The 127,725-nt window shown below is 38.7% G+C and overlaps 1 protein-coding gene across 1 annotated transcript; it reads right to left on the bottom strand.

Annotated features, from left to right (window-relative positions):
- Positions 1 to 8,257: 8,257 nt before the first annotated feature.
- SNX2 (sorting nexin 2) lies at positions 8,258 to 64,649 on the bottom strand. Its single transcript, XM_047858610.1, has 15 exons — positions 64,497 to 64,649; positions 44,087 to 44,204; positions 38,483 to 38,646; positions 37,088 to 37,154; positions 36,669 to 36,712; positions 35,151 to 35,292; positions 29,782 to 29,860; positions 22,051 to 22,126; positions 20,531 to 20,644; positions 20,176 to 20,269; positions 18,588 to 18,793; positions 11,679 to 11,822; positions 10,184 to 10,264; positions 9,969 to 10,040; positions 8,258 to 8,415 (listed from the first exon to the last, which is right to left on the bottom strand). Exons 1-15 carry the CDS (start codon positions 64,602 to 64,604, stop codon positions 8,365 to 8,367), a joined length of 1,560 nt encoding a protein of 519 aa, XP_047714566.1. The 5' UTR covers positions 64,605 to 64,649; the 3' UTR covers positions 8,258 to 8,364.
- Between the last annotated feature and the right edge of the window lie 63,076 nt (positions 64,650 to 127,725).

Genomic DNA, 127,725 nt, shown 5'->3' with positions numbered 1-127,725 from the left:
CTGGTGCTCTGTCTCTCTCTCAAAAATAATTAAAAACATTAAAAAATAATATTGCTTTATAAAATATATATATATATATATATATATATATATATATAATGAGGGAAATGAGATATTGAGGGGAACTCTTCCCAAGATTTTGTAAGTCTAATACTGTTCTAGAAAATAAAGCTTGTTTTTTAAAAAAGAAAATCATGATTAAATATACTACAACTTTCCATGGTGAACAATATTTGTATAGGCACACTACTGCGAGCATTAAATACGGATTTAACCAGAAACTGTAACCTAACTACACTTGAACGGGGGCGGGGGAGGAGGGGCATGAGGGCATGAGGCAGACAGACAAAAAGCTAGCCGGACACGCACTTTATTTAGAAATGTGAAGGTGATGTAAATGGTAGAACAGCGAAAAGTAGAGAGGTTATCTTTCAGGAAAAGTACTGGGAAACTGAGGTACATGTGGGGCATAGAAGCCCTCTATTTTGTCATTTAGCCTTTCTGATGTTAGTTTATTTTCCTCCTACTCAAGGATATTTATATGTATTTTTTGATATATATATCCTTGTATATATATATATGTGTATATATATATATATATATATGTGTATATATATATATATATATATATATATATATGATTTTGTTTCGAAGTAATCTCTACACCCAGCATGGGGCTCGAACTCACAACCCTGAGATCCAGAGGTGCCTGCACCAGCAACTGAGGCAGCTGGGTGCTCCCTGAAACTAGTTTAGTCTCCAAACTGTAGCAAGTAATAACTGGATGAGATAAACACTACTTTAAAAATCAGAAGACCGGAGTTGATTTTTATCTACTGACAAGCAAAAGCTTTCAATAGGTTGGCAAGCTGAAAGGTAAATTTGAGGAAATAACCTGAATCGCACCACTAAAGAGCCCTGGGCAGTTGTTTGGCATATTGATGGTATTCTTTTTTTTTTTTTTTTAAATGGCAACATACTAACAACTAATGTCAGGAAACTTAGGTTTCCTCCTCTGACCTCATCATTTCATCTGCCTCTCTCAGTTTGTGCCTCTGTAGTCTTTTATTCTTTTATATCAAAAAAAAATTTTTTAGTGTTGATTTTTGAGAGAACGCAAGCAGGGGAGGGACAGAGAGAGAGACACAGAATCCGAAACAGGCTCCAGGCTCTGAGCTGTCAGCACCGAGCCCGACGCGGGGCTCAAACCCGTGAACCGTGAGATCGTGACCTGAGCCGGAGTGGGACGCTTAACCGATGGAGCCACCCAGGCACCCCTGTAGTCTTATAAACTTATTTCAAAATCCCCTTCCCCTTGACTTTCCCTCACACCTACCACCAATCACTAGTTCTGAATGAACCCAACAATCTGTGTTAGATCCTGCTTTCTCATGGCTGAAGAAATGGATATTCTCTCTGCTTGGCTTCACTGCAAATTCACGATTTCCAAGCTCATTTGTAATTCCTGTTCCTACCCATCTGTAGGCCAGTTGTCTAAACACATACCATTCTTCCTTGCCCTGCAATCTTCTTTGGCTTTCCTGTTGACATCACTCCCTGATGGCTTAACTTCCTGTTGTATCAAGAAAAAATTTTCAGTCTTTATTTCCAAATTCACGCCACCTTCCTTTCCTTTTTGTTCAGAAGGAGCCTCTCTACTTCTTTCTGAGGCTCTTTTCCATCTACCTGACTTCTGAACTTCCATTTCCACTTTAGACATTAGCTTTACCCTGGATGTGTCCCCGACAAACTCATCTCCTCCTGTTTGTTCTCCGAGGCTACTTGCATGAACAATCATGGTTTTAAGGAAGAGAGCATGGTCATGTTTCTAAAGTGATGATGCAATATCTAGTCCTGACTCGTTTTCATCCTTCCCCAAACCTCCACTCCTTTTATTATCACAGTTAAGCGGAGCAGCAGTATTCGTAAGTGGTTAAAGCTGGAAACCTGGTCATCATCCTGGGCAACCTTCTTGTACCTCCCTGATCTTAATCCATTGCTTCAGTGCCTGAAGCACGTGGTGGAGACGGAACAGGTATTTATGGAACGGAACCTACCCACTTTTATTTCCACTTCTGTAAACTATCTCCTTTTCTACTTCCACCGAGTGGTCAGACCCTCCCTGTCACTTGGCTGGCCAATTGCTGCGGCCCCATCAACCGCTATCACCATCTTTTTATTCTCCGTTACTTTTTCTTCATTGCTTACTACTTCCTTTAGTCTATGGCATCTTCAAAGTTCTTGTGGGTGGAAATAAACTTTTCTCCCTGGGCAACTGCCACATTTCTATCTCACCCTTTTCCCCTTTGTCCTAGGCTTAAGAGTCTCTAGTACATTTCCTGACAAGACCCATTTTGAGGGGGGACAGTGTCGCACTTTTGTTGGCTGGATATAAGCTGATCTCAACCAGAAGCATTCCCCTCCTCCAGCTCCGACCCTCAGCCCCAGGGCTCCAACAGCGTATCTCAGAGGCAGTGTTCTGAGAGGAAACCCTTCTGATAAGGCCAGTGAGACTCTGGTCAAGCATATACCAATTATTTTTTTTTTTTTCAAGAAGGCTCAAATACTGGTGAAATAACCCAAAGGCAGGTATTCTTTGCTCAGATGGAGGTATTAATTGTTCAGTCAACACTTAGTGGATACATAATAGCCAACATTTATTAAGCACTTGCTATGGCTGAGAAATTCACATCAATTATCTCAAGCCCCCTAAAGATGACCTGAACAAGCACAATTATTACTTTCCATCTTACAGATATGCAAACTAAGTTTTATTGAAAAATACCATTCTTAAAGTCAGTGATATAGATTCTTGAGTCAGGGTTCAAACTGGTGGGCTGGATGCATAACTATACACACCCTGTGGCTGAACCATACTAGGCTCTACAAGAACTAACAAGGGCAGTCATTCCTCAAGGGGGCACAGAGACTGGTCGGAGCACTAAGACCAGACAACTATCAACTGTCACGCAATGCAGACATCACTAAGCACAATTTGGAAGGCACAAGGTGTTTAATATTAGATTCCTACTGAAGGATCAAGAGAGGCTCCTTACTTACGTCTGGTTAAGAGTCTAAAAAGGATATATGGAAGATGTGGACTTTTAAATTTGGCCTTAGAGTTTAAAGAAAGGATAGGATATAAACAATTGCGGGTAAAGGGGACAAGGTAACTCAGACAAGGTAACAACAACAGCAGACTCAGGAAGGTTCAGAACATGCTCACAAGGCAGGGGCTGCACTTGATTACAGCAAAGGGAAGGGGTAAGATCGGGATAGGAAGTAGCGTGAGGCCAGATTCTGGATAATTTGGAATTTTATCTGTAGTCTGTAGGGAGTCTATTGAGGATTTCTGTGCATGGTACTGTGGTAAGAATTGTTCTCTAGGAGGATGATTTTAGCAGGATGGAGGGCTGACATCGGGGGACTGAAATAATGCGCATTTCAGAGGAGACTTAAGATAGCTCTGGTACATGGTCACAAGATCCTGGCCCTGGGAGAGAAAAACAGGAGAAATGAGAAGGGAATACAATTCAGAAACAGATTCAACTCAAGTTGTTTTGGCAAAATAACGGGACCTAAAGCAAAGGAACTGAAAGTATAAACCATTCGCTTTACGTCTCAACTACAAGAGGCTGGGCAACATTTTTAGCTGAAATTTAGAAAACGAAGTTTGAAACGTCACTGTGATGCACGGACACATGTATTTATGTACACATACAAATCTGCACACACATATACATAGTGGAAATGTTTGAAAGAAAGATCTAGAAAATGTAAGTTAAAATCAAAATCAAGAGATAACTCGAGACTTGACTATGGAAGCAACAAGGCAATTTATTGTTTAGTTCTGTTAAATTTTGTCTGATTTTAGTTTTTTTTATCAAACAGATACATATATATATATATAAATTTAAAATAGAGCCTCCTCTTTCTCCAAGTACTCCCTTAGAGCAGTTTATCCCATTAATTGGCCTTAATAAAAAAAAATAATAATTTTCTGTGTACTAACAAGTGGGCAGCTTCACCTTAACTGGCTTTAATTACAAACTTTCCATCTCACCCAGTTAATTAAAAAAAAATACTCTGAATTAATCCGTAAAGAATTTTTTAAAAAGTATGTGACAGAAGAAAGGAAGATGACCATTTTTAATTTCTTCACGTACGTTAAAAGATTAGACGGCAAGCTGCAACTTTCCTGTTTTGTACAGTCTTCTATTCATCGCCACTTCTGAATTAACAGTTGGAAGAAATAAATTCTCTGGATCCCAAAGCACTTCCTAGAATTATATACGTTAACGATTAGAAGCGGAATCTTGAAAAGCTCATCATGTGTTTTCAAGGAAGAATGTTCACAGATGGTTAACAGGAAAAACAGGAAAAATCAGTTCAATCGTAATGATTTAAGCTCATCAGGAAGAGGAAGAAGTTGTCCCAGAGTCTTGAAGTTGGCTTCTGGCAATACAGCGCTACAATTAATTCACAGTGGATACATAGTATCCACTACTTGCAAAGCACCATGCTACAAGTCTTGTACCTAGATTGTCCTGCCACAGGCGTTGTTCAAACCTGCAATGTCCAGTATCATAGCCACGAGCCACCCGTGACAACCAGTCGCTTGCAGTGTGGCTAGTGTGAATGGAGAGGTGGTAAGAATGGAAAATACACAATGGATAGCAAAGGTTTAGAATGAAAAACAGAACGTAAAAGATTGCAATCATCCTTGATATACTGGATTACACGTTAAAATAACATTTTGACATGAGCTACTGGGTATACATTTAATTTTATCTGTTTCTTTTATTCATTAAAATTTGGCTATAAAAAGCTTCAAATTACTTAGGAGGCTCACATTACATTTTTATTGGTCTAAACTCTTAAGGACCTCATCCACAGAGAACCATGAACTCCCTCCACAGGAATGGAGTAAAAAGCAGAGTAATCAGCAACTGTTCACACCACTTGTAAATTCCTCTCTTCTTGCTAATTCTGCATCTGGCCAACCACCTATCTTCATTATTACTTGAAACCATAGCCTTCACTGTGAGGGTTAGCATTGATACTTACTAGACTCTGGATTCTGGATAAGGAAGGAGATGGTGATTCTATTCAAAGTCTTTTTCTCAATACTTTGAAACAGTGACTGTGTCACATGGAGAAATATATACATTTCTGGACTAGCGAACAGAATATGAAAATGACTCCAAAGTTCCCCAGCCAGTGACTGGACTTCCTTTCCCCAGATGTTATCTTTCCTTGGGAAAAGGATCCTTGAGCAAGCTCCCATCCTTTAAGACATGAGGACTTTTGGTCAGCCTATCTCTAGTAACTGTTACTGAAATTCTGCTGTCCCCTCGACTTTTGTTAATCGCGACTGCTCAAAAAGGGAGCCACAAGAAAAGTGAAGTCACCGTAGCTTTATCTAAATCACGAGCTTTATTTCAGACAGAAAAATGTCTTTTGAATTCCCCTTAGACCTCAAGATATGAAGCATTTTGTCTTACTTTTCTATTCATCTGATTTCATTCCTTTAGAGAAATATGACTTTGTTAAGAGGTTCATTTATATTTAAAAACCACATATGAAACAACTTGCATGAGGAACTTGTAAAACTTTACTAGATGTGGATAATAAAATTAAAAAGTTTAAAGAACACTGAAACAAGGGTGTCATGAGGCTAGTATAAATATATATGTATGTATAAAACAAGCCAAATAGTTGAAAAGAGCTTGTCAAAAAATACAAACAGGAAAACATCTTTTTGTTTTAGAAATCCTATTTTTACATACATTTCTAGTCTTGTTTTATTATACAAGGTGATTTTGATTACAATTTAATTTTCTAACAGAATATTTATATTGAAGTTTGGTATTTTAAGCAAACATTTTATTCTTGAAAGCTTATTTTTGAGAGAGAGAGAGAGAGAGAGAGAGAGAGAGAGAAAGAGAGAAAGAGAGAATATGAGCAGGGGAAGGGCAGACAGAGGCAGGGACAGAGGATCCGAAGTGAGCTCTGCATTGACAGCAGACAGCCTGACGCGGGGCTCGAACTCACGAACCATGAGATCATGACCTGAGCTGAAGTCGGACACTTAGCCGACTGAACCATCCAGGCGCCCTTAAGCAAACTATTTTAAAGTGGAAAGGCACTTCAGGAATCAGTCTTACACCCTTGTTTTATAGATGAATTTTATGTGGTAAGGCCAAAGTCACATAGTTACAAAGTAATAGAAGAATGAACACACGTATGCTGACTCCAGGTTCAGCTTGATCCACTGTATTATACTTAGTGCTTATTTGTCTGGTTTAAGGAAAAAAATTAAGTTCAGATGTATAAAAGGCTAACGTTATTAGCACTATTAATGTTCCTATTCTATTTCTTTGGAGTGAAATTATTCCAGTAGTATGAATAGGAGGCGCAAAGATTATAGGTGGAGGTGGGCTCAGTGGTGAATATATTAAAAAGGCTGGTAGCTACCAGAGGCTCATATAATTTACTTGAAATTTCCAAAAGACTTTTTCTCTTTTAGTAAAGACCATTGAGGGGAATGAAATCTGGAACGGGAACTGGGTCTGTTACTCCCTCCAGCTTGAATAAGACTGAGAATAATTATTACTTTTGAGAGGTGCTGAATACTCTAATGAGCGTACCCCAGTGGAATGGGTGATCTCACCGAGTTATTACCCTGAATGTCAACTGTGTCTCTGCAAGTAATATGACTACGGACATAGTAACAAGACATGACTGTAGCCAAACTATTCCCAGTAAGTCGAGATTTTGCTCTGGGTTAATGGGACCAGAAGACGGCATCTCATACACTCTACTACGAACTGCTCATTTTGCACAAGTTTCTAAGTTATCTCCAACAGAAGCAACAGAAGTCCTATTTCTGCATTAGTTTCTCCTTCTTAAGAGAGTGTCTTATTTTTGCATCTTCCAGGACTTCTTTTTCCTGTTCGATTGATCAAGTCTTTCCTATTAACCTATTAAGAATCAGGTACTCCTCTGAGTTCTAGGAGTATAAAAATCAGTAATGCCTACAGTAGGCTTAAAACTTCAGCTAAAACAGCTGGAAGCAAACACATCCTGAGAACACTCTGAGCTATTAACTGTATCCAGTAAACTGCCAGACAGGACTCAGTTACACGTACCACATCTGTCTCCTCTGGGAGACGCACGTGGTAAGCTTAAGAAGAGGGGTATCTTTAAGAACACGTTAAAAAATGAAAACAACTCTGATGCCAGTCATAACTTGAACTTTCGACAGCCTCAAGGAGCATGTAACAGCCATCTCAAGAGGATACAGAATAGGTAAGAAGGTTGACAAAGACAAATTTCATTTTACTTCAAATTTGCTTTATGTTATTCATGGTTATTCACCAAATCACAGGGGATTTCAGCGTGGTACCATTCTTTGTCCGTTACGAGCACAGATGACCTTACCGTTAGTTTCAAACGAAAAACAAAGAAAAGGCAAGGAGTCAGTTAACTAAGACACAAAGTCTAGGACTTTGAAGATGAGCGAAATCATAGGACTTGTAATAGAAGCACGTAAATACATTTTTTTCCTAATTCCTAAATTGGACATTGGTAATAGGGATGGAGTAAAACACGAAAGCAATTATTCATTCTCTGCTTTACTAGAGACAAGAACATTCTCCAGAGTAGAATCAAAAGATAAATGTTCTTTGGTTTATGATGATTTCAGAAGAAAACTTAACCTTCATTTAGTCATTTCTAACAAGAGTTCAGCCTTTTCTGTCAACTAAAAAGAAATTAATGGATCATATCACCTAGGCATATCTAGAAGCAAAAATTTCTTCCCATTAAAAATGCTTTCAAAAGATCTCTAATATGTTTATATACCCAAATAATTTGTTACTAATACTTCACAAGGAATAGCATTTTATTACTGTAATCACAAAATCAGAATTTCTGTACAGGAATGTATAAGTGAACATTAATCAACACGTTGATAATTCACTTCATAACGAGGGCAAACACGCTACAGAATGTATTGTAAAGAAAAAAATATGTAAAATTGTCTGGCCTTGCAGTGCACTGTTTAGTGCAAGTATTTAAGACACAACAGTGTTCAATTCAGCAAAGTACTGCAGAATGTCATGCCACAGTCCACTTAAGTCAAGGAGGGTCGGGACATGCAGCTTGTAATAAAATGGCAGAGTATATATGTGTGTGTATATATATATATGTATATATATATATATTTATATATATATAAAAAAACCACATATAATTCATAAAATATAGAGTGGTTTATTTAGATGGTTTTAAATGATTTCACTGTGGAATTCAGCGTAACCGGAACAAACATCCAAGATCTTCATAACAGAAATCTTCTCACTAGGCAATGGCTTTGGCTTCAGGCAGGAATGCCTCCCAGTATTTTATCAGCTGTGGATCATAACCAAAGATATTCTAATTACCTTTTTGTCATTTATATGCACATATTCCGTACCTCATTTAGAAATGTATATGTAAGTAGCTAACAATGACTAACATTTATTAAAGTCTGGTTCTAACTTTTTTTTTAACGTTTATTTTTTGAGAGACAGCACAAGTCGGGGAGAAATAGAGAGGGAGACATAGAGTCCAAAGCAGGCTCCAGGGGCTCAAACGAGGGGCTCAAACTCACAAACTGTGAGCTGAAGGTGGGTGCTTAACCAGCTGAGCCACCCAGGAGCCCCTACTATAGCCTGTTTCCAAATGGGATCATTTAAATGTCCCTAACTGAAGTCTGTCAACATATTTCGTGTGTAAATTATTTTAAATGTTAATTCCCACTGGCTAACTTCAGTTTTTGATGTAAACAATATAGTTTTTAAAATACCTTACAACTTCAGATTTTTTTGGCTTATGTGGAATTGTATATAAAAACAGATTGTTACTGTAAATTAAATGAGACTACCTTACATAATAAAACTGCAATGAACTGTTCCAATATGAAGGGATAACATCCTAATCAGAGGGTATTCACATTTTATGTTATTGGTAGCCAAAAACAATGAAAAAAAAAGGAGCAAGAAAAGAAAACACTAGGCAGGAAAGAAAGGGACACATGCAGTCTCTCTTGAAACTGGAAGGCATCAGCTACCAGTGTTTCTTCAATAGTCCACAGAATTAACCAAAGTATAAACTGAAGTTATGTTTAAAACAACTCCTTTAAAAACAAGTTCATGTAAATTGTTCTTTTAAAAAATCTAACCTGGTGAACTAAGTATTTAAAGACTAAATGTAATCTGAACATATAATGTCATTGCTTAATCAAAAACTAATCTATTTTATATTACATAATCAAGTTTCTATCCACATTTATTTTAAAACGGGAGAAAGAAGACATCCTTTTATTCAAAACATTACATATAATTTGATTACTCAAACTTGTAATAGAGCAAACAGAAAAAAAAACCTGTACTATTTTCTTATTAGAGACTTTAATTAAAAGCCACGGTCTTCTCTGTTCTCTCGTTAAGGAGACAAATTTTGTGGCATACAATCATCACAAACCACACACAAAATAAAACAAAGACCAAAACAGCACAACCCTCACCCCTGCCTGCTAACCTTAAATAAGCTAGTTTTTCATTTAAGTTCTGTTATGGAAGAGAACTCACTCTAAGAGTTTACTCAAACCACTGTGATCACTAGGGAACTAAAACTAGGAAGACAAGAAAAGGGAAAAGACTGTCTAGCAAGTTTCTCATCACCTAACGTGGGAAAAAAGCATCTTGCCTGGTGTTCAAGAGCAGAGGCAAAAAGGACCTGAGACTTTCCAGTTTAACTACCAGTAATTATTTCCTCTGTGGTCATCAGTTTTCTCTACCCCATTTCTTATTTTCCGTAAGTATAAAAGCTCCTTTCACTGACGTGTTTAAAATGAAGAAGTATACCAAAGTCCTAGGAGAATTTATAAGTTATAAAAGAAGTCATAAAGAAAACAAGCTTACCTGTTGTTGTGTTTGTACTAATGATTCTAAGTACTTGATAATAACAGTTTTAAAATCTTTCACTCGTTCTTTCTGTAGTACATGAAGAAAAACTCCATTAGTACAAAACTAAATTCGATTTTACTACAAAATCACAGCAAAAAAAAAAAAAAAAAAAAAAAAAAAAAAAAAAAAAGACCACGTTGTTGGGACAAGTGTAAAATTATTATACTTGCCTCAAATCTTCCCACTTCTTTTCGAATTGTTTTAGAAATCTGTTCAAAATCTCTTTCTCCTTGTTGTACCTTTGCCTCCCACTAATAAAAACAAACAAAAAAGCACAAATTTATAACTCTTGTCAGGAAAATATTATAGAACTAGCTCATTTAATGCAAGGTCTGTAGACCCTGAGGAAGCTCACTACTGGCAAAGCCCAATTCAGGATCATTCAAACTTTCATCTAACTTCTAAGCAGCAGAAACGCCTAGGAGGTTAATTTTCATTAATATTTCACTGTCACATTTACTCAAGACGACGATATTAAAAAAAATTTTTTTTAATGTTTATATTTATTTTTGAGACAGAGAGAGACAGAGCATGAGCAGGGAGAGGCAGAGAGAGAGGGAGACACAGAACCTGAAGCAGGCTCCAGGCTCCGAGCTGTCAACACAGAGCCCGACGCGGGGCTCGAATTCATCAATCACGAGATCGTGACCTGAGCCGAAGTTGGACGCTCAACTGCCTGAGCCACCCAGGCACCCCATGATGAGGATATTTCAGTACTTAATCAATTACAATCTCCACAGCTTAATTATATGACTAAGAAAGATGAAAACATTGAGTATAAAATTCACTATGAAATAATTTAGCAGTGTTCTTTTTGATATCATTAATAATTCCATATTATATCAAAAATATTCTGCCAAGTTCAAGAATACACGTTCATCACAATTTATATGCCCATGGAAATACTTTAAATTAAGAAAAGTGTACGACAAACATTTAAAAAACATTTTTTAATAGTAAAATGTTCGGCTTAAAAAAAAAGTGTGGAATTATGGTCTACTGAAGACCTTGCTCGTCAACATTAAATTCAGTACAGAAACAACAAAACATGTGACCAGTGACCAATGGAACAGCTAAAATAAAATAACTGAAGACTTAAGCAATGAAATGGTATTTTCCCACTATGTAACCAAAACAGTGGTACATACTCTTCAAAGAGCAGGTACATTTACTTTTAGTAATATAAAGGTTGTCCTACCTCTTCAATTTCCTTATTGAAGCATGGCAAAAGAAGTGTATAAATTATAATAAACTTATACAAATTTACTAAAATACCATATATAGTACATATATATGGGGGATAATGTTGCTTGGAAAGCTAAATATGGGGCAAGTCTATGGTCTAAAACATAAAATAAGTAATTATCTGAAATTAAATGAACCATCTCAAAAGAAATGTGTAATTACTAATTAGAGGTTAATTTAAATCTTTTCCTTGTGCGCTTCTTTATCCATTCCATAATAATCGTGTGGCAGTAAGAAAGGGCTCTGGAGATTTTTGACGATGATCAAAACATTAAAGTAATTCTAACACAGTTCATAAAATTATGGAGAAATGGCTAGTGTTGAATGGCTCAGAAAAAAATTTATGAAAAATTATGCATATATGAATGACTCACGGAAAATTTGAGTGAAGTGATAAATAAAGCATTTTATATTAATCACCTCTCTTATTTCATTTTTAGCTTGCTGTATTTTATCTGGTTTGTTGGCCACCATCATTTTTGCCTCAGTTTCACGTTTTTTGAGCAAAGTAATTTGGGCATCTTCCCATTTCTGCCAGCACTTCATCCGATGGTCAAACACACCCTGTAAGTGAACGACATAATGCTATTAAGCGAGGGAGTTACCACTGAATTACTTTCATTATACTTGAAGTGCTGTAATACTGAAAACAATAAAAAGTATTTTAAACGCCATTCTCATATGCTAAGATAATGCAAATAAAGATGCCAATATAAGAGAAATTTCTGTGTTCACTTCCTTGAAAACAAAAACAAGTCCCTGTGACTAGAAGAGCTCTGAATAAATAAACAGAAACTACATACAAGATGCATTTATTTCACTAGCCATTTGGGTTTTAAATCTAGCTTGTAATAAGTTTCTAACAGAGTTTTATGAAGACAGATTTAATAGGAAAAGGCTGGTATCATATTTACATTGTAAGTTTCCCTACTTAAAAAAAAAAAAAAAAATCAAAAGCAGATTTAAGTGTTGGAAATAGGCCAGAAATTGAAAAGAATAAAATGAGAAAACCCTGTAAGACTACAGGAAGTAAAAATGTGGAAAAGATGACCCACAGCAAATAAAAGCAAAGCAATGAAAAAGTAAAGGCGTAACAACAACAAAAGAGAGAGTCCTACACAAGATGAACGGGGAAAATGAGTGTGTGTGTGTGTGTGTGTGTGTGTGTGTGTGTGTGTGTGTGAAACGCACATGCACACACACATCTAGTAGGCAGGACCAAATGAAAAACTAGACCAAAAGATGGTAAGAGACCAAGTCAACCAAATACACTACTTCTTTCAAGGAGTTTGGCAAAGTAAGAACAAGAGGATGGAAATAAGAATTGAAATATGAACATAAGAGAGTAATTAGAATCTCCTGAAAAAAGGTGACAGATAGGATGGGAGAATGTAATAATAAATCCTCTATTTTGATATTGGAGATATATTCATATTATTTTAGTATTTACTATTCGAACAGATGAAGCTGGTGTTAATACACTGGGTGAACCAGAAAGCAGTAAACCAGAGTTATTTTCATTACCCCAAATAAAGAACTTCTTGGATCAAGAAATAAATAAATCCATGTTCTTATGGGGACTTGCTGAAGAGTACACAGATAATCTACCTTAAAAATATACGCTTGGGAACAAATCAAATTTGGATCCAAATACTAGCTCTGTCACTGTATGATCCTGGATAAATTAATTTCTGTAAGCCACAGATTCCCCAAATATAGAAGGAAGAAAAGGAGATCTATATTAGTGGATTGGAAATAAAATGAAAAATAGCACAGTGACTTAACCTAGCAGATGTTTAATAATTAGCAGGTACTGTTATGGATTATTCCTAAAACCACACACAAATAAATTAAGAATTGATTAACTCCTGTATTTATACTAAAAGTACAAATAATAATAACACAATAACATAGGAAAAAACCATAACTGGACCGCATTTATATTACTGCATATTTCAAAAATGTGGGCAACAGCAAAACAAACAAACAAACAAAAAACCTCTAAATCAACCACAAACCAAAGTGTTTTCTTTCCAAAGACCCTGCATATTTCAAATTAACCAGGACAAAAGACATCGTGGGCAAACTGATAAGTCAAAGCATCTTATTTCAGGTATTTAAATCTACCTTGTTAGTTTTAATTTGTCATCTCATATAATTTCTCTTCTCACATTACTGAGTAAATCTTACTGTCCCCTTTGCTTTAAAAAAAATTTTTTTTAATGTTTAATTTTTGAGAGAGAGAGCACATAAGTGGGGCAGGGGCAGAGAGAGGCTCTGGCTGTGTGGCTCAAACCTGCGAAATGAGAGATCACGACCTGGGCCGAAGTTGGATGCTCAACTGACTAAGCCACCCAGGTGCTCTGCCTGCTTTTCTTATAGTTAAAAGACATTTTCCTCATGACATTCTTTTATTTTAAATGTTTATTTGAGAGAGAGCAGGTGTGTGCACAAGCAAGAGAGGGGAGGGGCAGAGAGAGAGAGAGAGAGAGAGAGAGAGAGAGAGAGAGACTCCCAAGCAGGCCCTGTGCTATCAGCACGGAAGCTGTCCCAGGGCTCTGATACCAGGACCTGCAAGATAATGACCTGAACCAAAATCAAGCGACCCAGGTGTCTGTCCCAAGGTATTTATTAGAACTTAATTTTGCTTCAGCCAAATTAATTGCGTGAAAAATAATAAAAATAATACATTTAGCATAAGTAGATGAAGAAAGTCACTACCATTTAAACACCACTTGCCCCTCATTAACCCCCTACACATACAAACACCAAAATTTAAGATTTTATTTCTCATCTTTAAGAGAAGAGGGCCACCACATCAGCTCTTCATTTATAAACTCCTCTGTTTAGTAACAATTTGATTACTTAAAATATGTATGAATACAGGGCAAAAGCTAACCAAAATGCCCTTCAATTTCAATATTTGCTTAAGTTCTCAATATATATAAAATGGCGTTTTTGGTGATACAGTAATTTAAACTAATTTTATCCCTGCCCAATTTATTATCTCATCAGATTCTAGAACCATTACATGTTTATTGTGGCACATACATAGGAGCTCTAAAATAAAGACAGAACTATGAAAGTCAGGTTATAATAAAAAAAATTTAATCTCAGCTCTAAAGAGAAATAACTTTTCTTCATTTGTTTTCCTTGTAATCAAAAAAAAAAAAAAAAAGATCAAAACCACACTTGATATTCTAGAAATGCTACCTTAAAAATCAGTTAGGGGCGCCTAGGTAGCTGGGACAGCTCAGGTCATGATCTCACAGCTCCAAAGTTTGAGAACTGCATCGGGTTCTGTGCTGACCGCTTGGAGCCTGGAACCCGCTTCAAATTCTGTCTCTCTCTCTCTCTCTTCCTCCCCTGCTCATGCACTATGAACTGTCTCTCTCTCTCAAATATAAATAAACATTAAAAAAAATTTTTTTTTTAATGAGTTAAATCACAACTTAATGTTTTTCTTGTATGTCAAGAACCAAATCTGCTCTAGTAGAACCAGCCTCTCCTGTAAGAGAGACAGATTTACACTGATGAACTACTTTGGACCTCCATCCCTCTGCCAATTTATGTTATACATTTGTATGCAAACAGGCCTAGGTTAGACAAGGCTGCAGTTGTGGAACATTTTCCCTGGTCCACCAAAACACTACAATTTTAATTTTTTAAATTTAATTTTTTTTAGTTTTACACTTCATGCCCAGCACAGGGCTTGAACTCACCACCCTGAGGTCAAGACCTGAGTTGACATCAAGAGTCAGACGCTCGGGGCGCCTGGGTGGCGCAGTCGGTTAAGCGTCCGACTTCAGCCAGGTCACGATCTCGCGGTCCGGGAGTTCGAGCCCCGCGTCGGGCTCTGGGCTGATGGCTCAGAGCCTGGAGCCTGTTTCCGATTCTGTGTCTCCCTCTCTCTCTGCCCCTCCCCCGTTCATGCTCTGTCTCTCTCTGTCCCAAAAATAAATAAATGTTGAAAAAAAAAATTTTTTAAAAAGAGTCAGACGCTCAACTGACTAAGCAATCCACACATCCATTCCTAGTTTTAATTTTAATTAATATCACCTTCCAATTCAGTGATTCTGAAAATATGCCACTCAGCTTCCTGGAGTCGTCCAAAGATGTTGATTACTTATAGCCAAACAAAGAAGCTTTTCAACTCTTTGGGGAAACCATCTAGTGGGTTTACAAGGTATTTTACATGTTTTATAAATTTACATTCTCTGTAAGAATTCTTCATGAAAAGTTCTAGTGCAAAACATACTGAAAACCGTATTTTCAATCCCTGACCCTACTGTAGGGGTTCACAGGCAGCCAATACATGAGAATGCATACAATGAGTACAATGCTTAATATATGTTAGGTAACATTACTAGCCAAAATGTGGAGTCCTACATGTGAGAGGCCATGCCCCGTACAAAGAGAAAAGCAGGAGTTTCCTGGATACACAGCCAGGCTTAAGTAATACTGTAAGTGGCTGGTCTTAGCTCCTTCCCCACTTTGGCTCTAAAGCACTTTTAGTTTCAAACTTACCATCAGAAAAGTATTTTCAATATGGATAAAAACAAAGGGCTAGGTAGTATTAAGTAGCTATTAGAAATACAGAAGACCAAACACAAAAGAAAACTGGGCACAGGACATGAAGAGTTCACACACACAAAAAGAAATGGAAATGGCTTAACATTTGTAAAGAGGCTTAAATTCACAATAACTAAAGAAATGAAAACTTATACCAAAAAGCACCTTTGTTATTTGGGTGGGAGAAGAAGGAACACATACGATGATGGGAGTACAAAGGAGTATAATCTCTTCAGACAGTAACAAGAGAGTATTTACTGAAATTTAAAATTCATATACCCTTTGGCCAAGCAACTCTATCAACCTCTAGGAAGTTTATGCCCAAAGAGTGATTTTCAAAAAACTTACTATTTACAAGTAGACTGAGGCTATCCAATCAAACCTTAAAAAGAATGTAATGTATCTACAGAGGCTAACGTGAACATTTGCCCAAAACGGAGTGGGTGAAAAAGCTGGCAAGGAACGGTACATATAGTATGCTCCTTCTTCAACAAGGAAGAGATGCAGAGAGGGAGGCAAAAAGAGAGAAAGAGAAAGAAAGGTGGCAAGAAAAAGAAAATTAGTGTCATACACATGCATAGCTAAGGCTGTAAAGACATACAAGAATGTATTTTTTTTTAATTTTTTTAATGTTTATTTATTTTTGAGAGACAGACAGAGAGACAGAGTGCAGGCAGGGGAGGAGCACAGAGAGAAGAAGACACAGAATCTGAAGCAGGCTCCAGGCTCTGAGCTGTCAGCACGAAGCCCGATGTGGGGCTTGAACCCACAGACCACGAGATCGTGACCTGAGCCAAAGTCAGCCACTTACCTGACTGAGCAACCCAGGAGCCCCTGAACTTGACCTTTTTGGGTTGTGAGATTTAATATGTCCATAGATCACATTTTCAAATACAAATAAATCGGTTTAAAAAAAAAAAACAAACCAAACCAAAGACCACAAAAATTCCCTCTCAACCTATCCCATAATTTCTCAACTCCTTTGTGCAGCTGACCTGGGCAAGGTTTCAGCAGAAAACAAAGTTGATGTGAAAGAGCTTAATTTACTTCAAGATATAACTTAAGCATGGCTCTTTAACTTTCTTTCAGTCAAGGAATCACTAATTCAGTTCTTCTCCAAGTCTGTTCCATTTATGTAAAAAGATATTAAGTGAAAAAGAACTCCTGTTCATATGACTTTGTAAATCTCTGGATTACATAAGTTTAAATGTTTTATTTTATTTTTTACTCCTAGACAGTTATGAGCATTTTAATGCTCTCTCAATCTGTAAGACAGGGATACTGTATACATTATCTCCCAAACTCAGTTGATCATGGTACATCTTCTGGTGTCAGTGTTTTTCTGCAAAACATGAACTTAAGTGAATTTCAGAGAAGGTAAAAATACAGCAGGAAGACTGAGGCAGCACAGGGCCAGCCCAGGTGAGGGCTCATCACCCAAGACACAAGCAGGCCATTCCCACCAGGGAGTAATCTCCCGGGTTAGTGCTCCTCAGCAGGTACTCCTTCTTACAGACACTGCCTGGCTTCCCTTTTTGGATCCACAGGTATTCTGAAAGGTGCTCTACTTTTTTACAGCAGCCCTCATGCTAGTGGGAGTTCTGGAATGAGGTGAGATTGGATGGGAGAGGAACAGGAACCATTATGTGTGAAATGGATTTCTGCATATCACAAATTGCCCATGTACAATGAAATACACTCTAATAACTGCTGTCTATATTACCTTAAGTAACTGAAAAGTACAATTAACCACCAGAAATATACAGAGTAACACCTAAGAGTAAATACGACCAAAACTGGTAATTTTACCAATCCCAAGATAGCGCCATTCTTTAGAGCTAAGAACCCTCTAGCAATAACTGTCACCGTTAGCTTGAGAAGAGGATTGTAAATAATATACAGTGTATCAATGTTCTATGTATTAACACTAAATTGGACACAGACTTTAACTGAAAAAAAGGAACAAGGTCTCAGTAACTTTGTCTGAATTCAAAGTAAAAGGTAAATTCCCAGTTCCTCCACCCTATGATGATTAATGCTCATAAAAATAATCGAAAGACACCATAGGATCTTAAAGTACCTTTTGAAACATAGGATAGATAAAATAACACGCACTTTAACTATATGAATACTGGAGACATCTGTAGAAAACCAATTTTCATTAGTTAACTAGATTACTTTCCCAACTATTCAGAAACTTAACTGTTCATCCTTAAACATTACTACAAGATAACACAATTTATTATCTAATCTAGTCCCGAGTCAGCTCTAAATATACAGTGACTACATATTTCAGTGTGTGCAAAGAATGTTTGCTTCTAGTTCAGATGAATGCTACAAGCCACCATTCAACATTTATGCAACAATCAGTTCTGGTTTTGTTCTGCTTCCTATCATACCTTTACTAACGATAACAGAGTCCATGGCTAGTTTTAGTTCAAGCTAGAGTGAACAAATAAATACTACCGGTTAGGTGCAACCTTGTATAGGTAAGTATGTAGGCACACATGTATCGTTTTCACTGTATTTGGCATTGTTTACACCTCTTAAAAACATCAGTTGTATCTACCACGTTGTCCAAGTCACAGTGGAAGAAAGTATTCGGCTATGAATCATCCATCTTGAAGCCATCTATATGTACTGAGAGAATACAGAACTTACACACTTAAATACATGCCTAATGGGTAACCAAATTCTTCTTAAAAGCAAACCACTGAAGTGAGAAAAACTCAAGGAAGATTGCAAAATGAGGCTTACTTTCACTGCGGCAATAAGACGAATGTAGTCACTAAGTAGTTCTGAAAACATATAAAAGTCAGCAAAAGCCTGTTCTTGATGTAACTGGTCTATCTTCTCCTCCACTTCCGCAAGCTGAGACAGAGCTCTAGATAAAGCAGTGTGGTCCTCAGAATTACCTAACATGGCAGCACTTTTAGCAAAGGCAGCTGTGTTGGCTGAAAGTTCTGAAATAAAAAAGTATTCACTTTTACTGTTCACTAGTAAAGTTTTTAAATACTGCATTGATTTCTCTACTTTCTCTCTAAATTTTATCTGTTCATGTATTGCTCAAATAATTATCTTAAAATAATTAACATAAAACAACCAGTCATTAAGACACCTTCGGCATACATGCCAACTGCTCAGAGCTCTACGGAAAATTAGAACATTAAAGAAAAATCAAGAAGAACCACTGCCTATATTCCCAAGGGATGAACTATGTTTAATTATATATAATCTGCCTCCCTCTTCTTCCTGAAGCGCTCACTGTTTTTGTCTATTCCTATAAAAGATAAAACATATTTTCTTGTCTCTGGAAAGCACTGGGAGGACTTGTAATTGACTTATACTACATTTTTTGGCCTTTACACATTTATTTGAAATCGAAAATGTCTCTAATTTTTAACGAAAACATTATTTAGCTAATAGGAAAAAAATCACGGTAAAACTGTAGAGAATTGTATAATTCATAAAAATCTTATTTTTTTCTTTGTGTACAATGCTTGAACAGTGCTTGGTGGAAATACTAAGAATTTCTAAACAGATTTCTGAACATAATCATTTCAGACACAGATGTTTATAAGCTAAATAATGCCAAGAACTAATAATACATTGCCTAGAAATTGCTCTACGTTACATAATTTTCTCTAAAAGAACCATAAAGTCATTCTCTACAAGATACAGTATAAATGGCAAAAGCTGTTATAAACTACTTTCAATAAAAGCGTACTGATGTATTTCTGTAGTTGTTTTACTGAAATGGTTACTGGTAATGGTACATACTAAATTACTTAGTAAGTACTTTAGAAAGCTAACATGAAAATCCTCATATTCTTAGAAAACAACAAAAACTTCATCATAGAATTAAAAAAATACAACTCAAATTGCCGATCAATTTTTAACGGCCCCTCCCCTAGCCTTTTTAATTTGGCTGTTCAAAAAATGAAGAAAATAATTCAAAATTTTCTAGGAAATGCAGGCACACAGGAAGTTTTCAAAGACAAATTTCAAAAATCAATTTTTAAGCTGATATTTTTAACTGTATCAGTTACTAATAAGATATCTTCATTCATTAAACTATACGAATGTTAACAAAGTGTTAATCAAATGAACAACAGTTTTAAACCAAACTTTAAAATATACTTTTATAAGCTCAGGATTTTTATACTTCTCAACTAAGGTTACAACAGAACAAAAAAATATTAACAAGGTTGAAATGGAAAACATTCTCTTAAACTAGTGTTCTCTCTCTTCTATAGTAGCTCCAGAATGTGCATTTTAATAAAATTTAAATAAAATTTGTAATTAACTAATGGTGTTAAACACATAAATAACGAGGCAAACAAACCTTTTCTATGACAGACCAAGGCTTCAACACTAGCATGAAGTTTCCTAAGTTGCTGATCCAGATTTTCAAATTGCTGCTGCTTTTCTTCAAACCACTAAGAAAAAAAAAAATGAAAAATGGAGCTAATTTAGCAAGAACAAACCGCTGTAAATTAGGTTACCAATAGCAAGCCACATTCCTTGTTTTAAAGCAACAAATTAACCGTGTATATAAAACCATGGTAGTCAACTGATGTGGCTGAGGACTAAACTCAATAAGCAAATTAATATCCTATTTTCTACTTGTACAGCTTTAAAATGCAATTGTTGGGCTCATTAATTCATCTCATTATTCAAGTCGAAAAATCAGCTCTTACTGCATCCGATTCATTCATCTTGATTGTCATTTTGTTGACAGCGTCAGCAGCCTTGTTCACCATCCTCAATATTCCTGCTCCACTCAGAGCCTGTGTGTTAACTGCTCTAGGCAGCTGGAATTGAATGACAAATAAGGGCAAACAAACCGGTTAAAAGGCTGGAGGTTTAAGTGGGCGCAAAAGGAACTGCACACCCCCTCCAAAAAAAGAAAAAAAGAAAAAAAAGGAGGTTGTATTTTCTTCACTCTCATACATTTCAATAGTGAGATCTAATTTCTCAAATACACTACTTGTACACTCTCAAAGGAAAACTTAAAAAATAGACTTTCCATTTGCTTTTCTTCAGCACGTTTACATTTAGATGGAACAACACTCTGTTTGTCAAAATATATTAAGAGATTGTCAAGTACCTTAACATTGGCCACCTGTTTGCTTGCAGAAATAAACTTGTTTATAAGGAAAGAAGAAAGTCTTGAGAAAAATCTCCTTACGTTCAGCTAGGAGGGTGTGATTCAAAATTTTTTAAAAATTCTAGTATTCCAGTAAATTAAAAAAAAAAAAATCTCAAATAGTAATAATTAGAACTGTAAACTGTTACAAGCCCCAAATGTACTAAGCATCTCAAATCAAAGGAGCAGCATGATTATAATTTAAGCTCTTTTAAGTCACAAATTTGCTTTCAGAACCTTGGTAAGAATATTAGAATGTAGACATATAAACACATTTAGCTGTCTCTAAAAGGAGGCCTGAATAAACTTATTTCAACACAATGCCTTAACAACCACTTAGGGCATTGAGAATTAGACTACTTAGAGATCATTCTTCTAAATCTGGTTTAAAAATTTTTGAAAAAGAAAGTAGTCATCCTACTGTTACCAAAGCAGAAAAGGTATTTTACTAATAATTTAAATTATTAAAACACTAACCTCAAGGGGCACCTGGGTGGCTGAAATCAACTCCTGATTTCAGCTCAGGTTATGATCTCACAGTCATGAGATTGAGCCCCATGTCAGGCTCAGAACTGGGTGTGGAGCATACTTAAGATTCTCTCCCTCCCTCTCCCTTTGCCTCTCCCCCATGAATGCACTCTCTCTCATAATAAACACTAAGCGCCACCCCCCCCCAAAAAAAGAAAAAAGAAAATCAATTTGTTCCATCCACTAATCCCATCATTTACCGAATATCTGTTTTTACAAAAATTATCAAAATGACAAACACAGGGGTGCCTGTGTGGCTCAGTCGGTTAAGCATCGACTTTGGCTCAGGTCATGATCTCACAGTTCGTGAGTTTGAGCCCTGCGTCAGGCTCTGTGCTGTCAGCTCAGAGCCTGGAACCTGCTTCAGATTCTGTGTGTGTGTGTGTCTCTCTCTCTCTGCCCTTCCCCCACTCACACTCTGTCTGTCTCCCTCAAAAATAAATAAAACATTCAAAAAAACCTTATTTTTAAAAAATAAAATAAAATGACAAACAAATAATAAGAAAATTCGTATCATACAAAAATTTAAAGTGGAAATAATACCTCTGAACTTTCCAGGAACTGCCTTAAATCAGGATCCTGTAGTAAAGTTGGATGCTTTACTGTTCTTTGAAGATACCTAGATATAAGAATAAAATTTCTCCTTTATTTATGAGTAGCACTTTAAATATTATTTGAACAAAATCACAAAAACAAACCAAAAAAATAGGTAAAATGATGTCCTCAGACTGCCTCTTAGAATATCAGTCTGCTTTCACTCTAATTGTTTAGACTCTTATAGCAATTTAATGACTAAAAAGCTTTTTATTCCTCTTTTGAAAGTTCATCATATATAAAAAGAGACATGGCAGGCTGTGGAGATGGGGATACAGGAGAGATTAAATAATTTACTAAACTTCTCACTGCGAAGTATAGAGTTGTAAAAAGGTATATGAGTTTGTTGAATAATTTGATCTTTGGGTGGAGTCACCATGTTCTGAGCTAATATTTCAGAGTCCTAACACATATCACTATATATATTCCAATCAACTATTTTTTTTATTACTGCTGTTATCACCAAAACAGAGGAACACCTACCAGATTTTTTTGCCTGTCAGCAAATTATCAAATCAGCTTTGATCTTTATTGGACAAGGACTGATTTTCTTCAAAATTCTATTTTTAATAAGGTTTTGCTAAAAGTTTGATTCATGTTTTTCTTATAGGACACAACATAAAATAAAAATGAAAAGTAAAGAGAAACACCCTTGCTAAATCACTTTCAGCCCAACTTTAGATATTTTCCTTTACTAGAACATAGAAAAGCCCAAGTTTCTGCCATCCATAATTAACATTCTTTCATAAAAAGAAAAAAGGTCCACTATTTAATTATTCTTGATTACTTATCTAATCTCATGTTCTGCAAAATTATTCTTCCCTTAATGATTACATATACTAGTATTTCAATTATAGTATTTTACCTCACAGTTTACATGTTTATTATACATCTACAGAATAAATGTTAATCATTAATTTTCTTCGATCTCATTATAAGATTATAAAACATACCTAAAGCTTCTGAAAAGCAATGGTAACCTTCTATAAAGTCACAATGGTATAAAGTCACAATTCTACCCAGTGGTTAAAACGACTATTTTATCAGGGCCGAAATGTTAACTTCTGTTTTTATATATTTTAATACATTAAACTTCAAGTCATTAGCCCACATAAGAAAACACTGTAACAGAAATAGAACATTTAGCAGGTATGTGCAATACATTCTACACTGTGGCTTAAAAAAATTTACTGCCAATATTATCAAGCTAAAAACGAGATGCAACAGGAATGTTAATTTTGTGTCAAAGAAATGGTGGTATACTCCCACTGGAATTTTACTTAGTTTTAATACTCAAGTTTTCCAATGGTATTGGGTTATTTGGTTGTTTAGGCCGTGTACCGCTTAAAGCAGTTTGCATAAGTTGTTCACGGGAGCGCACACAACAACTGGCAAACAGCAAGTACTCAGACATTTGTAAAATGAACCAGCGGGAAGGAAGACGAAACATGTCGTACCCAAACTTTGTACATCCTAATAGTTCAAACCTAAATGTCATTACCTACTACTACTTACATTCTAAAATGGCTTTCCAAAGTGAGCTCTGTAGAATACTAGTCTCCTTCAGTATTCCGGGAAAAAGACTGGTTCTATAATCAGGCAAGTCTGAAACTTACCACATACATATCACTCTCTTTGAGTCCTAAATAGCAGCGTGTTAAGTGCTGCACAAAGTTTTATAGGAAAAAAACCTGGTTTAACTGTTAAACCCTACATTAACAAAACTCAATTGTCTAGATTTTCCTTTGTCATCCTACCACATACTAGCATTCTGAGGTATCAACATCTTGGAAAAGGGCATTCTAGAAAAAGACAGAAAAACTTTACTTCTTAAGGGTTACACAGAAGTAAATAGCAGTTAACTGTTTCTTAAAAAGTATTAAGCTTAATGTTAAAATTAGGAACAGGAATATAAAACAGATTTTTTTGTTCCAGAGATAATTACCTTTTAATGTTTTTTTCTAAAGGTGTAGGTATACACACAAACTCAGATTTGGTTTTCACAAAAATATTACACCATTATACCTATAGGTGTGTATCCTTTCCCGCAAAACAGTCAGTTGTAGGTACCTTTCTATGTCATGAAATACTACTAATGTCATTTTTATTTATTTACTACATGGAATTCTATCCTACAGATAAACTATAGTTATTTTTTAATACTACAATCACTACTCGCTTTCTTATAATTTGCCAAGTACTATCACATAAAATGGAATTTTATTCTTCAAATTGATTGTATATAATCTACTTTGCTTATCTTAATATGCACATTTTATGTTTTTAAGATTTTTTTTCTAATGTTTATTTTTGAGAGAGCCAGAATGCAAGCGGGGGAGGAGCAAAAAGAGAGGGAGACAAAATCCAAAGGAGACTCCAGGCTCTGAGCTGTCAGCATAGAGCCTGACGTGGGTCCCAAACCCATGAGCCGAACCCATGAGCCGTGAGATCATGACCTGAGCCAAAGTCAGAAGCTTAACAGACTGAGCCACACTGGTGCCCCTCAATAGGCACATTTTAAATGACAATTCCTATTTTACTAAGTGGTTTGTGTTTTTAAATTAGACAATAAAGGAACAGATTTGCATTTTCCTCTCCCTTCACATCAATCTTTCTATCATTATCACTTTCATCATTTCTTACAAGCCATGAAACTATCCTTCATCTTCATAATCCTTATGTTCATAGGGATGTATATTTTTTCATTTTTAAAAAAAATTTTTAAATTTTAGTTCCACTGTAGTTAACATACAATGTTGGTATTACTTTGAGGCATACTACGCAGTGATTCAAGAGTTCTATACAGTACTCAGTGCTCATCAGGGTAAGTGCACTCTTAATCCCCATCACCTACTGCACTCCCTCCCCTCTCCTCCCCTCTGGTAACCATCAGTTTATCCTCTATATTTAAGGGTCTGTTTCTTGGTTTTCCTCTCTCTCTTTTTTTCCTTTGCTCATTTGTTGTTTCTTAAATTCTACAGATAAACGAAACCATATTGCATTTCTTACCCTGAATGACTTACTTCATTTAGTAACATACTCTTTAGCTCCACCCATGTTGTTGCAAATGGCAAGATTTCATTTCCTTTTATGGCTAATATTCCATTTTATCCACACACAAACACATCTTGATCCATTCATCTATCCATGGATATTTGGGCGACTTCCATATTGTAAATAATGCTGCAATTAACATAGGGGTGCATGCATTCCCCTGAATAAATGTTTTTGTATTTTCTGGGCAAATACACGATAGGAAGATTCCTGGATTGTAGTAGCTCTCTTTTTAACTTTTTGAGGAACTTCCATACTGTTTTCCATAGTGGCTGCACCAGTTTGCATTCCCAAGAACCGTGCAAAATGGTTCCTTTTTCTCTATATTCTTGCCAACACTTGTTTCTTAACTATTTGATTTTAGCTATTCTCACATATGTGAGGTGATATTTCACTGTAGTTTTAATCTGCATTTCCCTGATGATGAGTGCTGTTGAGCATCTTAAGACATATTTTAAATTAATGAATATTTGTAAATATTCACCAATTCAGAATTAAGGTCCGCAGGGTTGTAGATCTATAAAGGATGGATACAGAACAAAAACAGGCAAAGAATACAGGGAGAAGAGGGAACACAGGGAGAAGACCTGAAAAGAGGCATGGGGAGAAAGAGACACATTTGGAAGAAGAAAGAAATGAAGACACAATGGAAAAGCTGACAAGAAAGTATCACACTCAACATGAGACAGTAGTTCTGCAGATTTGCTCCAAGGAAGGGTTACTAAAAAATTTAGAAGAATCGCTTAGGGTTTTAAGTTCTGACTTACTGAAAACAAAACAAAATAAAGCAGGTTACACAAAATTGAGAGGAATAAAGTTAAAAACATTTCTCTTACTCTTAAAAACTGAGAACAAACTGAGGGTTGATGAGGGGGTGGGAGGGAGGGGAGGGTGGGTGATGGGTATTGAGGAGGGCACCTTTTGGGATGAGCATTGGGTGTTGTATGGAGACCAATTTGACAATAAATTTCATATTTAAAAAAATAAAAATAAAAAAATGTTTTTGACAAAAAAAAATTTCTCTTGCTTGAAACTCAAACACAGGTGCTAATGATAACGAACAAAAGAACAGAAAGGCAGAAAGAGCCTGGGCTTTGATGACATTCATTTGTGGATTCAGCAAATATTTGTAAAGCATTTACTAACTGCATGTCATTTTCTGTTCTGAACACTCAGAATATATGAGAGAAAACCGTATTTTAGTAAGAGAAGACTGATCATGAATAAACACACAGATTATATACACAGTATGTGACCAGTTGGCAGATGCTATGGAAAAAGGAGGGTAGAACGGAAGATAGAGCAAATGAGATCAAGTGTGCAAGGTATCGTTGGGGGCAATTCAAAGAGAATAGGTTAGAATGAAGCCAATGATCAGAAAAGACTTCACTGGAAAGATGATACTTAAACATCTAAAGTTAAAAGAGGTAAGGGAATTACCACGCAGACATTTGAGAACAAAAGCTGAGAAAACTCTAAGGTGGGAAAATGCCAGGGATCTTTGAGAAGCAGCAAAATGACGAGTGTGGCCTGGAGCAGTGTGATCAAGGGGCACAGGAGATAGAACAGATAAGAGTGAGCAGTGCAGGTCATATAAGGTTCTGCAGGCCATCATAAGGACTATGGCTTTTACGGAGTGACATGGGGAGCAAGAAACATGATGTGATTTATATTTTAAGAGGATGGTTCTGACTGCTGTACTAAGAAAGAGCAGAGATTCAAGGATGGAAACAGAAACCAATTAAGAACCTACTGGAGTTAATTCCAGCATTTGGACTACTATGGTAGTAGTGAGAAATGGTTGTATTCCAGATTTCCAGAAACTGGCAACAAGATTTTCAGAAAACTGGATAATCCTAAATACTTCCTGATAGGAAAGTGTAGATTAATTAATCTGTACTAACTGTTAAGGCCAAGCCAGTTGAGTTTTTAGGTGCTTGGAATGAACACAATCCTGATAACATTTAAGATAAGGAAAAATGCTTTTAATGCTTTCAGCAAGTCGCCCAAGGCCACACAAATACTTTATAGTGTGTAGTGAAATACAGGCTTCAACAGAGAAAGGATTCTAACTCCCTACACACTCTATCATGCTACTCTATACTTCTCTGTTTATATCTGCAGAAGTGTATCCTTACCTATGAAATAAAGTCAATATGCTCTTAACATAAAACGTGAAGCACTCTCAAGAAAACCAAGAGAGTGATCTTAGAGAAACTCTTATTAAAAGTACTTTCTGCTTACTTTAGTGAGTGTGGGTGGCCCAGGAGAGTCCCTTTCTTAACGACTCCCTCTCTTCCTGTATTTTAACACCAGATGTTCATCCTTTCATTCAAGAGCAAAATCTAAATTTTCTGAGTTGAACAAACAAATAAATACACAAATTTATTACCATAGTATATACAAAGAAAACTACTTCCCTGATCCACTAGATTAAAACTAGGTTAGGCATCCCATAGATAAGCCTGTTCTAATTTTTAAATTTTATGAAATGCCACAGAAAACTCCCTTTAGAAAAAGCATCCCAATTCCTCTGCTTCTTTATACCTATATTTTCTTTAGTCATATTTTTTAATGCAAAATGAACTTTCCCCTCATAGTATATGGTTTCTTTTGTTTATTATTATTATTACTGCAATAGCCACTAGGGTAGCACTTAACAAGTAACATTTTTCACTAAAGAAACTGTTTTCAAATATCCACTAGATCAAATCCCAGTATTTCCTTACAACTCTCCTCAATGTTTCATACCACATGATGTTATGGTAAGTACTAAGCAATGCATTCAAGTTGCGAGAAAGGTGAATGTAGAATCAAATTATATGTCCTTGGTACAATAAATCTTCATTAAGTTCCTTATCAAGCATGCCATCTGAAACATTTCAAATTTACTCATAGAAAAATAGGACTTGAAAGGTTTCTCAAAGGGTCATGGTTACACTTTCAGGAAGAACTAAGCGAAATCGAAGCAGAACATTATCTACCTTTACTCTTAAAAACATTTGGTCTGTGACCTCTTTCACAACAGAAACAATTCTAAAGCCTAACCTAAACTTCTCTGGACACAATTTAATCCTTTCCTGAGTAAATGCTTTTCTCACAGGCACAATCTCATCCTTCAAGACTTCTGTAATAGTAAGTTGCATAGTCAGCTTTCTTACTGTAAATTGTTCAAACCTGACTGTACTGCAGCATTTTCTTAAAATGGAAACAATTTATTAATAAGACCCAAAAATAAAGTGACTTAAAAATAGTTTAAATAATAATGTGCACCCTGGAGATAGACATACTATTTCTTAAAATCTGTCCTATCCACCTCATCTACTGATTTTAAGCCAAAAGAGAAAATAAAGAATAAGCACATTCAATTAAAATAACAAGCAAAAAAACCCTATGTAATTAGAAAATTTCTATGTCTAGGTGATTACCAACTTACGTTCTAAAAGTTGGGCTTTAAGATAATTTCAAATTTTTTTTCTTAATTTTCAGCATAGCAAGGAAGGAATAAATGTTAAGATCCTGGGAGTGGGTTCCTCCTATCAGTAACTCATTTGGTCTGTGACATTGAAGACAACCCTTCAAAACTAAAGGAAACATGTCAAGTACTATGCAGTAAGGTAGGGCAAATGTATCAGACTTGAAACATACAGTCAACTCAATAAATGACTCATACAATTGTGCACTCAAGTCAAAATCAATTATACAAAATTAAAGGAGGGAGCACAAACTTAATTTTTTATTGTGTTTAATAACATTCCTAGCCAAGTAATAATTCAATGGAACTATAGTGAGCCAAATTATCCAACAAAGAATGTGAATATGGGTAAAACTTCCTAGAACCTAAATAATACTAAATATTAAAAATCCAAATATTTTTTATCATTTCTTTCTTCCCATTCACAAGTTTCATGGTATCTTTTTACAAGCTTAGCCATTCCTTACTCCTAATGCAAAATACAGCTATGTTTTCAAAAATAGATCTTATTTTATTACAAAAATTTTTTTAAAATGTTTATTCATTTTTGAGCAAGAGATACGTACACAGAGTGTAAGCAGGGGAGGGGCAAAGAGACAGGGAGACACAGAATCTGAAGCAGGTTCCAGGGTCTGAGCTGTCAGCACAGAGCCCAACATGGGGCTTGAAGTCACGAACCTCGAGATCATGACCTGAGCTGTAGTCAGAGGCTTAACCAACTGAGCCACCCAGGTGCCACACGAATCTCTACACCTAACGTGGGGCTGGAACTACAACCCCACAATCAAGAGTTACATGCTCAACCAACTAAAGCAGCCAGGTGCCCCTATGATACATTAATTCTATCCCCAACAAACTAATGCCTTTATATTCCTGCTTACAACACAGGATACAAAAGTAGGTGTTATTTTATTAGACACACTATTTGCTAAATACTAATCCACTATGATGATTAACGAAAACAGAACACAGTATTGTGTTGTTGAAACAAGTAATTTTCTTAATAAAAGTTTAAAGCACTCTTAGTAGAACCATGAAATGGTACTGTGAAAAAAAAACATTAAAATATACTTGTGCCATATAATGGAATTAGACTTATTATTACTGAAATAAAAACATGACAGTAATAAAGCATAGCTGTCTACAATTACCTTTCAAGAGCTGCTCTCCGTTTTTCTACAAATTCAGTGGATGATGAGTCTTCTTTACCCACTTTGACCTTGGTCATGCCTTTGAAAAAACACTCAATGAGACTCATGATAATTTTGTTATTTGAAACAGTTTTTTTATAGTCATTCCTTCATAATCTAAAATACACTTTAAATTTGAATGTGATTAAAAAAAAGAGCTCCTAAACTTATAACCAGTATCATATTTTAGAGAAATTATAACTCATCATATATTAACATCTCATCTTGCTAAGTACGCATAACATGAAACCAGATAAAGCAGAGGGTGAGCTGTGTCTGCAGTTTTCTAAACTCTATTTGCGTTCCTTATCTGTTACATATTACGCTCATGGTAAATTAAAATGTGTTTGCATTTCAATATGCATAAAGACATTCAAATTAGCAAATTTAAGCTCAATTACTATTTTCATTTCTTATGAGTAATAATTAAGGTTCTTTAGTTTGGGGACTAGAAAAATGGAGTATAATCCATGAGTGTGCTAAGTATTTTCCTTGTTGTAGAGTCTAAAAACATCTTGTTTATTTATTATAGCTAGTTTTGTAATAGCTGAAACAACAAACACTTTCATAAAAAATCATGTTAATCATTTCTGTAATGGCAATTTAAATTTTAACAATAATGTATCAAATTGCATATTTTTCTTTTTTCTTGTGCTTTTTTCTTTCAGAATCAATTCTGTAGCAATGAAGTAATGACATATGCTACAACATGGATGAACTTTAAAGATACGCTATGAAAGCGGCGCCTGGGTGGCTCAGTCAGCTGAGTGTCTGACTCTCGGGTCACGATCCCAGGGTTGAGTCCCGCGTCAGGCTTGGTGGTCATGCTTTGTGCTGAGTGTGGAGCCTGCTTCAGGCTCATATGCATGTGTGCACACGCCCTCTCTCTCTCTCTCTCCTTCTCTCTCATCTCCCTTGCTTGCTACCTCTCTTAAAAGAAAAATACTATGTGAAGGAAACCTGTCACAAAGGCCCACTTATTTTCCTTTACATGAAACATTCAGAATAGGCACAACTAGAGAGAAAGAAAATAAATTAAAGACTGCCTAGGCCTACGGAGTTGGGGGAGTTAGAGGATGACGGGAAGTGCTAATAAAGAGGGGGCGCCTGGGTGGCTCAGTCGGTTAAGCATTTGACTTCAGATCAGGTCACAATCTCGCAGTCTGTGGGTTCAAGCCACGTGGTGGGCTCTCTGCTGTTAGCACAGAAGCCACTCTGGATCCTCTCTCTCTCTGTCCCTCCCCTGCCCATGTGCACTTTTTCTCTCTAAAATAAATAAACATGAGGGGCATCTGGGTGGCTCAATCAGTTGGACATCTGACTTCTACTCAGGTCATGATCTAGCAGTTCATGACTTTGAGCCCCACGTCAGGCTGTGTGCTGACAGCTCAGAGCCTGGAGGCTACTTTGGATTCTGCATCTCCGTCTCTCTCTGCCCTTCCCTCGCTCATGCTCTGTCTCTCTCTCTCTCAAAAATGAATAAACATTAAAAAAATTTTTTTAATAAAAAATAAAATAAATATTAAAAAAATTTATTTAAAAAGAAGGTATTCTAAAACTGACTGTGGTGGTGTATGCACAACTCTGAATATACTAAAAGCCTTATATACCACACTGAATTATACACTCTTTATTTTTTTTAAGTAAGCTCTACACCCAATGGGGTGCTTGAACTCACAACCCTAAGGTCAAGAGTCGCATGCTCTACCAACTGAGCCAGCCAGACACCCCAAATTACACACTTTAAATGGATAAATCATATGGCATTTAAATTACATCTCAACAAAGCTATTAAAAATAGATTATGTAAAACCATGTAATTCTTATTCAGGCTGGTACATCTGGTAAATAAACATATCATCTATGAATGTTTTGCCTAACATAATTAATTCTTCTGAAATACAAGTTTGAAAAAGAAAACTCAAACACCTAAAATTATCCGCCATGAATGGACCACTAAAAGTGGGGTGTTACTGATATAACATATTGTTTCCCTCAAAATAAATCTTACTGCTATGAAGTTCTTTACATTTTTCCCTTTAAGGATTTTCTGTTCATGCTACTTCATGCTACTGTTCATGCTAGAGGTAACTATTAAGGGCCACGAGAGCAAATAAACACTTACTCTAACCAATTAACTCTTAAAACTTTTCAACTTTGTTGTTCTTTTCTAAAAGCTTAGTGAAACAGTGTTTTTCAGTTAACTAATCTTACAAACAGGCTACCTGTGGGCTAATGAAAAGACTCCTGTTCTTTCAGGGGCAGTTCTAACTTTTCAGCAAAGACGACAAATTACAATTCCTTTTCTCCTGCCTCCACTTTAAGTGTTTGTTAGTTGAAAACCACTGGCTGTATATTTAAGAGGGCCTCCCATATATCAACAGTTTTGTGGACAACCTATTCACTTTTTAAATTTTTATTTTATTAAGTTTATTTATTTTGAGACAGAGACAGAGCACACTTGCGAGCCAGCTGGGGAGGGGCAGAGAGGAGGGGGCAAAATCCCAAGCAAGCTCCGTGCTGCCAGCACAGAGCCTGACACAGGGCTCAAACCCAGACAAACTGTGAAACCAGGACCTAAACTGAAACCAAGAGTCAGACACTTAACCAACTGAGTTTTGTTTTGTTTTTTAAAAAACTGGTAAGACAATCTGAAAAAATGACTGCTTCTGTATTTGCTTGGCTGCCAGGAAGTTCACAACAAATTTGTCACCCACCTTTAGTAATTACCTTTAGTAATTGTTCAGACTTTACATGTACATTTTAAAGAAACTATTTAACTTGGTTTCATCTTACTGTTTGACTATGGTTATTTTTCCTGCTAATTTCTTTCTTTAGATATATATACACATATCTATATACGTATAGATATGTATATGTGTATATGTATACACACATGCAAGCATACATATACACATATGTGCACACGTGTGTGCACACATGTATGTGCATACACACATATGTGCGTGTGCATGCACATACGTGTGTACCTGTGTGTGCGCATATATTTTTTTAAACTGCATTATATATGTAGTTGCCTCAAGTCGTTCCTGGAATAAAGTAGTATATAAATAAATATAGCACACGACAGGTTATGTAACCTCGATGAACCTTACCTTCCTCACCTATTACATAAGGACAACACTAAGTTAACTTCATAAAGTTGTTGTGAAGGTTAAATGAATCTCCTGGAAATTATTTAGCACAGTAACTTTCAATAAATGTTAATTATGCCTATAATTTAATTGATAACCTTACAACATAATGGGCAATCTTGGCCACGTGTATGCATAATACAAACATAACCGTGTGACTGTCCCCTAATAACCTTTTGAAGCCTGTGAGAATCAACATCAGAAAAGGATGCTCTTAAGATTTAGTTTCTAACTTCTATTTTAAATTTACACATACTATTTATTATGCTGTAACAATTTGTGGAAGGTTGAAGATCATTAAGGCAAAATATTAGCTTAAAACAATTAACCTGGACATTAAAATTTACTTTTTCAAAAAAAATTTTTTGCTCATTGTTTATAGACTGGATTAGCATGTTAGCCAGCAAAATGAGAAAAATAATTTATTTTTCCTCTTTTGATATATAAAAATAGTTGCACAACCTAATCAAAGAAAAAAAGGTAATAAATAATTTGTGATACAGGAAACTTAAGATCCATGTAAATAGTAGGATGCCAGAAGATACCACTGCCAAAGTTTTAAAGATAAGAGAAATAAGATTATGAAGTAGGTCAGCAGTTCCCAAAATACAGTCAGAATACAAGAAAGGTTTCTGAGACCCTTTTTCAGACAGGTGTCGGGGAAGGGTGTACCAAAAAGCCTGTTTTCACAATACTATTGTCTTTTTTACTCTCATTCTTTTCGGAAAGCTCAGCAGAATTTTACAAAGGTTATATGGTGTGTTATATCACAAGAGATTGAATGCAGAAGCAGATATAAGAACATAGCTATTTTCTATTAAGCCAGATATCAGAGATTTGGAAAACTAAAACAAACAAAAAGCAAGCCACTCTTGTCACTTAAACTTACACTGCCTTACAAAAATTTAATTTATTGATATTCTTAATTTTTTAAAGTTTTTTTAAAGTAGACTCTACCCACAACGTGGGGCTTGAACTCACAACCCCGAGATCAAGAGTCACATGCTCTACCAACTGAACTAGCCAGGTGCCCCTACAAAGTTTTTTATAATAAAAAAACTCAGAGAATATAATAAATGCATTTAAATACGTCAGGTTTTAAAGTCATAAAAGAGGGGCGCCTGGGTGGCGCAGTCGGTTAAGCGTCCGACTTCAGCCAGGTCACCATCTCGCGGTCTGTGAGTTCGAGTCCCGCGTCAGGCTCTGGGCTGATGGCTCAGAGCCTGGAGCCTGTTTCCGATTCTGTGTCTCCCTCTCTCTCTGCCCCTCCCCCGTTCATGCTCTGTCTCTCTCTGTCCCAAAAATAAATAAACGTTGAAAAAAAAAAATTAAAAAAAAAAAGTCATAAAAGATACCAACAGAAGTGCTCTTCAAACAAAATGTTTTTAAAAAGTAAAAACAAAAATTTAAAGATCAGCAAAATTCAATTTGAATATTTTCACAATAAATTGAAAACACTGAGAAAAGAAGCACAAAATTTTAAGAGATGACATGTCTTTTAATGGGACAATGTAAGTTGTCCTCTTTTGAAATTTTCTGCATATTCTTTTTTTTTTTTTAAAGCTCTACACCCGAAATGGGGCTTGAACTCCCGACCCTGTGGTCAAGAGTTGCACGCTCTGCCAAGAGAATCAACAGGTGCTTGCTCCCTTCTACAGATTTTTAACTAAGCCTTTATTACTTGTATAGGTAGAAATGTTTTTAAACATTAAATTGAGGTATGGAATATACTAACACGATACCTCTTATAAGATCTGGAGTGGATCAAATCTTCTTTTTGGACAATGAATAGCTGAAACCCAAATACTTTCATTCCTTAGAATAATGTTAATATGCTACCAATATTAAGTATCTTCTGAATGTTACTTAGTAAAATGTTAGGGTTTGATTGTCTTCAACTTGGCAAATTCAGACCCAATATTTAACATCGTTATATAAATCAAATCCTAAATTGATCCTATATAAATAAAAATCCTAAGAGGTTAGAAAATAAAAGTATGAGCTTATACATTCTTAATTGATGAATGATTATCATAAATGGAATGTTTATTAAATTCAGTATTGCCAGACACTATAATTTATCCTGATAATAAATGATCATGGTAGCCTAATAATCTAGGTAGTTTAAAACTGAACTAGTAGCAGTAATTTTTTTTTTTTTAAATTCATACTTACCTACTATACTCTTTTCTGGAGCTGGTGGCACAATATAACCAACATGTAAATACTTGCTTGCTAATTTGCTATGCAAACCGAGAAAGTCACTGAATCTTCTTTTAACTGAAAATTCATTCTTACTGAACATGGAAAGAGAAGTCTACAAGTGAAGAAGAGGCATTTTAAATTTTGAATACTAAGCAATTCTTCAGAAGTTAGCATCACATAAACCTGTGAACATATGTATACCTACACACACGTTTTACTTTGCAAAAGACCACAGGGTAGCTAACTAATGTGGAATACACATTTCTAACCAAAAAAAAAAAAAAAAAAAATTCCTAGGTTATTATACGTTGTGTTTTGTTTTGTTTTTACAGAGACTTAAAAGGACAAAATGTTTGCTTTATTCTATCCTTGACTCATCTCATCAACTCTAATTACATTTAGGTCAATGACTCTTAAATCTTTACCTCTGGCCCAGATCTCCTCTGAGCTTCAGTCCAATATATCAAAATGCCCAAGGGACACTTCCACTTAAATCTGACTGCCACCTCAAGTTCACCACATCTCCTGCTGGAACATAATCTCCATGTGGGAAGGGCACGTGTCTGTACTGTTTCCTATTATAAACTCTTGTGCTTGGAAACGAGCCAGACCCCACGATTAAGTGTTTAATAAATATCTGTTCAATGAATTAACAAATTCTTTACCCCCATCCAAAAACTGTGTTGCTCCCTCTGTGTTGCCTTTTCTCTGAGATCATTCTGACACAACCACAGAGATCCTCTAGTCGGTAACTTAGGCATCTCTCTTTCACTCTGCACATCCAAGCTCTACTGATTCTACTCCCTACACAACTCAGGAAGCCATTATTTTGTTCATCCCCAGAATCTACTCTTTAGTATAAAATATTACTTCTCACAGCTAGGAATGCTGCAGATCCTCTTTGTCTCTTTTAAGATCCGAAGGTCTACAATCCTTTAGAAATGACGATGGAATTAACTGGAAATCTTGACCTATACTTTGCCCTCCCAAATTAGGAATTGGAGAGATCTTTCTAAAAGAAAAATCTAATTGTGCCACACTTGCTTGAATCTCTTCAGTTGCTCTCCATTATACTCAGGACGAACCTAAGTTCCTTCATGTGGCTGCTGGTAATACAGGGAGGCTACTGCCGAACAATTCAATCAGGTACCATGTCTTGCAGATCCCAGAAAGCACACTGTTTTCTGGAGGTCTGGCCTTTACAAAAGCAAATCGCTTTGCCTGGAGCAAGCATTCTTCTCCTTTCTCCAAGAACCTCTCTCGCCCATCATTTTCCCCTATCTTTGTCTAGATTAGGTTCCTCCCTACATACAAAATGCAAAATACTTTACCTCTACTTTACAGAATACTGTACTTAACAAACCATAACTCATGTAACTACTTATGTGAAACCTTCACTGGATGGTAACCTGTGTAAAGACAGGATGTTGTAATCTCATACTACACATGGTGAGGGCTTACTACTTCTCTGAAGGAGCAAAGGCTTACCTTTGTTGTTACTCTATATGCCATGTAAGCATTCATGCCATCACCTACAAGAAAAGTCAAACAATACTATTAAAAATAATAAGCTTAACACACACACAAAGGTAACTATGTGAAGTAATACGCTGACTGACTTGATTGTGGTAATGTATTATTGTATACATATATTAAATGTGTACATATATTAAATCAGCATCCTGTATACCTTAAATATATACGATCATTTGTTAATTATAATTTAATAAAGCTGAAAAAAGTAAAATGAGTAAAAAAGTAAAATTTAGAGTAAAAAGCCCCCAGAAGCTTAAAAATGAAAGTACCATTTTAATACTGTTAACATTGCAGTTAAGAAAAACAGCATATTAACAACCAAGGTACTTATCAAAAAGAACGAAATTAAAGTGTACTAAATATTGACTCACCGACTTTCTCCGGATCTGATACACCAATTTCTATGTCAAAAACATCTCCATTTGCTTCTTCTTCAATCTAGAAAAGATAACTTTTTTGATGTTAAAGATTCCAATTTACATTACTGTTTTAACACTAATAACTTTAATGTTCACGATCTTTTATTAGGGTCAGTGTCAAAACAATTTAAAAAGCCACTCAGCATTCCATTTCTGAAAAACAAAAGCTTTCATATTTCCTGACAATATTAAAAAAAACCACACACACACATGTGCACACATTCACAACACACACGTACAGAAACTAGGAAAAGGATCATCTGTAGAAGTTACAGAAAGCCTGTGTTCTCACACCTCCGCAGATTTAGTCTTCTGGAAGAGTACTGTCGAAGTTTTCTTTGTTCTATATACAGAATCTTGAGATTCACATTATTAAACTAACACCTTAATGATTTTTAATACTAGCACTTTCTGAAGTTGTCTCTAGTCTTTAATGACCAGGAGGAAGTAGCCATTACTTTTGCCCGTAGCACACTACCTATCAGTAGAAATAATTACACTAGAATCTTCAGCACCATGATTTGTCTAATAACCCAGTAAACACACATTCTTCCTGAAGACAACGAAAGGACTATAAAGCAGTAAGTAGGAAAAATGGTAACCGCATGAGACTGCAGGGAAGCACTTTTTAATGCCATTGTAAATAAGCAATCTAGGACCAGCTCTGCAGGCAAGCCTGGTTATTCTCAAGAAGAAAGCACAGAAATTTGTTAAATCTTGCAAATATTTTAGAGTAATATTAATAGCCTAAAATTACCTAAAAGTTAGTTTTTCTAACCATAACCCTTTTTTCCCCAAAGTTGTCTTCTTGTACAGATTTTTAAAAAACTAAACCTTATTTGAATTGTAAGGTCAAGTATATAAATCAGAAACCCTAAAAAAATAGCTCAGAAACTTCCACAAACACCACCCTTACACGCCTGTAGGCCCTCTTGTGCTTCCTCTCCACTCACAACCCACTCTGCACCCTGCCAACATAACCACTAACATTTACTGCAGGATTCATCAAATAAAATTACTCAAAAGATCACTTTATTAAAGCTTTCAAAGCACTTTCAAACATTTTCTCATTTGACCAACAAAGCAACCCTGAGTCATACATTACCATTGTGAGATCACAAATGACAAAATCCTTAAGAAGGAAAGTAATGTGCCCAAGTCATTGGGTTAAAAAGTGATGAGGATAAGATTAGAAGCCACATCAGTTGACTTCTTTAGTCCAATACGTTTTCCCCCAAATGTTGAAATGGCTTTGATTAGAGACGCCTCACAAGAGAGTGATGCTGGGCAGGGAACAAAAAGCTTAGTATTTACATTTCAATCTAGAATAGAAACATTTTCCCATACCTCCTCCCTGGATCTATCAAAGATCACAGGAGCAGATATACTCTTTGATTCCATTCTGGGAGCAATGAGTGTAGTAGGGGTCACAGGTGTAACTGCAGGAGAAGGCTCTGAGGAGAGGATAGGTTCCCTTTCTGGACTATCCAGAGAAACTTCTTCTGTGGCTTCTAGATACAAATGAAACAAGTTACTTACTTAAGGACAGTGATAACAAACCCCTGCAGTCTACATTGCAGTTAATGAGTCATGAAAAATAGTTTTATACTACTCACAAATATCAAAATAATGGCATTTAAAAATGGTTGTTATAATTTAATGAATCATTCCTTAAATGTTTATCAAAACTTTAAAACCAATAGTGACTGTGTTGATTTCAGGAAGAATTAAAGTAGGTCAGCTTAATTATCTAAACTAGTGGTAAGAATAAAGCTAGAAGGAAAGCAATGATGTGGATAATTCCACATTCATTTATGTTTGGGTTTATCATACATCTTATACTTGGGGTAACTTACCTTTCAAAATCTTTTATTCAAACTAACATTATGATTACTTTACAAACAAAAATTTCATGGTAACAGACTGCCCAGAAATATCCCAAATGGGATTAAAAATCCGTTATGGAAAATCCACAAAGTTAGTGATCTAAAGCAATTAACTGCTAAAGATTACTGGATATTAGTTGAACACACAAATATGACACAAAGCAAACAGCTGTTTAGGTTTTAATTTAAAATGCTCATTCACTTGAAAAAAATCTAAAATTAAACATAATTAAAACCAAATCAAATCAATAAACTGTCTACAAACTAGGTAACACTGTGCTAAATGCAATGGATAAACACAAAGAAATGTAAAGTATCATACCTGCCCTCAGGGAGTTTATAATCTAGTTGGGAAAACAAGACACAAGCATGTGGAATGTTAAATAATAATAAAAGACAAATAATAGGCAAGAGAACAATAAAAAAGAATGTTACAAGAAAGACATTTAACTGGTATATGAACTACAGAACAAACACTACCATTTGAGATGAGACAACACGTTAGGGTGGGGAAAATCAGCAGCAGTTTATGAAACTGATCTGGATGCATAGAGAAAAAATGGGCGAAGAAATCTAGGAAAATGAAACAATAGCATAAAGAAAAAGCAAAACCAGAAAAATGAAAATTACATTCAGTGGCCATAATGAAAACCACAGTTCGGTGGGATTATAGAGAATTGATAACAGGAGAAGAAGGCAGGGCTGTAAGGGGAACAGAATCAGACCAGCAGTTTCTAACCTGAGGTTCTTAGATTCCCAGAAGTTTGGGAAGGTAGAAATGGCAGTCAGTGATCCTGAAATACGGTAAATAATGTTAAGATTTACATTTAAATGTGAGCAGGGTAAACAGGTCAACATTTTATCAATCTATTCTTACTGGTTTTCTCATGTTGATGAGACCCTCACTGACTCAGCTCTCTTGATATTTTTAAATTAAAAATAAAAAGAATAACCAAAATCATACTAACCAGAGGAAGGAAGATAGACTGTAGATGTAAAATACACAGACAATAAATGACCCTGATAGAACGACTAAAAGCTTACACGCGGCTTCAGGCTGTTAACACTGCTAGTATTTATTCATTTTCTAAGAAATGAAACCAATGAGCAATAAAAGAAAGTAAGAAAGCAGTGTAGCATAGGCAGGCGGTGTGAGATCCATAATCTACAGACAAGCCAAACAGCAAGCAGCAAACAAAAGAGATAAATAAAAAGAAATCTAAAATTCTCTGAAAGAGGTACTGCTACGCGCAACAAATCCAGAGACAAAAAAAGGGAAAGGCATATAAACTTTATTGATGTATCAGGACAAATTTTTCAATCACAGTTTACTTCACTGATACCAGATTCTGTGTTCTTTGCAAGGACTCTGGGTAGCTGTTTCATAAATAGTAGGTAACCTTAAAATAAGAAAAGCTAACTATGATCTACTTAAGTAGCTGATACGGAGAAGGAAAATGGATACAGAAAGAAAGAGATTAGACTTAGCACATTAACTACCATATAGTCAGTCTGCTTTAGTCTTCTCATGACTTTACTCCAACAAATTCACATAACTTAATTTAAACCAGAACTTAATTTAAACCTGTGGAGATGCCCCACAGGTTTTAAGCATAAAGATTAACTTCTCCTTGGAAGAGATACTTTGAGGACAAATATAGATTGATTATGTCAATGTCAGAGAAGTAATTTCATTCGTATCATAGATACCAGAGAATTTTTTAAACAAAGGAATACTCATTAAACTTACAATTGGTGTCATAAATGAAATAAGCTAACGACCCCGGCAAAAACAAGATTTAAAAGTATAGCACAATTTCAACACAGGTAATTTGCTCACCCTCAGTTATTCCTCTATGACAATGTCTTGAAGTACGTGCAGTGAAGCTTAGTCTGAAGGATGTAACAAATGGTGGAGGGGCTTATAGTCAACCACATTTGGTGAATGCTCTCCAAGTAAACTAGCAACAGTAACATGTCACACTTACAACCTTTTTCTGGTACCGCCCCTGACATAATAGTACCTGAAATGCTCCCCAAAACATCTTAGCAGAGTACCTATAGTTATCTAATCTTTTCATGGTTTTAAAATCAAAATGGCTAGATCACTAGAGCAATATTTATATTCTCTCCCTGATGTAGGGGAAATAAACTAAGTACATGTTCTTTTAGTAATGAACAATAGTTTTCATCACCCTGATAACACAGGCTCCTCTCTGTTATGGTTCCAAGAACCACACCTGCTTAAAGGCATTAAGACGGAAGTGTATAGATAGTATTAATCCTTTCACATAAAAATGATCCGATTAGGAGTGTCTGGATGGCTCAGTAGGTTAAGCACCGGACTCTTGATTCCGGCTCCGGTCATTATCTCAGGGTTTGAGAGATGGAGCCCCACAATGGGCTCTGCGCTGACAGTGTGGAGACTGCTTGGGATTCTCTCCCTCCCTCTCTCTCTCTCTCTCTCTGCCTCTCCCCTCCTCGAGCTGTCTTTCTCTCTCTCAAAATAAATAAACTTAAAAAAAAAGATCAGATTATTAGAACATCTAATGATGTCATTTTGAAATACAGCTGAGTTTAAGACAAAAGATTAAGTATAAAAAGTATTTTTGTTCGGGGGCACCTGGGTGGTTCAGATGGTTAAGCGTCCAACTTCGGCTCAGATCATGATCTCACGGTTTGTGAGTTCGAGCCCCGTGTCAGGCTCTGGGCTGACACCTCAGAGACTGGAGCCTGCTTTGGATTCTATGTCTCCCTCTCTCTCTCTCTCTGCCCCTCCCTTGCTCACACACTGTCTCTAAAAAAAAAAAAAATAAACATTTTTAAACATTTAAAAAAACATTCAAAAAATTCTTAACAAAGTGTTTATGTTCTGACAGAGAGAGAGAGAGAGAGAGAGAGAGTGAGTGAGTCAGTCAGGGAGGGGCAGCGATACAGGGAGACAGGCTCTGTGTTGTCAGAGCAGAGGCGGAAACAGGGCTCAAACCCATGAACTGTGAGATCATGATCTGAGCCAAAGTTGAACATTCAACTGACTGAGCCCCCCAGACGCCTCTCTCTCTTTTTTTAAAACAAACACTAACACTGACCATCACTGAATCACAATATTTAGTATAGATTGCTAGGTAGAGCAGAACACAAAAAAAATTTTTCTAATTAAGCTAAGTGGGCAAATATCAACGTATACTCATCTGGAAACTGATCAGTTGTGGATACTGGTTAAAAAAAAAAAAACCCTCACATAGTTCTGGCGTTAGAACTTTCAGCGTATTCTTTACGTATGAGTTTTGAGACTTCAAGGTGAAAGGGTCCTTTATAAAACAGATAATCCAAAACTTCCATGTAAAACCCTCTATTGGGGGAATACACACTTTATTTTTTTATTTTTAAAAAATATTTGGGGTGTGCCAGGGTTTTTTTTTTTTAATCTTTATTAAATGTTTTTCAATGTTTCTCTATTTTTAAGACAGAGAGAGAGAGACAGAGTGTGAGCAGGGGAGGGGCAGAGAGAGGGAGGGAGACATAGAACTCTAAGCAGGTTCCAGGCTCTGAGCTGTCAGCACAGAGCCTGACACAGGGCTTGAACTTACGGACCTCAAGATCATGACCTGAGGCAAAGGTGGGAAGCTTAACCGACTGAGCCACCCAGGCGCCCTAGGAATACATACTTTAAATTAGTACCCACTTAGAAGAGAAAGGACTCATGTCTTTTATTTTAAAACATAAATGCCATGAAAAAACTTTAAAGGATGCCTGGGAAAAAGTCTGTAAAAGAAAACAAAAAGAAATATTATGACTTTGATTAACTGTCATTTTACTATAAGTTGTTAGGTAGCTACTAAATAAGTGAATAAATAAATGGGAAATATTACTGGTATTTGGTATGGTATTTTAAATTTTCTGACATGTTAAAATACACGAATTCATCTGTAGTAAAAATTTTTCATAAAACTAATCAAGAAGGAATGTATATGGACCTTTGAGATGGAGAAGTGGCTTTTTTTTTATGTTTATTATTATTTTTTTGACATAGAGAGAGAGAGAACACGCATGCACTTGCAAGGAGGGGAGGGTCAGAGAGAGGGAGACACAGAACCCAAAGCAGGCTCCAGTTGGCTCAAACTCACAAACCACGAGATCACAGCCTGAGCTGAATGTGGACAGTTAACCAATTGAGCCATCCAGGTGTCCCAAGACATAAAATTTTATCTTCAAAGACATTGATGTAAAAAATACAGAATGGCTCAAATATGCAACTACCGTTAAAGCTGAGGACATGTTGTTAAATTTTAACTCAATGAAAACCAGTTCAGGTAAATCAAGCAGTTAAACAAAGATCTACTACTTTTTTTGTCATTAATCTTAAACAGATTCTGCCTTTTAATATCCAAGCATTAACTTTTGCCTAAGTTTTAATGTTAAAGCAGGTAACTGTTTTGAAGAGAATCCAATTTTTTAAGGTTTTATTTTTAAGTCATTTCTACACCCAACCCCAAGATAAAGAGTCATATGGCTCCAACTGAGCCAGACAGGTGCCCCAAGAATCCAATTATTTTAAAGGCAGGACCACACCAAATCCTGCCCCCGTATCAAAAATAAATACCACAACCAACAATTTACTCATCCACAAGTGAATCAAAACAGAACTATGGTAAATACTAAAGTATTTTATTGAAACAAACATATTTGAAATAATTTTAAAATCGAGTTTAATTTTGCTTGTGTTAACCTGTAAGTAATAAAGACGACAATTACCGCTATTTGTCAAAGTATGAATGCCACAATCATTAGTTTTTTGAGTCAAAACATAAAATTATAATATGTGATTTACTTTCAAATGCTTCAAACAAGAAAGGATCACATGTTTGCTTCTCTCAACAGTCTGTATTTTTCACAAAGCGATCTAACTGGAACTAACTGGAAATTTCCTATCTTTCCAAGGTGTTAACAAGAAGAGCTACCACTAACCTTACACGAAATCTCAGTTTTGCGTTACAGAGTATCATGTAACAGGATATATGCTACAATTGACTGTTACTAAAAAAATAAAAATATTTATAATTACCTGCAAAAAGATCTTCCCTGTCATCATCTAGGACAACCTCTGCAGGCTTCCGACCATTGGAGTTTGTACTAACATCTTCTGCAGGAAGACTAGCTGGTTCTGGAGATGATGGACTTGACTGTTAAAAAAATAACAATAGATAATGAATTAGCATGTTTAGCTGTTATAATTATGACTCTATACATTATAGAAATAGAACATTCTCTTGATAAAAAGTGAAGAACAAGAACAGCTATTTACCCTACCTCCTCTGAGAGTAAGAATGAACCAAAAACACATTTTTATTCATTTTCCTTAACAAAAACTCATTTAAGATTTTTTAAAAAATCTTTTTTGATCATCCTTTTAGAGATACTAATTTATCATGTTGACTTATAATTAACAAAAAATACTTTACAGTCACATATAATATTATATAAGAACAAAAAATCAGATCTTGAAAACATGTTGCATGAATAAAAAGTTCAAAGCATTCCTTTAACGCAAGAGAAAGGTTTAGTATTAGTTGAATTAAGAGTAAAATTATTCTAAAATTCTATGGTTTCAAATGAAAAATAAGCTCTCTTCCCAAACATTTACATCTCAAATGAGCATAGGGACTGTTTTTGAACTTCTTAACCTTAAAGTACAAGGACCACCAAAATAGAATCTAGACTGTGAAGGTTTTAGCTTTATTGTAGCTTTTTCCTAACAGTTAAAACCAATACTCCTTTTTAAAATCATCACATAAAAAGTGTGTATGTCAAAAGTGCACTAGATATTTTCACAAACCGAACACACTTGTGTAACCAGCACAGGATCAAGAAAGAGAACCCCAGAAGCTCTACTTCCATTCTTTAGTATCCACCCCCCCAAGCTTCAACCAGCATGGATTAGTTTCCACTGTTGCTGTTCTTCATAAAACTGGAACCATAGAGAATATATTCTTTAGCGTTTTGTTTTCTTTTAATGTTATGTATTCAAGATACTTCCATAGTAACAGATTACTCATTCTTGCTGCTGCAAAATATTCCATTGTGTAAATATACCTCAATTGATCCATTCTATTACCGATGGGACATGTGGATAGTCTTCACTTTCATACTACCATCAATAATCCTGTATAAACCTCCAGTGTATGTTTTAACAAACACGGGATCGAATTTCTGCTTTGTATGTATGAGTAGAATAGTTAGACCACATGGTAGGTGAATGTCCTGATTTAGAAGATATCATTAAACAATCTTCCAAAGTGGTTACACAATTTACACTCCCACCAGCAGCACATGAAAATATCAATTGCTCCACATCCTTTTCAACATTTTGATATATTCCATCATTTTCCATGTTAACTATTATGGCAACATAAAGAGTATCTTATTGTGGTTTGAATTTGCATTTTCCTGAGGAATAATGACATTCAGCAATTTTTCACATGTTAAATGGCCATTTGAATATCCTCTTTTGTGAAGTCTCCAAGTATTTTGCCCATTTTGCTGTTTTTCTTAGTGACTTGTAGTTCTTTTTAAAAAATGTTTATTTTTTTATTTTGAGACAAAGAGCAAGCAGGAGGGACAGAGAGAGAGAGAGAGAGAGAGAGAGAGAGAGAGAAAGAGAGAATCCCAAGGAGGCTACATCCTGTCAGCAGAGCCTGATGCGGGCCTTGATCCCTCGAAAGGGTGAGATCATGACCTGAGGCAAAATCAAGAGTTGGACACTCAGTCACATGAACCACTCAGGTGCCCCTCTCATTAGATTTTTAAGTAAACTATCCTCTATGGCATAAGGACATTTCTTTACAGCTTTCAAAATCAGTTTCAATTATTTACTGAATTTAAAGGGGAGGCTCTCTTTTCCCTCAGGAACTCATTCTTATAGCCTCAAACTCTCACATAGGTGGGCCTCCATTTACCTTACCAATTTTACTTGAAGGAATTTAAAAACAACTAAGCTTATACATTTTTCTTGTGGAAGATGTTTCTGGCAATCTCAACCTCATCTCTAGCTAAGTCTGATTAGGTTAATGGCCTATATGCGCCTACAGAATATCTACTTCTATCATAATTTCTCTTACCACATTATAATTATTAACTGTTTATAGATTATGACTATCTTCTTTTGTTTACTACTTTTTCACTCAATTCCTGGCTGTGCTCAATGACTGTCTGTTAACTGAGTTCTTTTTTGTTGTTGTTGTTGTTGTTGTTAAATGAATTCTAAGAAAACAATTATAAATATGCCTCAGAAGTGGCCACAAGTTTGTCAATGAGATTACCTATAATACTGAACATTTTGAAATAGCTTAAATCACACCTACATAAAAATGTAGCAGAGTAGTTCCAACAACCATTCATGATAAAAACTCACAACAAACTAAAACCACAGGGAACTTATTCACGTTGAGAAAGAACAGCTACAAAAAACATACATCAAAATATTTTGAAGTAAGATCCACACCCATCGTGGGGCTTGAACTCAAAATCCCAAGAACAAGAGTCACATGCTCTACTCACTGAGCCAGCCAGGCAGCCCCTACATCAAACTTAATGGTGGGAAACTAAAAGCTTTCCCACAAAGATCAGTAATAAGACAAGGATGTCACCTTTTACCGCTGCTTTTCAACATTGTACTTTAAGTGCCTTCTAATTCAATAAAACAAGAAAAGGAAATGAAAGGTATACAAATTGATAAGGAAAAAATAAAATTGTCTTTGTTCACAGATGACATAAACATCTAAATAGGAAATCCAAAAGACAAAACTTTCCAGAACTAATAAGCAATTATAGCAAACTTGCAGCATACAAGGTTAGTACAAAAAATTTAATCACTTTCCTAAATAGCATCAATGAACAAACTGAATTTGAAGTTAAGAACAATACTACTGAGGGGTATTAGTGGTGGCTCAGTCGGTTAAGCGTCTTTTGATTTCGGCTCAGGTCATGATCTCACGGTTCTCACGAGTTTAAGCACCATGTCAGGCTCTGCGCTGATAGTACAGAGCCCACTTAGGATTCTCTCTCCTCTCTCTGCTCCTACTGGGCTCATATGCTCTCTTTCTCTCTCAAAATAAATAAGTAAAACATAAAAAAAGAGAAGAAAAGAGAAGAAAAGGAGGGGAGGGGAGGGGAGGGGAGGGGAGGGGAGGGGAGGGAAAGAACAATACTACTAAGCCTGGGTGGCTCAGTTAGTTAAGTGTCTGACTCTTGGTTTCAGCTCAGGTCATGATCTCATGGTATGTGAGATCAAGCCCCACACTGGATTCTGCCCTGACAGTACATAGCCCACTTGGGATTCTCTCTCTCCCCCCTCCTCCACTCACACACATACTTTCTCTCAAAATAAACATTAAAAAAATAAAATAAAAACAATACTATTTACATTAGCACCCACCCAAAACTTATGTATAAATCTAATGAAATATGTACAAGACCTATATGAGGAAAACTCCAAAACTATGATGAATGAAATCAAAGAAGAGTTATATAAATGGAGACATTCCATATTCATGAATAGGAACACTAAATAATTTCAAGATGTCAGTTCTTCCCAACTTGACATATAAATCTGATGCAATCCCAGTCAAATTTCCAGCAGGTTACTTTGTGGATTATCAGTAAAATAACACTAAAGTTTATATAGAGAGACAAAAGACCCAGAATAGCTAAAAAAATACTGAAGAAGAACAAAATTGGAGGACTGAAGCTACCTGACTTTGAGCTTATTGTACTCAACACAATGAGATATTGATGAAAGAAGAGATGAATGAAACAGAAAAGTCCCCAAATAGATCCACATATATACAGCCAACTGATCTTTGACAAAGGAACAAAGGCAATGCAAGAGAGAAAAAAAATAGTTTCTTCAACATATAGTGTTGGCATAACTAAACATTCATATGTAAAAATATGAATCTACACATAGGCCTTACACCCTACACAAAAGTCAACTCAAAATGAGTCATATACCTAATTGTAAAGCACAAAAGTATAAAATTCCTAGAAGGTAACAGGAGAAAAACTAGGCGATCTTGGATTTGGCAGTGAGTTTTTAGATACAATAACAAAAGGCATAAGCCTTTAAAGGCATATGCCATTAAAGAAAGAATTGATAAGACAGGCGGCTCAGTTGGTTGAGTGATCTCAACTCAGGCTTTGACCTCAGAGTCCTGAGTTCAAGCCCTGCATTAGGCTCTGCACTGGGCATAAAGCCTATATAAATAAATACATACATAGATAAAATTTACAAAAGAAAGAATGGATAAGACAAACTTCATTAAAATTAAAACTTCCTTTAGGGCAACTGGGTGGCTCAGTCAGTTAAGCATCTGACACTTCATTTCCACTGAGAGGTCATGATCTCACTGTCCCGTGAGATTGAGCCCCCCCCCCCCCCCCCCAACGTCAGGCTCTGCGCTAACAGCACGAAGCCTGCTTGGGATTCTGTCTCCCCTCCCCTGCTCATGCTCTCTCTCTCTCTCAAAATAAATAAACTTTAAAAAATTAAACTAGGGGCACCTGGGTGGCTCAGTCGGTTAAGCAACCAACTTTGGCTCAGGTCACGACCTCACGGTTCATGAGTTCATGAGGCTCTGTTCAAGTTCATGAGTTCAAGTCAGGCTCTGTGCTGAAAGCTAGGAGCCTGGAGCCTGATTTGGATTCTGTCTCCCTCTCTCTCTGTCCTTCCCCTGTTCATGTGCGCCCATGCTCTGTCTCTCTCACTCTCTCTCTCTCCAAAAATAAACACTAAAAAATCTTAAATTAAAACTTCCTTTGCAAGATACTGTCAAGAGGATAAAAAACAAGCCACAGACTGGGAGAAATATTTGCAAGACATATCTGATAACGTACTGCTATCCAAAATACACAAAGGAGTATGAAAACTTAACAATAAGACAATGGTCAACCCAATTTAAAAGTGGGACAAAACCTTAACAGACACCTTACCAAATATGCATCTAACAAACAGGCATATGAAAAGATGTCCCAAATCACAAATCATCAGGAAAATGCAAATTAAAACAACAATGAGATACCACTATGCCTCATGCTGGTATATGTAAACACTTATTAGAGTGGTCAAAAATCTGTAACTCTGACAACACCAAATACTGGCAATGGTGTGGAGCAACAGGAACTCTCACGCTCACTGCTGGTGGGACTGTAAAATGGTCCAGCCACTTTGGAAGACAGTTTGGCAGTTTCTCACAAAACTAAACATATTCTTATCATACAGTCCAGCAATTGCTTTCTTTAGTATTTATCCAGAGGACCTGGAAACTTATGTCCACAAAAAACACAGCACATGATGTTTAGAGTAGCTTTTATTCATAACTGTCAAAATTTGGAAGCAATCAAGATGTCCTTCAGGAGGTTAAAGGGTTAAGTAAACTGGTGCTTCCTTCCAGTCAATGGAATGTTATTCATCACTAAAAGGAAATGAGCTATCTAGCCATGCAAAGACACAGAGAAAACTTAAATGCATATTACTAAGTGAAAGAATCCAGTCTAAAAAGATTATATATCCTATCATCCCAACTATGGAATACTCTGGAAAATGCAAAACTATAAAGACAAGAGGTTAGGAGGGAAGGAAGGATGAAGAGGCAGAGTACACAGGATTGGTGGACAGTTAAACTACACGACACTATTAGGGTGGATACATATCGTGTCATTACACACTTGTCTAAACCCACAACATGTAAAACACCATCAACTATAAACTTTAGGTGATTACCATGCCACAATGCAGACTCCGCTATTCTAACAAACGTACCATACCACACCACTGTGGATGGGGATGCAGACAATGAGGGATAATGCATGTGTAGGGGCAGTATATGGGGAACCTCTGTACCTTCCACTCCATTTTGCTGTGATCTTAAAACTGTTGTAGCAAATAAAGTCTATTTAAAAAAATGAAGCACACTGGCACTAAAGATGTTTATAGTATGCCAATATAGGAGAATAGTAGGCACCTATACACGATTCAGCTTCCAGACAATATTCATTAAAACTAAGATATTCTTGTATTGAGCAAGATATGAGCACTAAGGTCCTATATATAACTTGTACACTAAACTGGAGCTGTCACTCACTAAAGGCTGAGTGAGGACTTATTTTTGCCCCTGCCTCTCCATGCGATGAACAGGAGTATGGAGACAGCGGCCAGTCAATGAGGACCTGATGGAACGTTGATGATTTCTTTGCCGGGAGCACATGTTCTGGGTGATCAGAACTAGTTCTCCAAGATACGCAATTGTAGAGACCTCAAAATTTTTCATAAATGTTTATTTTTTCTCCCTACATCATCACCTAGTAGCGTGCTGAACATTTCTATAATAAGTTCCAAGGCTGTTGCTAGTATCTCTTCAATTAAAAAGTAGTGTTTAAGATCCCAAGTAACATTAAAGAAGCCCCCTACACCCCTTTCTCTCCCACTGATTAACACTAAAATCTCTGGATACAGTACAATGCACAAAGACTTAAAGTAACTAATGGCAGGTAGACTGGGGAAAGAGACAAAAATGTGAGGGTGAATTTTATGGGTTTTCCCCCGTTCTTTTCTCTTTTAACTTTTCCTGAGAATGGCTCCAACGGCAGAACCACACTAGCAGTGTGAACAGCAATGATGCCAAGAAAACTCTTATTTTCTGACTATAACACCAGGGCCCCTGCTATCAAGAGAATGTAGGTGCAAAATTCTTTTCCTTTTCTTCGGATCCCTACCCCGTTGTCTCTCTTGGCCCTGACCTGAGGCCAGACCCAGTTGCTTAAGTGCATGAAAGCAGCAGTGCTGAGAGCATTGGCATCTAAAACCCCAAGAAAAAAGTTTACTTGTGTAAGCAGCTGAACTGGGAAAAGGGGACCCAGAAATCTTCATCAGTATTTTCTCTCTTTTCTTTCACTGCTTTTCTGCAAGGGTGGCCCAAGTTGAGCAAAAGAGTGTGACAATGCAGGCAGCTACAACTCTAATAGATGGCAATGTTTCTGGGAAACAGCCTTGGAAAAAAAAAGGTAATCTGTGTCTTTTCCAAAGACTAGATTTGTTTACTGTCTGGTATAATACAATGTCCCCTCTAGAGCAAAGAACAGGCACACTTACTGCCTATTATAAATGATTTGGGTTCTCTAATCTCAAGTTCTTCAGCTGTGACAGAGATCAAAGGCAGGTACAGTATCAACCTCCACTCCCCCCACAACCCCCCCCCCCCACACCCAATCACGCCACCCTGCCAAAAAAAAGGCAAGGGAAATTGTCACAAACATGATACTCATGCTGTCTGCTATGCTTGGAGTAAAAGTGCTTAATCAAGGGGGTGGCGCCTGGGTGGCTCAGTCGGATTGAGCCTCTGACTTGCTTCTGACTTTGGCTCAGGTCATGATTTTGCAGTTCACAGGTTCCAGCCAGCAATCAGGCTCTGCTGACAGCTCAGAGCCTGGAGCCTGCTTTGGATTCTGTGTCTCCCTCTCTCTCTGTCCCTCCCCTGCTCACACTCTGTCCCATTCTCTCTCTCTCTCAAAAATAAATTTTAAAAACACTAAAAAAAAAAAGGTACTTCATCAAGTCTTCTTCCAGCAACCATAAAACAAGTTAATGTGTTAGCTTACAAGGATGATAAAATTTCAGACTTTATACAGTTCTTGACAGGAAAAAAATCAGTAAACATGAAGACAGATCATTAGAAAATAACCAATCTGAATAAAAGACAAAATAACCAATCTGAATAAAAGACAAGAAAAAAAATGGGGAAAAAAAAGAAAGCAGAACCTCAGGGACCTTTGAAACAATATTAAAAAGTCAAACATTCATGTCACTGAAATCCCAAAAAGTGCACAAAAGTATTTCAAGAAATGATGGCTGAAAGCTTCACAAATTTGTTCAAAGACATAAATTTACAGATTTGAGAACAAGCTAACTCTAAGAGGACAGCTTCAGAGAAAACCATACCCAGCCACATCATAAAAAGTGGCTGAAAACCAAAGATTAAAAATAAAAAAACTTGAAGGGTGCCTGGGTAGCTCAGCTGGTTAGGTTAGGTGTCCAACTCTTGATCTGAGCTCAGGTCTTCATTTCAGGTCATGAGTTCAAGCCCCGCACTGGGCTCTGTGCTGAGTGTAAAGTCTACTTAAAACAAACAAACAAAAAAACAACAACTTGAAGCAGCTAAACAAAAAATTTCCATTTAGGGATACAATTACAAAGACTTCATATTTCTCATCAAAAAAACCATGACAGTGGCACAGTCTCTTCACAGCGCTGGGGGGTGGGTGAAACAGGGGTGCCTGGGTGGCTCAGTTGGTGAAGTGTCTCCGACTTCAGCTCAGGTCATGACCTCTGGGTTTGTGAGTTCGAGCCCGCATTGAGCTCTGTGCTGACAGCTCAGAGCCTGGAGCCTGCTTCGGATCCTAGGTCTCCCCATCTCTCGGCCCCTCCCATGCTCATGCTCTGCTTCTGTCTCTCAATAATAAATAAACGTTAAAAAAAAATTAAAAAAAAAAAAAGAATTGTAAACATAATTCCATATCCAGCAAAAATATTCTTCAGGAACAAAGTTGGAATAAAGATACTGTCAAATGAAAAGTTTAAAACTATAGGGATCTACCATCACCAGGCCAGTTCTTAAAAAAGAAATAAATAAATCTAAAAAATGGGGAGGGCCTTAAAGACAATCTTCAGCCCGAAGATACCAGATATGAATAACAAAGACTTGGAACTTCAAGAATACAGTAAGAATTACAGAAGTAGTAACTAACTAGAGAAATATAATAGACCATTTTCCTTCTCTTAAGTTATTTAAAATGTGTATGACTATGAAAGCAAAACTTAAAACATTGGTAAGGTTTTTAATGTATAGAGACATAATACATGTGAAAATTAATATAAAGGGAGGTAAATGGTCATAAGAATCTGCATTTTATTTTTATAAGTATAACATTAACTCTAATTGGACTATAAATCATTAGGTATGTATTTTGTAATCCCTACAGCAACTACCTTCTTTATAAATATATGTAGATACACATATATGTATATATGTATTCTATATACATATGTATATAAGTATATTTATATACTTAGAGGAAGGGGAGATAAAGCAAAAAATCCAGTAGATAAATTAAAATTAAATACTTACAAGCATTAAGATAATACAAAAGAAAGGAGAAAGGGAGAAACATAGGTAGAAACAGAGGGAAAAACAGAAAACAAACAGACCTAATCCAATCACACCAATAATTACATTAAATACACCAATTAGAGGACAGAGATAGCTAGACTGGATATAAAAATAGCAATACACAACAATATACTCCCTACAAAAAAAAGTAACTTAAAGACAATAGGTAAGTTAACAGTAAAAGAATGGAAAAAATATATCATGCAAACAATCAAAACAGAGACAGAGTGCCACATTAACATCAGATAAAGTAAACTTTGAATAAGAAGTATTATCAGCAATCGATTCTCAGCCTTTTGGCTAAGATCAAGTGTAGTATTATCAGCAATAAAGTATTATCAGCAATAAAGAGGGGATGATATGATAAAACGATCATCAATTTACCAAAAAGTCATAACAATACTAAATGTCTATGTGTCTAACAATAAAGCTTCAATATGAAGAAAAAACTGAACTGAAACTATAAATTAAAAATTTTAAGTCTACAATTATATTGGGAGACTACAGCACTCTTCTCTCAGCAATGGATAGAACAGGTATGTAATAAGGCAACATAGAGGAGAGCTGGAAAATACTTTAGCCAACTTGACTTAACATTAAAGAACACTCCAACAGTAACATTAGATTATATACATTCTTTTCAAGCACACACAAAATATTCACCATAACAGACCATATTCTAGGCCATAAGACAAACCTTAACAAATTTAAAAGAACTAAAATCATAAAACATTCTCTGACCATAATCAAATTAAACTAGAAATAATAGAAAGCTACTGAGAAAATTCCCTAATTTGGGAAATTAACACATGTCTAAATAATCCAGAGGTCAAAGAGTAAGTCACCAGGGTAAGTGTAGAGTTTAAATTGAATAAAAACAAAACACAGTAACAAAATTTGTGGGATGCAGCTAAAGCAGTGCTTACAAAGAAATATATAGCTAACTACTAATACTCAAAAAAAAAAAAAACCCCAAAAAACCAACCAAATTTCAAATCAATGATCGAAGCCTCTACCAACAATAGGAAAAAAAAAATCAAGAAAGCAAAAAAAAAAAAGATGATTCTTTGAAAAGATCCCAAGATATGCTCTAGAGAGATTAAAACAAATGAACAAAAAAATACACGAATAAACAGAAGACATAAGTTACGAATATTAGGAATGAAAAGGCAAAGGCATCACCAAGAGACCCCACAGACATTGTCACAGGAAAATAAGAGTATTATGAAAAACCTTATGCCTATTTCACAACCTAGACTGAATGAACAAACTCCTTAAAAGACACATACTACAGAAGCTCAACAAGAAGAAACAGTCCTGCATCTACTAAAGATAATGAATTTGAAGTTAAAAGTCTTCCAAAAACAAAACTACATGCTCAGGTGACTTCACTAGTGAGTTCTAGCAACCTTTTTTTTTTTTTTTTTTTTAAATTTTTTTTTCAACGTTTATTTATTTTTTGGGACAGAGAGAGACAGAGCATGAACGGGGGAGGGGCAGAGAGAGAGGGAGACACAGAATTGGAAACAGGCTCCAGGCTCTGAGCCATCAGCCCAGAGCCCGACGCGGGGCTCGAACTCACGGACCGCGAGATCGTGACCTGGCTGAAGTCGGACGCTTAACTGACTGCGCCACCCAGGCGCCCCTCTAGCAACCTTTAAAGAAGAGAGAAGATTAATCCATACAACCTCTTCAAGAATATAGAAGAGAAATAAACATTCTCCAATTCCTTTAATGAGACCAGCATTTCTGGTACGAAAATCAAACAAAGTCATTGTAAGTAAAAGAAAATACTATACAAATATCTAGCATGACAGATACAATAGCCGAAACAAACGCTATCAAACTGAATGCAGCAACATATAAAAAGGGTAAGCACATTTATGACTTCAGGGCTTATCCCAGGAATGCAAGGTTTATTCAATGTTTAAAAAAAATCAATCAACATAATCCATGCCATCATTAACCTAAGAAGAAAACTACATGATTAACTTATTAAATGCAAAAAAAGAATTTGCCAAAACCAGCATCCGTTCATGAGTACAAAATTTCAGAAAATAAATAGAATTTCTTTAACCTGATGAAGGACACCTAAAAGAAAAACTTAACAGATAACCTATTTGAGAGAAAGAATATTTTTCTTCTAAGTTCACAAAAAGGAAAATGATATCCACTTTACCACTTCTATTCAAAATTATGCTGATGTTAGTTATTACATTAAGGCGTAAACATTGGAAACAAAGAAATAAAACTCTAATCATAGCATGATTATGTACATGAAAATCCCAAGGACTCTAGAAAAAAGCTATTAAAACTAATGAGTGTTTAGCACATTTGCTGGATAGAGGGTCAACATGCCACCAATGAGCAAATGTAAAAGAAACCACAAAACAGGTATAAAAGTCACACAACATGTACTAGATTGGTATGCTGAAAACTACAAACACTGATGGAAAAAATCAAATAAACCTAAATAAATAGAAATAGTACATTTATGCTTAAATGTTCAATACTGTTAATATGTTAATTCTCCCCAAACTAATCTATGGATTCATCACAATCCCAATTAAAATCTCAGGTGACCTATTTGGTAGAAGTCAAAAGTTGCTTTTAAAATTATATGGAAAGGCAAAAAAAGGAGAACAACCAAAACAATTTTGAAAGAAGTCAGTGGATTCACATTCGCTAATTTCAAGACTTAGTTACAGTAAGACAGCATACAATTGGCAAAAGGAGAGTCAATAAACAGTGACAAAGACTGGAGTCCAGAAATAGACATACACATATATATATATACATATATATGCTCAACTGATCTTTGACAAAGATGCAAAGACAACTCATAAAGAAACTTTTTAAGTCTAGCTTCTTTAACTTAGCCTAAAGCATGTGGAATTCACTGGTGATGTTGTATATTTTGAAAAATAAAACGAACCAATGTGACCAACAATTATAGAACACTCCAGCCATCAACATCTGACTAAATACATCCTTTTGAAGTGCAAACATAATATTTACCACAAAAGACCATATTTTCAGCCACAAAACAAACCTTAATAATATGATTATCTTCCAATAAATGGTGATGGAACAACTAGATATCTATATGCAAAAAACTAGACACTTCAACTCACATGAAAATTAATTCATAATGAATCCTGTTAACACCAAAATGTAAAAGAAAAATTACAAAACTTCTAGAAGGAAACATAAGTAAAACCTTTGTCGCCTTGAGTTAGCGCTAGGAAAGGATATCTTATGTGACATACCAAGTACTATCAACAACAACAAAAGAACTAACCTGAACTTCACCAAAATAATAAACTTTTGCTCTGTGGAAGCTAATGTTAATAGCATAAAAAGACAAGCCAGAATAGGAAAAAATATTTGCAAAACATTTATCTGGCAAAGGATGCATAATTAGAATACATGAAGAATTCTCAAAACTCAATAAGGAAATCCAAATTTTTAAACGGGCAAAAGATGTGAAAGGAAGGACATCGCTAAAGATAATTTTCAGACAGTGAATATGCACATAAAAAGACACTCAAAAGCACTATTAGAGACTGTATATTAAAATTACAATGGGGTAACAGTAGAAACCTGTTAGAATGGCTAAAAATCTCTAGTGTGCTGATTAATGCTTAGCAACCAGGTCTTTGGGGGAGAAGACTCTGATTTATAGCTTTTGCTGATGTGTGGTATAAATGTGCCTGCTGTGGCTGCTTACCCCTCCCTGAAAGTGGACTTGAGAAGATACGTACTTTGCACCATAAAATACAATAGACATAAGACCTCAAGAGCATAAAAATAATAAAAAGTAGTAATGAAATTAGGAAGTGACAAGTTTTGAATACTTATTACCATAATTTTTAATATAATTCATTTAAATATGTTTATATAACTTAATTTTATTTTTTTTTTAAATTTTTTTTCAACGTTTTTTATTTATTTTTGGGACAGAGAGAGACAGAGCGTGAACGGGGGAGGGGCAGAGAGAGAGGGAGACACAGAATGGGAAACAGGCTCCAGGCTCCGAGCCATCAGCCCAGAGCCCGACGCGGGGCTCGAACTCCCGGACCGCGAGATCGTGACCTGGCTGAAGTCGGACGCTTAACTGACTGCGCCACCCAGGCGCCCCTGTTTATATAACTTAATTTTAACAATGGCTGTGTTTAATAACCAGCTTACAAATCCCTGAAAATTTAACAATCACTTCTTTCAAGCCAGCAGAAGCCAGTCTCAAGCTCAGCACTACCTAAAAGAAAAACTGATACTAATAAATGCAGACAGGATGTGGAACAACTCATATTCTCATTCACTGCTATGGGAATGTAATTAATGATAGATCTACTTTGGAAAGAGCTTGACAGTTTCTTTCTTTGCTTTCTTTCCCTTCCGTTCCCTCTTTGCCTTCCCTCCTTTGACTCTTCTATAATTTTATAAGATTTCAAAGATGAAATGAATAGAAACTTGACCAGAGATGAAAACAGACAAATCTAGCTGCACAAAAGTTTCCCTGGGGCTAGCTGTCAAGATTCCAACACTCAGTAATACATATAAAATGTGACTCTCGGAATAAGGATAAAATTTCTATATTAAAATAACTTTTATGACACCAGGAAATACACTGACATGCTTTTATATTGAAACATCATGCTTCTGTTTTAATGAAACCATAGATTAACAATTTTCAGACTCAGAGAACACTGCCCTAACGGATATCGTCTTGAATTACATTATTACTACAGTCATTAACTCATGGGACTAAAAGCAAATGACTTCACCTCCCTTAAACCGTTGTGGCAGAAAGTACGGCAGTTTCTTACAAAGTCAAAACATAATTACCATACAACCCGGCAATCCTTAAGTATTACCCAAAAGAAATGAACACTATGTTCATACAAAAACTTGCACATCAATGTTTATATTGGCTTTACTCATTAATGCCAGAAGCTGGAAAGACACAGTTGAAAGAAGCTGACACAACTGTCTTTCAACAACAATCAACTGTGAGACATACATGCAATGGAATATTAAATTCAGAAATAAAAAGGACTGAACTACTGATCTATGCAACATCTCTGAGTCTCACACTTGATACTAAATTAAAGAAGCTAGACTCCAAATTTCATACTGTATGATTCAATCTATATGACATTCTGAAAAAAAGACAAAACTAGACAGAAGACATCACTGGTTGCCAGAGACTGGGAGTGGGAAGGGGTTAACTATGTGAGAGAATTTTTTTAGGTGATGGAAGTGGTCTCTATCCTGAGTGAGGTGGTAATGCACTTTACTAAATTGAATAAACTTTGAGGTATAAAATTTGAATAAAATTGAGGTAAATTTTGCCTCTAGTAAAAACTATCATCATCACAGGAAAAACAAACAACAGTTCAACTTCATAGGAAAGTGGGTATTTGTAAAATTAACAGTAAAGGCAAATTTCATTCTTTTTAAGAAAAAAGCACAACAAAGTGAGCAACTCTGCCTCAAGCAACTTCGTATAATAACATTTAACAGACACTAAAAACCATTCATTCTAAAATCTCTCACTTTAATAGCTTTAAGGGAAAGTGGTCAACTAGAGTCAGGCTGCTCATAAATCTTTCTAATAATTTTCAGTGCTCACCCCTTAAAATACCTGATTGCAAAATGTTTTTGCTCTGACACACACGTAATTCATAAAGAAATTTTCAGAAAAATTAGTACATTTAAAATTGGAGGCCTACCTAGAGATCAGAAAACAGAAGAAAACATATACTGCTACTACCTGTTGCATAGGTACAAGACATACCAATTGAGCAGGTCTTTGTCAACAGTCCCTTGTCATACTCTTATTTTCTTTTGATAATTCCAACCATTTTCAAGATCTCAAAGATCATTTCTATGTAATTAAGTCACTCTAGTCTTCTATACTATTTTGTAGCACATACATATTTCAATTACACATGTAACATCTGGTATTGCAGGTATTCGTTCACAGAGCTGGGTTTATTACATTGACTTTTGATGGTTTATACACTCACACCTTAGGGCAGGGACTAGATGTCCAGCCTCGTTTAATATAATCATTCAGTAAGTTTATGACACATTCCCAAAACAACATTTCTAGCCCATGGGCATCTCTAGCTGCTTGATGTTCTCTTAATTGTTGTAATGCAGCCCCAAATAAAACTTGTAATTCCTCTAAGAATCGCCTGAAGACAGGGAGACACTGTAAGTCTTTAGATGTCTAACTTTTCATCTACTGTTGCATCAATTTCCTTTTCTCCTTTATTATTTGCACTTGCTTTCCTTTTTCAGGTCTTCGACCTCAAACTTAAAATAGCTTCCAACTCACCGACTTATCAATAATACCTCCCACTCAAATTTATCCCTCAGACTGCTAGTACTTTAATCCTCCTAGATAATCAAGTTACTGCCATAACAATTTTTCATAGCTCTCACCCACCTACTCCAAAGTCCTTCACAATTTCACCACATAGTAAACTTGTAACATCCTCTATTCAGCCACTCTGAATTTTTTATGGTTCCTTAGAATATGGACTGACCCTCAAGTGACCCTTGTTATTCTCCCACTTGGAAATTTCATTACCCCTTTGAGGTCTCTCTTAAATATTACCTTTTCAATGAGCTTTTCCCAGCCAAGAGAAGCATTTAGTGTTCATCTACTATGTGTCATGAACACTGATAGGAATAAAAATCTCCCTCCCCATGTTTCAGTGGTACTTTCAGTGAAAACTGGTTGTGTTTTCAGACCATAAAATCACAATCTGTATCGGAGTTTTCTGTACACCTCCTTCTTCTCCACTGGAGATTTTCTGTCCTCAAAGATTTGCAGTAGTTGCTGATATTTGCACTCTGATGATGATCCATATAGTACGGGAGAGGGTAAATACCCAAGTATTTGCTGAAGTCAACCAAGCAGGATGTCTTCCAAACACTTAGAGCAGCATGGGGTTAGAGAAAAGGAATTTTAAGACCTGTGAGCCTCCCATCTGGAAATTTCATTTGAAATGCTCTATAATCCCTATCATGGGCAAACTATCGTCCTCTTCTTAACTTCAACTGACCTAAATTTAGACTGAGGTTAGTCTGAGAACCAGGTGTGAGCACCTATGGTCAAGTCATTTTCAACAAGGGTGCCAATTATCATTCATAGGGGGAAAGAATAATCTTTTCAACAAATGGTGCTGGGACAACTGAATTGCCAAATGGAAAAGAACAAAGGTGGACCCTACCTCATTACATATACAAAAATTAACTCAAAACGGATCAAGGACTTAAAGGAGCCAAAACCATAAAATTCTTAGAAGAAAATACACATGGTCATCTTCATGACCTTAGCTTTGGCAGGGGATTCTTAGATACGACAGTGAAAAGCACGAGAAACAAAATTTTTAAAATAAATTTTACTTCATCAAATTTTTTAAAAATGTGTTTAGAAGGATACCATCAAGAACATGACAAGACAACAAAGTGGGAGAAAACATCTGCAAGTTATGTATCTAATAAGGAACTTCTATCTAGAATATATAAATAATTGTTTTAACTCAGTAAAAGTCAACTCAATTAAAAAATGAGCAAAGGATCTGAAGAGACATTCCTCCAAAGATACACAAATGGCCAACAAACACATGAAAAGATCTGCAACATCTTTAGTCACCAAAAACAATTCAATCAAACCACACAAAAATAGCATTTAACAACCATTAAGATAAACAGAATGGAAAAAAAAAGTCATAATAACGGGTGTTGGTGAGACTGTGGAGAAACTGGTACCCTCATACATGGCTGGTGGAAATGTAAAATGACGCAGCCACTTTGGGAAACCAGTCTGGCAATTATTCAAACGATTAAATGTAAAGTTAACCTAAGACCCAGTAATTCTACTTGTACAAATATCTACTGCAGCATTAACAACAACCTGAACGTGGAAACCCCTATGTCCATCAACTGATGAATGGATAAACAAAATGTAGTATACCCACACAATGGATTATTCCATTTCATTCAATTCCATAAAGGAATGAAGTACAGACTGTGAAAACATTATGTTAAGTGAAATAAGCCAGTCATGAAAAAATACATATCATATGATTTCATTCACAGAAGTCCGGAACAGTTTATAGAGACAAAAATTTAATTAGTGGTTGTTTAAAGAGATTTGGGGAATGGGGGCAAGGAGTGATAGCTGAAAACCATAGAGTTTCTTTCTGAGGTGATGAACATGTTCTAAAACTAACTGTGGTGATGGATGCACATATCTGTGAATATAGTAAAAACCATTAAATTGTACACATTAAATGAGTGAAGTGTATGGTATATGAATTATACTTCAATATAGCTGTATAAAATAGAGAAAAGGCATATATTTCCTGACTTTTTTTTTTAAAGGTGTTGTCTTATTTCTCCATGATTCTTTATGGGAAGCACCTTTTAAGCTTAGGGTTTTATCATTTAAGGAAAAAGCAATATTCGTAAACAATTTAAAGCCTTGCTCTCTGGTACCAAAAAACCTTCACTAGATGTTTTCCCCTTCTCATTCTATTTTCTGCCCCCATGCCAGCTTCCACCAATTTCTTGTTTCATAGTCACAACACAACAGAAACACTGTAATTTTTAAATATGCTTCATTTACTGAATTTGGCTTTATGGGACTGTTCTTAATTGTGAAAGGAAAGGAATCCAATACTGTGTGAAAAATAGACTAATATCACACACCAAATTGTACGGTCATTACAAGCTTACTGTCATCGAAAATGTCTATAATTTGATTTCCACTTCGATGAATTTCAATTTAAAAAGTTTCTACAGAAATAATATAAATTTTTAAATGCTTACTTTTTCTTTAATTAAAATACATTTATCTGTAAATCTGAATTTCAATTTACAGTTTAGGTTAACTATTCGAAGTAGATGATCTGCATCACAATCATCTGAGGCTTTGCAACTTATTATTGTCTATGGACCAGAAGCAATGCCAGGTGGAATGTGTTAAAAATGCATAATAATGGCCTTATCCCAGCCCTACAGAACCACAATTTGCACTGTAACAAGATCCCTAGGTGGGTGATGGGCATTGAGGAGGGCACCTGTTGGGATGAGCATTGGGTGTTGTACGGAAACCAATTTGACAATAAATTATACATATGTGTGTGTGTGTTTGTGTGTGTGTGTGTGTGTGTGTGTGTGTGTATATATATATATATATATATATATCCCTAGGTAAGTTATGTATAAAGTTTGAAGATCTTGAGCATTCAACACGCAGATTCCAGTGAGGAGAAGGCATCTACATTTCAAACAAGAACACTATGGTCTCCCCTACACTCTCAGGTTTGAGAAGCACTTTTGAAAACAAAAGTGGAGGGCTGAGAAAGAACATTCCTTCAGAGTAGCTTAGGTATACTAAAAAACACTGCTATAGATCCATCCCCCCCATAACAGTTTGGAAAGCAAGGAAGATTATGATTTTACAAATCTGTTATATTACCTTAAAACTAATAACCTGAATGAGTCTATATAACATAAGGGGTTTAGATTAAAAATCAAACCCAACTTTACAACTTTCACATTGCACCAAGATAAATTTATTCATACTCAAACTTCTATAGACTTTTATCGAAAAAGTCAAATACCTTATTTAAAAGTCCCATCCAAATGGGAAATAGAAATTTACAGCTCCTGCTACTCAACTCTGAAAAGCCTCAATTAAACAGAACGCTTAGCGTTCACAGATTTCTAGTTCACACTAGGTCAGTAGTTTGTTTTGATCCTAGCTGGTGGAAAACGTTCATAGTCCTCAAAGGAAATACAGGTCTTAGAATTCAGCATAGACACTAACTCTCAATACATTTTAAGCCAGCTACATGGTACGTATAAAGGGTTAAAAAGATAAACTCAAAGTTTCATCTGTTTTGCTAGGCAATTTTTACTAATTCTTAGGAGATGCTGGTTTTGACAATAAATCTAGCAAACATTTACTAAATGCAAATGTTCAAGATTTTGTGAGGAACACAAAGATGATCAAGGCACTATCCCCAGCCTCAAGAAGCATATAATCTAAGGGGAGGTGGGATTTGGCTGGGAACCTGTATATACAAGTCGCAGAGTATGGTCAGTGATGAAAACGGTTCCCGGAAGTTCCAAGTTTCAGCTGAGTTTTAGATAATGGACATTTTACAGTAATTTCCAATTGATTTGGTGTAGAGTTGCACGAGCCAAGAAAGCTTACAAAAGCACTTTATAAAGAAGTACAGCCTAAGGTAAACAAACCTCTGGGCAATTTGCTTACATTTTAATACACACACACACACACACACACACACACACTTAAAACTGGGCTATGAAGTGTGGGTGACTTCATTTAAATGCAAAGCAATTCAAACCTGAAATGGATCTAGGAGGCCAATTAGAGTTAACAGTGTTTCCTCTGACAAAAACAGGAACACTCAACTTCAGAGACCGCTGACCATGCGAGAAAAGAGGAAAAAGGGAGTGAGGACCGGTTATTTCTTCCTGGCAACTTAAAAAAATAAAACAAACAAACAAAAACAACAGAAAACCCAAACCAGCACTTTCCTGGACTACTCCCTCTCTTCAACTTTGCATTTTATAAACGCTCGTATTCTTAAAAAGTCTAAGAACTAAAGAAGACAAAACCGGTCAAGTGCATTCAACAATACAAAACAGAGGCACCTCCCTCAAGGGGAACTAGCAGTCCATGAAGGGCCATGACTGGGAAAAGTGCATCCACAAGCTCCCTGGAGAGCCACGGCCACTCAACGCTCCGTTCACTGCTCTCCCCTCCCAGGGGCACACCCTCCCTTGGTAAAGGAAAAGCGAGCACCTCTCCAAAGGGGGCTGCGGAGGTCGCCCGGGAGGGTGGTAAGGTTTACCAGGATTCAGGGCAAGACCCTCGGCTTTGGAGAAGAGGTGCAAATGACACCGAGGAAGGCCGGCTGAACCGGGAAAGGGCGCTGCAACGCTCGGGCCGGTCCCGGCCCCTCAAAGGATCAGGTCGACCCCCAGCCCGCCAGGCTGGTCTCGTGAGGGAGGCTGGCCGCCCAGGCCACGCTCCAGCCCACTGACAGGTACCAGAGGCGGGCCCGCGTCACAGGTGTCGCCCCGACCAGGTCCCCGCAAACCCGGGGGGTGGGGAGGGACAAGTCCCGGCCGGGGAAAGGCACCTAAAGGTGAGACGCGCGGCAGGAGCGGAGCGCAGCACCCATGGCGACGCGGTCTCACCTCTAGGGTGGACACAGTACTGGTGAACAGGTCTTCTCCGTCTTCCAGCTCCTCAAAGTCGGTGGGCTTCCCGTCCCCCAGCGGAGGAGGCTCCCTCTCCGCCGCCATCTTCGCTCGTCCAGACGACTGCGCGAGCGGGGCCTCGCGGACCTGTCACGTGAGCACGCACGGCAAAGCTGGCGCGCTCGCCGCCTCGCTCCCCCGCCCCCCGGCCCCGCCCCTCGCGGCCCCGCCCCGGCCTCGTGATGCCGCCCGCCCCTGAGCGCGGCGCTGAGCCCCGCCCCTCCGCCTCTCCATCCACCTCCGCGTCTGGGTGGCCATCCCCTCTCACCGCCCGCTTGCTGTGCTGTCGGTGGAAGACTCGTGCACTTTTATTACCATCACCTTCGTAGCAAGTCTGGGCCACTTTTAAAACCGGCATTACCGCTTTTCAAGTGTCCTTCAGGAAGGTGGAAGAGTTTGGGGACCAGTCTTTAGGCTTGGATTATACACAGATTGAGGGCAAGATTGAGGTTTGGTGGAAAAGAGACACCTCTTTAGGCTGTCCCACAGATCTCTTTGATATGATTGAAATGTTCTCTGTCAGCGCTGTACTGTAGAGTAACTGCTGGCCAGGCATGACCACTGAGCCCTTGTAACTACTGTGACGAAGGAGCTGAGTTTTAAATTTTATTTCACTTTAGTTAACTTAACTCCAAATACATGAGCCACACATTAGTTTTGCTTCATAAAGTAAGAGAAAGCCTGGACAAATAACAGGAAAAGCAGTGAATGATTGGCGAGAGCCTAATAATTCCCTCCACCAATTACTAGCGCCTCATCCTGGGATGGTCTTTTGGAGACTTTTCAGCTTCAATTTCCTTAGCAGCAAAATGGAAATGTTACTAATCCTCCAGTCACTTGATTGCACAGGATTATTCTCAGGATAATATGAGAAAATATGTGAAAATATTCTAAAGGCTAAAAAGTGCTTTGCTAATGCAAAGTATGCTCGTGGAAAATTAAAAGAGGGCATTGCCAACAGCAACCTGGGGTTATAATTTTGCTGGAGGAATAAAAAGCTTTGATGGGATTCTTTACAAATTAAGTATAAACTCTCAACACTCAAAGGCATGGGAATTAGGCCTGGGTGCTACTGACTATGTGCAAAACTTACTTAGCATCTCTGGAACTTATTTTTTAAACTGCATTAGAGCAGGTTTTTCTATTTGCGAGGATTTTTTTTTGCATCCCTAAGCTTTTTTTTTTTTAATGTTTATTTATTTATTTTGAGAGACAGAGAGAGATAGCGAGGTGGAAAGGGCAGACAGAGAGAGAGAGGGAGAGAGAGAATCCCAAGCAGACTCCACACTGTCAGTGCAGAGCCCAACACAAGGCTGGAACAGTGAGATCATGACCTGAGCTGAAATCAAGAGTCAGGCCTTCAACCAACTGAGCTACCCAGGCGCCCCCACTCCTAAATTTCTACATTTCTATGATGATTATCAAGATGCATTAGCCCAAACCATGAGTAATTTAAATAAGTATATCAAACTTCAAATGTTGCTTGGGTTAATTTCATGCAGAGACCGATTGCCACCATTGTGCTACCATCACCAATGCTTTCTGGAGCCACTGCTGTGTCCCTGTCTGGAAGAATCAGCTGTTGAGGTGCATTCCCCGGCCTGCACCCCACCAACCTACAGTCTGGACCTGTCACTGATCAAACACTTTAACCTCTTCTGAAAGCTCACAGCCTGGGTAGACAGGATTCTTCTCTGCATCCCTAATGTTTACCCCTGTCTCTGTTTATTGCTTACTACTTTCTGTCTTCTGCTATGACCATTTGTATTCCCAGATTATTTTTTGTACTACACATCTGATTTGGTTGAAATAAGTACAGCCACCTTTGACTGAAATTAAAAGTGGCTGTTCTGTAAAAGGGAGGTACATGCAGAATGACCTTCAGAGGCCGAAGAGGCCGTAAGACCAAGAAATGGTTTATTAAGGAGACTTACAGACAGAAGTGTCCCTTCGGTGGCAGCAAGCAGAATAGATCTCCACAACACTACCTCCCATAAGATCTGCTTTTATAGACGTAGAGGCTGGGGAGTACTTGCTTGGGGACCACACAGGAGGAGAGTTTAAAATAGGTGTGTGCCATAGTCATATCTCCAAAGCAGATCAGGGACGTTATGCCCTGAGGGTGTACTTAAGGGTGCGGTTAACAAAAAGAAAGAATGTGTTGGGGGTGTTGGTGGGGCTGTGCTCAGGTAGGCTTCAGGTCACAGAGGGGTCATCATGGTGGATTTGTCCAAGATGGCATTCGTCTGGTTCACAAAGTGGCTTAAAAAAATGTAGTTTGTCATGTAGGACCATGGAGGCTCTATGAGATCATTTAGGATTTATGGGCTCCTTCTGTTGCTTTACCCTCCCTAGGATGCAATCTCTTCCTCATGGTCAAGTAAGCTCTCCACCGCAACTACTTTCCAGCTGGCAGAAAAGGAGTAAAAGGGAAAGAGAATGCCATCCCCTTCCCTTCAAGGGCCGAATCCAGAAGTTGTACACACCACTTCTGTCCACATCTCTTTGAACAGCTCATTAGTTACATGGCTATCTCTAGCTATGGGAAACGAGGAAATGCAGTTGTTATTCTACTCCCTAAAAATTAGAGGTTCTCATACTCTGGAGGAAATGGAAACTATCATAGGGAACCACTAGGCTCTGTTATAAAGCATTCATTCACTCTTTTCATGATAGCATAACTGGCCCTCCTTCTGGGTAACCATTCCTTTCTAAAAGTCTCCTCCAACTCAAGAATGGAGGGCTGACCTAGGCTCTAAGCCAAATACTATTGACTCCTTTAGTCCTAGTGATTGATAGGAGGTCAGAATCAGCTGTATTTCCCACAAATTCTTAGGATCTTTGGTTGTCTTTCTTTCCCTATTCAACCTGAATTCCATGAGCCAGAACTATAAAAATTGTCTTACTATTTTTCTCAGGTGCTTTTATGCCTTGGTTTTTGCTTTTCTGTTTAATCTTCTCTGAAATCCCAAATTCAACCACCAGCCTCTCTCATCTTGTATCCATATTGCTAAGACCATTTGATAAGTAACCCCCAACGTTAATTGAAAGTCGTATAAGTCCATGATCTCAAACCTCCAACTCTGTTATTTATTTCTTTTCCAAATCCTCTTTCTGGTAGAAGTTCTAAAAATTAATTTTCTCCTCAAGCATCCTATCACCTTTTCTGCTCATTTTCTTCAGATGACTTACCATCCTTCTTCAATGACAAAATAAAATCTGCTGAGTGAATCCACTAGCCTTCAAGCACAATTGAAAAATTCTCTTCTCTGTGTTCTCCCATCACTTCTCTGTATGTTTCTAAAACACCTATCATATTGTACTGTGATCATGGCCTCTTTTCAATCACCCCTAATAGTCTGGAGGATCACTGCATTTAGGGGCTATTTCTTAAGTGACTTTGGATCCTGGGTCACCCTGTATTAGTTATCTATTGCTGTAAAACAAATTACACCAAACTTAAATGGCTTAAAAACACAAAATAGATTTTCTCATGCTACCTGAGGCTCAAAAATCCAAGTGCACCTTAGCTGAGTGCCTCTGACTCGGGGGTGTCCCACAAGTCTGAAATAAAGATATCTACCGGAGCTATAGCCAATTCAAGACTCAACTGGGAGAGGATCTCCTTCCAAGCTCACTCTCATGGCTGGTGGCATGCCTCAAGTTCCCACTGGCTGTTGACTGGACATGTGAGTTCGCTGCCACACAAGCCTCCCTGTAATGCCCCTCACACCATATATGTCAGCCTGCTTTCCCTCTAGGAAAGAGAGAGTGAGACAGCACCAATAACAAGAGATGGTGAGCAAGACAGAAACCAGCGTCTTTTTATAACCTAATCTGAGAAATAGCATTTATTTACAAGTTAACACCCAAAGGGAGGGGCAGAACAAGGGTGTGAATAACAGGAGGCAGGGATCTTGGGGGCCCTTTTAGAGGTTGCCACAAACCTCTAGTGTTTAGTACTCAATAAAATATAAACCCTATTAATACCTTCAATGGAAAAATGAATGAATACACAAAACTCAGAAAAGAGGGCTAAGTGGAAAATATAGTAGTTAAAGCAACTAGCACAAAAAAAGATCCAGACAGTCTGGGCAGCACAACCCTAAGGGTCATTTAAGAAGCAGGCAAAGGGGGGAACCTGAGTGGCTCAGTTGGGTATCCAAGTCTCGATTTCAGTTCAGGTCATGATCCCAGGGTCGTGGGATCAAGCCCCACATCTGGCTCTGCACTGAATGGGGAGCCTGCTTGGGATTCTCTCTCTCTCTCCCTCTGTTCCTCTCTCCTGGTCACATACACTTTCTTTCTAAAAACAGAAAAAAAAAAGAGAGAGAGAGAGAGAGAGAGAGATAGGAAGGAGTCTAGGAGAGAGGGCTATAAAGGAAGTAAAAGGACAAAGAAGAGTGTTTATTCATATTAAATGTGTTGGGCATATTAATGAGATGATGACTGAAAAGGGTTAATAATTAATGAGCACAAAAAATGGATACAGCAAGTTGTGATGGTTAATTTCTTGTGTTAACCTGCCCAGACTATGGTGCCCTGATATTTGGTCAAACATTTTTCTTGATTTCTCCATGAAGATGTATTTGGGATGAGATTAACATGTAAATCAGCAGACTTTGAGTAAAGTAGATTGCCCTGTATGATACGGGTGGGCCTCATCCAATCAGTTGAGGGCCTTCATAGAACAAAGACTGACCTCCCCTAAGCAAGAAGGAATTTTGCCAACAGACTGCCTTTGGACTTGAACTGCAACATTCCCCTGAGTCTCCAGCCTAGTTCTTTTTCTCTGGAGAACCCAGACAAATATACAAGTATAGACTTTTCTTTCAGGACATACAAATGGAAAGAATGACAGAATAGGTTAGTAACTTGCTGAACACACAGGTTTATTTTTTTGTGTGTATGTTTGTTTTATTTTAGAGAGATTTACACATGTTCATGTATTAGGGAAAGAGGTGAAAGCGGATCAAGAGATTGAAAATATAATACAGAGAGATATGATCAGAAGGGAAGAGATCTGAAAGGATACAGGCAAGAATGGGATAAAGGGCAAGAAGTAGGAATTTGCCTTAAAAAAAGAAGGTACACTTCTTCCTCTGAGAACAGAGAGAGAGAAGTCAGAGTCTTGTATTAGCTATTGTGCATAACAAACCATCCGAAACGTAGTCGTTGAAAACAAAACCATTTATTATTTCTAACAAGTCTGCAGGTCAGTGAGGTGGTTCCACTGGACCAGATTTGGCAAATCTTGTCTTAGGGCTTGTTCAGATTATATCTGTGGTCTACTGAGGGATTGACTAAGGGCTGGCAGGACAAGGCTGGTCTTGGCTAAGACAAGTCAATGCTGCTACCTGTATTTTCATCCTTCTAGGCTGGGCTTCTTCTGAAGACTAAGACAGTGTTCCAAAAAAGAAGGTGGAGACACACAAGAACTTTTTCAAGCCTTCAGAGAAGTCGCAGAGCCAACCCCAGGGTGAGAATGGGAGGGGACTACAAAGTTGCAGGGCAAAGGGTGTGGAAAAGAGAGGCCATTAATTTGGGCCACTGATGGAATCAGTTTACCACAGGGTGGATGCATTCATAGACTTATTGTATTATTATTGTATGTAGACTTATTGTATGTATTACATAGACTTGTAAATACTACAGGGACAGGAAATGGAAAAAGTCCACACCTAAGAGCACTTTTTTCCCTATGGGGTAAGAGAGACTAATTTCTAAGAGAAAAGAGGTCAGTATCAAGCACAGGTGGCATGAGGAAATTGGAGAGTATTTTCAACAGATCTTGTGAAGTTTTGGAGAGAATATTCACCCGGGACATATAAGGAACTGGCGAATAGTACTGGAAGCCTAAACTGAGGTGGAGACCATATGTTTCTGGTGGCAATAATCCCAACATTTGTGTTATTTTCTCCTGTAGTCTAGCATTGGAGGTGTAGGAGTGGAGGTGGATGGTTGGATTGATTCAAGGTTAGATATTTTTAGAATGAGCTTGGTGGAAAGATAAGGCAGCTAAATATCTTGAGACCCCTGAAAAGGGAGGGGGAGGCCAGAAATAGGTGCCTTCCAATGACAAGGAGTGATAGCAGGTGGTATGCATCTAAAGAAGAAGAAACTGTTTTCAAGGATATTAAAAAGTGGTAGTACAAAAGTGATTTTAGAACCCAGCATGAGCTATCTTTTTGGTGAAAAGTGACCTACTACTCGAGGCATTGAGGTCAAAGGAGTTTTCTGGGAAGAAATCAATGATATAAGAACATTTGATTGCATAGGAACTGGGGCTATAGGAGCCACAGTGAAAAGAGAAAAATGGAAGTCAGATATGGATGGAAGGTTGTATAGGAGTGAGGCCAACAGATCCAGAAGACTCTGGAGAGACCTTTTCCTTGAACATAACTTCTACTGAGTGAGGTGACATATAGGGTAGCAGCTATGAACAAATAAGATTTGTTATGATCTTTGCAATTGTAGTGGGAGAAATAATCCTTTGGTTGCTTAACCAAATAATCCTTTGGCTGCTTAACTTTTAACAATTGTTCAGTGAAAATATTGAAGCTCCTTATTCAAAGATAATGAAGGACTTTACATTTGTTGGAGGAAGGAAGAAAGGAAGTCAAGCATGGTGTTCTCTTTCTCACAGATCATAAATATGCAGACTACCAGTACTCTAAAAGTATCAGTGATCCCTTAACCAGTGACTTCACTAGTAGCTATGAAATGGGTCTAGAGTTGTGACCCCAGTGTCTCAGTCCCTGAATGACACCAGACTCCTAGAGACTAAACCGTTCTTTCAAAATAACTGTTTGCTCACTCGTATTTCTTGAACACCATGAAGGGAGACACGCAGATTGTGACACTTAAATGAACAAAAACCCGTTATCCCTTCCCCTCCATGTTTCCCCTCAGATGGCCAACTGCCCTTGCACCTCTCTCACTCCAAAATGCCCCTGCCAAATCCTTCACCGTATGTTTCTGGGCTTTGTTTTCTTGCTACCCACCCGCTGCCCACTTCCCTGGCAACTACCGCAGTCACAGTTGACTTCACGGCCATGAGATGTGTGCAGCCACACTGTATCCTGCACTCAGAAGTGCCCCATGCTGAGTTTAATGCTTTAAGGCTTTGCTCTCACTGTCTGCAAATTCTTAACAATTATGAACAAGGGGTCCTGCATTTTCATTTTGCACTGGGTCCTGCAAATGTTATAGCCAGCTGTGACTCCAGCCTGCCAGTTATGACAGCACCAGAGGACGCAGCAGAATTGGATGTCTCCTGTCCCCCAGGGCAAGGGGAAGAATAGCTTATGCTCCACTCTCCATGCTGTTCTTAAGAGAATTGACTCAGTGGCTTTGGTGGCTTCACCCTTGGCTCTCACCTCTCTCTCCTTCTGGGAGGAGTAATACTGAATGTTGTAGACCCTTACGTATTGGCAATTCTTGTCCCATCAATGCGTTCTTTGGAGGACAATAAATCAAGTTCAGAGATATATGTTTATAAGGTTAGGTTTCCAGGGACTGGCGCATGTGAAGAAATGCTTAAAGGAATTTTTCAGAAAAATAGAATGTTGGCAAACAAAATTAGAGACTATTCGATATTTCCAAGACATGTATTTATGAATACAGGACTCAGGGGACATAGTTCTTGACCTGGGTGAGCGGAAAATGGAGACGGAAACCATGAAACATGGAGGAAAGACCTAGGGAAAGAAGACCGTGCTGGAGGTCAGGGAAAGAAACCGGACCACGGTGAAAACAACATAAAACTAAAATCCAGTTATCGCAGAGAACAAACTAAGGGTTGCTGCAGCGGAGGTGGGTGCAGGGACGGGCTATATGGGTGATGGGCATTAAGGAGGACACCTGTTGGGACGAGCACCGGGTGTTCTTAGGTAAGTGATGAATCACTAAATTCTACTCCCGAAACCAATACCGCACTGTATGTTAACTTGAATTTATTTATTTTTTTTTGTTTTTTGTTTTTTGTTTTTTGTTTTTTCAACGTTTATTTATTTTTGGGACAGAGAGAGGCAGAGCATGAACGGGGGAGGGGCAGAGAGAGAGGGAGACACAGAATCGGAAACAGGCTCCAGGCTCTGAGCCATCAGCCCAGAGCCTGACGCGGGGCTCGAACTCACGGACCGCGAGATCATGACCTGGCTGAAGTCGGACGCTTAACCGACTGCGCCACCCAGGTGCCCCTGTTAACTTGAATTTAAATAAAATCATCATCATCATCATCATGAAAAAAATGAAGTCTGTACACAGAAAAGTAAGTAAGTAAATAAATAAATACCAGGTATTACAGGGTCTTTTTTTCCATTCTTGTCATCAAGCCCATCTCCTACGTCAGAGACTTTCTCGTTCCAAAGAAAGATAGTATCTTTTTGTCCTTCATTGCCCTTGACATGGCACCTTACACATTGTACTCTATCAGTATTTGTTGTTGAACTGAAAATACATCTAAAAAAGACACAAAGCCAATTCTTTTAGATCAAAGGAAGGAAACTGTCAGCCTGTGGGCTTGACACAGATGGGATTTATTTGGCACACAGTGGGTTTTTTTTTTTTTTTTACGTTTTAATGAACTGGCAATATTTAAAAATCAGGAATTTTACATAAAAAACCACATTTCTGGCTTCTCTTTAAAATGTGAAAAGATCTGGCTATGTATGCTCTCCAGATCTCTCAAGTCCCCAGTTCACCCTGTTGTTCTCCCAACAGGAATGCATTCTCACCTGCCACTCCCCACCCCCAGGTGGCTTGATCCCCCAAATCCAGCCCTACCCCATTGCTCCTTAAGAGTAAGCATTAGGTTTCAGGAGGCATCATGGCAATCCAGAATAAAGAGAACTTTTCCTCCTTCCTTATAGCCAGGGATGGCCATGTAACTAAGTTCTGGTCATCTTATTTAATGTCAACGAAGTTTTACTCACAACTTTTAGGAAATGTCTTTTTCTTCCTGAGAGAGAGAAAGAGAGATCACAGGTCGGGGAGAAGGGCAAAGGGAGAGAGAAAGAGAATCTTAAGCAGGCTTCACGCTCAGCATGGAGTCTGACTCAGGGCTCGATTCCACGACCCTGGGATCAAGACCTGAGCGCAAATCAAGAGTTGGACACTCAACCGACTGAGCCACAAGATGCCCCCTGGGAAATCTCTTTAAAAGGAAGAGACTTGCCTTTCACCCTCTTTCTCATCCTGTAGGCTGGAATTCAAATGTAATTGCTGGCACCGTGACAGACGTCTTTGGCCATCAAGGAAACCAGGGACTGGTGTAGGAATGCAACAGAGGGGACATGACTCCCTGGCTCTGAGAATCTGCTGTTCCAGCCCAAAGATGCTTCCCTCCAGGCTTTTACATCAGATAGAAACAAACTTCTTTATGTTTCAGTCACCATTCTTTGGGAATTTTTGTCACACATAGCCAAACCTAATTCTAAGTAATACAACTACAAATCATCTCTGACAAGCATGGGTTTTCCTTATAATGACCACTGTTATCAGAAGTCAAATACCTTGAAAAATCCTAGTCTTTGGGAGGAAGGATGTATGCAGTAAGACCCCATAGTTTCAGAGCAGTAGGTATACATCCCATGAACACACATTGATTGAGGCTCCTTCGTCTCTAAAACTACCACGCGGTGGTAAAACACGCAGGCTTTGCAGTTTCTGATTATCCTGATGCTTCAATTTCCTCATCTACAAGATGAGGGTAATAAAAATAGTAACTTCCTTAACGGTGTCTTCAAAAGATTAGAGGAGATAACGCACAGAGCTAAACAGAGAAATCTCATTCCTTAAATTCTAGGCAGATGAGGCAGAATGGTGGCCTGGAGGCGGTGACGCATATGGCATTAAAGAGAGACACATTTTATTTTCTGCTTACACCGCTCTTCCCACAGCAAGAAGCATTACCAAGGGTGGCAGGAATACCGAAAAAGTTTGCAGCCGACCATGAAAGAGCTATGTGGTGACTTCAAGCCAGCATATATATGATCTATTTAAAGTTCAGACTAATGGGGGAGTCTCGAATCTTACCATTTTTATATCACACTTAAATCAGCCCCCAAAGCAGTACATCTAATGACATTTGAACGGGAATTATGTTTTCTTTCAAAGCACCATTATGAGACAAGTGAATTCTCAAAAGAGCCCTGAGGTTTACTGAGAAACTTAATTCCTTAATGGGAATGAGCTCCTGGCCAGCATAGTGCCCGTGAAAAAGAAACACTGTACGTACAAACGGGGATCAGAAGAAATTCCAAGCGTTTGGTGGTGTTTTGTCAAATTAAAAAAATGTTTCCCTGTGCCAATATCTAATCCCTTCCTGAAACAATTTCTAGTGAAGCCAAAACTTTAACCATAGCTTTAGTTGAAAGTAAAGATAGAGCTTAGAAAAAATAAAGAAGTTGGTGTCACTTTAAGGAAGTAATTTAAAAATGGTTTTATCTTGTCAAACAGAGCGTAAATGGAAAATATTTGCATAGATGGAAAAAGAATATTATACGCAGAATCAATATGTTACTTACAGAGTTATAGTGTGATGTTGTTGTTCATCACTCAGTGTCTTTAATGAGAACATCCTATTCCTCAGTGTGTTTTTATATTAAAGTTGTCACGTTGCAATGAAGAAGCAGGCTTCACATATCATTCCCCGTTGCCCTCCCCGTTTGAAAGAATGTTCTAATTAAATAAGAACTCTGAGTCTTCTTTATATTTCATAATGATATGATGTTTCATGAATAAATTATATAAAATGACCCTAAATATCTGAGAAATCATATTTGTAATTGTTAGAAACTGTACAATTAATTTTTTTCTCACAAATTTTAAACTCTATGAAGGTGTGATTGTGGGGACATTTAAAAAAATTGTTTTTTAACGTTTATTTATTATTGTGAGACAGAGAGACAGACCATGAGCGGGGTGGGGGGGGTGGGCAGAGAGAGAGGAGGAGACACAGAATCCGAAACAGGCTCCAGGCTCTGAGCTGTCAGTACAGAGCCTGATGCGGGGCTCAAACCCACAAACCGCGAGATCATGACCTGAGCCGAAGTCGGATGCTTAACCGACTGAGCCACCCAGGCGCCCCGACATTTTTTTCTTTTATTACAGTTGTCTATTTTTGTGGGACTAAGGTGGTCCAGGTAAACAGCAATTATAGTGAGCCTTTCTGTCTTTGGTGCCAGATTCTCAAAGTATTTGAAGCCTTTAGTTATAAAACAGTCTGATAAAACTAGATTAAATATAGCCCATTTAAGTTTGGGTACCAATGGTGTTTTTAAAATGTTAGTGGGTGATTGACTTTTAGTCCCCTTTTTTCTGTGATTTTGCTTTCTGCAGAATCAGTTACTTGAAGACACACGTGGGTTCGGAAGCAGATGATTTCTCCTTCTGACATACCGTTAGAAGGCCAGTAGGGGTGCCTGGGTGGCTCGGTTGGGTGGGCTTCTGACTCTTGGTTTCAGGTTAGGTCATGATCTTAGGATCACGAGATTGAGCCCTGCATCCGGCTTCATGATGTGCTTGGAGTCTGCTGAAGATTTCTCTGTATCAGGGGGTGCCTGGGTGGCTCAGCTGGTGAAACATCTGGCTCTTGATTTTGGCTCAGGTCATGATCTGGCGGTTCATGAATTCAAGCCCCCATGGGCTCCTCGGCCTGCTTGAGATTCTCTCTTTCCCTCCCTCTGCCCCTCCCCTTCTCATGCTCTGTCTTTCTCTCTCTCAAAATAAATAACAAGTAAACTTAAAAAAAAAGATTCTCTCTCTCTCTCCTTCTCCCTCAACCCCTTCACTGCTCGTGCACTCTCTCTCAAAAGGAGGAGGAGAAGGAGGAGGGGAGGAGGAGAACATAATGTATGCATGTATGAATGTTCCCCCACCCATCTCCTCCACTCACCTATGGTGGCTGGAGAAACCGACCCTTGGATATATTTTGGCTAACCATCCTTTCCTTTCTCCCTCACTTGGTCATGAGAGCGTGAAAGATGCCGGTCAATTTGTTAAGGCTTTTTTCACTCTCCATGGGACTAGGTCTTTGGGTAAAAGTCAACTTACGGAGAATAGTTATTCTCAAACTTGAGTGTGCACCAGAGTCCCCTGGAGGGCTTGACCAAACACAGATTGCTGGGTTCCACCCTCCTCCCTCCCCCACCTCCCCAGTATTTCTGATTCAAATGCTCTGAGGTGGGGCCAAATTGGAATACCACATTTTGAGAACCACTGATCTTGAAAGAAAAAGCCCATTTTGGCTATGGTTTTGGAACTAGAAAGTTAGTTTTTTTTTTTTTAATTAAAAAAAGCTTTAAATGTTTATTTATTTTTGAGAGAGAAAGACAGAGTGTGAGTGGGGAAGGGGCAGAGAGAGGGAGACACAATCTGAAGCAGGCTCCAGGCTGTGAGCTGTCAGCACAGAGCCCAACAAGGGGCTCCAACTCACCAACTATGAGATCATGACCTGAGCTGAAGTCAGATGTTGAACCGACTGAGCCACCGAGGCACCCCTGGAAAGTTAGGTTTTTAATCAGTTGATATGTAGTAATAGGTCTTCCAGATCTTTGATTATTTATCATTTGGTTTATTGTCATCCTATGTATCCAATGGATTCCTTTGTGTTATTCAAATAAGTGCTCTTTGATAGCATTCAAAGCCTATGGCTCTGCATATAGACCTGAGTTTACGTATAGTGGGAGCAAACAGCTACTCTCAGTGATTTGCCTCTCTCTTCACTGGCTTCTTGTTTTGTTGCCAGCCTGCAGAGTGTAGACTGAAATTTCAACAGCTACTGTCTCCTTTAAATAATGAAGGCCAGAGCATTGCCTCCAGGAGGATAAGAAAGAAAGAAAGAAAGAAAGAAAGAAAAAAATTAAGGAGAGGGAAGGAAGGAAGGAGAGGAGGAAGAAAGGAAGAAGGAAGGAGGAAGAAAGAAACCTTTACTGGTTTTTAAAAATGTGTTCTTAAAACAATGTGTTTAGATAATACCTTGAAGGAACTATATTGACTTAATCATAATTAAAATAATAATAGCAACTAATGTGTACTGAGTGCTTACTTGTGCCCCCTAACCGCTAATTATTTTACACGTTATATTGGTTCATCTTCACAAAAATCCTATGAAGTAGGTACTGCTAACTATTATTATCACCAATGAAAATGTTTTTTTTTTTTTTGTGAATAATATTTAGAACCAGTTTTTAATTAAAATTTTAATGTATTAAATCTATGGGTAAAGAGTGTTTCCATTTCTCATAAGCTGGGCACCCAGAACCATAACACTCAACAAACAGCTTCTTTTCCCCGATCTTACTTTTCGGCTGCTGCATTTGTGCTCCTGATTTGAATGCCTTTTCTTTCTTGTTTTTTTTTTTTTTTAACGTTTATTGATTTTGACAGACAGCACGCACAAGTGGGGGAGGGGCAGAAAGACTGGGAGACAGAGAATCTCAGGCAGGCTTGCACTGTCAGCAAAGAGCCTGATGTGGGGCTTGAACCCATGAAACCGTGAGATCACGACGAGCCGAAACCCAGAGTCCAACGGCCAACAAATTGAGCCATCCAGGCACCCCTTGAATGCCTTTTCTATTTCTTTCCCACATTGCTAAAATAGTGCCCTCTCTTCTGGTCATACTCAAATGACACCCTTGCACGTTTTCTGTTCTGACTTCATCTTCTTTTGAACAACCACTTTGTAATGAAGAGAGGAGTGTGTTGGGATGCTGAATAGCAGGGGATCATTCTCATTTCTTCCATACATTAGCCATGGAAATTGGGGCAATCAATGCTTCTGCTTCTCTGCTTGAAAAATGGGACTGGGGCACCTGGGTAGCTCAGGCGGTTAAGTGTCTGACTCCAGATTTCAGCCCAGGTCATGATCTCATGGTTCATGGGATAGAGCCCTGCATTGGACTCTGCACTGACAGCACGGAGCCCTGCTTGGGATTCTCTCTCTCCCTCTCGTGCCCCTCCCCAGCTCATGCTTTCTCTTTCTCTCTGGCTCTCAAAAATAAATAAATAAACATTAAAAAAATGGGACTAAAATACACTGGCAAACTGAGCTGTTTCTATCTTATGGATATTAGGAATCAGTAATTATATGAGTTTTCTTTGAAACTCTTCTAGAAAGCTCAGAGATGAATTGGCAGACCCTGTCTAGAAAATGTGCTGGATCTTATGACATATCTTCTCTGTACTACTCATTTTCTCCTTGTACCATTTTCTTCTAGATTTGCATGAAAATAATAACTTAAAAAATTTAATCTACAAGGGCGCCTGGGTGGCTCAGTCAATTAAGCACTGGAGTCTTGGTTTCAGCTTAGGTCATGATCTCACAGTTGTGAGATCGAGCTCTGTGTTGGGCTATGTGCTGAGCGTGGAGCCTGTTTGGGATTCTCTCTCATTCTCCCTCTAACCCTCTCTCCCAGTCGTGCTCTCCCTTAAAAAAAAATTAAAAAAAAAGAAAAGGAAAAAAATAAATACAATATACAAACAAAATTGAACTCTATGCAAACAAATTAGAAAATTTAAGGGTGCCTGGGTTGCTCAGTTAAGCTTCCAACTTCAGCTCAGGTCATGATCTCGTGGTTGGTGAGTTTGAGCCCCCTGTTGGGCTCTGCTCTGAGAGCTCAGAGCCTGGAGCCTGTTTTGGATTCTGTGTCTCCCTCTCTCTTTCTCTGCCCCTCCCCCACTTACACTCTCTCTCTGTCTCAAAAATTAATAAACACTAAAAAAATAATTAAAAAAAAAAAGAAAATATAGACTTCCCCCAACACGCGCGCACACACACACACACACACACACACAGACTCACCCACTGAGGAATAAGTCTTTTCAATAAATAGTGTTTGGAAAACCAGACAGCCATATGCAAAAGAATGAAACTGGACCACTTTCTTACACCATACACAAAAATAAATTCAGAATAGATAAAGATGTGAATGTAAGACCTGGAACCATAAAACTCCCATAAGAAAACATAGGCAGAAAGCTCTTTGATACCAGTCGGAACAATATTTTTTTGGGACCAGTGTCCTCCAACAAAGACAGTAGAAACTAAAACAAACAATTGGAACTACATCAAAATAAAAAGTTTTTTGCACAGTCAAGGAAACCATCAACAATATGAAAATGGAACTTCCTGAGTTGGACAAGATTTTTGCATATCATACATCTGACAAGTGGTTAATAGCCACAGCGTATAAAGAATTTACACAAGTTAATAGTGGTGGAATGTAGATTGCTTCAGCCACTATGGAAAACAGGGTGAAGATTCCTCAAAAAATTAAAAACAGAAATACTGTACATTCCAGTAATTCTACTTGAAAACATCAATTCAAAAAGATACATACACCCTCATGTTAACTGCAACATTACTCACAATATCCAAGATATGGAAGCAACCCTAAGTGTCGATAGATGAACGGATTAAGAAGATGTGGTGTTTATATGCACAGGGGTATTTCTCAGCCATTACAAAAGGATGAGATCTTGCCATTTGTGAAATAACATGGACGGACTTAGAGGGTATTATGCCAAGTAAAAGAGGTCAGACACAGAAAGACAGGTACCATCTGATTTCACTTATACGTGGAATCTAAAAAACAAAACAAATGAACAAATAAAGCAAAACAGACTTACAGATACAGGAAACAAATTGTTGGTTTCCAGAGGGGGTAATAGTAGGAGAGCAGGCGAAATAGGTGAAAGGGATTAAGAGCATTAATTTTTAGTTATAAAATAAATAAGTCACAGGGATGTAATGTACAGCATAGGGAATATAGTAAATAATACTGTAATAACTGTATGGTGACAAATGGTAGGTACCTAGACTCATCATGAGGATCATATTGTAATGTATAAAAATATTAAATCACTATGATATACACCTGAAACTAATAAAATATTGTATGTCAGTTATACTGGAGTAAAAAATTACTGGGTGACTCAGTCGGTTAAGGGTACGACTTTGGCTCAGGTCATGATCTCATGGTTTATGAGTTCAAGTCCTGCATCGGGCTCTGTGTGGACAGCTCAGAGCCTGGAGCCTGCTTCAGATTCTGTGTCTCCCTCTCTCTCTGCCCCTCCCCCACTTCTCTCTCTCTCTCAAAAATAAATATTTAAAAAATTAACAAAAATTACTCGATAATTTTAATGAATTTGTGTTAAAGTCTTTTTATTTTTTTTTGAGACAGAGCATGAGCAAGCAGGGGAGGGGCAGAGAGAGTCGGGGACCCAGGATCTGAAGCAGGTTCTGTGCTTTCAGCGTGGAGCCCAAAGCAGGGCTTGAACTCAAGAAGCTATGAGATCATGACGTGAGCTGAGGTCAGGTGCGTAACCGACTGAGCCACCCAAAATGCAAAAGTGTCTTCTTGAGTGGACCTTTTTTACTGAGGTAAGCACTTACATGAAAACTGCCAGCTTTCTGTCCTACTTCTAACTCTATCCTAGCTGTTTTCTCTAATTACCCTGTCATTTGTAGATTGCCTCATCCATCTTCAGTAAACAAAAGTGATTAGGCAATAGATTTCTCCTTGCTAATAGGGAATTTCAAAAATTGCTTTGGTTTCTACTCAGTAGAGTTTCGAAGCCCCGGGCAGAGTGGCGGTGCTATTCTTGGCTGGCAGTCATGTTGTCAGGCCTTGTAAGTACAACTGGGGAGATGGTGGGAGGACTGCTTGACCTCCTTATGCCTGAGTCTCTGGGGCTCATGTTCATCCTTTGTCATTCCCCCAAGGGCAAACTCACCTTGAACCCCTGCTAGCCAGCTTTCTGTGTTATTCTTGCCAGCCATTTCCTGGGGACTGGGCTCTGAAATGCCTCTTCTCCGTAGTGTATTTTTCCACTCACTTCCGGGGCTCCATGTGACTTTACAGCATTCCCACTGCAAACCCCTGAAGGTGTACCTCTTTTCTGATCTTACATCACATCCTCCGCTCCTTACCCTACCATTATCTTCCCGATTACCCCCCTGCCTGGAGATCTCTGCAACCACTCCCAAACTACCAGGACATTTTGGTAAATAGGTCATGAGACTGTATCTAAATTGCCCACCCAGTAGGAAATAATCCCTGTAGCTTAAATTTAGAAATTCAAAAGTATGAAGAAGAGTGAAAACGGGGGCCCCAGCCTGGCTCAGTTGGGAGTGCCTAACACTCTTGATCTTGGCCTTGTCAGCCCCACATTGGGGGGTAGAGATTACTCAAAAATTTTTTTTAAAACAGAAGAAGAGCAAAAACATGAGACATATCAGATCGGTGAAGTTCAGAGAACCAACAGAAGCCATTGGGCTATGATGGTTTGTCTTTGACAAGGCAATCTATTCAGAAGTATAAAGAACAGTACAGGCATGTATGGAATGCAATGTTCTTGAGTTGCATCAGAGATGAAGATTAAAATGCTTACATTTATGCAAAATTGAGTCTATTCCAGTTAATGTTTAAATGACAAAAGGAAATTTCCAGCTGAGTGAGGAAAGTCTACAATAACAAAATGTACTCACCTTCTGTTTCTACAACATCCTGTGTCCTAGGTGAATTCTTTCTGTGGATAACAATCTACCTTCCTTGCTTATTTGACTTTACAGCTACTAGTTCTCAAGTATAAACATGTGAGATAAACTGTCACATGGTTAAAAGGTCTGAACAATATAATTCTCTAATGCCATTAGGTTTGTCACGTGTTACAGTAAAAAACAAACACCAACTAACAGATGTGGATGGAAAGGTAGAACCAGTTTCTGTGTTTGTATATGCCAGTCCTTAACTTATAAATAAGCTTATTTATTCCCCATAGTAAAAGGTTTACTTTTGAAATGTGGAAATAAGGCAAGTATCACAATAAATCATTATACTTACATATAAATAACTTAAAATGATATAGATGTGATCAATTAAATATAGAAGTCTACTAGGTACAGTAGGTACTTGGGATAAACCAATAAATACACTGTATTCTTATTATCCTCAAGAAAATGACAGGGGCACCTGGCTGGCTCAGTCTGGCTCCGTTGGAAGAGCATGCAACTATTTATCTCGGGGTTGTGAGTTCGAGCCCCATGTTGGGTGTAGAGATTACTAAAAAAATAAACTTATAAAAAAAAGAAATTTACAATATCAAATCCGCAATATTGCAAAGCCTTAAATAAAAGTACAAAAATGTTGGGAATCCAAGCTGGTGCAGCCACTCTGGAAAACAGGATGGAGGTTCCTCAAAAAATTAAAAATAGAACTACCCTATAACCCAGCAATTGCACTACTAGGTATTTATCCAAGGGATACAGGTGTGCTGTTTTGAAGGGACACATGCACCCGAATGTTTATAGCAACACTATCCACAATAGCCAAAGTATGGAAAGAGCCCAAATGTCCATCAATGGATGAATGGATAAAGAAGATGTGGTATATACACACAGTGGAGTATTACTCGGCAATCAAAAAGAATAAAACCTTGCCATTTGCAACTACGTGGATGGAACCGGAGGGTATGATGCTAAGTGAAATCAGTCAGAGAAAGCCAAAAGTTATATGACTTCACTCATATGAGGACTTTAAGAGACAAAACATATGAACAAAAGAGAAGGGAAACAAAAATAATATAAAAACAGGGAGGAGTACAACACATAAGAGACTCATAAATATGGAGAACAAACTGAGGGTTACGGGAGGGGTTGTGGGAGGGGGGATGGGCTAAATGGGTAAGGGGAACTAAGGAATCCACTCCTGAAATCATTGTTGCGCTATATGCTAACTAACTTGGATGTAAATTATAAAAAAAAATAAAAATTAAAAAAAATGTATGAAAACGTTGGAAAAGCTGAGAAGTCAGCTTAATGAGATAGGGCTTGTCCAGAGAGGTTTTGGGTGAAGAAATGATGGTGGGAGATGGGAGGGAATAGTCAGCAAAGGCTTTAAGGGCAATAGACAGGGGAATGTTGGACATAAACTCACGAAAGCAGTAAAAGGTTCTCGATAAGCAGGCAAAAGTAAGTTAATATGTATTCATCTAAGAGTCATAAGACCCAGGGGTTTATATCTAGGTGAGAATGGAAATTTTGCAAGAGCCCAAAGGTCAAGTTGTAAGACCAAAGAAGGAGCAGAGCCTTTCTGTGGCATTTGCAGGGATCCAGAAAGCATGTTCCATTTCTAGTAATGTTCCTACTTCGTTAAGTTCTATAACTAGTGAGATGTTAGAGGTACAACTGTGACTGATTAGGATTTTGTAATGATTATGGTGATAGTATAATTTTGGAGTTAAAAAAGGAAGTGCAAGTTTTACTTCTAAGTCATCATCCCACACTGTCTCTAGTGGGGAAAAAGGAATGAGCAAGAGGTAAATGGACCCCTTAGCCGTCAATATATATGCTGTGTGCTTCTGAGTGGTCCTTTGGGGAGGAACAAATGTGGAAAGGGTACTAAACTCTTTGTGGATGTTCTCCAGAAAGAGACACATGTTTCCTTCCACTTGTTGCTTACTGTGTGCCATTCACAGTTGGAACTGGGAACTGGACCCTAACTCATGTTTTTCCTGTTCTGCAAGATTGAGAAGAGGAAGTTGGAACCATGCACCCTGGTTCCCTATCTTAATATGAGGCAACTTGCCCCCTCTGTCTCTTTTCTCATTCTCTCTTTCAGTGTCTGCCTCAGGGAGAAGTATCCCACATGTGAATAGCTTGTAATTTTCTTCACACTCCAGGTCCTTGCCCTTGTCAGATAAAATCTGACCTCTTAAACTGGCAAGGTCACTACGTACCTCCAAGGTTGTTCTGGACGGGGACGACAATAAGCCGAGGGCATCCAGGTATTTGCCAGTTTCAGCATACCAGTGACAGATTTCATTTCCGTTGGTCACATTCCATTGGTCAGAACTAGTTACACAGTCCCAACTTGCATTCAAGGAGGCTTGGAAATGAGGTTTTTGGAGAAATGAAATCCTTGGCTCCCTCGTCTTATGCTCTGAGAGCATCCTGTGTAACCTCTCCTCAAAATACCACTAAGGGGTAGGCGAAACTGGGCATCCTTGCAAATGTGATGTGGCTCGTGTGGTGTTGGCCAGGACGATACTGAAATCTTCTTCGATTAGTTGTCAATATTTGAAAATAGAGAGATTTTGACACTTAAAAAAAAATCTGCAGTTTGGGTTTCTCTTAAAAAAGCCGGATTATCTGGCAGTGCTAGGCATGTATTTTGGCATGGTCACAACCACCGAGAGCCGGATGCTGTCTACTTTGCCCTGTGCCGCTGTCTCATTTAACAATCCCCGTAGTCCATTCTGCTAGATTCACTGCTTTGGATTATCTGCTTTGGCTCTGGCGGCATTTGACTTTGTGATTCTGAAGCAAAAACCCAAATTGTGGCCTCTTTTGGCTGGACGTGGAGGAAAGGTGATTGTTTTGCCACACGTATTGGTTTGTTAGCGTGGCTGTGACAAGGTACCACAAACTGGGTAACTCAAACAACAGAGATATATGGTCTCTGTTCTGGAGGCTTAGAAGTCTCAAATCAAGGTTTTGGTAGGGTTTGCTCTCTCTGGGGGCTCTGAGGGAAAATCTCTTCCAGGCCTTTCTCCCTGATTTGTAGCTGGCCATCTTTATGTTCACATGGCATTCTCTCTGTATGGGTATCTCTGTGTCCAGCTCTCCCCTTAGTAGAAGAAAACCAGTCATACCGATTTAGGCCCTACCTTCATGAGCTTGCCTTAACCTCTGTAAAGACCCTATCAGCAGATAAGGTCACATTCTGAGGAACCGGGGGTTAGAACTCCCACATAGGAATCTTGAGGGGATGCAATGCAATTGTAACACCATATTCACTCACTTAATTTCACATGGGGCTGACTGGGTGGCTCAGTAGGTTACACATCCGACTTGGGTTCAGGTCATGATCTTGCAGTTTGTGGGTTCGAGCCCTGTGTTGGGCTCTGTGCTGACAGCTCAGAGCCTAGGGCCTGCTTCAGATTCTCCCTCTCTCTCTGTCCCTCCCCTGCTCACACTCTCTTTCAAAAATAAATAAACATTAAAAAAATAATTTCACATGCATTTCATGATACCAGAAAGATAAAAAAATAAAACCTAAAAATGTTCTCAAGTAGAAAGGGGTTCATCTTACCATAATATTGGGAAAAAATTGGGCGTATTTCACGGGACAGTTGAGACGCAATATCAAAATGAAACTCCTTCCTTTGTAAGGCGTGCCATGTTCTAGATTTTCACCTTGCAGTTGAAACGGTCTATACTGAGGCCCAGAAGACTATCTCATTCCATGGGGAAAGGCTTTTTCCTATGAGAGGGGCCTGTGCAGAGAACGTTGACAAGAGAAAAAGAGCAAACTTAATTACTATAGCTCTGCTCAGTCTTGCATGTGCTTTCTTCTGTCTTCAGCAGAAAAATAGGTTCCCCTTCATGTCAGTGTCTGCCCACATCTCCTGTCCCCAAAGCAGCTGGGAAGCAACATATTCAGTGGGAAGGGGCTGTGAAGGCTGTCAGTAAGAGCAATCCCCAACCCCCTCCCCCCCCCTCCCATGGCGAGCTGTAAAATGGCGCTGAAGTTGAAGTCTGTGGTAAATTCAAGTGTTCACTGAGGTTAAATGGAACAGTTCCTAACTGCCACTCACATTTTTTCAACTTCTCTTACCAAAGCGTTCGCTGACTTCTCTTTCTGAGTGCGGACAACGTGCCAGGGACGGATGGCCAGGACAGGCCGTGGTGGTTGGAATGAAAGAGCTCCTAGCAGCCAGGGTGCAGCGGCATGAAGCGGCGCACACTTTTTCTGTTACGTATTCCCTTGACTAGTAACGCGCCTGGGCAAAGTTGAAAATAAAAGATAGGATATTAATAGCACTTCTCAAAACTGTCTGGGTACACTTAGGGGCCCGAAGATCCAAACCCAGAAGGCCTGACTTCGATACAAAGGGCTAAGCCATCATTATGGAAAGCGGGAAATGAAGCCCAAATTTTGTGTCTTTGTGACGGCCAAGTAGCCACTTGAAAGAGATCAGTTGTTTGGGGACACATAATCATAGTTGCACATAAAATACTATTTTTAAATCGTTAAGTGATATCAGAGGGCTATGAAGATAAACAAACAACCCTGATGGAAACATTAGTGAAACATTCTGCTTACTTTGACCAAAATTCAAAATTCCTTGGAGTTCCTGGGACAAATCAAGAGGTCTTAAGTGCCAGAGCGGTCACATGATTCATTTCCTCCCTCATGACAGGAAAGGCTGATACGATACCTTCTTTCATCAGCATTGGTTGAAAAGGGGGATCTGGGAAGCCTTCTCTGGCTGCTGAGGTGCTGAGTAGCTGAATGTAACTGTCAAATTCTGTAACTCAGCAAAATGAAATACACTATGACTTGGTCTTCTCAGGAGCAATGTAGGAAATAACCCCATCATTTCTTCTCTGGAGTAGAAGTTTCTTTGAAAAGCAGGTGGCTACATCCTCCTTGAACGCAAGCCTCTGCTGCCTGAGCTTCCCAGCCTTCTGTCCTTCTGGGGTCACCTTTTCCTTTAATAGCCAAATAACATGGCCCAAGCCCCTCATCACTGCAGCCCAGAGCCGTTTTAAGAAGACCGCCTTGGGGAGAAGCATCCAGGCTGCTTCTGCATTTTCTCCCATCGCTGTCTGCTCCTTGAGAGCCGCGATGTTCCTTGCACTACTCTTGGCCATCCCACTCGTCCTACTTCTGGGCTTCAAATAGGAGACTGACTACCAGACCTTGGCTGAAGGCTGGGAGATAAGAGAAGGTAATTACAGCTTAGTATGTTAGACATTCTTGTCCTAAAATTCCTCAGCTACCTTCCTCACATAAAATCTCTTCTACAGCTTTTGCTCCAGCCTCTGCCTGCCACCATAATGTTTAGGCCCCTCTCTCTTCTAGGTTATTCCAGACTCCCCCCTTTAGCTGCCACTGAGGCACCAACAGCCAATTTTCTTGCTATAGTGCCCATAAAAGCAGGCTTAGCTTGTCACCCATGGTTATGAGAAGATTTTTTCCTGGGTATCTCTGATTCTAGACTTGCTGGTCAACTCTTGATGATATGCAACTACATCTGGATGGAAACATATTTTCTCAACTTTGCTCTAGAAAGCAAATCCCAAAGGATGTTTATTTGCACCACAGTGTTGCTTGAGTGGGCAGGTGTATGTTTACCCGTGGGATGATTTAGAATTAAATGTAGAAATAATGAAGTAGATAATCCATATCATTAAAACATTTTTTGTTAAGGATTAATCTATATTTAGATATTTGTAATGTTTTAGATAATTTGGCCTGTTAGGAGGACCCCATAGTTCCAATCCAAAGTGAATGAGTGGGGGTGCTTGGTTGGCTCAGTCGGTTAAGCGGCTGACTCTTGGTTTTGACTCAGGTCATGATCCCAGGGTTGTGAGATTGAGTCCCGTTGTTGGGCTCTGTGCTGACAGAGCTGAGCCTGGTTAAGATTCAATTCTCCCTCTCTGTCTGCCTGTCCCCCACTTGTATTCACTCTCACTCTTTCTCTCTCAAAAAACAAACAAATAAATAAATAAATAAAAGTGAATAATTAAATAAGTGTTTTATATTTGCGATTTTAGGTGAAATCTTACTAAGTTTGTAAAGAGTACAATTAGAACAATTAAGAGAATTTAAGATTCATCTTATTATATATTTAACTTATTTGATTTATGAGTCACTTGATTAAGGAACATGGGGGCTATGGGGGTGATGCAAATGTTTAAATATTGATTGTGATAATGATTGCACAACTCTATGAAAAACGAAAGCCACTAAATTATATACTTTCAATTGTACGCATTAAATGGGTGAATTGTATGGCATGTGAATCATTATCTCAATAGAGTTGTTAGGAAAAGAATCATTTGAATTCTTGGGAAGGTTTGAGTCAACTGTAAGACTGAAAATGAAATAAAATAAAATATAGCACCTAAAAATTCAGTGGAAGAACATTTGAAAGTCTTAGACGAAATTGTAAAAGCTCCCTTAAAAATTATTGTTAAATTTAATATTAAAAACATTATTAAGATTCTTCTTATTTTTAAAACTAGAGATTCGATTACAAGCCTAGTGAAAATAAACCTAAATAAAAGAAATGCACAACATGCATGTATTGTTTTTGCTATTTAACCAAATGAACAATTATCCATATAAAGAGTTTCCAAACACGTTCGAAAGAAGAGATACGGCAAGAGGCAGTGCCAGTCACTGTGACAAAATGTGCCAGCAAATCACATATTGAACACATGTATACATTTTTTAAAAGTTTATTTTTATTTATTTCAAGAGAGAGTTAGAGAGCAACCAGGGGAGGGGCAGACAGAAAGGGAGACAGAATCCCAAGCAGGCTCCGTGCTGCCAGCACAGAGCACGTTGTGGGGCTAGAACTCACAGACCATGAGATCATGACCTGAGCTGACGTTGGACACTTAACTGACTGAGCTGCCTGGGCGCCCCAGCAAGTCACAAGGCTTAAAACGGTCCTAAAAGATTTCAAGTCTAAATACTATTAGCACAGGTCACTTGATTTAGGAACACTATGTTAAATAAATGAGCTTTTAGTAAAGACTGACTATGGGCTAGGCCCTGTGCTGATGTGTTCATGTTCTATCATGTCCATTTTGTTCCTTAAGAACTGTGATGCAACGTGTGGTTGTCAGCTTGATTTCTTTGAGAGCTCTCTTTCTCCGAATCCCCTTCTCTGTTTTGTTCCAAGTTAGAGAAGGACAGAGAAGAGCCTCTGGGGATTTTGTCAGATACGGTGATAGGCAGATGCAGAGGTGCCCTGCAGGTCCCAGTGTGTCCTCACTGTCCCCTGGGCTATGTCCCTACTGCCTGACTGTGGCCCCAGATTCACCACGCGATGCGTAGCCGTGGGTTAAACAGCCCATGTCTCGGATGAGAAAGTGTTTCCCCTTCCTGTACCACATCACTCACAAATCACATCCCCTGGAGGGAGGGGCTGGGGATCCCCGTCAGTGTAGCTGGGGTTTCTGGCCTGCCTGTGAGGACAAGCACTTAGATAGCTCCACTGAGGGTACTGCACAGTGGGAAAGAGGTAACTTCTTTTACCTGCTTATTTGTTTTTTGAGACAGGGGAGGGACAGAGGGAGAAGGAGAGAGAGAATCTTAACCGGGCTCCACGCCCGCCGTGGAACCCCACGCGGGGCTCTATCTCACGACCCTGGGATCAAGACCTGAGCCAGAATCAAGAGCTGGCCACTTAACCGACTGAGCCACCCAGGTGTCATTAGGTCACTTCTTGAAAAGGAAAGCAGAATTGGGTTGGGGGTGGGGGATGAGAGGGGCTCCAGCCTTCCCAACTTGCCTGCCTGGGCACCAGGCATGTGGCTGCATCATCTTGCACGTTTCAGCCCCTGCGACCGTCCACCTGCAGCTGCATGAGCAGCTCTAAGTGAGAGCTGTGAAAGAACTGCCTGATGGAGCGCAGTCAAGCCAAAGAATTCTGTCTAAGCTGCTAAATCCTGGAGTGCTTTGGAGCAACAGAGGAGGGAAGCGTCCGGTACAACAGCAGTGGTCTTCTGGGTGTGGCGTCCTCCTGGACAATGCAGACGCCCAGGGCCCTGCACGTGAACACCTACTAGTCCAGCCTGGAGGTAAATCTCTCCAAGCGGGAGATTTCTCATGCAGTAGATCTGAATGCAAGTCTCCACACCACTGACTCTGCTGCTTACTGTGGCCGATAACCCCTGGCTTTCATTTTGCATTGTTTGCCTCAGGGGTTGGTGTGATTGGCACATGTTTCAAGATGAACACATTTTAAATTTTAGACGGCTTGCTTTCTGGCAGGGAATTGTAAATATTACTAGCAGTGACTATTCTTTAAAATTTTTTTGAATGTTTATTTTTGAGAGAGAGAGAGAGAGCGCGAGCGAGCGAATGAGCATGAGCGGGGGAGGGGCAGAGAGAGAGGGGGACACAGAATCCGAAGCAGGCTCCAGGCTCCGAGCAGTCAGTACAGAGCCCAACGCGGGGCTCGAACCCACAAACCGCAAGATCATGACCTGAGCTGAAGTCAGACGCTTAACCGACTGAGCCACCCAGCCGCCCCAGCAGTTAATATTCTTTTCCAGTGTTCTTAAAAAAGACACATTATATATATACATCTATAATCATGTTCTTTTCCAAGATACTCTTTTGGAGATAGTTTCCTGTGGTTAATCTGCCTTCTTGACATAGCCCTTTATCCATTTATAATTTCCCGAAAGTTTTGTGATCTAATTCATTGATTTTCTGCCATAGTCAGCGTGCTTTTAACTACCTGTGTTTGTAGACATAATAGCATCAGTGCTTAGAAGACCAGACTCTGAGTCAGACTATTTTGGATTGGATTGAATTCAGGGTGAACCACTTGGTAGTTAGATACACTCTTAGTAGTGTGTATCTTGGCCACGACATTTAACTTCCATTAAACCCATTTTATAGCCTGGGGGGAAAAATAGAGAAAGTAGCAAAGCTTAACCTACGGGATCATTGAAAGAATTAAATGCAAAAATACATACAAAGTGCTTAGTGCATCAGTGGGCACATGGGAAGTACTTGATAAATGGTTAATGGTATTACAGTGAGACATTAAAATCAGGGTTGATGACTTTAACTTCCCACCTTTTTATTTATCAAGTCGTTGCAAGTTCATAAATGAAAACCTGGAAAGCAGGTGGAAAAAACGTCACTCTCGATTACATCACCTAATTACATCACCCAGTATCACAGTACTGTTACTGTATTGATGTTATTCCTATTCATGTGTAACAAAACATTACTGTAATTTCCATACTGCTTTGTGGCTCATTTTTTCATTTAGTGTTATATCCCGAACATTTTCTTTTAATATTTATTGACTTATGAGAGAGAGAGAGAGAGAGAGAGACAGATCACAAGCAGGGGATGGGCAGAAAGAGAGGGAGACACAGAGTCGGAAGGCTCTGAGCTGTCAGCACGGAGCCCGACATGGGGCTCGAGCCCACAAACTGTGAGATCATGACCTGAGCCCAAGTTGGACGCTTAACCGACTGAGCTACCCAGGTGCCCCATATCCTGAACATTTAAAAAAAATATTTATTTTTGAGAGATGGAGAGAGAGAGCGCGCGCCTGTGCGCCAGTGGGGGAGGGGCAGACAGAGAGGGAGACACGGAATCCAAGCACCTTCCAGGTTCTGAGCTGTCAGCACAGAGCCCGACTTGGGGCTCGAACTCATGAAATGCAAGGTCATGACCTGAGCCGAAGGTGGACGCTGAACTGACTGAGGGACCCAGGCACCTCTATCCTGAACATTTTTACAAATAAATAAATACTATTTGTCTTTTGTTTGTCTTTTGTTTTTCTTTTGCAAATGTGAATTTATCTTTTATTAAAATGTCTTTAATATGTACTGATTGTTTCAGGATTGAACTTACCTTTTTTTATTATTTTAATTTTAGTATAGGTAACATACAGCGTTATATTAGTTTCAGGTTTACAGTATAGGGATCCAACAATTCTATTCATTACTCAGAGCTCATCATAATAACTGTCATTATTTTTCATGATTATCTATATAGACACACAATAATTCTCTCTTAACCAGGTCCCCGATTTTGGATATTTAGGTTATATCCAATTTTCCCCTCTTAGAGGCTGCTGTGAACGTATGCTTGCAATGACATGTGACTAGTTTTTCAGGATAAATTTTGAGAAACTGGATTGTTCTAAGATTATGAAAAACTAACGTTGCATATTTTTAAGCTGGCATCTCTTGTTACCTCATCTGAGGTGTATCTTATCTGCAATAGCATTTAAATTCCATGTGGGCAGGAATTTTGGTCTGTATTGTTCACAGTCATACCCTAGATGTATCAAACAGTGTGAATGAAAAACAATGGTTTTCAGTAAAGGAAACAAAAAAATTTTTTGAGTACATTTTAGTGTGAACAAATATCAGTGAGATGATCTTGAAGACCTCTGCTAATAATATAGAGCTTTACTAAGAAAAAAAGGAAGGAGTAAGGCTGTTGGGTAGGCAGTCAACAGCATCTGCTGTGCGCATAAAAGCTTTCCTATCATAAGTTATGATGAACATGTTACTTCCAATTAAATTTGTAGCAATATTCTTGATTGCCCTATTAGAATGTAGGAGGACAACTGTTTCTGACATAATTAAGATATTGTACTCTCCTTAACTCACACACACACACACACACACACACACACAGAGTTCTGGCCCTTAAGACTTGAGGAGAAGCCTGCTGAGTGTATAATGATTGAATTCTGGGAAATTCTTCCTTGATCTTAAAAAAAAAGCCTCAGGGAAGGGGCGCCTGGGTGGCTCGGTGGGTTAAGCGGCCAACTTTGGCTCAGGTCATGATCTCACGGTTTGCGTGTTCGAGCTCTGCATCGGGCTCTGTGCTGACAGCTCAGAGCCTGGAGCCTGCTTCGGATTCTGTGTCTCCCACTCTCTCTCTCTGCTTCTCCCCTGCTTGCTCTTTGTCTCTCCCTCTCTTTCTCTCAAAAATAAACATTGAAAAAAAAAGAGAGAGACTCAGGGAAGAAAAGGGACTTTACTTTCTATTTCCCCTCTCTGAACAATGCATTCATTTCTGGAATTATCCGTTGGCGGGGGGGGGGGGAGTTAGTCTGAGGATGAGGCTGATATGGCAAGGAATCAAAAGAGAGATGGAAAGAATCTGCGTCCTTGGAAATGTCACTAAGCTGCCAACTTTACCAGTCCGGAACCCCCCCATCTCATGACCGCTTATCACATGAGAATCAGTTTTCCTATTGTTTTGGAAGACTAAAACAAGGCTTCAAGGCCTTCTGTTCCTAGAAGCCGAAAGCCTTCTAATTAATAAACTATGCCACAGACGTTATTCCACGTATTTTGGAGTAAGCCATGTATTTAGTACATTGCAGCAATTTGAGAATTCTTACAGCATGGGTTTTAATAACAAGAGAGGGATATAGGCTACATATTTAGCAGGTATGGTGACTAAAACATTTATAAAACACTTAGGATATGCCAGGATTAACGTCAACTTTGGGAACCCAAAGGTAAATAAAAGAGGGTCCTTATCCTCTGGGAGAAAAACATGATTGTTTCACAATAATTTTTGTTTTTATCGTATGTTTCCAGAAATGAAAAAAATGAGCTCTGTTTAATATATGTTTATATGGTTTCTTTCTTACTTCACGATCTTCAAAGGATTATACAGAAATTATGCTATTTTCAAACCCTAACAAAAGAACTAAGAACATATGTGAAAGGCTCATGGAAAAAATCCTTATTTAGGAAAATTGCTATATTTATATATATTTTCTGTAGTTCTGTATAAGAACACTGCTTTTGAAAAGACCAAAGGAAGCAAGCTGTTTTGAATTCATAGCACATTCCACTGGAATGGTAAATTTGTATATTAATGTCCTAATAAATTTTTAGCACATATTTTATGAGAAAGGTGAAAAATATTATAATATTTTTGACAGCTAATCAATAAGGTAGGCATTTAGTTTTACTACTTTCTGGGTTATTAAGCTGTTGAGTGAAAGTGATGTGGCTAGTTAAAGGACGTATCCATTTAATAAAAGACATGTAAAATGCTAATTGGTCTTTAAGATATATGCCATGTTCCTAGTGGCCCTCTCCGATTTCCTTAGGCTGACATTTAAAAAATTAAGTTCCAAAGTTCTCAGGTACCTTTCTCCTTTCTTTATTGATCTTCCTTTATACTGTCACCGACCAACATTTAAACACAATGCACAGATCCTACACAGAAAGTTGTAAGGCTCAAAGAGTAATGCAAGAAGTAATAAGATAAAGCTGTGAGACTTTGCCAAACCCTGTCTTTATATGAGGGGGTTGTTTTCCAAGGACCGATGATGCTACCTGTGACACCCAGTCCGTGAATTCTTACCCTCCCAGTGTTTCACCACTAGGCATGCCTTTGTAGGAACGGAGTGTTTGATCGCTCTTACAGTTCATTGCACGGTTTCCCTGCCTCCCACCTAGGGAGTGTGCTGGCACCTTCAGGTCAGCATATCAACCAACCAAAAATATTTCAGAAGCTCTTTCAGGGCCTTACCCTTGAATTTCTCTCCTAATCAGGTCGCCAAAGACTCTTGGTGGAAGATCCTTGTCTTTTAGGCTGGTTCCTGGTTTTTGATAGATAATCTCAGGACCACAGTCAACCTGTGATCCCTGGGATCTACCTCACATTCTGCCCAGCTGTATGGAGGTAGGTTAGTAGAACTCACAGGAAGACGTTGTATGAATCCAAAGGACACACCAAGTATTTTGTGAAGGTTCTCTGAGGGATAAAAAGGAGACCTAGTTCCTGCTTTTCACTGGGAGTGCCGCATAGCTTCCACATGCCATTCTGGGTTCGTCACACACCCTTCGCCAACCTGCTGTTGGTCCTAGGAAGCAGACTAGTAGAGATTCCATCAATGAGTTCTTGTGGTTCCCAGCTTCTGGTTGGGGTCAGCCAATGGGTTGCTTTGATAAGCAATTAGGAGGGGAGGAGAATGAGGTCAGGGTATTTACGATCCTGGTGACCTCCCTGGGAAGTCACCTTACAAGTTGGCCATCACAGAAAGTCTTGGCTCTTCTCAAGGAGACCCACTGGCCACAGCTTTCTCTCCTTTTGGCAACCCCTTCCTCCGTTTGTGTCTAAGGAGGTGACAGCACCCAGATTCATAGACTGTCTCCTCTACTCCTGCATCCTGCCTGGAGCTGTGTAACAAGTTCCTTGTGAATTACTCCAATGTGTGTGTGCTGTCTGGTTAGTGTCGGGACCCTGACTGTCATAGTGAGCTTGCAAGACAGACATACAGAGATTCATAAAGAGATGAACTGTGTTGCAGATGAACCGATACAATAGGATTTTATAAAAAGGAATAATTCATGCTACCACTGGGTGATGAAACAGTTTTCTCTGAGGAGGGGGCTTTGAACAAGGTGCAGGGGAAACGGAAGCATTGATCTCCATTTCTCATGGTCACACCTGAGCACAGGTCTCCCCACAGCATGCTCATTTTGAAAAGAGAGTGGAAGGGTAAGACAAAATGTTCAAGATACTCATCAAGAGCAGTCAAGTATATTTATCAAGTGCCTAATTTAATGGGAGAAATCGGGTGATAAGCAATCTTTAACAAAGCCTTATCTTCACTGTTCCATACATTATCTGAAAGATGTTATAAAACATCTTTTTGCTCCTTCACCATTTTCTATGAATTTGTTCCGTTCCTAAAGGATAAGGAATGGGAATAAGTTATAGCTCATTAGTTCTTAGCTGTCTTGCTATTTCATAGGTTGTAAGTTTATCACCGATACTTCTAATTCTCATTTGCTACAGTCAGAAAATCTGTATGTGATTGTCCTAGAGACAAATAATCATAATTAAAGATTTATTAAAATGTTCATCAGAATGCTTCTATAATTCACTTATTCAACAAATATTCACAGAAGGTCTACTATGTGCCAGGTACTCTTCCGGGCCCTTGTCATAGAGCAGTGGGCAAATCTCCCTGTCCTTATGAAGCTCACATTTATGGGGGTAAGACAGCCAGTAGAGAAAACAAGGAAAATATGAGAAAAGTTAATGCCATAGAGACATATTAAACAAGGGTAGTGAGTGTTGAAGGTAGGGTTACAATGTTAGACTGTGTGATCCTGGAAAGGGTGGTGGCTGTGTAACGTGTCACTGGAGCAGGCTGAATGATGCTTCCTTTCTATGTATGTTTCCTGTGTAATATTTGGAGAGAGGGAGTGAAGCGGCCACCATTGTGTTTTTTACGCTTGAGAGGTCAGGACAGGTTTGACTGTAGCTCATATAAATTGTAGCTTGTCTGCTGACTCACGTCATCAGCGTAGGGCGGTGGCCAGAACTGCTACTGTCCTACCTTCTCCTGTCTGCTTCGCCTTCTCTGACTCCTGGGCCAGCTAGATGCTTAGTTCTAGGATGGAGGGGGCCAGTTCTTTAGTCGTGAGGACACCCACACCAACAAGTTGGAGGCACTGAGAACAGATTCGGGTTCCAGTGTGTCCTACTGGGTTCCAGCTTCTCCTTGTTCTTTGCAGCTTTAAATCTGTCCCTGTGTGCTACTCTCTGAGTTGTAGATTTCAAGCTCCAGCATTGGATGTGAAGAAAACAGTCTTACGTCTAAGTCTGCTCACCTTACCTGTTATGTTGCTTCGATGAGTACAGCAGAGATGACGAGAAAAGCTGGAAGCAAGCCCAACCTTGAGCATTATCATTCCCCATTGGGTCCTTTGAGAGTTCACACAAATGTTGCACAGACCACGACAATAAAAACCATTCCCATTGTTTCGATAGATACCATGCAAAAGATCAAAAGGCAATGGATATATATCATGACAAAAGAACTATTGGTTAACTAAAAGGAAGAGCTTTGGACAGGGCGATTGTTATTAGAATTGTTATACAGTGTAGCTATAAAATCCAAATTCCCAAGATTTTTCAATAGAAGTTAGATAATTATCGGTCTAATATAGTTAACATTCAAACCTATCCTCAGTAATTTCTTCACATGTGCTTAGATGGCACCAAAATAATTTGTGGATTCAAGGCAAATAAATCCAACTAATCATTTTAGCTTATACATCCACAATACAGAAAAAAGAAAGAAAATAAAATAACCTCACAGAGACTGTTAACAAGCTCTTATAATCACATGAAGTCATTGTAACAATCTCTGTAACAAATCTTTCTCATTCTCTCTCTCTAAAATCTATCTTTCTATGGGGCGTCTGGGTGGCTTAGTCGGTTAAGCGTCCGACTTTGGCTCAGGTCATGATCTCGCAGTCTGTGAGTTCGAGCCCTGCGTCAGGCTCTGTGCTGACAGCTCGGAGCCTGGAGCCTGTCTCAGATTCTGTATCTCCCTCTCTCTCTGACCCTCCCTGCTTCATGCTCTGCCTCTCTCTGTCTGAAAAATAAATAAATGTTAAAAAAATTTTTTTTTAAATCTATCTATCTATCTATCTATCTATCATCTACTTCCATATGATTCTGCTCCTTTGATTGAACCATGTCTGGAACAGAAGGTCTAACTTAAAAGGTGATACCTTAGCAAAAATCAAAAGGGGGTGAGGGAGCAAGCTATGCAGAAAGATATCTGGCACAAGAGTGTTTCAAGCAGAGAGAACAGCAAAGGCCCTGAAGCAAGAGCACGACTGGTGTGGTTGAGCAGCAGCAAGGAATCCAGTGAGGTGGAACATGAGTAGCGAAGGGGAGAGGAGCTGGTGGAGAGTTCAGAGAGGCAAAGGGGAGGTGGGGGCGGCAATGTTAAACTGCATAGGGCCCTACAGGCCACTCAGTGTGCTTGCTTTTACCTTGAGTGAGATGGGGAGCTATTGGATGCTTTTGGAGCAGACGCGTGCCGTGATTTGGCTGCAATTTTAGCAGGATGTCTCTGGCAGCCTGGTGAACAATCCAGGGTAAGGGAGAAGGAGTAGAAGCAGAGGGAGGGGGCAGTTAGAAGGTATTGCAGAATTCAGGCAAGAAATACTGACGGTTTGGAGTCGTGCTGTAGAGTCAACAGGACTTGATGGTGAAGCCCATAGTGGATGCAAGGTAAGAAGAATGAAGGGTGAGTCTAGCGGCTGAGGACTGAGCGGCAAATAACACATGGGGGAATGGTCATGGAGGACGGTTTGTGGGAGAAAATTGAGGACTCAGTGTAGATATAATTTTTGATTACACCAATGCCATACGGATTGTAAATCTGTCTTACCTTCGAGGGGATGGTCTGGAGTTCAGCTGAGGAAAGATCCAGGCTTGGGAAATATATGTGTGAGACGTTACCATGGAATTTAACCCGTGGGACAGGCTGAGAAGTTGGTGACCTTGACAAAGACTGTATCAAAGGAGTCAATGGGATCAAAGCTTACCCGGCACATTTTCAAGAGAAAATAGGAGAAGAGGAATGGAAGATAGCGACTCTAAACAATGCTCTTGAGGAGTTTGCTGTCATCAATATCGATTTACAACCACAAAGTATACCTAACACACCACCAATCATTTGTGTCTTGTAGACACTTTCATTAGAGAATCAACGATTACATTTTATTTAATTTTCGTTCATATCCATGCCTTTCACACTAGTCAACCAGCTCCAAGACAGAAGAACCTGTGTTTTTCCCATCTTTATATTCTTACCAAGGACAATGAATGAAGTAGACATTTACTGAGTTATAACCTGTCACCAATTGTTTCTAGAGTTAAATGTTTTATCTAACTCTGCACAGTTCTAGGGGATATTTAAGAGTTCAACCAGGCATGGTTTTCACCTGATCACAGTAGTGAAAGAAGACAATAGCATCTAGGGATTTAGTGCAAAGTCTGTTCATTTTTTAAAATGTTTATTTACTTTTGAAAGAGAGCAAGCAGGGCAGGGGCAGAGAGAGGGCAACAGAGGATGTGGCACTTGAACTAATGAACCCCGAGATCATGACCTGAGCAGAAGTCAGACACTTAACCAACTGAGCCACCCAGGCACCCCAGAGAGCCTGTTCATTTTAAAAATAATGTTGCTATGAATGGCAAGTACGTAATGGCCCTTTTTAAAGGAATTACATGCTTTTTAAAAACAGAATAAGGGAGCAGAAGAATAAGCAGAGATAAATTCAAAACAGGATGCTAATTTGTATTATCTTTTTTCAAAATGAATTTTTGGAATTCCTGTCATTATATATTTAACCTATTTTCATCTTGATATAGTATAGGGAAATAAATAGTACTTACATTTCTGAGAGCTTATTTGCTTAATCTAAGGCTTAAAGTTTCAAGAGACAGACAGATGGCTGAATAATGTATTACTGTGCTGAACCTAGGACTGGTAACAATTATTAGACGAGAGATCCACAAGAGGGTCTATGGGTAAGATGGATACAGAACACTACACAAACACAAAATTGGAATGAGGGAGCATGAAGATATTAAAAGGCCGAAGAAACAGAATCAGTGTTGCTGTAATGGATGTAGGTGTGTCTAACATACAGAATATTTGTTGCGACTATGAGCCCTTCGGTGCCAAGTATTGGGGATGCTAGGACTGTGTCCTCTTAAATGGATACGTTGAAACCCTAAGCCCTACTGTGACTGTATTTGAAGATAGAGACCTTTGGAAGGCAATTAAGGTTAAATGTGGTCATACAGGTAGGTTTCTTATCTGATGAGAATGGTGTTCTTGCAAAAAACAGATGAGACACCAGACAGCCGTAAGGACACAGCAAGAAGAATGCTCTCTATAAGCCAGGAGAAGACTTTTCACTAGAAACCGGATCCTGCTGGCACCTTGATCTTGGGCTTTCCAGCCTCCAGAGATGCAAGGAAATAGACTTCTGTTGTTTAAGCTAACCACCCAGTGTATGGTATTTTGTTACGGCAGCCCAAGCCAACTAAGAGAGAGAACAATGGTGAAACATGGAAAGAAATACAGTATTCTTTTATTAACACATGAAAAAATAGCTAGCGCCCTTGGGAGGGAATGTGTACATTATGCCAGATGCATTTAGTTTCATTTACTCCTGAGAAATATCTTTGAACTAGGTATCACGATTCCTATTTTAGTGAGACTCAGAGAAATTAAGTAATTTATTCAATGTCACACAGCTAGTAAGTGGAGGGGCCAGGCTTCGTACTTGCCTCCATTTAATACTGCAGACCATCCATTTCATTCATTCTTCAAATGGTACTTAAGTAGGAACTAAAATGGATACAGCTATGATTTTGACCAGTTCCCTGTCCTCAAGGGACTTACAACTTGAGGTGTTAGGGTCTCGACCAGGATGCTCTATCTGATATCCTGAAAGCCTGAACCAGAAATGGAGAGGGAACATCTCAGGGGCAAAGATGCAAACATCTAGTGGTTAAGATTTGTAGTGGAAGGCTAGATTCAGAATCTACAGCATTCTGATATAATGTAGAGCAGTACTTCTGGAAATGTACTGTGGATACAAATCGTCTTGGCAATGTGTTCAAGTATGGTTTCTGATGCGGGAGGGATGGGGGGAGCCTGAAAGTCTGCCTATCTAACAAGCTCCTGGTTATCACAGAAGGTGTTGTTCCAGGGACCACAGTGGAAATGTCTAGACACTCGGGAACAGGTGCAATACTTGTTTCATGGGCTGTCTCCATCCTTTAGCCCAGGAAGAATCCAGTTAAAGACACTGGTCCTGCATGGGCACACGTATTCGAGCTCACTAATAAGTGAGGTCACAGGGTCTCTTTCGTAAGAAAACAGGTGTTCTTTTCCTGACTTATTCCTTATTGCACACTGTGTTGTAATTAAATCAGGTTTTATGGTTCTACATAACCCCAAGTGATCAGTGTGACAGAATTTTACATTTTACAACTAATTTGTTTCATTTTTAAAATAGAGGTCCAGGTTTTCACCCCTTTATTTGAAATCGTTATGACATCCCTTATGTGGAGGATATACAAAAAAATTCAACAAATTCCCTAAACAAAAGCATTATATACTCAAGAAAGTGTTTTTTTGTGAATAGTTGGGCATATAATTAACTTTATTTCAGTTATGGAAACTGAAACTCACTATATTTCCTCTTTCTTTCTCTGCTCTCCCCCAGCTTTATTGAGATATGATTGACCACCTTTCCTCTTTCTTTTTTTTCTTTAATGTTTATTTATTTTTGGGAAAGAGGGTATGAGTGGGAGAGGGGGAGAGAGAGGGGGGGATAGAGGATCCAAAGTGGGCCCTGCACTGACAGCAGCCAGCCTGATGTGGGGCTCGAACTCAGGAAATGCTAGATCGTTCGTGAGATCATGACCTCAGCCAGAGTTGGATGCTCAACCAACAGAGCCACCAGGCACCCTTCTTTGTGTTTTATGTTTATTTATTTATTTTTGAGAGAGAGAGAGAGAGAGAGAGAGAGGGAGAGAGAGAGAGAATGAGCACATGTGTGTGTGCACAAGTTGGGGAGGAGGAGAGAGAGAGGGAGAGAGAAAGCTGTGCTATCAACTTAGAGCCCCATGTGGGGCTTGAACCCACGAACCGTGAGATCATGATCTGAACTGATATCAAGAGTCCGACACTTGACTGACTGAGCGGCCCAGACGCTTTACCTTTCCTCTCTGTTAACCACCACTTTCAAGGACAGATCATATCTGAAAATGACCAAAAAAATGATTCATTTTTTGAGCTATGAGTAGCTAGGGAACTCCAATTTATTTTAGGATAAATTATAAACTTTTAGGAGAAAGATTTTGATAAAATCATTCCTGCGGTGATATCAGAGTGAAGCTTTCCTCTTCCTTGGACACTTCTTTATTCTTCCTTATGAATTCAGAGTTTTCAAATTGCTGATGTTTCTATATAGGAAAGGTTTCTATACAGGGAAGCTATAAACATTTTAAACAACCTTCTAAAATTAGTCCTAAATGAGCCTGTTCATTCAAGTCATATACAAATACTTTAAAAAAAATTTTTTTTTATATTTATTTATTTTTGAGAGACAGAGTGAGACAAAGTGAGACTGGGGGAGGGGCAGAGAGAGAGGGAGACACAGGATTGGAAACAGGCTCCAGGCTCTGAGCTGTTAGCACAGAGTGTGACACGGGGCTCGAACCCACAGACTGTGAGATCATGACCTGAGCCAAAGTCGGACGCTCAACCGACTGAGCCACCCAGGCGCCCCTACAAATACTTTTTAAATGAGAGGATTAAAAGTAGTTATAAGAGGGGCACCTGGGCAGGGGCGCCTGGGTGTCTCAGTCGGTTAAGCATCTGACTTCAGTTCAGGTCATGAACTTTTTCGGTTTGTGAGTTTGAGTCCCGTGTTGGGTGAGCCCTGCTTCTCTCTCTCTCTCCCTCTCTTTCTATTTCTCCCTCTGCCCCTCATAGGATTCTTTCTCTCTCTCCACCCCTTCTCTTTTTCCCTCACTCACTTGGGCCCTCTCTCAAAAATAAGTAAGTAAGTAAATAAGTAAATAAATAAATAAATAAAAGAGGGGAGCCTCAGCAGTTCAGTCAGTTAAATGTCTGATTCTTGATTTTGGCTCAGGTCATGATCTCACAGTTCATGGGCTTGAGGCCCACACCGGGCTCTGTGCTGACAATGTGGAATCTGCTTGGGATTCTCTCTCTCCCTTTTATTCTCTCTCTTTTTTTAACAGTTCTCTTTCTCCTTTATTAAAAAAGTAAAAAATAAAATAAAGCAGTTATAAAAAATTCCCTGTCTTTCTTAGTCTTCTTGTGTGACACCTGATTTATCCTCACGATAGTTATCATTCGGTATTTGCAAAGTGGCTTCCTCCAAATTGCTCAGTACGGATCACACACTTTAAAATATTGTCCCAATACCCCTATGAGACATACAGCTTGAAAGGTAGAGTAAAAACAACTAGTATCTTCCTGTCCTGACAACACCCTTGAAAACAAATCTTCAACTGCAAACAGAACAAAAACTTTTCTAAGGTTACGGAAAATTGAGCTGAAACGATAAGAGATTTGCTTATAGGCACAGATAAAACATTACCCCTGGGAGGGAAGTTACACCGGAAATAGTGGTGACTGGACAGGAAGCAAGTGCGGATTATAGGAGGATGTGGACCCCCTCCCAGTGCAGGACTTTTTTTCCTTCCTTTCTGGTCTTAGGATCACTTCCCTACAAGAAACCTTTATCACCATGAAGCACCAGCATTTGCCTCGACTCCAAACTGACATCCCTGCCCCCTGCCCACCCTTCCCTTGCATCTCAGTCTGCCTTCACCCCTGCCCCAGACTCCGAGGTCCTTGAAGGGCAGAATCACAACTGTAGACCCATCCTCATCCCCCGACTCACCTAAAAATCCAGCAGTGCCTCCTTGGATACCTCCAGCTATTGCCACGAACCCCAGACTTTAAAGGGTTTACAACTATGGGGATTTTTCAAACGTATTCAGAATGAACTCTCATAAACCGCTGCCAATGTCAACAATTTTCAACTTTGGCCAATCGTGTTTTATCTGTTCCCCAACTTTTTTACTTTTGTTGGATTATTTTTTTTTTTATTTTTTGAAATTTTTATTCATTTTTGAGAAAGAGATGTGAGCAGGGGAGGGGTAGGAAGAGAGGGGAACAGAGGATATGAAGCCGACTCTGCGCTGACAGCAGTGAGCCGGGTGTGGGGCTCGAACTCACAAACTGTGAGATCATGACCTGAGCCAGTCAGATGCCCAGCTGACTGAGCCATCCAGGTGCCCCTTGTTGGATTACTTTAAAACAAATCCCACACAACCTTGCATTTCACATACTCCAGCAGGTACCAGTAAGAAATCAGGGCATTAGGTACACTCGCCCATGATGCCATTATCTTAAAGCAATTAAAAAAATTTTTTTTAAATCTTTATTTTTGAGAAAGAGAGAGAGAGAGCAGGGGAGGAACAGAGAGAGAGAGAGGGAGATGCAGAATCTGAAGCAGGCTCCATGCTCTGAGCTGTCAGCATAGAGCCTGATGCGGGGCTCGAACGCATGAACCGTGAGGTCATGACCTGAGCTGAAGTTGGACGCTTAACCGACTGAGCCACCCAGGTGCCCCTTAAAACAATTTTTAACATACCATTTAATACCCAGTCCTTGAAATTTTTACAACTGTGGAAAAAGTCTTTTTACAATTGAGATGTTTTAATCATTATCATTTGGCCATTTTATCTCTTATATCTCTTTTCATCTATAACCATTCCTTCATATCACTGGCTAGCTGAAGAAATCAGATCTTCCTCTTTATATTGTCTCACATTCTGAAATTGGCTGTTGCTCTGTTGTGTTTATTTGTTCCTGTACCCATTCCTCACCTCTCCCTTCTTATATATTGGTAGTCAGATCTAGATGTTTAATTCTGGGATGGTTTTATTGGTAGTTAGTTCTAGATATTTGATTTAATTCTGGACTGGTTTTATGGGAGATGGGACAAGAATACTTCATAGGATTGCTTTCCATTTGTGGGAGATGACCATCAAGATGGCTCCCAGTGACTCCTGCTTGTTCATATCTATGCCCTGTGCAGTACTCCCTAACCCCCCAATGAATAGCATGACTGACTTGTGAAACAATAGGGTGTAGGTGAAATGATACGTGACTTATGAGGCTAAGTCATAAAAGACCTTATAGCTGCTTCCTCTCTCTTTCATAGGTCACTCAGTCTCCAGGAAGCCAGATGTCAGGGCAAATGCAAACTCAGTGGCCCTATGGAGAAGACCTCCTGCCAACAGCCATGAGAGTGAGGCATCTCGGAAGTGGATCTTCCAGTCCCAGATGAGACCTCAGATGACTGTAACCATAGCTGACATCTTGACAGCAACTTCCAGATTCCTTGAGCTAGAACTGCCCAGATAAATCACTCCTCAATTCCTGATCAGAGAAATTGTGTGAGATGACAAAGCTTGGTGTTGTTTTAAGCCATTAAACTGTGGAGTAACATACTACACAATAAAAAAAAAATTATTAGTATATCACATCCTGTTTACCTGACATACTTTTAATGATCGATCAATAGGTTCAGGTGTTGTCAACCTGAGCATTCCATTATAAAGTTCTTTCTTTTTAAAGATTTTATGTATGTATGTATGTATGTATATTTAACATTTAGTTAACATAAAGTGCAATATTGGTTTCAAGATTAGAGTTCAGTGATTCATCACTTATATTCAACACCCAGTGCTCATCACAAGCACCCTCCTTATACCCATCCCCCATCTAGCCCATCTCCCCCACCTCCCTCCATCAACCTATAGTTTGTTCTCTATCATTGAATCTCTTGTGCTTTCTTTCCCTGTCTTCTCTTCCCCCACTTTTCCCATATATTCATCTATTTTGTTTCTTAAATTCCACATGTGAGTGAAATCATATGGTATTTGTCTTTCTCTGATTGACTTATTTCACTTAGCATACTACCTTCTAGCTCCATTCACCTTATTGCAAATGGCAACATTTCATTCTTTTTGATGGCTGATGTAATATTCCATTGTGTGTGTGTGTGTGTGTGTGTGTGTGTGTGTGTGTATACCACATCTTCTTTATCCATTCATCAGTCACTGGAGATTTGGGTTTTCTTCATAATTTGGCTATTTTTGGTAATGCTGCTATAAACATTGGGATGCATGTACCTCTTCAAATCTATTTTTGTATACTTTGGGCAAATACCCAAGAGTGTAATTGCTGGATTGTAGAGTAGTTCTATTTTTAGTTTCATGTGGAACCTCCATACTGTTCTCCATAATGGGTGCACCAGTTTGCATTTCCTCAACAGTGCAAGAGGGTTCCTCTTTCTCTACATCCTCACCAAGCCTGTTGTTTGTTGTGTTGTTAATTTTAGCCATTCTAACAAGTGTGAGGTGGTATCTCATCATGGTTTTGATGTGTGTTTCCCTGATGATGAGTGACGATGAGCATCTTTTTATGGGTCTTGTAGCCATCTGTATGTCTTCTTTGGAAAAGTGTCCATGTCTCCTGCTCATTTCTTAACTGGGTTATTTGTGTTTTGGGTGTTGAGTTTGATAAGCTCTTTATTGATTTTGGATACAAACCCTTTATCTGATATGTCATTTGCAAATATCTTCTCCCATTCCATTGGTTGTCTTTCAGTTTTGTTGTTTCCTTTGCTGTGCAGAAGCTTTTTATCTTGATGAAATCCCAATAGTTCATGTTTACTTTCGTTTCTGTGTCTTTGGTGACGTGTCTAGTAAAAAGTTACTCCAGCCTGGGTTCTCCTCTAGGATTTTGATGGTTTCCTATCTCCCATTTAGGTATTTTATCCATTTTGAATTTCTTTTCATGTATGGTGTAAGAAAGTGGTCCAGTTTCATTCTTCTGCAAGTTGCCTTCCAGTTTTCCCAACACCATTTGCAGAAGAGATTGTCTTTTTTTCCATTGGATATTCTTTCCTGCTTTGTCAAAGATGAGTTGACCATATAGTTGTGGGTCTATTTCTGGATTTTCTCTTCTGTTCCATTTATATATGTGTCTGTTTTTGTGCCAGTACCATACTACTTGATGAGTGCAGCTTTGTAATATAGCATGAAATCCGGAATCGTGATGTCTCCCATCTTGTTTTTACGTTTTTAGGATTGCTTTGGCTAGTTGGAGTCTTTTGTGGTTCCATACAAATTTTCGGGTTGTTTTTTCTAGTTCTGCAAAAATACTGGTGGTATTTTGATAGGGATTGCATTAATTGCGTAAATTGCTTCGGGTAGTATGGAATTTTAACAGTATTTGTTCTTCCAATCCATGACCATGGAATGCTTTTCCATTTCTTTATGTCCTTTTCTATTTCTTTTATAAATGTTCTATAGTTTCCAGAGTAGAGATCTTTTACCTCTTTAGTTAGGTTTATTTCCAGGTATCTTATTGTTTTTGGTGCAAATACAAATGGGATTCCTTGATTTCTTTTTCTGCTGCTTTATTACTGGGGCATAAAAATGCAACAGATTTCTGCACGTTGATTTTATATGCTATGGCTTTGCTGAATTCATGTATTAGTACTAGCAATTTTTTGGTGGGGAGACTTTATTTTTTTAAGTAATCTCTACCCCGCAGGGTAGGGGATTGAACTCATGTTGCTGAGATTAAGAGTCACATGCTCTTCTGACTGAGCCAGCCAGGTGCCCCATTATAAAATTCTCCATGAATGTTTTGTCTACTAGTGTTAACAGCCACTGATGTTCACTTACTGGATTTATTATTTTATTGAATGTTCCATAAATCTTTCATGTTTATCAATTGGGATTCTTCCATAAAGAACAACATTCCCTTATCAACTACATGGAAACATTACAATACCATTTGTATAGGAAAAACGTGATAAACACCCTATTTAGAAGGTTCTTAATGACAAATGTAGAAAAATCACTAGAAAAGTAACTGATATTTAAAAGCAAAAACTTGGACTCAAAAACTTGGAAGTTTTATGTTGGTTAAGTTAAGCGACACTTTATAATTTTTAATTGTTAAAAAAGATTTTCTTTTTAAGTAATGTCTACATCCAACATGGGGCTCAAACTCACAAACCGAAGATGAAGAGTTGCTTTATCTACTGACTGAGCCACCCAGGTGGCCCTAAAATTTTTAATTCTTATGTTATTTCGACACCCTCTTCACTGATTGGCCTTAAGCAATTAACTATCAGTGTATTCAAATCAGAACATTTTAAATATAAAGTCATGGGGGTGAGGTGAGGAAGCATTTATGACATGATGCTAAATAGCTAGTCTGTTCTGTTTTTGAAGAATGTAATTGGATGCTTTGGTGTCAAGTGGGAAATGAGATGTGAAATTTGGAGAAAATGGTGCTGTGTTTTGGTTGCCACTGAGCACTGACTTTTAGTGGAGGAATAGGTCTAATATGACTACCAGCACTTTCTGTCCCCTTCAGCTTTAAAGAGTCTCCTGGGCTAAGTATTTTGTAAAGCAGCAAACATTACTGCCTGTGTAGTTCTTATTATGATCACTTTAACACTATTTTATGTAATCACTTCTGGGCTATAAAGCAGGGCAATTCCCAATGCTACAAGGTCATCTGAAATTCTGGCTAAAAATATATACAATAATTGTCCACCATTCCAGAAATTATTCCCCAGCCAGATCTGGCTATGAGGATGGATTTTTCCTCCCTCTTTTCAAATACATCACCTGCCACATGTTATATTTTCTAAAAATGAATCTGTTAAACTATTTTATTTCTTAGGATCAGGAATAGTTAAATGCCAGTGGTGTTGGTTTAAATGGTTTTCAACCATTTCCTCAGGGAAAGCTTTTATGCACATTAAGATTTTATTTCACATTTTGTGAAAACCCACTGTTTGGGGAAAGGAAACTCTGAGCTCTCACATTTTAAATGTTCATGTTTGAAGTGTGTATCCTTAATTCATGATTAGCTTTGACCAGTTACCACTGTCTAACTTACTTTTAGGTTTTCCTTCCATTCAATTAAGTTCCACTTTCCAAACACTTATTGAATGTTTATGCTCATAAGACATGGGGTATTAGAGTTACAAACATGAGCGAGTGGGGATATAATGCCCAGTATTCATCCGAAATGGCCAGTAAGTTTCATTTGATGAGCAACTTTGATTATTAGGGACTTCCAGGAGTGCTATATAGGGAAGTCAATGACCATATTCAAGGTCAGCAGGCAAGATTGCCAACATCAAAGTGATACCTTCCACAGTCGAGAGAGTGGGAATTGGTGGTGAAATTGCAAATTTCAACCTAAAATTTATGAGAAAATTTAGGAGAAAGAATCATTATTCCTCAATTGCTTCAGAGAGGAAGTAGCTATGTAGCAATCTAGAACAGTTGATTGGTGAGGCTGGAGCAAAATTTGCATAAAGAAATATGGGAGGCAAGGTGGAAAGGGCAGTGACTTAAAGAGGAACAAAATCAATATCTCACTAGGTATCAAAGCAATTGGGCTTGATATATTTTATACTTGTATATCATATCATGGTGCTTATAACACTAAATGACTATTTTTTACTTTAAAAAATATAAGCTAGGTCATGGTCTCATGGTTCATGAGTTCAAGCCCCACGTTGAGCTGTGTGCTGATGGGGTGGTGCCTGCTTGGGATTCTTTCTCTCCTTCTCTCTGCCCCTTCCTTGCTTGTGCTCTCTGTCTCTGTCTCTGTCTCTGTCTCTCTCTGTCTCTCAAAATAAGTAAATAAACTTTAAAAAGACATAAAAAATATAAGCAAAGTTTAAAACGTCTCTTACTAACGTAACAGTATTATTATGGTGGGTACTTACCGTTGCCCGACATACATTTCCATTCTTTCTAGTATTTTAAAATTTCATTGGGAAACCATTCCCCTCTGCTGTCATTATTTGTCCTAGAGTACCGGTTTCTCCTGTTCCAGGGGAAAACCAGTTAGCATATCCAATCCTCTGGCCAACTAATAGTGAAGGGCATCTAACCCAATCAGAGCCAAGGAGATAAGACAAGACATTGGCTAGTCTTCTGAGAAAGGAGAGTATTCACACCTCCACAGAATTTGGTGATGTAAGGATGAAAGGCCTGATCCTGCTGCAGCCATCTTGGTTCTGAAAAGGGAGAGAATCTCAAGATAAAGCCAACATACAGAGGAGGACATATTTGAGATTTGGAGATGAACTGAGCGCAGAGAACACTGCATAAGCCCCTAGATCACATTATGCCTGAAGCTGGAGTTATCCTTGAACCAGCAGATAGATGAACCAACAAATTTATTTGATTAGGTAAGCAGGTGTGAGTTGGATTTTCCATCATTTGCCACAGAGGGAGTCTTAGCTTATAGAATGATTTTAAATCATGACAGTTTGAAGTTCTTTCTGGAGTCCAACAAAAGTTCCTTCTGTGCTTTAAATGTGCCCTTGTTAATTTGCTCCTGAAATGATTTTGATAGGAAGCTTCTGGGGAAACAGAGACCAGTTACTCTTTTACCTAGTGACTTTTACATCTTTGTATGCCAACAGGTGTCTGCAAGTTTTCTTGGAATACTGGTTTATTTTTTACTTTATGTAGACGAGTTTTAAAATTTCTTTTTGTTTGATTTTTTAAAAGGATTAAGTGATTTATTTTGAGAGGGAGAGAGAGCGAGTGAGTAGGGGAGGAACAGAGAGAGAGGGAGAGACAGAATCCCAAGCAGGCTCTGCACCATCGGCACAGAGCCCAATGTGGGGCTCAATCTCATGAACCATGAGATCAAGACTTAAGCAGAAGTCAAGAGCTAGACACTCAACCGACTGAGCCACCAAGGCGCCCCAAAAGATACGTAAACATAGCAAATTAAATCTATAATGCACTTCAAAGCAGTTAAAAAAAAGGCGTAGGCATTCATAAAAATGTTCAATATCCTAAGAAAAGCCATTCATTTTTTTCTCATGTACTATGAGCTTTTAAAATCGTCATTGTTTTGAAGAAACGATACGTTTGGATTTAGATGTGTTAACCTTGAAGTAATGGTGTGTGTACAAGCATCTGCTGAGAAAAGGAAAGAGGAGCGTGATCAGAGATGTCACCACTGAGAAATGAGGGCAGAAAAAAGGCCACATGGGATCTGGCACAAGGAGAACATGTGAGTCCTCTGGGACAGCAGATTGAGAGAGAGGCATAGAGAGAAGCAATGTCCAGGGAGCCTGGAGGAGGAAAACGCTGTCAAAGTTTGGGGAGTGGAGGTGTTTGATAATTTTCATGGAGAAAAATGTAATGTCAGGGCCAGGTGATTGAACTTTTGAAGTCACTTGGACAGATTCTGTTACGAGAATTCAGTGATTTAAAATAACAAAAAACGTACTGTCTATTAGTTTTGTCGGTTGGAAATCCAACACTGTTCTCTCTCATTGGGTAAAAAGTCAAGATTGCAGAAGAGCTGCATTCTTTTCTGGAAGCTTTAGGAGGGAATCTGTTTCCTTGCCTTTTCCAACTTCTAGAGGCTGCCTGCAATTCCTCAGCTCATGGCCCCTTTTCTATCTTTAAAGTCAGTCAACAGGAGGTCAAGTCATTCTCTCACTGAATCCTTCTGACCTCTGTTGTCTCTCTCTCCCATTTTTTAAGGATCGTTCTGATTACAATGGATCCACCTAGATAATCCATGATAAATCTCTCTAGTCTAAAGTCAACTGACTAGCAATCTTAATTCCATCTGTAACCTTAATGCCCCTTTGCCATGTATTGTATCATATTCACAGATTCTGGGACTTAGCATGCAGACATCTTCTCATTATTGTGCCTACCACAGGCTCGGGAAAGATGATGGCTCATGTCAACTCCACACAGCATTAGCTGGAGCATTTAGACTGGGTCTGGATGATCCACTTCCTGGATAGCTCAGTTCTTCTCTGGGTGGGCATCTCCATGGGGCAGCTGTGGCTTCCTCATAATATGTTGCTTGTTTTTTGAGAGCTATTATTCCGAAGGACAGGAAATGGAAGCCGTCCATCTTGTAAGGCGTTGGTCTGGAAATCGACACAATGTCACTTCCATCATATTCAGTTGATGGAATTGAGTCACAATGCTCATCTAGATTCAAGGGGGACAGGGAGGCATAGATCCCCAACTTGCAAAGGAAGGAGTGTCCAAAGACTTTGTAGCGGGTGATAATTCTCCATATCCCTCAGTGATAAAATAGGGATAATCTTTATGTGCAGTATTGCGGTTAATAGAAATGATATTATATTAGGTGGCTAATCACATTCCTGTTACACATATAACAAACAATAAGTGGAGGAAAGACAATTATCAGAGATGTCTGTTGAACATGCAAATACGTATGAACACAAGAATGCTGTGATTCTTATTATTTGTGGGTATGGATTTGTATAAAGATCTCTTTGTAAACCCAATGAAGGTGGTGATCCCTCTCCCCAGAAAAACATGCACAGGCACTTATGTATACACCAGAAGACCATTTCAGGGGACTTCCACATTATGTTAAGATCCTTAGCACTGAAACATAGAGTAACAGTAGACGAAAATACTGCAGGATGACTGTGCGTGTGATGTGGGGCATAATTTGGATATATTTTTTAGATCTGGGGCCAGATAGAGTTTTCATATCTGCTTCCAAGACAGCCTGCTTTGCTTTTTTCGTTAAGTCAGAGATGTTAGGAAAAGACGTTCCCTTGAAAGTTCCATTAAAAGTGCCTGCATGTGTTGTTTGATTTTATTTTTCCTGCTCTTGTAAAGGAAACGCTATTAGATAGCAATCATCTAAGAAATATTTCTGTTATTCTTGTCAAAGCTCTTAATCTTTTGTTGTACTTTAATTTTTTTCATTTTTCCATTTCCACTCTGGCATCATGCCTATATAAATCATTGCACATTTATGCAACTAATCATTAATTGTTTCAACAGTAGTTTTTGTTTTAAATAAAAAAAAAAAATGTTTATTTATTTTTGAGAGGGGGAGGGGCAGAGAGAGGGTGGGGACAGAGGATCTGAGGTAGGCTTTGTCCTGACACCAAAAAGCCTGATGCAGGGTTTGAATTCATGAACCCAGAGACCATGACCTGAGCCGAAAGCAAGAGTTGGACACTTAATCAACTGAGCCACCCAGGTGCTCCAATAATAGTTTTTATTTTAGAAAGCATTATGTCTTCCTACAAATCAAAGTCATAGATAATCCTGAGAACTTAAACAACACGGAGATAAAACAAAGAGGGAGAGGTCTTTATATACTGTGGAAACATAACCATGACTAATAGTCTGGAAGACATCCTTCCGGTCTTACTATCATGTTTATATATACGTAAAACAAAAATGGGACCATATTATAGAACTACACAGCTGTTTTCTCTGTTCCCTTAATATATCAGACACATCTTTCCATGCTGGTGCTTGTTGATCCACTTCAGTATTTTTTTAAGCTTATTTATTTATTTTAAGAGAGAGGGAGGCAGCAGGGGAGAGGCAGAGAGACAGGGAGAGAGAGAATCCCAAGCAGGCTTCGTACTGTCAGTGAGGAGCCCGATGCAGAGCTTGAACCCACGAACTGTGAGGTTATGACCTGAGCGAAACCAAGAGTGAGATACTTAACTGACTGAGCCACCCAGATGCCCCCACTTCACTATTTAAAAAAAAAAAAAAACTTTTTTGAACATTTATTTATTTTTGAGAGACAGAGTATGAACAGGTGAGGGACAGAGAGAGAGAGGGAGACACAGAATTTGAAGCAGGCTCCAGGCTCCAAGCTGTCAGCACAGAGCCCCATGCGAGGCCCGAACTCACAAACCGCGAGATCAAGACCTGAGCTGAAGTCGGACGCTTAACCGACTCAGCCACCCAGGCGCCCCTTGACTTCACTATTTTTTTTTTAAATTTTTTTTTTCAACGTTTTTGTTTATTTTTGGGACAGAGAGAGACAGAGCATGAATGGGGGAGGGGCAGAGAGAGAGGGAGACACAGAATCGGAAACAGGCTCCAGGCTCTGAGCCATCAGCCCAGAGCCCGATGCGGGGCTCGAACTCACGGACCGTGAGATCGTGACCTGGCTGAAGTCGGACGCTTAACCGACTGCGCCACCCAGGTGCCCCATGACTTCACTATTTTTAATGGCTGGATAATATTCTATTATGTGGATATATCAGAATATATTTTATCAAAAATACAGCCTTAGTTAGAAGATTGGGATGAGAGGGGGTTGTAATAGTTAACTAAATACATTGGAAAAGGAGATTATTTTATGCTTTTCCTTCCTCCCCCTGCTTCCCAATTCATCCTCAAGCTAGGTTCACTGGAACAACTGGAAGACGCCCTTAATCAATGCCCTCTTGTCATTTTTTTTTTTTTTTTTTAAGAGAGAGAGAGTGAGAGAGGGGGAAAGGGGCAGAGAGAAAGAGAGAGAGAATCTCAGTCAGGCTCCATGAGACCCTGGGATCATGACCTGAGCCTAAATCAGGAATCGATGCTCAACCAACTGAGCTACTCAGATGCTCAATGCCTTGTCATTTATTTCTTTTTATCCAGCCCCATGATGGGCATAGAGATCACTGAAAGAAAGAAAGAAAGGAAGAAAGAAAGAAAGAAAGAAAGAAAAGAGAGAAAGCAAGAAACCGAGAAAGAGAGAGAGAATGCAAGAAAGGACCCAGGATCCCCAATTTTCACACAGAGAACATGATGGGAGGAGGAAATGCAAGAACTCTGTCAAATGACAAAAAGACAATCGAGTAAATTTTGAAGATCGAATCGACTTTACTAATTGACTCATGAAATGAGCAGCATTCCATCTAGCAAGTAGATGGGAGCTCCATAGGGAGAGAAGGAATGGGGAAGAAAGGAAATTATTAGCAAAGAATCCATTGTTTTAGGCGATGTCTCCTTCCTTAGGGGAACAGGAGGGGTGTCCCTCAGTAAATTTCCTAGTGCTGATCAGGATACTCCCATGCTTACCCGTTAAAGGTCACATTCCTGGGGGACTGGAACTGTAGTCAGGTTACGTATGTAGGTAGCCTAGGTATACCGACTTGTGGTCTTAACCTAAGCGACGCCATTTTGGGCCTGTGGTTTTCCTTCCACCCACTTGAAGTCAAGAAGGAAGCCTGGAATTATAGCCGAGCTGAACCCGATGAAGAGTTGGAGATTCTGAGTTCTAGAAGCAGCTTTACCTAAACGGAAAGCCTGGAGTTCATGAGGGCTAGACAGCTTATGGTACCGTTTCACAAATATTTCTTCACATCTGCTTCCCTAACCCCTGTGTATAGATGGAAAATGTTTTTATTCTCATTTGACGCTGATAAAATAGAGAGGTTAAGTGGCTTGTACAAGGTCGTGCAGGTAGGAAGTGGTATTAGAATGAATTATTGGTTTGCAAATAAGAAAACCTGGCCTTCTAACTTAATTATGGTGATCACTTTCTAATTCATACTTCATTACTTATGTTCACTGAGCCAATCTCCTAGTTACTATAGAGAAGGATGCTGAAACTTGGAAGCAAGAAGCATACATTGGGAAGAAATTATTTTCAGAAATCAATATGCAATATTTGCATAGACAGTTCCAGTTTACAATCTTCAAATTCAGTTAAAATTTTATTTCACAACCATTCTTCTTACTTACTGCCTCTTCATGCTTTAATAATAGTATATTAAGGAAACTGGCAATAAGAGTATCCTTCATTTTATTATTTTATTGTTATTTTTAAAAAGTTTATTTATTTTTGGGGTGCCTGGGTGGCTCAGTCGGTTAAGCGTCCGACTTCAGCTCAGGTCACCATTTCGCGGTCCGCGAGGTCGAGCCCCGCATCAGGCTCTGGGCTGATGGGTCAGAACCTGGAGCCTGCTTCTGATTCTGTGTTGCCCTCTCTCTCTGCCCCTCCCCCGTTCATGCTGTGTCTCTCTCTGTCCCAAAAATAAACGTTAAAAAAAAAAAATTTTTTTTTAACGTTTATTTATTTTTGGGAGGGGGAAGGGGCAGAGAGAAAGGGAGAGAAAGAATCTTTTTTTAAAATTTTTTTTTTTAACGTTTATTTATTTTTGGGACAGAGAGAGACAGAGCATGAACGGGGGAGGGGCAGAGAGAGAGGGAGACACAGAATCGGAAACAGGCTCCAGGCTCTGAGCCATCAGCCCAGAGCCCGACCCGCAGCTCGAACCCACGGATTGCGAGATCGTGACCTGGCTGAAGTCGGACGCTTAACCGACTGCGCCACCCAGGTGCCCCTGGAGAGAAAGAATCTTAAGCAGGCTCCACGTTTAGCACAGAGACCGGCTTGGGGCTCAAGCCCACAACCAAGAGATCATGACCTGAGTGAAATCAAGAGTCAGATGCTTAACTGACTGAGCCACCCAGGCACCCCTAAGAGTATCCTTTAAAATGAGTAACGGACTCTGTTAGGCAACAGTATGTCAAGAGAATAAGAGCAAAGGAGTATTTTACCACTACACTGAATATCTAGTTTTAATTCCATTTGTGAACCGCTGGCAGGCCCTAGTCCGTGAGGGGATCATCTTGCTCCATGGGCACTTGAGGTAGACACAAATCACAGTATGTAAACAAACTCCCTAGTCTTAGGAGAATTTAATGTTTCTGTTGCAGGACTTTTAAAATCTCCCTCTCACCTTAATTTCATTTCCATCCTCACATTCCAAAAGAAAGCTTCCCCGCGCATATAAAGCACACAGGAATTTCCCCTCTAATAGAACTATCAAATGGGAAGGGCTTCCTCATTGCCCCAAAGTGTCCCTTCTGGGCATCACAGTGAGTCTTGCTTTGAAACACGTAAGAGATCTCCGAAGCCTTTCATGACCTATTCCGTCTTGATGCATCAACACTGCTCCTACTCAGACTCGGTTTCATGATCTCACTTTTTAAACTTGCACTTTTGTCCCAACGAGTTCTGGTTTCAGTTACACATTTGGCTCAGCACTGTTAGTCAGCTCCCAGCACGGCTCTTGCAGAATACCAGCCCTGCCCTGCTCTCCTCCCCTCGTCGCCCGCCTCCACCCTCTAACCACCAGTCATTTCAGACGCTCTTTGCTTGGCCTGGGTGGCACACTATTTCCTCTAATCTTATCCAAGTAAGTTTTTTTCCCCCCTACCTCTATGCTCTTCTTATACCAGAAATAATTTTTTTTTTTGACTTTTTGCCTCCTCAAAGAGAGAATTTGCTGTTTGCCCAAGTAGTTCTTGTTTTATTCCAACTTTATTGAGATGTAATTGACATAATATTGTGTAAGTTTAAGGGATGATTATAAATAATCAAAATGTTTCCCACAGTAAGGTTAACACATCCTTCATCTTACATAATTGTCATTTAGTTGTTGTCATAGTGAGACTATTAAAGCTCTACTCCTACTGCAAGTTTAGAGTATACCACACAGTACTGTTAGTATAGTCACCACACTGTAAGTTATACCCCCTGAATTTGTTCATCTTGTAATGGGAAGTTTGTGCTTTTTGACAAACGTCCCCCATTTTCCCTACCCTCAAGCCACTGGCAACCGCCATTCTACTCTCTATTCTGTGGGTTCAATGATTTTATTTTATTTATAACTTAAAAATTTTTTTTTTTAATTTTTTTTCAACGTTTATTTATTTTGGGGACAGAGAGAGACAGAGCATGAATGGGGGAGGGGCAGAGAGAGAGGGAGACACAGAATCGGAAACAGGCTCCAGGCTCTGAGCCATCAGCCCAGAGCCTGACGCGGGGCTCGAACTCCCGGACCGTGAGATCGTGACCTGGCTGAAGTCGGACGCTTAACCGACTGCGCCACCCAGGCGCCCCTAAAAAATTTTTTTTAAATGTTTATTTATTTTTGAGAGACAGAGTGTGAGTCGGAGAGGGGCAGAGAGAGAAAGGGAGACAGAGAATCTGAAGCAGGCTTCAGGCTCCAAGCTGTCAGCCCCGACACAGGGCTTGAACCCACAAACTGTGAGATCATGACTTGAGCCGATGTCGGACATTTCACGGATTGAGCCACCTGGCCCCCTTTATTTGTAACTTTTTAAAGTTTATTTATTTTGTGAGAGAATGGGAGGGTGGTGGGCAGAGAAAGAGGGGGAGAGAGAATCCCAACCAGGCTCTGCACTCTCAGCACAGAGCCCTACACAGGGCTCGATCCCAAGAACCGTGAAATCATGTCCTGAGCAGAAACCAGGAGCTAGATGCATACCAGGCTCCACTATGAGTTTAATGATTTTAGATTACGCATGTAAGTGAGATCATACGGTATTTTTGTTCTGTCTTGTTTCACCTAAGATAATGACCTCAAGGTCCATCCATGTTGCTGCAAATGGCAGGATGTCCTTCGTTGTTTATGGCTGAATAATATTCCTGTGTGTGTGTGTGTGTGTGTGTGTGTACACGTGTATCACATCTTTATCCATTCATCTATCGAGGGACACTTAGGTTGCTTCCTAACCTGGCCATCCTAAATAATGCGTCAGTGGACATGAAAGTATAGCTGTCTCTTCAAGACTGTGTTGCCATTTCCTTAGATGTACACACAGAAGTGGGGAGGCTGGACCATACAGAAGTTCCACTTGTAATTCTTTTTTTTTTTTTTTTTTTTTTTGAGGAAACTTCATACTATTTTTTGTAGTGGCTATACTTACGTACATTCCCACCAAAGGTGCTCTACTGTTCCCTTCTCTCCGTCCACATCCTCCCCGAACCTTGGTATCTCTTGTCTCTTTAATAATAGCCATTCTCACAGGTGTCAGGTGGTATCTCATTGTGGTCTTGATTTGCATTTCCCTGACGATGAGTGATGTTGAGCACCTTTTCATGTACCTGTTGGCCATTTGTATGCCTTCTTGGAAAAATGTCTATTCACATCCTCTGCCCATGTTAAAATCAGATGATGATGATGATGATGATGACTATGACTTGTTTATATAAATTGGATATCAACCCCTTGTGGAAAAAATGGTTTGCAAATATTTTCTCCCATTCTGTAGGTTGCCTTTTCCTTCTGTTGATCGTTTCTTTTGCTGTACAGAAGGTGTTTACTTGGATGTAGTCCCACGTGTTGATTTTTCTTTTTGTTGCTATGTGCTTTTGGTGTCAAAGCCAAAAGATCATTGCTAGGACCAATGTCAAGGAGTTTTCCCCTATGCCTTCTTGTAGGAGTTTATGGTTTGAGGTCTTATGTTTAAGTACTTAGTGCATTTTGAGTTAATTTTTGTGAGTGGTCTAAGACTGGGGTCCAGTTTCATTCTTTCGCATGTCTAGTTTTCTCAACATCATTTACTGAAGAGACTACCCTTTCCCCATTGAGTATTCTTGGCTCCCTTGTCAAATATTAGCTGACCATATATGCATGGATTTTTTTCCTGGGCTCTTAGTTCTGTTCTATTGATCTATGTGTCTGTGTTTATGTTGGTATCATACTGTTTTGACTGCTCTAACTTTGTGATATAGTTAGAATCAGGAAGTGTGATGCCTCCAGCTTTATTTTTCTTCAGATTATTTTGGCTATTCCCGGTCTTTGGGGGTTCCATATAAATTTTAAGATTGCCTTTTCTATTTCTATGAAAAATGCCTTCAGAATTTTGATAGGGATTGCACTGAACCTTCAGATGGTTCTGAGTAGAATGAACATTTTAACAACTTTAATTCTCCCAATCCATGAACATTCCATATATTTCCATTTATTTGTATCTTCCTAATTTCTTTCATCAGAGTCTTATAGTTATCCGTGCATACATCTTTCACTTCCTTGGTTAAATTTGTTCCTAATTATTTCATTATTTTTGATGCTATTGTAAACGGCATTGTTTTCTTTCTTTTTTTTTTCAGATAGTTCATTGTTAGTTTATAAAAACTCAACTGATTTTTCTTCCTACATTGCAGCCTATATAAACTGACCATATCTAATAAGGCAGCTGTATCATGTCAAGGACAGTTCCCTTCTATCTCGTTGCCTTTAATGTGTGACATCTTTAACACGTGACTTCCATGTTTTTTTTTTTTTTTTGTCCAAGATGTCTTCTCTAGCTCTTGCTACAATGTCCATGTCACAACCTTTAGAAAGAAGAAAAAAGGGAAGTGGAGAGCATAACCCATTTCAACCAGGGTGTTATAAATGTCACTTTTACTTGGCCAGCACTTTGTTACACTGTCAAACCTAGCTTTTAAGGAGCTTGGAAAATCTAGCATTAGCCAGGGTGGCTATGTACCCCACTAAAATTTTGGGACTTGACCAATTAAGGAGAATGAATATTGGAAAGATCTAGCAATTTTTGCCACATTACTTGAATCTAAATCATATTTCTCTAAAGTCTGATGTGTGTAACCCTAAAGTAATGGGTTATGTTGGCTCTTCAGTTTTCTTCAGTGGGCCTGAAATATTTTATCCCCAAAATACTCACAACTAGCTAGGACTTTGGAACTCTCTGAATGTTGAAAATGATCCCTTAAAAAGAGGGCTTTTGTTCCTTTCTACCAAGAATCACATAATTCAATATTTTGTTGAAATGGTAGATGGAATCCTCCAGTCTCCAAGGAAACTTTATTTCTTGATGTATGAGGAACTATAATAACAAGGAGGCCAGAAGTTAGCTGGGAGAATTACAACCAAGTTTGCCCCAGCCAAAGTTTAAAATGGTCCTGTAAGGCTGAAAAAAAAAATTTTTTTTTTCAAATAACTTGCTTTTTGGCAAGTATCTCTGTATAACTCATGGTTCTTCTGAGAAACAGAATCAATAGATTATATATGTAAATTTATATATATAAATTTATTATAATTAATTGGCTCATGCAATTTTAGAGGTACAGGAGTCCTGATTATCTGTCATCTGCAAGTTGGAAAGCCAGGAAGTTGGTGGTGTGATTCAGTCCAAGTCTGAAGGCCTGAGAACCAGAAACACTGATCCCTGAGGGCAGGAGAAGATAGATGTCCTTGTTCAAGCAAAGGGAGCCATCTTCCTTTGTCATATTTCTTTTGTCTTTTTGTTCTGTTTGAGTCCTTTACAGATCAGATGATGCCCACCCATACTACTGAGAATGATCTTCTTTACTTGGAATACTGATTCAAATGCTAATCTCTTCCATGGGGTGCCTGGGTGGCTCAGTGGACTCCCGTTCAGGTCATGATCTCATGGTGCATGGGTTTGAGCCCCATATTGGGCTCTGTGATGACAACTCAGAGCCTGGAGCCTGCTTCAGATTCTGTGTCTCCCTTTCTCTCTCTGCCCCTCCCCTGCTCATGCTCTTCTCTCTCTCAAAAATAAATAAATATTAAAAAAAATTCAAATGCTAATCTTTTCCAAAAACACCCTCAACAGATACACTCAGAAAGAATGTTTTTCCAGTTACATGGTCATCCCTTAGCCCTGTCAAGTAGACACAGAAAAGTAACCATCACAATCTTTAAAGTATTACAATCAGGAAGAGACTTAAATATAAGAAAAGTCCTAGGACTGGCTGACTGTAGAGAGGGAAATATTCTGTTTAACTCTCTCCCTTTCTGTGTAAATAGAAAAGGGTTATTTGGAGAAGCAGCTGATTCTAGGGCTGGAGCAGGGAAACTACAAGGTCAGCTAAGACATCCTGTGGTGCCAGAAAGTAAGGAAGTGGTCCAAAAGTGATGTGGAGTCATGTCAAAAGGACACAGGAGCCAACAGGAAGGAGTCCCCAATGGCCAAATCTGGGACAAATGAGCAAAAACAAATTTTAAGTAATTAATTATAACCCATAAGATAAAATAAATATTCATGAGTTTATATTGATATAAATAAGTAATCAATAACTAAATGGGAGAAAGTAGACACTTCTTCCTTAGAATAAAATTCCAAGTAACAAGGTAGAAGCAATGAGGAAAGTAGAGAATCATCACATAACAAACACTTTGTAGTAAAAATTATGGGCACAAATCATTAACGGATGATAACATCAGTGGGTGAAAGTTTGCTGAGAGGCAGGATTTTTGCAGAGGCTCAAAATTCCTCTCCATGAAATACTAGTTACAGTGAGGAATTAATCCAGTGAGGGAACTGGGTAGACCTGACCTTTACCAAGAGGTCAAAGTCAACATCATCAGGCATGAGACACCTTATATTACATTCCTCCAATGGGCACTGACAAGGTCACAGCATAACTCTGTGGTATCCTTGACAAAAATGCATAACTTGAATTTAATCATGAGAAAAACAGACAAACCAAAAGTAAGAGACATTCTCTAAGTAACTAGCCAGTGCTCTTAAAATATGTCAAAATTAAGAAAGACTAGGAAAGGCTCCAGACTGGAGGAGACAAAGGAGATACGAAACCAAACACAGAGGCACTAGATTGGACCCTGAACCAGTGGATGAAATTTAAGTACTGTAGAATAGTTAATAATATAAATCAATGTTAATGTCCTGGTTTTGATTATTATATGATTATATAACATATTAACATTTGGGGAAGCTGGTGGAGGGTATACAAGAAGTCTTTGTAATATTTTTTTCTAAGTCTGAAATTATTTTATTTTATTTATTTAAAAAATTTACTGTTTATTTATTCTTTTTAAAAATTTTTTTTCAACGTTTTTATTTTTATTTTTGGGACAGAGAGAGACAGAGCATGAACGGGGGAGGGGCAGAGAGAGAGGGAGACACAGAATCGGAAACAGGCTCCAGGCTCTGAGCCATCATCAGCCCAGAGCCCGACGCGGGGCTCGAACTCCCGGACCGCGAGATCATGACCTGGCTGAAGCTGGACGCTTAACCGACTGTGCCACCCAGGCGCCCCTGTTTATTTATTCTTGAGAAAGAGAGAGTGTGTGAGCAGAGGAGGGTCAGAGAGAGAGGGAGACAAAGAATCTGAAGCAGGCTTCAGCCTCTGAGCTGTCTGCGCAGAGCCTGATGTGGGGCTTGAACTCACTGTGAGATCATGACCTGAGCTGAAGTCGGATGCTTAACCAACTGAGCCACCCAGGCGCCCCTGAAATTATTTTAAAATAAACATTTTGTAAAGGAAGAAAATGGTGATAAGTCTGGGGAGGTGATCACAAGCATTGCACAGGTTTTTCTCCCTTTGCCTGTAGGTCAATGAATTGAACTTCGAAAGCATTCTGATACATGTACTTTTCAAGCAAAACTTACGTGTTACCAACTTCTTCACCTCTCTCTACATCTTCCTTTTCCTTGGTGCCATATTATAGTTTAACAACCAGATCTCTAAGCAGTATTCCATATGTAGCAATATTGATAGGATACTGATTTGTATCCAATACCCTTTCCTGACAAAGACTGGCAAAGTGTTTAACTTTTGGCTGCAGCACCATAGGATCTATGCTTTTAGGGGCCTATAAATGTGACTTTAAGATTCATCCTGCAGATCGGGACAGGATAGAACTTTAAAGTTTCTTTGGGGAGGGCTGGGATTATCTGTACTCCCTTCCCACCTGCCCTCTGTACCCTTTGGATTATCCTAATTTGTGTGAAGTTTTCATTTGCTTTTTTTTTTTTTAATTTTTTTTTCAACGTTTATTTATTTTTGGGACAGAGAGAGACAGAGCATGAACGGGGGAGGGGCAGAGAGAGAGGGAGACACAGAATCGGAAACAGGCTCCAGGCTCTGAGCCATCAGCCCAGAGCCTGAACGCGGGGCTCGAACTCACGGACCGCGAGATCGTGACCTGGCTGAAGTCAGACGCTTAACCGACTGCGCCACCCAGGCGCCCCTCATTTGCTTTTTTAAAAAAAATATTTATTTATTTATTTATTTATTTAATGAGAGAGAGAGAGAGAGAGAGAGAGAGAGTGAACGAGTGGGGAAAGGGCAGAGAGAGAAGGAGAGAGGGAAACCCAGGCAGGATCCACGTTGCCAGTGTGGAGCCCGACACAGGACTTGATCCCACCAACTGTGAGATCCTGATGTGAGCCAAAACCGAGAGTCAGACGCTTAACCAACTGAGCCACCCAGGTGCCCCTCCTTTTGCCTTTTTGTTTTCTACCTTTCTTATCATTGCCAGAATCTTATGATTCCTGTACAGGGCGGGAAACATTTGAATCTGGCATGTCAGACATTGGTAGCGCTATCTGGCCAATTCTGGGTCGACTACATTAGAAGTTTATTTGTATGGAGGCTAATAAGCTTCGCTGGTAAAAAAAACTTACGGGAGTGTGTCATCTCTAAGGTAATCACATAGGACTAGAACCTCTTGTAGATTATTTACCATTTGATCTGATATCTCTTACTTTGAAAGAGTCTGTGAATGAGAATTTTCCTTATGTCTACATCACGGCTTTTCTGTTACCTCCTTTTTTCCATTCACTAGGGGAGAGTGCCACTATGGCTAAACATTTTATATATATTATCTCTAATCTTTTTAGGCATTAGTATATATTCTTTTCCAGATGAGAAAACTGAAGTTCAAAGATTATACAACTAGAAAAAATATCACTTTGAACTTTGTGATTATTCCAGAATGCCATGATCCCCAAATCTCCAGGTAATCCCAGGGAAGCTCTCACAGATTCTAGCTAGCTATTTACTCTCTGATACATTTAGGTAGCATAACTATCTACTTCTGGCAAATCACATAGGAGTTCTGCTCCCTCTAGAATCAGAGTTCTTTGGAAACCATTCAAAAGGAAGAATAAAGTACACCCAGCAGCTTTTTTTAAAACGAGGATAATTGATTAACTTCCATTAGGTCTGTGGCCTAATTCTTAGGCCTTTAGGAATGACTATGGGCCTTGAACACAAGCTTATTTTCAAATCTCTGAAAAAGTTCTCTGGAGTTACTTCTAGATTTCAACATCCTCATTGGCATCCAAAAAACTAGATTTTCAATGACTACATAATGCCTGGGAATGGCAAAATTTTACCCTATGAGAGACCAAACTCTAAAACAGTTACTTATACTATAAATTAACAAATTTTGGGGTTGCCTGATTGGCTCAGTAGTTGCAGCATTGCGACTCCTGGTCTTGGAGTCATGAGTTCAAGTCCCATGTTGGGTGTTGAGATTAACTCAAAAAAAAAAAAAAAAAAAAAGAAAGAAACAAATTTTGCTTCCCTGCATCTAATTTTAATAGTAGTTTTGGCTTCTATTAACCAGCCTGATAATGCACTGTAGTAAGCTGCATTTGTCGGAGGATAACATTTTATATCTAGAAATAGTGCTTCCCATTTTTTTATTTTGAGTTAGTTTTATTTGAGTTACTCTATACACAAAAAATAGATATTTATGACTTATATTATGTTAAATAGTTGTTTCTTCTACTTTTTGTACCGTGCCTTTTTGTTTCATTCAATCTTAGTGAATCCTACAAGGGCAATTTTTTAAAAAATAGCACTTAAGGTAAAGAAGGATCTCGAAATAATTTGAGGCAGAAACTGCTTCTTGTCTGGAAGTTCAGTTACTAGCAACATAGTCATTGTTTTATATTTTAAGCAATACGATATGATCATAATATAGCCTACTTACACTTTTTTTTCCCTCAAAATGTCTGTTTTCTCTGTTCTTATTTTCTAACCCATGGTAGGAGGCTAGAATTATACACTTCCTCTAAGGAAGGAAATGCTGAACACTGCAAAGAGTCACAGAGGAAACAAATAGTATTTGTATATAAGAGCAAATTCAAGATACCTCAAAGCTATAACACTGACTTTAGAAATTCAGATATTTTGTTCTTATCCAAGTAAATTTACTTTGTTGGTTGGTAATCGGTGACTGAAAAGAAGGTATTGTTAACTAATATTACCCTACTTAGTCACCATACACTTGGCTTTTCTGCCTTTTGTCAAAAGCAAAAACAGAGTTACAGTACTTAGAAGTTCGAGTGGTAGGTCCTTTGCAGGAAAAGAAACTACAGAACACTTTTCCTGTGCTCTACTTTTTATTCATGGCCACATTGTAAGCTAGGAAATATAAAGGGAATATCCAAAGCGAAACAAACCAAAAAGAGACAAAGTCCCAGAGAAAGAGACATCCCTTAAAATTTGCCAATTTCTTTTTAGGAGTTCACCAGATTTTACATTACTTTGATGATTTCAGCCATTCTTTAGAGAGGTAGGTATAACTATTAGAGAAATAAGATCAACTTGGTCCTCTCATATTTTTATTGATAGAGTTATTAAGCCATCTGTTTACTGTTGGAAACTGCTCAGGTTTCACAGTCCTTGGGGTTTCTTTCAGAAGAACCAAGGTTGTGATGTTATATAGAGTTGGGATTTTATTTATACATACAGGGTTAAAGTTTTTGGGTCAATATTTTTTTTATGATCCATTACACAGAAATGATAATGTTTTGCTGGTTTTATTACAATCAATCCTATGATCATAATTTTGTTATTTATGGAAACTTTAGACTCCAGTGCTATGACAAAGGTCTTCTGTTTTGTTTTCTGCCTGTGATAAAATCTTAGAATTGGAAAGGATTATGTATTAATAGAGAGCGAGCAAGGGGGGGGGGGGGCGGAGAGAGTGAGTCCAAAGCAGGCTCCACACCTAGCATAAAGCCCAATAGGGGGCTCAGTCTCATGACCATGAGGTCATGACCTAAGCTGAAATCAAGTGTTGGATGCCTAACCGACTGAGCCACAAAAGCACCCCAGAATTGGAAAGGATTTTGAAGATCAATCCAACTTCCTCCTTAGTGTAGAATATTTACCTTGGTGTCTTAGGCAAATTAGCATTGATGCTTTCACTGAATACCTCTTAATATGACTCTTCTTTTTTCTAGAAGCTCTTTACCATTCCTAGAGAGCTCTAGCTGTCGCAGACTTCCACATCTGAACACACAACAAACACAAGTCTATTTCACTTCTACCTGTTAATTTTTTTCTGTCTTCCTGTCTGGAGAATTTGTGGTAAGCTCTAGTCAACATCAAATAATACAGCCTAAAGTTCCACAGATTTTGGAGAAGGAGTTTTGATCCCTATTTGATTTCCTGGGATTAAAGGTGGATGTAGGACCCTGGGATAGATTGTGCTCTTGGGGTAGATTATGTGTACTTACTGTGTTCTAATAACTCAAAATGGAATAAGTTGGCAAGGATAAGCTGTAAAATCAAGTTCATTAATCTAAGTATACCCTATGCTGTTTGTAGCAAGAATGTTTCCCTTTAAATAAAATTAAGTGAGAGATACAGACCTTTCAAGTCAGAAGCGCTCTTAGATTTGGAGTTCAAATTCTTCATTCTATGGCTGGAGGAACCTTACCCAGCGCATTTGCTAGCATTTGCTAGCGAAGTTCCCAGGGATCTCTAGGGACCTCAGAGGCTTACCAGATGCTTTACAGATAGTGTGAAGGTTTCAGGGGGACTAATAAAATAATTTTGTTTACAGGCATTTTCTGAATATTGAGGTTTAACATGATTTACTATTTTCACAGGAATCTTTTCTATCTCAATAAGTACGATATTCTTTTTTTTTTTTTAATTTTTTTTTTCAACGTTTATTTATTTTTGGGACAGAGAGAGACAGAGCATGAACGGGGGAGGGGCAGAGAGAGAGGGAGACACAGAATCGGAAACTGGCTCCGGGCTCTGAGCCATCAGCCCAGAGCCTGACGCGGGGCTCGAACTCCCGGACCGCGAGATCGTGACCTGGCTGAAGTCGGATGCTTAACCGACTGCGCCACCCAGGCGCCCCAATAAGTACGATATTCTTAAAAGTGTGCATGTGCGACAAGTGGTGGTCAGTTCATCTAGTGTGACATATGCAAAATTTCTTCGTTGTTTCCATTGGTTACATTTGCCTTTTTGTCTTCTTTTTATATATTGTGAAATGCCCAGTTCACAAAAATGAATCAATGAATCAAAGTGACACACATAGCCACACAAAGGCTCCAACTCTGTGTCACTATAAAATGTGACTCTCATGATCTGAGACAAATGAATTAGGACCGGGAAGATTTCACTCAGGCAGCTAGAATAGAAAAGGGCGAAATCTGAAATAAAAGATAAACATCTGAATACTGGGTTTAATGAGACTGGCAGAGTCACTTTCACACTCATTTCTGGTGCATTGCCAGTTATGGAACTTCTATACGGTGGTATGAACACATTTGTGTAATTTTCAAGCAAAGTGGAGTGATTTCACTGGTAAGTCAGTAGAATTTTTCCAAGAAAAAGTATAAAAGAATGCTTTCCAGGACAAAACTGCTGGCGTTTAAGAGAAGGGCAGACATACAAAGGCTTAATTCAAAGCTTCAATACTTATAGGAAAAAAGAAAATTACACCAGTCTTAAGAAAGTTATAAAGGGAGCTAAGAAAGTGAAGATAATTATTGTGATCAGATGTAAAGCAAGCAAGGAA

Source organism: Prionailurus viverrinus, chromosome A1, assembly GCF_022837055.1.
Source record: "Prionailurus viverrinus isolate Anna chromosome A1, UM_Priviv_1.0, whole genome shotgun sequence".
NCBI lineage: Eukaryota > Metazoa > Chordata > Mammalia > Carnivora > Felidae > Prionailurus > Prionailurus viverrinus.
Note: the sequence above shows the minus strand (reverse complement) of the source record. Positions and strands in the feature narration are given on the sequence as shown.

Bases quoted from the DNA above. Each gene is read 5' to 3' on its own strand.
- SNX2 (XM_047858610.1), bottom strand. From the start codon at position 64,604: ATGGCGGCGGAGAGGGAGCCTCCTCCGCTGGGGGACGGGAAGCCCACC. The intron at 44,205-64,496 runs GTGAGACCGCGT...TTTTTTTAACAG, and splicing joins GTACTGTGTCCACCCTAGAG to TCAAGTCCATCATCTCCAGA. The intron at 38,647-44,086 runs GTAATTATAAAT...ATTTGTATCTAG, and splicing joins CAGGGAAGATCTTTTTGCAG to AAGCCACAGAAGAAGTTTCT.